General features: G+C 31.8%; 6 protein-coding genes and 1 long non-coding RNA gene across 15 annotated transcripts; 3 read left to right on the top strand and 4 right to left on the bottom strand.

The window, feature by feature from the left end:
- Nucleotides 1–47,101: 47,101 nt before the first annotated feature.
- On the top strand, nucleotides 47,102–47,658 carry LOC124896987. The gene is made up of 2 exons (XR_007053363.1): nucleotides 47,102–47,367; nucleotides 47,484–47,658. It is a non-coding gene; the product is annotated as an uncharacterized LOC124896987 (long non-coding RNA).
- A 12,447-nt stretch (nucleotides 47,659–60,105) lies between these two features.
- On the bottom strand, nucleotides 60,106–65,701 carry LOC107864251. Its single transcript, XM_016710587.2, has 4 exons — nucleotides 65,234–65,701; nucleotides 63,747–63,975; nucleotides 61,753–61,905; nucleotides 60,106–60,798 (listed from the first exon to the last, which is right to left on the bottom strand). Exons 1-4 carry the CDS (start codon nucleotides 65,441–65,443, stop codon nucleotides 60,122–60,124), a joined length of 1,269 nt encoding a protein of 422 aa, XP_016566073.2. The 5' UTR covers nucleotides 65,444–65,701; the 3' UTR covers nucleotides 60,106–60,121.
- Nucleotides 65,702–76,793: 11,092 nt separating this feature from the next.
- Nucleotides 76,794–81,250, bottom strand: LOC107864248 (ATP-dependent DNA helicase Q-like 5). Of its 2 annotated transcripts, XM_016710584.2 has the most exons (2): nucleotides 79,016–81,250; nucleotides 76,794–78,961 (listed from the first exon to the last, which is right to left on the bottom strand). In XM_016710584.2, exons 1-2 carry the CDS (start codon nucleotides 80,533–80,535, stop codon nucleotides 77,776–77,778), a joined length of 2,706 nt encoding a protein of 901 aa, XP_016566070.2. In that variant the 5' UTR covers nucleotides 80,536–81,250; the 3' UTR covers nucleotides 76,794–77,775. The 2 variants fall into 2 exon arrangements, with proteins under 2 accessions (XP_016566070.2, XP_016566069.2); XM_016710583.2 differs by having other exon boundaries at nucleotides 76,794–81,250.
- Nucleotides 81,251–81,388: 138 nt separating this feature from the next.
- Nucleotides 81,389–84,631, bottom strand: LOC107864249 (succinate-semialdehyde dehydrogenase, mitochondrial). Of its 2 annotated transcripts, none has more exons than XM_016710585.2 (2): nucleotides 84,475–84,631; nucleotides 81,389–83,126 (listed from the first exon to the last, which is right to left on the bottom strand). In XM_016710585.2, exon 2 carries the CDS (start codon nucleotides 83,076–83,078, stop codon nucleotides 81,516–81,518), a length of 1,563 nt encoding a protein of 520 aa, XP_016566071.2. In that variant the 5' UTR covers nucleotides 83,079–83,126; nucleotides 84,475–84,631; the 3' UTR covers nucleotides 81,389–81,515. The 2 variants fall into 2 exon arrangements, with proteins under 2 accessions (XP_016566071.2, XP_016566072.2); XM_016710586.2 differs by having other exon boundaries at nucleotides 81,389–83,011; nucleotides 84,475–84,614.
- Nucleotides 84,632–87,891: 3,260 nt separating this feature from the next.
- LOC107864247 lies at nucleotides 87,892–96,950 on the top strand. Of its 7 annotated transcripts, none has more exons than XM_047409016.1 (6): nucleotides 87,892–87,922; nucleotides 88,477–88,551; nucleotides 88,647–88,763; nucleotides 90,282–90,362; nucleotides 90,439–90,537; nucleotides 96,081–96,950. In XM_047409016.1, coding segments are annotated over exons 2-6 (582 nt in total). In that variant the 5' UTR covers nucleotides 87,892–87,922; nucleotides 88,477–88,550; the 3' UTR covers nucleotides 96,365–96,950. The 7 variants fall into 7 exon arrangements, with proteins under 7 accessions (XP_047264972.1, XP_016566068.2, XP_047264970.1 ...); XM_016710582.2 differs by lacking the exon at nucleotides 87,892–87,922 and adding an exon at nucleotides 87,938–88,016; XM_047409014.1 differs by lacking the exon at nucleotides 87,892–87,922 and adding an exon at nucleotides 87,949–88,385.
- A 1,057-nt stretch (nucleotides 96,951–98,007) lies between these two features.
- On the bottom strand, nucleotides 98,008–99,462 carry LOC107865569 (pathogenesis-related protein STH-2). The gene is made up of 2 exons (XM_047409013.1): nucleotides 99,193–99,462; nucleotides 98,008–98,540 (listed from the first exon to the last, which is right to left on the bottom strand). The coding sequence occupies exons 1-2, from the start codon at nucleotides 99,374–99,376 to the stop codon at nucleotides 98,242–98,244; spliced, it is 483 nt and encodes a 160-aa protein (XP_047264969.1). The 5' UTR covers nucleotides 99,377–99,462; the 3' UTR covers nucleotides 98,008–98,241.
- Nucleotides 99,463–102,983: 3,521 nt separating this feature from the next.
- LOC107864567 (pathogenesis-related protein STH-2) lies at nucleotides 102,984–104,764 on the top strand. The gene is made up of 2 exons (XM_016710982.2): nucleotides 102,984–103,385; nucleotides 104,173–104,764. The coding sequence occupies exons 1-2, from the start codon at nucleotides 103,214–103,216 to the stop codon at nucleotides 104,469–104,471; spliced, it is 471 nt and encodes a 156-aa protein (XP_016566468.1). The 5' UTR covers nucleotides 102,984–103,213; the 3' UTR covers nucleotides 104,472–104,764.
- Nucleotides 104,765–114,844: the final 10,080 nt, after the last annotated feature.

The following is a 114,844-nucleotide window of genomic DNA, read 5'->3' as shown; positions in this document are numbered from 1 at the left end:
TATATAAATGACTTATAATAATTAATTAGGGGTAATATAATAAAAAATATTATTAATTCTAATATATAAATGACTTATAATAATTAATTAGGGGTAATACAATAGATCACTGAGAAATTAGTGTAATATAGTAAATGACGAAGTAGCTGATTTTTTTAATTTAATATTATTAATTTTTAATACATAAATAACTTATAATAATTAATTAGGGGTGATATAGTAAAATTACGGTTAAAGCAGTTGAAACAAACATCATAAATATCTATTTTTTAATTAAATATTATTAATTCTAATATGAAAATGACTTATAATAATTAATTAGGGGTAATATAGTAAAAATATAATATTAATTCTAATATATAAATGACTTATAATAATTAATTAGGGATAATATAATAAATTACGGAGCAATTAGGGGTAATATAGGCAGATATGTCATCCTTTTTTTAATTAAATATTATTAATTTTTTAATACATAAATGACTTATAATAATTAATTAGGGATAGTATAGTAAAATCACCGTTAAAGCAGCTGAAACAAACGTCACAAATATCTATTTTTTAATTAAGTATTATTAATTTCAATGTATAAATGACTTAGAATAATTAAGTAGGGGTAATATAATAAAAAATATTATTAATTCTAATATATAAATGACTTATAATAATTAATTAGGGGTAATATAGTAAATCACGGAGCAATTACCGGTAATATAGACGAAGCACTGGTCGAAACCATAGACAAACATGTCATCTATTTTTTAATTAAATATAATTAATTTTTCAATACATAAATGACTTATAATAATTAATTAGGGATGATATAGTAAAATCACGTTTAAAGCAGCTGAAACAAACGTCATAAATATTTTTTTTTAATTAAATAATATTAATTCTAATATATAAATGACTTATAATAGTTAATTAGGGGTAATATAATAAAAAATATTATTAATTCTAATATATAAATGACTTATAATAATTAATTTGGGGTAATATAGTAAATCACGAAGCAATTAGGGTAATATAGTAAATGACGAAGGAACTGATTTTTAAAATTTAAGATTATTAATTTTTTAATACATAAATGACTTATAATAATTAATCAGGAATGATATAGTAAATCACGGTTAAAGAAGCTGAAACAAACGTCATAAATATCTATTTTAATTAAATATTATTAATTCTAATATATAAATGACTTATAACAATTAATTAGGAATAATATAAAAAAAATATTATTAATTTTATTATAGAAATAAATTATAATAATTAATTAGAAGTAATATAGTAAATTATGAAATAATTAGGGGTAGTATAGTAATTGATGAAGCACTGGTCGAAACCAATGCTTCTATTATATAATAGAAAAGAAATAGAAATATTGGAACTGCTGAGACTTTTTTATTTGCAAGGTTATTTTAGTATAATATTCATGACTTTATTCAAATCTAATTTTATATTATATTGAGAAGATGGCAGTCAAACTTTATAGTGTGACCTTTTCTTTTTTTTTTTTACTAACCATAGCGTCCAAAGTCAGGTGACATACTAAGAACAAATCACTTGGCACTGTTAGATAAAAATAGAATATTTGTAGTTTAAATATCATTAATAAAAATAATTATAGTTTTGTGTTACTAAAGAATTATAGTATTTATAATTTAAATGTAATCAAATTAGTAATATTACAGTATAAATGACTGCTCGTAATTATCAAACTTTTTAAAAAGTTATCTAGTAAAGAAAAAAGGTAAAACATCTCGGTGGACCTTTGTATTTATCTGAATTTGTAAAGTGAACGTCTTTACTTAAACTTTGTCATCTAAACCCCTAAACTTAATAAAACTCAATATTTTAAACCTCATTTCGGTATGTGTAACACAATTGCTACCACGTCAACTTCCACATCTTCAAATGTTGCATTCAATTTTAAAATGCCACATAAAAAATAAATATTAAATAAATTTAAATTGAGAAAGTAAATTAAAAAAATAAAAAGGTGAATTAAAAATAAAAAATTTAAATTAAAAATAATTTTTTTTCAATACTTCCTGGTTCTTTGTCTGTGGGATGTGGGTAAATGGTTGCGGGTATGATGATGGAGAGGAGCTCCTCTCTCCAGTGTATGCGAGTGATGTGTATGTATATATATTGTGAGTGTCTATTGTGAAGGTATTTTGTTGACAAATCAATCCCAACGAATGTAAAAATTAGTGGAAGCTGACTGTGTTGCCTTACTCCGGCGAGTTTGACGGATTGTGGTTGTCGGTTTCGGGATTTTCCGATGAGTGTCGCCAGAGAAGCTCAATTTAGGATCGTTGGACTGGAACTGTGGTGATTTCCGGTGGATTTGTCGTCGAAATCGACAACAAGGGTCGATTTTAGCGGTTTGAGGTTGTTAATGAAGTTTTGGGTCGGATTTTTGATGAAATGGAGCAGACAGCGTGGTTTTTTGTGTCTTTCTCTACTCTCTCTTCATTTTTTTTTTGCGTCTTTTTCGATTTTCCTCCTTTTTCGCTCAATTTGTGTGTGTGAATCTGTGACTCCGGTGTGTGTGGATAGTTGTGTGTGTATGGTGTGGTTGTGTGTGTCTGTTTAGTGTGTGAGTGTATGTATTTGTACTTATTCAATGGGAACAGCTTGGGGCTGCAATGGAAGATCCCCTGCAATGGTGGTGTGTGGGGGAAGGGGGGGGGGGGGGGGGGGGAAGTGGTGCCGGGGGGGGGGGGCTTTCTTTTTCTTTTTAAATTTTTTTAATTGTTTAATGTAAAAACACCGAAAAATGACCCTCACTCGCCATATGCGCGTGTAGTCACACACTTTATCCAACTCATCCAATTTTGTGTCACATAAGCTTGGTCAACGGCCAGAGGGGTTTGAAATATTGTGTTTTAATGAGTTCAGGGGTTTAGATAACAAAAGTCTAAGTATAGACGTTCAAATAACAAATTCAAACAAGTATAAGGGTCCACCCAGCTATTTTGCCAAAAGAAAAAATAATGATTAAGATTGTATGGTCATTAATCCCTACCAAAACTATTTAATTATTTACTATGGAAGCATTACCAAAACTAGTCTAATATTTATGGTCAAAGTATTGCCAAAAAAGTTTATTGCCAAAATGAAATACATTTATTTACTTGGTATAGTCTAATTTCATTATCAGATTGCATTCCAATTTGTCTTGCATTCAGTCAAAATATTTGGTTATAAATAGGGTTACTTTAAAGTCTATAAATCACCCACATAAATATAAAAAAGAATACATATATTCAACATATATTACAAATTATGAATTTCACAAAGGTTTTAACATTGTTATTTTTCCTTATTATGATTTTTGTAGCAAATAGTAATGCCGAAACTAGTATAGAATGTGCAGAAAAATGTGCTGCTGGATGTCTCTTCAATCCTGATTGTACTTCACGTTGTCTTGATAAAATTTGTCATCCTCGTCCTCCTTCTTCTCGGGTACTGATCAATTGTAAGCTTGCTTGTTCAGCAAAACGTTGCACCAAATTTAAACAAGGTATATATACTTCCTTTCATATCTTCCATATGAAAATAAGTTAATTTGTTATTCCCATCTATGTTTGTCATAATACGTCAAATTTATGACTAAATTTAACAATTTTTTTCTTATAGATAAGGAGCTAATGAGAAGCTGCTGGAATGAATGTTCAACAAAACATTGCTCTTAGTTAGAGAGAGGCATGTACTATTATGCTAAATGTTTATCAATAGCAAATTAGAAAATAAACTTGATGAATCAAATGTAATCAAGATTTACGTTGTTAATGAAGTTCTATTTTTTATTTAAGCCTTTAAGTTATATTGCATGTTTTAATCAGATTTTATGTTTGAGAAAAGACATGATTAATTTCCCTGAACTTGTCTGCTCAACTTACTTTAACACTTAAACTAAATTTTCATTTATTTACCCTCTTAACAGTTTTAAAGTGGATTAATTTCACCCCTGACGATATAGTACCACTCTACAATGGAGAGTGTAGTACACTCGTCCACACATGAGCGTCACATCACTGCCACGTTGTTGCCACGTCACAAATTATTTAACAAGTTCTATATATATATAATCTATATTTATAATATATTAAGAGTATGAAGACCCTTAGAAAAGTGATTTGAATTTTTTGTCCTTCATTAAAATATTTTACAATAGATAAAATTGTCTTTTCATCTATTTTTCTTAAAATATTATATTATTATTATTTTTATAATATTTAATTAAGAAATCCTAAATTATTAAAATACTTTACAATAGATCAAATTTTCTTTTCATCTATTTTTCTTAAAATAGTAAATTATTATTTTTATAATATTTAATTAAGGAATCCTAAATTATATGATGAGAGGAAATATATTTCAAAAATTATAGAGTCCTAAAATAGATGGTAAGAGAAGAATATATGATAAAATATAAGAAGAAAAAAGTCATTTAATTATATTTTTTATTAATTATATAAATAAATTTTTAACGAAATTTTGATAATTTCATAAAGAACTCACGTTAAAATTAGAATTGGATCAAGCAATTCATATATTATATATGGGAAGTTTATAATAGACGAGCAACAAAATTGTTTCAAATCCAACATAGGGTATTAAGATTTTCAACAAGGAAAAATTTTATTCATAATATTTAGACTTTTGAAATTAATTAAAATATTAATTATTTTTTCTTATTGAATTAGGTAGGGAATCATAATATTTATGAACTTTATTTATTAAAATTTACCTTATATAAATTATTTTCCCGATTTAAACCATATAACATAATTATAAAATCTTTTTAACGTCAATTTTCTCTTAAACTGGTTCACATATTTTTCAATTCTCATAAACAATTAAGAGATGCCGTAAAGAAGAAACAAAATATGGATAGGGAAGGAGAAGATATTGATTTGCAAGAAAAAACTATGATATTTAAAGCAAACCTTATAATGAACTCTGAACATTATATCATAATAGCGAAAGATTTGGAGAGGATCAAGGAGAAACTTTGAAAAATCTTGAGCTTTTCGTGGAGATGAGTCGAATTGTATACTTAATTTAATTATTTTTCAGCTAATTAGTACAAATCATAGTACCTCTGTGAAAGATCAGGTACAATAATGTAGTTTCTGAGTTTACTTGTTTTTTTTTTCTTTTTTTAGTTTACAATTAGCTTTAGATTTGAATAATTTAAAACCAAAAGACTATAGATTTTGATGCGTGACTAATGTTCTATTCTGTAATTAATATAGGTGGTAGATTAATTAAGTTTTGAGAAATTTTTGTATAAAAAGTAGGTTCAATTTTATTATTTTGGTTTATCGATTATCATATTGTTTTGTTCGAATTTATATTTTATTACTATCCATTTTTTCTTATTAATAAAGGTTGTTGACAAATGTTCTATCGAGCTTTGCAAAATTTTTATTCAAAGGTTAGATTTTTTTTTGTAAGTATGATTAGTAATATTACATATTAAAACAGCACAGGGAGGTGCTATGAGGCATTATTAAGAGTACTTAAATGTTAGGTTTAATCACATTATTCTGAAATTTCGATTATCGTATTATTTTATTGTAATTTTTATTCTATTTTATCTATTTTTTTTTATTTAATACAGGTTTTTGATAGATGTTTGGTTAAATTTTGAGAATTTTTTATGTAAAGATAGGGTATTTAATATTATGTTTTGAAAGTTATGTTGCATGTATTGAATTTAGAAAGACAATAAATAAACTACTTATAAAGGATATTACGAACAAACTTTTATTAGATATTAATTTGTAAATCTATATCTAAAAAAAAGTTGTTATATATTATAAGAAATATGTTTTAATAAAATCTACATGAATATTGTGTAATTTTGAAGAACGATCATGCACGAGTTGGTCTACGTCATGTAAATTAATTATTATTTATAGGAAAAATTACCTAAAACCACAACATAAATATCTAAACTTCAAAAAATTTTCCCACTTCCTAAAAATTACCTTAATCCCAACATTTCTTATATTTTCCTAATGTTTAGATACAAGTTAACCTACAACTAAAAAGCCCCTTTTTATGCCCCTTTTTACCAAAAGTACTACACAACTCTTCTATCAACGGCGCAAAATCTGGTCATTTTCTTTCCATCTTCTCCATCTGAATCAAAGAATTCAATCAAGGTAATCCCCCCCCCCCCCCCCCCCCCCCCCCCCCCATAAAATCAGCTTCAATTTATTTAATACCTTTTTTTTTCAAAAAAATTATTTGTTGCAAGTAAAGATATTTGAAAGTTTAGTCTTTTAGTAGACATATTTCTTCAATTTCACTATTTTTTTGCTTCATTGTTTGAATTATGAGCATGAATAGACATTTTGGATCTTCTTTTAGTCTTGGATTTTCTCAATTACAGAGTATCAAAGAATTTCAAGAAGTTGTAAATTTCATTCCAGATTTTGAATCTGAAATTTATGGTTTTCATGAATTTTTGGAATTTTTGGGCATGGATCTGGGGGGTTTGACATTCTTGGCTATCTGAAGTTTGGCATTCTGCTTAAAGTTTGGATTTTGGGACATGGATCTGGTGTTTTGGAATTATTGGCTACTTGTATTTCTTGTTTTTTGCTTAAAATTTGATTTTTTGGGGCATGAATATGGGGGGTTTTTGACATTCTTGGCTACCTGAAATTTGGTATTCTTCTTAAAGTTTGGATCTTTGGGCATGGATATGAAATTTGGTATTCCGCTTAAAGTTTGGATCTTTGGGTATGGATATGAAATTTGGTACTTCATAGATACATGTTATGTTAACTTGTATCTGGTTCAACTGTTAACAAAAGAACATGTTAGGTTGACTTATATCATTGAGTTGTTCTTAATGATTTGATAAGTATCTATTTATGTTTAAATTTTACTGAAATTTTATTGTAAGAGATACAAGTTATTACTTAAAAGATACATGTTGTATTAACTCAAGATGCATCTGCCAGAATTGATGAGGTTGCTGATATGGAGAAGACACTGATTAACACCATCAAAGTATTGAGATATAATTGAATTTTTAGGCATGGATCTGGGATTTTTGAATTCTTGGCTACTTGTATTTCTTGTTTTCTTCTTAAAGTTTGATTTTTTGGGGCATGGATATAGGGGGTTTTGACATTCTTGGCTACCTGAAATTTGATATTCTGCTTAAAGTTTGGATCTTTGGGCATGGATAGAAAATTTGGTACTTATCTGGTACTTACGTAAACATACAAGTTTCTTGTCAATACATACATGTTATGTTGTTTTGTATCTATGAGTTGTTGTTGATACTTTGATATATATATCTATTCGTGTTTAAACTTGACTAGAAATTATATTATAAGAGATACAAATTATGACTTCGTAGATACATATCATGTTAATTTGTATCTTGTACACCTGTTAACAAAAAATACAAGTTTTTTAATTGATACATGTTAAGTTCACTTTTATCTTTGACTAGTTCTTAATGCTTTGATAAGTATCTATTTATGTTTATTTTTTATTGAAAGTCTTGTTGTACGATATACAAGTTATTACTTAATAAATACATGTTGTATTAACTTGTATCTGGTACTTACGTAAACATACAAGTTTCTTGTCATTGGATACATGTTATGTTGTCTTATATCTATGAGTTGTTGTTAATACTTTGATATATATCTATTGGTGTTTAAACTTGACTGAAAATTATATTATAAGAGATACAAGTTATGACTTAATAGATACATGTTATGTTTGTATCTTGTACAACTGTTAACAAGATATACAAGTTTATATAGTAACTAGAGTAACTGATTGTTTACTCCTGCTTCAATTTATATGGTAATATTTCTTTTTTTATCCATTCAAGATAGAATGACAATTTTATATTTTTGAAAATAACTAAATTTAAATTTCTCCTTTTCTTAATGACATGTTTTTATAGTCACACTACATATTCAAAAGTCGTACAATATAACATATTAAGACGCTCCCATTTAAAAAATAATATTATATTATATTATATTATATTATATTATATTATATTATATTATATTATATCATATTATATTATATTATATTACAATTTTTGGGACAAATTACTTCGAAAAGATCCAGATACCAAACTCACCTATGGTCATGATCAACGAGAAAATATCGTCAAGAAAATTGCTGAATATAAACAGACTCCCAAGAAATCAATCCTAGTTGAAGAAAAAAGTCTTAACTATGTTTCTAGAAGGATATCTGCACATGATAGAAATAAAATGCAAATGACAGAGTAATATTTGTCAGAAGTAAGGAATAAATTGCTTCAAACGATTGAGCAAAATTCAGATATTTCAATGAACACCGCCGAAACAAACACTGAAGATATTATTACAGACTCTCAACCTCCAAAAATTCTGGGAGAAACTGATGAAATAATTGAAAAGGCGGAAGCATTTATCAAAAAGTGAAAAGGCAAAGACAAGATATAACCATCAAGCCCCCTAATTTTACTATGCTTGTTTTATACTCCTTTACTATGCTTGATAAAGACCTATGTAATAGTAAAATTACTATGCACAGGGACCCATCTAATACTTGTTTAACTTTCTCTACTTTTCAACAATTTATCGATAATGAAATTGAAAAAATCACTATATCTGAAATTAATTGTCTAATTGCTCAAAATTATTATTTGAGCCTTTATATGAAAGTTCTGGGAGAACATATCTCCTCTCTTGATGAAAAACTTGATGTTATGACAATCTTGATTAAAAAAACTTAGTTTCAATTTAGAATCCACGTTTTTGGGAAATCAATTTCATCCCATCTAATAGGCCTACGAGTAGTGACCCTGGATTTTATAAAATTAGTTTCAATAAGCATAGTACAATCTGAAGCATCATCAATTAATTTACAGCGAGGATTTAGGGTTGATAATAATCGATAATATATTTGATAAGATAATCCGATAGGCTCAGAACCAGGTGCATAATCATAACCATGAGTTTTTACATTTAAGGTTAAAGCATGAAGAATATTCACATCAGTCAGAGATAATTATAAATTTTGTTGAGTATTAAAATATACTGGGTCATAAGCAAGGGTAGATTCAATAGATCCCATTAAGGATTTTCTAAAATTTAAATTTCTAGCATCACGCAAAGAAGCTAAAAATGTTTCAGGGAATCCCTTTAATGTTAAAGGTCTAAATGCAATTTGTACCAGACCAATATGCATATAATTATAATGTTTCTTAAAAATATCAATATCATGAATATTAAGAAGTTGAATAGTCTGTTCATCAGCATTTAAAGCAAGAGATTGCTCAGTGGTTTTAATAATTTGTTTACGTTTTATTTTATCAAAAAATTCATATTCATAAATAGTTTTTAATTCTACTTTAGGAATTGTTCATTTATTTAGTAAATCCATACCTTGAGGTAAATCTACCACTTCGAGTTTTTTACTTTTAGTACTGACTTCTCCCATATCCATGATTATAAAAATCTTATACCCATGCAAAATCTTTCACCATACTTACATAATTACTACGAAAGTTCCTAGGCTCTGATACCATTTAACAGGATCTCTGGGCTGGGGTATGCCATTCAGCCTGCCATATCTACTAAACAATATTGGAATAAGCCAGAGTCGAAAAATCGAACCAAAGTACCAACCGAAAGATAAAAGAATTTCAAATAGTTTAATGACTGTATGGAACCTTTTACCCAAACAAGGGGCCTGTCAGAGATTTAATAACTTTATATTAAACCATGTGTCTAGAAGTACTAATTGTGCAAAATTCGCCCTTTTCTCATTAGTATAATGGGATAAAGAGGCACAACTTATTAGACGGAGTCACTGAGACGAGGCCAACAAAAGTTCATTAAACTCGACTGTACCACCATTTTGGAAGCAAGTCAAGAAACTATAGAAAAATTCCTTCATATTTTGATAGAGTCTGGATCTTTCATAGTTATTATATAAATGAAGTTAGGTATTTAAAATAGGTATAAGAACTATTTTAGCAGGACATAGTCACGACTGGAAGGTAAGAAGTTGTATTAATAGCACACACACAAAAAAATATAGCAAGTACCTTAATGGCCGGAAGCAAGGCCAGAATAGTAGCAAACAGTGGCTAATGCCTTCTTATTTATTCTTCAAATATATTACAAGGAGAGATGTAGAGAGAGGGGAGAGCGTAGAGAGAGAAAGGAAAAGAGAGAATTGAAAACTTGGCAGTCAGATAATTTCTAAGTAATCGCCATGCTTCTTCAGTATTTTCTTGACCAGGAATATGCTGATTTTCAATATATAATATAAGTTCTCTAGCATCTAATTTCTCATATGTAGATTTATCTTCAGAATTTTCTTGAATTATGGATGCAAAGGAATCTGTAGTTTTTTGTTGATCGCATATGTAAGATTGCAGTTGTCCATATAAAGGATGATCTTCTGGAATATCTTCTAGATGTATGGAGGAACCAATATTCGGAATTTTTTATGATGATGATGGTGAGCCTTCTTGAAGAACTTTTGAATTAATCAAAGTCCTATTTCCTTGTTGCAATACTGGAAAATTAGAACTTGCAGAGTTATATGCAGAATTATTTCTATTATCAAAATATGAAGGGTTTGTTCATCCTCCGTAATATGAAGAGTTTTGACTTCGTCCGCCCCTTCCTCTTTCTCTGGCTATTTGCCAGGGAGGATCCATGTTGCACCAGAAATTAGAATCTATTAAAGTCAAGTCTGTCAAATTCTTCCCATCCATCCACATACCAGGCCAAATATTCAGATATATCTTCATATGATGTATCTTTTGTAATAAAAAAAGTAATGACTTTTCTTAGAATAAGCATATGCATGTCAGAATTCAGAGAAGTTGCCTTTATGAAAGTGATTAAAAATTTGCGAGAGAAGAAATGAAGGAAAAGCTTCATTATTGAATTTGGGATCCTGCAAAGATTAGTCACTTAAATCAATATCGAACCAATAGATATTATCGCCAATGAATTCGTTAAGAGTAGAGATAAATTCTTCTTCTATTATTTTACGAATCAGAGTTTCTAATATAATATAATGAATGTATTCATTCAAAGGAATACATTTAATAATAGTAATGACAACCTTTTCAGATAGACAGTAAGTATAAAAATTCATTGATCTTTCAAATATTCTCTAGAGAGAAAATCGGGCAAAGAATTTTCATTTCCCTTTTTATATTGGATCTCAAAATCAAAAGGGGCTAGCTGAGCCTAGGGGTGGGCGTTCGGTCAGTTCGGTATGATTGTTTAATGTCGGTTCGGTTTATCAGTTTTCGAATTGATAAAAATGACATCCGTAACCAGACCGAAATTATTTCGGTTTGGTTCGATTTTTACAAATTCGGTTCGATTATTTTGGATTTTTATTTCGATTTGAAATATTAAAATAGTTAGCCTCTCTTTTTCATAACTGAGCATTTAAAATTGATGGATTTTTTTAGAAAAATTATTTTTTTCAAACCTGTTTTTTATTTTCAAATATAAATAACTATAAATAACTCAACATGGATGAAACGAAATAAAATTATCATAAGCTTAACATAATACATAACGTCATTAATCACTACATATAATATAACCTTGCATAAATAGTCTACAAAACAACACAAAACTCATAAAAATAGTCCATGAAACAACATACTTTTTGCATAAATAGTCCATAAAATAGTCCAAAGTCACCAAAATAGTTCATAAAATATTTATGCCACTAAAACAATCTATAAACAGATTGCGGCGTATGCGAATTTGCTGTTAAATGTTAATTGTGAATGTGAATTACTAAATATAATATATATATATATATATATATATACATATTATTTATTTATTTATAAAATTTTAGTTTTTCGGTTTAACCGAATTTTTTACAAAAAAATCAAAATTTTAAAATTACAAATCGAATCCGATTCGAAAAATCGAAAAACTGAAATCAAAATTAAATTTCATCTTGGTTTTTCGATTTTTTCGGTTTAAACTAAAATATGCCCTCCCTTAACTGAGCCTGCCACCTGGCAAAAATTAATTTAGAAGTATCATATTTAAACCACTTCAATAGGAGCAGAAATTCATCAGAGTTAAATAAACTCAGAGGTTTGGTAAGAAAACAACCAGGGAAGAAATATGTTGATATTCCTCGAATGCAAACTGCTTATTACCCGCGACCAACTCCTCAAGATGTCATGATCGAAGAGAGAGATTGGTCCCTCACAAACACTTCTTATAGTGGAGAACATATTTATGAATGGAACTTAGATGGATTATCTGAGAGACAATTTTCTATTTTGGTTCATCGTATGTTAATGTATTCTACTATTGCTAAAGTATCTAGTCCTAAAGACAATACTGGCGAGCCTACTCGCACTGATGCTACTATTTGCAAAATGATTGTTGCTGGTTTTACTGGCCAGCTTAGGGGCTGGTAACGCATTTAACAATAGTTAACATTTCGTGAGCTATTGTGGAGTATTTTTTTTGACTTTCAGTCCATTTACCAGAATAAAATCTAATCAAACATTCGATCTTTGTGTGGGGATTAAATGGTCCAGCTAGGAATCGTGTTGCATCCTTGCATACTATACATTCTGCAGATTCGCATGTTGCACCATTACAAGTGAATATTTAAACACATGTAATAGGTATTTATCTAACATATTATAGAATGTTGTCTTGTAAGTATCTATTTATAACATATGTAATAATGAAATATTTCAAAAGTCGTACAATATAACATATTTAAGACTATATCAAAAAACTAATGACATATTATATTACAGAAGTGAATATTTAAACTTGTATCTACAAAATTAACTGAAAATCATCTTACTAAATTAAATGTGTCTAGTTAATATTTGGTACTCATACATTATGTTTTTTTAATGCTAAAATTGTTTTATTTTATTACACATTATAATGCAATGCTAAAGCATTTAAGATACATTTATGTATCGAAATACGTTTCTTGCACTTCATAACGACATAGTATTAGATACATATTTTATAATTTTTTACAATCATATGTATTTAAGGTTATGAAACATTAATTAAGTTTACGTACTAGTTAAAAAATATTTGAGATACAAGTAAAAATGAAGCTGAGTTACAACCTAAAATTCAGTTCAGATATAAGTTTACTTAACGTCCAGATACAATTTAATATAGCTTTTATATACAAGTTTAATTTAACTTAAGATACATGTTAAACTAAATTCTAAAGACCAGTTCAAATCAAGTAGAGATCCAACTTAATATAAATTACAGATACAATTTAATATAAAGTTTATTCATAAGTTAAATTTTTTTTATATACATGTTAAAGTAAATTCTAAAATCAATTTGAAATAAACTTCAGACACAAGTTACTACTTATTCTTCAAGTTGAGATACATAAATGGATATTATTGGAACTAGTTTGATTTTAAAATAACTTAAATTTATTGACAATAACACATGATACCACAAATTAATGGTACTATATCAAAAAAATAATGACATATTTTATTATAGAAAGTGAGTATTCATACTTGTATCTAAAACATTTTGAATCTAGAAAATTAATTAAGAAACATCTTATAGATACATATTGTGTTAACTTGTATCTAAAAGTTATTACTTAATAGATACATGTTGTATTAAGTTGTATCTGGTACTTGTCTGATACTTACGTAAACATATAAGTTTCTTGTCATTAGATACATATTGTACGCTATACAAGTTAATACTTAATAGAGGCCATTGAATCTATGAAGTCATTATACAAGTTTGTTTGCTTGTTGGATATTACAAAAAATAGGAAGTTGATAGAAACTTTAATGATTTTTTGATGAGGTTGGTAATGTTAGGTATTCATACATTATGTTTTTTTAATGATAAAATTGTTTTATTTTGTTACCCATTATAATGCAATGCCAAATCATTGCAGATATATTTATGTGTCGAAATACGTTGTTCTTGCACTTTATAACGACATCATATTAGATACATATTGTTTACTAAATTACAATCATATTAATCTAATATAATGAAATATAAATTAGAGTGTAATGGTATTAACCTTCACAATATTACGTTATTTAGAATCTACAACATTGTTTTGTACAAACTAATACCTGTTGTCTGTAAAAAAAAAAAAAAATACATTATAGCACAAATAGATGGTACTATATCAAAAAACTAATGACATATTATATTATAGAAGTGAATATTTAACTTGAATCTAAAAAATTTTGTATCTAAAAAATTAACTGAAAAACATCTTACGAAATTAAATATTTCTAGCTAATAAAATACATATTTTACATGATACAATTATATTTTATCATTATTACAAATTTTGCAAAATCACTAACAAACCCCACTGTAGGTTGAAGTTGCGTAAAAACGCGGTCTTTCAACGGGCATGTGTGAACATCTTCGAATAATCTTACTTTAAATAGTTCTGTTCCCCGACGACATGAATCTTGAAAGATCCAAACACAATCCACCATACAGCTTTGTAGGACATAGCTGAATCAATGAAAACAAAAGTTCAAATAATTTAACTTAATAAATATGGAAAATAATGATTTCTACATTCATTAACAACAATGAATAATTGTATAACATGTATCTATAAATTTAACATGTATCTAAGACATTTATATGTATCAGGGACATTTTTTATTTATATGCAAAAAGAAAACACAATAAGAAACAAAATTTAACATAACTTCCTAAATTGGCATACGACATGAGCACAATGTATCATTTTCAGAAGAAAATGAATCTATGCATGTAACTTGCTCAACATGTATCTAGTAAATTAACAACATGTATCTACATCATTTATATGTTTCTAGGACATTTATGATATATATGTAAAACTAACACACAAAAACAAATATAATTAACCAAAACTTCATAAATTGATATACAAGATTAGCAAAATGTATCATTTCCAGAAGAAAATGTATCTCTGCGATAATAACATAAAAACACAAACACAATCTGTAAATTATTCATCACCCAAATATTAAATACAAATTTCAATTATCATGCACAAAATTAACAACAGCTAAAAAAAAAAAAAATAACATACATTTTCTTGTCAGATCTTTTAACATACTTCACAATCATTTCGTTCCGAATGAACAACGGACAAGCATTACCTTTAACAATATAACGAGCTTCTATTTTTTTCATTGCTTCGTCAATTTCAAGTTCTACCGTAATTGTAGAAGTCATTTTTTTCGTAAGTAACATGTTCACTGACCACAACTCCATCACTCTTATAACCAACATTCTCGATTTTGTTAACCCAAACACCGGAATGACATAAAAGCACAGAAATATTCATATCAAACAAACGAAATTAACAAATAAAAAAAAGTGGTGTGTTTGTCTGAACAAGAAGATTTAAAAATTGTCAATTTCTAAAAGATTTTAAAAGAGACTTTATGTTTTAAAAAAATGGAGTAATAAACGGAATCGCACTAATCATGAGATTTGATTTTGCTTTTCCCCTTAATTAGTTAGCTTTAATGTTGATATTATGGAAAGTTGTCTGCTACAATAAATTAGATACATGTGTCAGTAGTATGTATCTAATGTTGTTAACTTGTATCACCAGAGATAAAATGTTAGGATTTTAGGAGATTTTGAAAAATGTTGTGATTTTTAATAATTAAGGATAAACTAGTAGGGATTTATGTGAGTTTTCCTTATTTATATAATCAGAATATATTAAAATAAAGTTTTTATCATGATATAATTCAATAGATTATTTGTAAAACTAAAAAGATTAGGTGAGACACGACAAACAATAATATATAGAACATACAATAGTTATTTATCATATTTAAATAGATATAACAATCATTTTAGTGTTAACTACTATCCTTTACATAATAATTCTGTTTTTATATATAATTTTATTAATTAACATAAAACACACGTGCAAAGTACGTACACTAATTTAGTGTGTGTGTGTGTGTGTATAACACTTTTTAAATTTAAAAAAACAGCCACGGACCTTAGATTTTCCGGCGAATTTTCACCGAAAAACTCCATCTTTACCGATCAAATCAATATACATATAAATTTTCCGATGAATTTCCGTCAGAATACTCCATCTTTACCAATCAAATCTTCAATTTCTTCACCCCCAAACTCATCCCTCACTGCCCATCTCATCAAAACAAACCCCGAAAGTCTTCTCAACCTCAAATTTGAACCCTCCCAAGCTGTCCAAAAAAATCGACCTATAGTTCTCTAACACACTATTCAACACTTGCAAGAAAATAATCCCATGTACCCAGATATAAGTAACTAAAAAAGCCAACACAACATAAGTTTAAGCAGCAGAAAACAAACTAACAAGAAACAACAATGCAGTAGCATCACCACATCCCAATTCAAAACCCTTCATTCTGGCATATTCCGGCAAAACTCACCGGAAAGTGATTAAAATAAACGCACAAAACTAATATCACCGCCACCATTAACGCCACCACCATCATTAACACCGTTACTAATAACTTTTCTTCAGTTTCAATTTTATTTCAAATTTTCAAATCCACAAAGATAACTTTTAATTTTGAAAATTCAATTTCATTCTTTTTTTAATGATCTTAAATCAAGGGGTTGAAGGAGGAGAAATTAGAGGTGGTGGTAAAGGATTTGATAATTGAAGGAGAAGAAATTGGGGTTGGGAGGGGGGCTAGTGGTGGTGAAATTGGTAGTTGAAGGAGGAGTAGGGTGGGGGCTGGCGGGTTTGGGGAGAAGAAATTAGGGTGGGGATGGGGTCAGAAGGGAGGGGGCTGGTGATGGTGAAATTGGTAGTTGAAGGAGGAGGGGGGCTGGTGGTGGCGGGTTTGGGGAGGAAAGTTATGGTGGGGGTGGGATGGGGTAGGGGTAGAAGAAGAAGATGGGAAATTTTTTATTTTTTTCTATTATATATATATTAATTTCACCCCTAATGCTGACGTGGATTTTTTTAAGGGGGTAATAAATGAAAGTTTAGTTTAAATGTTAAAGCAAATTGAGCGGACAAATTCAGGAGGAGAAAATTGACTTTTCTCTTTATGTTTTTAAAGGAAAATACTACAGTCTAACAATTAACTATTATTTTGCAAAAATAATAATCAAGCAGTCTGTCTTCAAATCCAACTTCAAAGATTCAAAATAAAGTAAAAGAATATATGTAACAGTATACAGCAACCTGCATGTGATCTAATCTATGAAATTATGTAAATATTTATTTTGAGATATACTCTTTTAGAGTATATTTGATTGTATGTTTTAGCAAATTAATTTAGTTGTAAGTCCCTCGTGCGTATCTCACTTTAATGAGTTTTAACATTGCACTAAATAGGAAATTTGTAAAAATAATAAAGATGAATGCAAAATTAAATTCAACATCTTTTGGATATGTAAAGATGAAAATTTTATTTAATTAAACATAACCTTTACCAAAAAAATCTACCACCTATAAATTGCAACAAAATAATACGATAAAGAGATAATAAAATAATACAATTAAATCTAATCTTTACACAAAAAATTTCTCAAGGTCGCCCAACACTAATTTAATACCTGTAAACTCTACCAAAATAATACAATAATAGAGATATCAAAATAATACAACTAAATCTAACCTTTACACAAAAAAATTCTCAAAGCAGAGATATCAAAACAATACAATCAAACCTAACCTTTACTTAAAAAAATTCTTCAAAGCCGACCGACATTTATGTAGCACCTATAAACTATAACAAAATAATACGATAAAAGAGATATAAAAATAATATAATTAAACTTAAATTTTACACACAAAAATTCCTCCAAGCCGATGGGCATTCATCTACAACCTGTAAACTATCACAAAATAATAAAACTAATAGAGATATTAAGACAGTACAATTAAACCTAACCTTTGCACAAAAAATTCCTCAAAGCCAATCGATATTTATCTACTACCTATAAACTACAACAAAACAATACAATAGTGATCACAAAGCTTCAATTAAACAATACAATAGTGATCACAAAGCTTCTATTAAACAATACAATAGTGATCACAAAAATTTGATTTTCATAAAAATAATTCTTATTTGAGCGAAAATTTTGACCCTAATGAATGACTTGAATGAAAACAAAGAAGATATATATATATATACACACGTTGAATTTTTTTAATTGATTAGTACAAAGAAAAATATTAGTTAATTTTTCTTCCATATATTTTAGGAGTCCCATATATTTTAGGAGTCTAGTTAATATAATAAAAATAATTAAATAATCAATTAAAAAATAGTGAAAAGACAATTTTGTCTAAAAGACAGTCTTTTAATGAAGGGTAAAAAGTTTAAATCACTTTTCTAAGGATCTTCACACTTTTAATATATTATAGATTATAGATATAGATTATAGATATGAAAAGATTATAGATATAGATTATAGATTAATTAATTTGAGTGAATTCAATTTTTAAAAAAATTGGGGATATAAATCATATTTAAAAGATATATATTCAATTTTAAATATCTTTTTCAAAAAGTATGGTCAAACATAACTCCAACTCCAATTTTAAAATTTTCAAATAAAGTGAATAATATTTTATTTTAATTTCAAACGCCTACTAAGTTTGTAAATTATATTTAAAATAGAGATGCAAAGACGAATAAAAAGAGATACATTTTCTGATGAAAAATTCCCCTTCTTTCTTATTATTCAATGAATCAATATTCACAATATCAACTCCTTTTATAGTCTAGGCTTGAATTACCTGTCCAAATTAAATAAGGACACGATAATTGCTTTCTTGTCCCAAGTAGGACTATAATAGTATCTTTCTCTATGTATTATAATTACATAACTATCATTATACGATATGCTATTTTTACTTCATTACGCCTCGCACCCCTCTTAAGTTGGAGCATGAAGATCCCAAATATCCAGCTTGCAATTAGATGCTCATATTGCAATCTTTGTTAAGAACATCATCCAATTGTTCCTTTATGGGAACATAACTCGGTGTTGATATCTCGCTCGATATTTGTAACGAGATTCAAGTCTACTGTGGCATAATCTATACCGATATATCCAACAGTATATATCTGTTGACTTGTCCCCTCCAGGATGCAACAGCCTATCACCGATGTACAACTCAAACAATTTCGGATTAGTTGAAGAGTCCAAAGCTCCACCACAAAAACGTCTTTCCTACAACATATTAAAACTATCTTTTTTATAATGAATATAGTTGGAAACTTAGAATATTTTCTTGTTTCAACTCTATCTTTCACTAATATAATTACTCTCTTTTGTATAGTGAATATAGTTAAAGACTTAGAATATTTTCTTTGTCTCAACTCTCTTTTTCACTATTATTTACTATAATATTTTTCCACATACTTCACATTTCCTCTTCTACCACAAAGGAAGAAACACCACTATTTATAGATGAGGAATTCTATATATTTCACCCAATCTGGTGGAATTTTTTGGTTAGCATCATCTTCCCTTTTTTTTTTTTTTTTTATCATTTCCTCAAATTTTTTCATTTTGTAATTTTAAACTCAATTAGTATATATTCTTATTATGTTTATGATGTATAACCAATGTTGTGGAATAAATTTGGTGAAAAGATTTGCATTTGATATTGTAGAGGACAACGAAACACTGTGCAGAGAATGAAGAAATCTGGGAATTTTATTCACCTTTTTTAAAAAAAAATTCTTAAGTTTATTTTAAAATAAGTATTTAGTCATGAAAATCTCAAATGAAATTTGAAAATATTTTTAAAAAAATGCCCCTATTTAAATTATATTACATGTTTAAATTACATTTCATTTTTTTTTAGAAAAAGTATATAGTATCAAAGATTCAAAGTAAAGTTAAAAAATATTTGTTATAATATATAGTATCGTGTATATGTGATCTAATCTATGATATTATGTAACTATCTATTTTGAGATATACTCTTTTAGAGCATTTTTGATTGTATGTTTTAGTAAATTAGTCAAGTGGAGTGATTTTACAAGTTTTTAGAAAATGAGGGGTATAAATCATATTTAGAAAATATATGTTCAAGTCTAAATATCTTTTGCAAAAAGTATGATCAAACACAACTCAAACTTTAATTTTAAAAATTTCAAATAAAGTGAATAGTATTTTATTTTCATGGACAAACAAATACTAAGTTTGTAACTTCTTTTTAAAATTAAAAGTGGAGACGAAGAATAATAGATACATTTTGGGGGTAAATTTTTTCTTTGTTCTTGTTATTCAATATTCACAATATATATACAATTGGTTCTTCTTGTTGGCAGTTCAAATTATATGCAATATCATATGAGAGTGTTTGACTATTTTTATAAGCCGGTTAGACTTATAGGCATTTTTTGGTTTATACATACACTAGTTTACGTACCCGCGCGATGCGTGGATAATATTAAAGTATTAATTTTTTTATATTAAAATGTTCATCCGAGCATGTTAAATCATATTACCTCCAAAACAAAGTTCAACTATCATATAATTTCTCAATGAAATGCAAAAAAAAAATAAAAAAATTACCTCACCCCTACCCACCTCCCCCTCCATCCCCCACCCCATCCCTCCCCCTCTCAATTTTTTATAAAGTAAAAAAAAAAATTATCCCCACCCCCACCCCCCACCCCCGCCCCACCTATAACCAAATCCATATAAAAAAAATTATGTAATTGTAAAAGTAATATATATGTTTCGTATTTATTTTTTAATGATATTATTTACATTTTAAATATATTAGATTGTTATATTTTTCCTCTATCCATCCACCACCACCATCACACCCTACCTCTAATCAAATCTATATGAGAAAAAAAAAACGTAATTGCGTAATAAGTTTTAATGTTTAATATTTTTCTTTATTATATTGTTCACAATAATTTAAAGATTTTAGATTGTCAAAAACAAATTATATTTTTATTCTACCATCTCCCCATCTCTTCCGTTTAAAACTTATAAATAGTAATATGTGTATTATTTAATTTATATTCTCAAAAATCTCCCCCCCCCCCCCCCCCCCCCCACCACACACACACACAAAAAAAAAAAAAAAAGAAACCTTGGTGTACTTTTTTTTCATTGTACTTAATTATTTTACTTTTCTCTAATTTGACTTTGAATGAAATTATTTTTTATGTTATACGTATAAGCAATTGAGTTTTCTTCTTTCTTATCTCAAAATATAAAAAATAGAATAGATAAGTCTTGCTATGCCAAAATAAACAAAAGATATATTAGAAGAATACTCTAAAATAATCCAATATATTAAAAGTGGTTATAATTTAAAATTAAAGTTAAACACTTTCACATCTAGAGATACACAATTTTTGTTCTCATATTCTTATTGTTTTACTCAAGATTCAAAAAAAATTATTAATTTTTCCTATAAATTAAAAGGAATTTCATAATACATGTAAAATTCTTGAATATTAGTTTGAATATGAATTTTAAAGAAAAAGTAAAATCATATTTTATTCGATGAAAAAAAAATTAATTTGCAACAGTGTAGATTATATTTAATTATATTCTAAGCGAACATATTAAAAATTCATTTTAGACTGTGATTTTATATTTTATTTTTTTCAATAAAAAGTTTAAGCGATAAAAATTATTAGCATAAAAAAACTATCATTATAAAAAATTTAAGTTGTTGCTTGTGTTTTAGTCATCATGACTTCTTCTTTTTTTTTCTTAACTCTATGTATTAGAAATTTAAATATACATGTAATGTTTTCTATAACATTACCGTTCTTAGCATCAGAAGATTATTATCTCACATTCAAATAGAAATACCTAAGCTACTACAACTTATAATTATGTGATATTAACTTAAATTGCGTACATATGTTAAATAATTCACTAAATATTTGATCACAATAAATCTAAACCTAATAAATTGAATGATTGATGTAGAATTTCAAACTTAAACTCATAATATTCAAGTTTTGAATTCGCCTCTATTCAATGTTTTAAAAGATGTGGTAAATAACCTATTATAATAGAAAAAAGTTATATTTATGTAAAAAAAATTTGCAATAACAATGTGTATACCTAATATATATATATATAGGTTAAACAGAAAGTGCATGAAAACAATAAATGCTAAGATAATCATATGTTTCCCAAAAATAAATAAGGCTAACTAAATTATACGTATACTATCAAATCAACAATTACGACTTTTAAGAAAAAAATGTCAACTCTTGATATGTTTGTAATTTGCATGAATTAACCAAGAGCTAGCAAATAATGCATCATCTCTACAATATAGATTATCATTTTAATTAGTTTCGAACTTACGACAAATAAGATGTCATAAGTTATCCTTATTGAAATTAAATATGTCAATAACATTAAATTTGATTGGTATTTTAGTACATTTTGTTGTTAATCCCGAAATATGTAAAAAAACTCACAGCATTATATTAAATAATTTAATTATCACATAAAATAGAAACACACAAAATATTGTAAACGTTTATTTAAAAAAAAAAATAATTATACAAAAACTAATAACTAAAGTTAATGTTCAAGAAGAGTCAACTTAATTTCTCAATTAAAGGTAGTTTTATTTTTTATTTACACAATAAAGTTTATTTTTATCAGAAATCAAATAAACAAAAAAAAATATTACTTACTTATATTCAAGCTTGGATGTAGTGAACATAAATTAGACCGTAATAGCACATATGCATAAAAAAATATAATTTTTTTTTTTAAAACAAAGAATATGAAGAATGCAATAAATAAATTTACGAATAAATTTAATGATCAATAACAAAGAAGGAGAAGAAAATTTAATATTATATATCATTGCAGGAGAGAGTGTGTATATATTTATATAAAAGAGAGTTTAAAAAGTTAGAGATCTATTCCAACTCAAATTCATTTAAATTCAAATTCAATATCATATCAGTTTGTTATAAGAAGATTAGGATAATGATTGGATAAATATAGATATAAAAACAAAAAAAAAGAGCAAAAATTTTTAGTTCCTATTAAGGTGGAGGATATGCTTTAAAAAAGAAACCTTCACACCAAGCAAACAACTTATTTTTAATTCAAATTTCAAAGTAATTTTTATTTAGGTAATTGGGGATAAGGGACGTTTAGGTTTATTATTATTATTATTATTATTATTAGTATTATTATTATTATTATTATTATTATTATTATTATTATTATTATTAAGTTTACTACGACGTACTTTTTGGTTTATTAGTATATTGTCACTGCTACTATTTCAATATTTATCAATTTATTATTATTATTAATACTATTACTAAACATAATTCGTACTACTATTACTACTACTACTTTTGTACTATTATTTATTGTTGTTATATTATATTTTTATTTTTTAGTTAACTTTTAATTAAATAATACTTGGATATATTTTATAACATTTAAATGTTAAAAGAGATAAATCTATAAAAGAGTAAAAGTCTATTTAGAATTTTTATTTTTATGCTAATGAAATTTTTTTAATAAAGGGTGATGTATTTTTAAATTCAAATACTTTCAATATGTAGATTGTCACTTGGCTAATTGTGATGTTTCGTCCTGCATTTTATAATATATATATAGATAGATAGATAGATAGATAGATAGATATAAATTTTTATAGTTTTTTTTAAATTTCAAATTCGCTGTTACTTGAAGTTTTTTCCGTTTTTAATTGTTAAGTGTTAAAGAATAATTTAAAGACCAAAAATTAGGAACTTTGACATTTTTTTTAAGTATTTATTTTTGTTTTTAACAGCTTTTTTTAAAAAATTCAAATTTGCAGTTTAAATTTTTAGTATATTTTAATTATCATTTTTATAATGTTTAATTGTTAAGTGTTACAGAATAATTAAAATACCAGAATAATAATATGAACTTTGAAATTTTTTTACACTTTTTATTTATAAAAATTAACTGATTTTAGACGTGGATTCCCACTTTCCACGCCCCGTTTGCCCCACGAAATCTTAATATGTTATGATTTTTTTTTACAGTAAACTAATTACAATTTTCATAATATTTGTATATCTCTATTATTATTATTACTACTACTACTAATTTAACTGCTATTATTATATTATTATTATATTTTTATCTTTTATTTAATACTAACATAAAATATATTTAGATAGTTTTATAACATTTATTTGAATTTTTAAAGAGATAAACATGAAAGAGTAAAAGTTCATTCAAAACTCTTTAACTATGAATTAATATTTTTAAACTAATTAAATCTTTTTTTCAAATAAATAATAATATATTTTTAAAATCAAATATTTAAAAAATTTTAATACATTTTTTTGGTTATTGTTTATAATTTTTTAATACATTATTATTACAAATACAAGTAGAATTATCTTGTTATCTTGTGATAATTTAACCTCTTTTTCTTTTGCACGTTTTTTTAATTTTCTTTTCTTTCCTTTCTTTCTTTCTTTCTTTCTTTTGTTTGTTTGTTATTATTTTTTTATATAAAAATAAATAGACAACTTACATATATAAAGGTATTAAAATATATATACACGTTGAATTTGGTTATTAAATTTTAATTTATATTTAAGATTTTAAAATAATCGCAAGGAAGATTAAGCACCACAAATATATTATTTATATTTATCAATGATAAAAATTATAATATATTTTATCATTATATTTGATATAGATAAGTTTATGAAATATAAGTGTTCATTTAAATCTCTTTCATTGTTGGTTTCTATTTTTAAAATAATTAATTATAATAATATTTGTTTAAAAGATAATGTATTTTCAAATTTAAATAATTATAAAAATCTTATTACAATACTATTAAAGTTGTCCTAAAAACGGACACGTGGCTTCTTAGCAGCTTGCCACTTGGCCTCTTCTGATGCTTCGTCTTCTGCTTTATAATATATATAGATTTCACAAACATTTAAATATTGATAGTGAAGTGCTAATTAGCTTCGAATATCTCCAACTGCACGATCAAGAATCAAGAGGCCCGCTAGTACCAGGACCTGCATTGAATGGGTACAAACAAAATAGGAGAATGATTCGCTTGTGCTCAGTAGACATCATAGGCCGATCGAGCTTAAGCAAACAACTGTATAAAATAAAGGATACTAAAAAGGAAATATCACCCTGCACGCAGAATATAGTTTCGGTGATTCAAGTCCATAACAAATATAAAATATAAACATCACAATCACCACATCAATCAAAGGTAAGAGATGCGATGCAATGTAGTGTTATGCTATGCCAAGGTATGCCTACCGATATACATTTTTCGAGCCTAAGATCAAGAATAGGACCCGTGGGAGATTTGTGATGTCCATATAATAAATCAACTCTCATCAATACATCAGAGGACTCGAACTTAAACTTAAATCATCCACTTTTTTCAATAGTAAACAGTATTTCTCAGTGGAGCCAGGAATAGTACCAAAATGCATTGAATATAATCAAAATGAGTTCAAGTACTATCAAATCTCAATAAGAATCAATACAAACCCCCACACGAACATAACAAAGGTAAAATCAAGCTCAGTCCAACACTAAATAAATATGGGCTCCCGCATAGGTATGACAATAATAAAAGCGGCCACCACGTAGGCATAAAAATAGTAAAAGTTCAACTCAAGTCAAGCAAGAACAAGTAAATACCCTTCCCATCACATGTTTTACACGATATGCCCTCTACCCAAGCAAGGTCTGAAGAAATTTAAGACATAACATACCTCAAAGCTGAAAGACAAGTCCGAAGATATTCAACAATGATCCTTTCCCTTCCAAGCATCCTTGGAACACCCTCAATCGATCAAAAATAACTTGTCACGATCCAGATTAACGGACCGTGCGGGCACCTACACTATTCTAAGTAGCTAGGAGAACCCTTATTCCCAACTAAAAATATGTGGAAGACTTCTGTGTTTAAGAAAATACTGGATTAAATATATAATAAAGTAAATTAAATACGAATAAATAAGCTTTTTCAAAAACTTCTTACAAATGTCCTTCATTATTCCAAGACTTGGCCAGATATGTACAAGAGCTATCAACTACAACATAGACTGACAATAAAATAAATAATACAAAGACTCTAACATCTGCCAGGAAGAAAGTGCATAAGTTAGTGTTGAATATTGTCATCCATCTAGTAACTACAAACTAACCTGCATCCAGTCTACACTCCAAGAAGGAATGTAGAAGAGCAGGGTCAGTACAACCACACGTACTGGTAGGCATCATAAGCCGATCTTGTTTGTTCATATAATCATAAAATAGAATTAAGGAAAATAAATCATGACATCTTGAATGGAATATAATCCAACTAAGGTTGTAATAATATTATTACTTTACCTATATAAGTTACATCATCCAACTACTCTTCCAACTCCATCAATATTATATTCACTACTAACATACTCTAGCCTCATTAATTCACACAATCAACCACAATCCAACTCCAATACATCACTATTACTCTTTATTCACCTTATCTTTTTCATGACTCATATTCACAGGAACAAACCCGTAATCATAGACAACCCACACTAAACTCTCGGGCTAACAACCCAATGCTCTCTTATAATTTAAAGAATGATAACTAGCTATTCTAGTAAGTTATGATTAAAATATGTATAAATGAAGTAAGTCAACCAACATATAAGTAAGCACAAAGTTTCACTTTTTCAAATACATATCACACAATTAAATATTCAATGAATCAACAATAAGGCAATAACATATCAAACAGTGCTCACAAACAAGCCACATAACCATCAAGAGTATCAACCATACTGTAAACATTCACAGACTCAACACAAATATGTACACACATGCTATGGGACTTATTTTTACCAGATAGTCATGACCTATAGAGAATAATCTATGTTCATGTACCGTACCGGCATGGTACCTGATCCACCGTATACATATCCGTACCGGCGTGGTACCCGATCCAATATATACATATTTGTACCGGTGTGGTACCCAATCCACCATATACATATCTGTATCAGTGTGGTGCCCGATCCAACATATACATATCCGTACCAGCGTGGCACCCGATTAGACATATACATATCCGTACTAACGTGGTACCCGATCCAACATATATATATCCATACCGGTATGGTACCCGATCCAATATATACATATCCGTACTAGCGTGGTACCCGATCCAACATATACATATCCATACCGGTATGGTACCCGATCCAGTATATACATATCCGTACTAGCGTGGTACCCGATCCAACATATATATCTGTACCGGCGTGGTACCCGATCCACCATGTACATATCTGTACCGGTGTGGTACCCGATCCACAATAAATAAGTAATATCAATGTCAAATTTACTCTACCTCACAACATACAATACGATGTACTAAGTTTACAAGTACACTTAAAGTCATAGGACAATTTCAGCACGTAAATTTTTAATAATCATTTATACATGCCTCAACAATCCAAACATCATCAATTTCAAGCATGTCCGAATACCAATCAACAAGTACCCAATTAAGGAGCATACACGCAATTAAATCGAGTCTAAACTCTAATTAAATCATAACCCATTATACATATTTTATTAAATTCACACTATCTTTCGGGATGCAATACGACGTACTAAATTTATAACAGTACTTCAAATCATAAAGAAATCAGATGAAGTTCTTTCATTTATCAATATTTTTCACACGAAAAACACTTCATTGTCAAGCCAAATCACCCCAATATCACTAATCTCAATTTAAGATATAAAAAATTATTCTTATTTTTATCTAATAATAATTTTTATTAAGGGCTTTACTTAACTTGTAAACACCTCAGGAGTGGTCCCCACACCACTAATACATAAATAAGGCCAAACAAAATAAATCGTTACAGGTCATTAACAGTCTTATCACTAATATCACATTCTAGATAAATTATCAATCAAATTCCGTAGGTATCAACAACCTCTATTAAGTTTTGTCACTTTTATTTAAAACTCATTATTTTGTCAAGCATTAAGAATCTGTTGTAACACCCCTAATCTGGTACCCGAAATGCTACACGGTGCTCATGACCTCGAAGGATCACAAGCTAACCCATGACTGATATCTGTAACTGAGCACTGCATAATATGATGTAAAAATACAGAATTAAAGGCTAAAAGGCCATAAGATTCAAATATATGATAAAATATATCATCTAAAAATGTGGTACATCATTACCAAAATAACTGAAATAACTGTGAATATGCTATAGTCTGAAAGCCTCTAGACTGTCTAAATAAGGAGTTGATGGGACATGTCCCCAAATAACTCCAACTACTGAAATAACTAAGTACTAAAGATATGAAATAATCAAATCATAACATCCTCGGATGATGAGGACTCACTGCTGAAATTGGAATGCTACTGATGCTCTTGAGCTCGTGCTTCTAAACCTATGGTATAAAAACACCATAGCACAAATATGTCAGTACGATTGAATGTACTGGTATGGAAGTGAGGTAGGCTGAATGCAAAGGGTTCATATGCATGAACAATGCTAACTGATTATATAACATGATCGTGAGAATACATACATGAGTGTGTAACTGTGACTGGATTCGTGAGTAAAACTGACTACTGAGTCTGAATACTGATAACATGAGTTACTGATAACTGGTATAACTGATGTAATTGATACTGGGAGACTGTGTCTGACAGTCTAGGTTCTGATGGAACTAGTTGAGTTTTGTACTTAGCTGAGTGACTGTATCTGACAGTCTAGGTTTTGTAGAACTATCTGAGTTTTATTACTGAGCTTAAGTGACTATATCTGACAGTCCTGATTTTGTAACTGAAATTATGAGAGAATTCATCTAACCAATATGCCTTTTTTTCTTAATAGATTTGGGGTCCAACCCATAACTCCAGTTGGAAGGGTGTCAATACCGCGATACTGGTAAGGATAAGCTGTGAGAAATCCCTCATCTAATCGGTACTCTAAGGAGAATTGTGGGGCCCTCAAGTAACAAATTAAGCCACCTCATCTACCCTTAACTAGTAGGTTTGATGTCTCAACCTATGCTGGCTACGTAGTTTTGGAGCACAAGGATTGCTTCTAAGAATCACACCCTCTACTAACAGGTGAGTTCCCATTCTTGGGCTCACTCGGTGCTGAATCCTACTCCCATAGAATAGACACTGAATATGATTAAATGGACTGAGTTCATTGATTTTCGTTAACTGACAGAATACTATTGAGATCTGATAATTGACTGAGATTACTGAGATTACTAAGTTTTCCTGAGTCAAGTAACTGACTGAATTCTACTAAGTTCTAAAACTGACTAAGAATACTACTAATCATGGCGTGACTGAGATTTATCACGAAACTGATGCTAGCTCTAGGAACACAACTAAGTTGTCGGGTACAAGTACCCCCAGAACTCGATAGCATCAAAACTGACAAGACATGACACTTCTTGAACACACAACCATGGTCAATATTTCATAGTACTATCATTGGAGATTTTCATGAAGTATTTGCATACCCCAATCTCACACATGACTAAGAATGCATATAAACATGTCATAATTCCCTAAGCTTAATCTCATGAGCATTACATCAAACTATTGCAAGGCATAACAATAGCATGGGAGTCATTTTGAACATAATGGTAACATGAATTCATCATTTAGGTTCTATTGAGTCATAATGCACAAGTATTATTCTCTTAGGCATTTTATCAAACACCTAGTATGAACAAATTAAGGCTTAGGCATGATATCAAATTAATACCACATGATTCCCTAATTCAACTCAATTTCATAAATTTTAGCCAACATACTAGCGTAGTTTCATGAACAACACATAAAGATCCCAACTTGAGAATCCTACAACAAAAACTACATGAACATAATCAATCCACAACATAAACATCACAATTCATAATTTAAAATTGGATTCTTGGGCTTCATGGATGAAAGAAATCCATGAATGAACACTTGACATACCTTGGATGGAAAATTCTTGAAAAATAATGGTAGAATCTCTTGAATTTGAAGCTCCTATGAAAACCCTAGACTTGTTCTTGAGAGTATTGGAGATTAACAATAATATTTTGGTGAAATAAGGGTTGAATCTCTTGTTATAGGCTTATATAGGGGTGAAAAATTGACCCTTTTGCCCTTAAAAACATGGATATTTAATGACTGAAAACTAGGCATCGACGCGATTAGCAACGCGGCACGTTGATGCATCGACGCGATACCCGACGCGTCGTGCCATGATCGCGCCAAGCCTCATTAGTTTTACTGGTAGTCCCTGCAATAATGTTAACCAACGTGATAGGCGACGCATCACGCCAAGATCGTGTTGGTCCACTATTTTAGGACACTAAACATGGTCTAAACGAGGTTCGAAAAATTTAAAACTTGTTTAAGAACACCCATTGACCTCTCTGATCATGAATTAACAAAAATACGGACCATTAAAGGACATTAAGATGGCGAAATGAAATTGACAACTTTCGAAGTCCAAAAATAAACTAAGTTTGGGAACTTAGCTAGAATTTTCTAAGTATGGGACCCTCTTGACAAGTTTAAAGGACTGATTTAAGCTTAGAAATTTTACGGGGTCTTACAATATCTCCCCCTTAGGAATATTCATCCTCCAATGAGACTGACTGGGATGGGGAAAATACAAACTGAAATATATATAGGACATGAATAACTGAAACATGATTTCATGACTGACATGATTGATAAACTGAATATATCATGCTGAACATGCATATCTGATGCATGAATACATGACTGACATGATGCATGAACATATGACTGAATATGCAATGGTATTTGATACCAAGTTTATAATAGAATTCTGATCATAAAACTGAATACCAAGTTGTTAATGAAACTGAACATGATAACTAAGCAAGCTTAAGGTAAACTATTACCTTGGGCTGAGTCTGAGTTAGCGGAAAAGAGGTGAGGATACTTTGTCCGCATATCTGCTTCTGCTTCCCAAGTAGCTCCCTCAATGGACTGATTCCGCCAAAGAACTTTGACTAGAGGGACTTCTTTTTTCCTCAATCTACGAGTTTGGTAGTCAAGAACTTTGACTGGAATCTCTTTATAAGAGAGGTTGTTCTGAAAATCAATGCCCTTTATAGGGACTACAACTGATGGGTCACCTATGCACTTCTTGAGCAAAGAGACATGGAACACTGGATGAACTGAGGCTAGATCTGAAAGCAATTTGAGCTCATAAGCTACCTTGCTGAAATGACTGAGAATTTTGAAGGGACAACATATCGGGGACTGAGCTTTCCCTTCTTGCCGAATCTCTTCACTTCCTTCATGGAAGGGATCTTTAGGTAAACATAGTCACCAATATCTAACTCGAAATCCTTTCTGCACACATCTGCATAAGAATTTTGTCGGCTCTGAGCAGCCTAAAGTCTTTCTCTAATCAACTGGGCTTTTTCTAAGGTATCGAATACTAAGTCAGCCCCTATAACTGAGGCATCACTAACTTTGAACCAACTGATTGGAGATCTGCATATCCTACCATAGAGAACTTCGAATGGAGCCATCCGAATGCTGGAATGATAGCTGTTGTTGTATGCAAACTCAATCAAAGGCAAGTGATCATCCCAACTACCCTTGAAATCAATTGCATACGCTCGCAGCATATCTTCTAAAGTCTTAATGGTCCTTTTTGCTTGACCATCTGTCTGGGGATGAAAAGCTGTACTGAGATGAACTTGGGTACCAAGACCCTTTTGGAATACTTTCCTAAAGTGAGAGGTGAATTGGGTACCTCTGTCTAAAATAATGGACAATGGGACACCGTGTAATCTGACCAACTCCCTGATATAGAGTTTGGTGTAATCCTCGGCTGAATAAAAGGTATGGACTGGAAGAAAATGAGCTGATTTGGTCATCCTATCTACAATGACCCAAATTGAATCCTGCAGGCGCCGAGTATAAGGCAAACCTATCACGAAGTCCACGTTCACTTCTTCCCACTTCCAAGAAGGAATACTGAACTCTTGCATGGACCCACTAGGCTTCTGATGCTCTATCTTAACCTGCAGACATGTAGAGCACTTAGCCACAAACTCTATAATATATCTTTTCTACCCACTCCACCAATAGATCTCCCATAAGTTGTGGTACATCTTAGTGGCCCATGGATGAATAAAGTCGCGCGCACCATGCGCTTCTGCAAGAATTCGCTGCCTCAAGTCATCTACACCTGGCACACAAAAATGACCCTGACAACGCAAAACACCATCTCCCTCTTGGGAGAAAACCTCTACTTTCTGATCTTTGACTAATTCTTTCAACTTGATTAGACTGAAATCTCTATCCTATTTTTATTTCACCTCAAAAACTAGAGATGATTATGAACTGGTCTGAACCCATATACTACCTTCTGCTGAATCGACTAGGCGGACACCTAGTCTAGCAAGCTGATGGACTTCTTGAGATAACTTCTTCTTACTGTCCTCAACATAAGAAACACTACCCATAGACAGTCTATTGAGGGCATCGGCCACAACATTGGCCTTTCCCGAATGATAAAGGACACTTATGTCGTAATCTTTTAAGAGTTCTAACCATCTTCTTTGACGAAGGTTAAGATATTTCTGAGAAAAGACATATTGAAGGCTCTTATGAACTATGAACGCATCTACATGAACACCGTACAAGTAATGCCTCTATATCTTTAAGGTAAAACCTATGGCTGCTAACTTAAGATCATGAGTAGGATAATTCTTCTCATGGGGTTTAAGCTGTCTGGAGGCGTACGCTATGACTTTACCATGCTGAATAAGGACACAACTGAAACCTACTCTGGATACATCACAATACACTATGAACCTATCTGTACCATCTGTAAGAGCCAAAACTAGAGCTAAGGTGATTCGAGTTTTCAACTCCTGAAAACTCTTCTCGTAAAGATCTGACCACTGAAACTTGACTTTCTTCTGAGTTAATCTGGACATAGGAGATGCAATAGAAGAAAATTCCTCAACAAACCATCTATAATAGCCATCCAAACCCAAGAAACTCCTGATATCTGATAGAGATACAGGTCGAGGCAAGTTTCTTACTGCGTCAGTCTTTTGAGAATCAACTCTAATGCCATCACCGGAAACATATGACCAAGAAATGCTACTGAACTTATCCAAAACTTTCACTTACTGAATTTGGCAAACAACTGATGATTTTTGAGAGTCTGCAATACTATTCTGAGATGGTCTGCATGGTCACGCTCATTGCGAGAGTAAACAAGGATGTCATCTATGAAGACTATGACGAACAAGTCTAATTACTTCTTGAACACACGATTTATCAAGTCCATGAAAGCTGTTAGGGCATTGGTAATACCAAAGTACATAACTAAGAATTCAAAGTGGCCATACCGAGTAAAAAAGGCTATTTTTAAAATGTCATATTCTCTGACTCTGAGCTGATGGTAGCCTAATCTGAGATCTATCTTAGAGAAATAGTTGGCACCCTAAAGTTGGTCAAATAAGTCATTGATTCTGCTAAGTGGATACTTGTTCTTGACCCTGACTTTATTAAATTGACGGTAGCCAATTCATATTTTGAGAAAACCATTTTTCTTTCGTACGAATAAGACTGGTTCGCCCTACGAGGACACATTGGGTCTGATGAATCCCTTATCTAGGAGATCCTTCATCTGTTCTTTTAATTATCTGAGTTCTGCTGGTGCCATTCTGTATAGCGGAATAGATATAGGCTGAGTATCTGGAAGAAGATTAATACCGAAGTCTATTTTCCTTTCGGGAGGAATTCCTAGAAGATCTTCAGGAAAGACATCTAAATATTTATTCACTACTTGGATTGATTCAAAACTGGGAGTTTTAGAACTAGAGTCCTTACTCAAACAAGATGATAGACACATCCCTTAGATATCATTTTTCGTGCCCGAAGGTAGGAAACAAGCTGACCTCTGAAAATTAAAGTACTACCTCTCCACTCTAGGACAGGTTCATTCAAAAAATGAAATTGGACAATTCTATTTCTACAGTCGACTGTGGCATAGAAGGAATGAAGCTAATCCATGCTGAGAATGACATCAAAATCAATCATCTCTAATTGGACTAAGTCTGCTGAAATGACTTTATGAGATACCATAACCGGATAGTTCCTGTATACCCGTTGGGCTATGATGGTTTTACCCACTGGGGTGGAGACTGAGAAGGCCTCTGCTAGAATTTCAGGATTGAGTCTGAAATCAACTGCTATATAAGGAGTAACAAAAGACAAAGAAGCTTCGGGATCAAGCGAAGTGTAAACATGCAAATGAAAGATCTGTAACATACCAGTAACCACATTAGGAGAATTATCCTAATCCTGTTGAGACTGAAGAGCGTAGAGTCTATTTGGGCGTTGCCCACTAGTAGCACTAGAAGTGGCACCTTGCTGATTCGGGAGACTGGACCGAGTTGAGGAACCGTTACGCTGACCCTGAGGACCTGACTGAGGACAATCTCTGACTCTGTGGCCTGGCTTGCCACATCTGAAGCAAATATCACTGCCAGCTCTGCAAGTACCCTGATGGTGCTTGCCACATGTCTGACAAATAGGCTAGGTTCGGGCGCTGCTAACACTGTCCTGAGACTTAAATCCTGGTGCCCCATCTCTGTTACTATCTATGAATTTCAGCACTGGATCACAGGCTGAGAAAGGAGCTGGAACGGATTACTTTGGGCAAAACTGAGAACGACTTCCACCCTCTGACTTAGGTTGAGCAAAGCTAAAACTACTTGTCCTTGCTAGCTTATTCTGTTTATCTCTCATCTTAATTTTTTGCTTTTCTATATATTGAGCATGGATTATAAGACTGGCTATGTCCATATCACTAATCAACATTGCAGATCTGTACTCATTGACCACACTATCATTCACCCTAGAAACAAATTTACTCATCTTAGCCCTGTTATCTGCCACTACATGAGGAGCGTATTTAGCTAGTTGAGTAAACTTAAGAGAATACTCTTTCACTGTCATGTCGCCCTAACTGAGGTTGATAAATTCTAACACCTTAGCTTCCCTCAGCTCTAGGGGAAAGAATCTATCAAGAAAAGCAGTGACAAACTCATCCTACTCTATAGGCCCTGCATCACCAACCCTCTCTGCTCTCCACTATTTAAACTATGTGTGAGCCACATCCTACAACTCATATGTAGCTAGCTCAGGACTCTCAACAGTTGACACCCCCATATATCTGTAACCTTCTGAACCTGATCAAGGAATTCCTGAGGGTCCTTATCTAATTTAGACCCGAAAAAGGATAGTGGATTCATTCGGGTAAAGTCCCAAATCCTAGCTACTGAGGTGTTGTCCACTGGGTTGGATGGAACGAAAGCTGGTCGTTCATTATGGGCAGCAACTGAGTTAGCAAGAGTAGTGAATGCAGCTCTGAACTCTGCATGAGAAAAATATTCGTCCAAGGGATCTGGTTGGACGGGCTTAGGGGCTGACTGATTTTTATTTCTTCTCTTAAGAGGAATGTTCTATAGAAGAAAGGGAGAAACGAATTAGACTGAGAGTTAAACTTGAGCTCATGCTCACTGGCACAACATGAATACTGAAAGAAGGAAAACTGTTTCTAAAACATCTTATAGCCTCCTATACATAAATGTGGAACGCAACACTCCCATGCACAAGACTCTACTAGATATAGCTTTCAGACTTCCTAGGATACTATTGAACCTTAGGCTCTGATACCAAGTTTGTAACGCCCCGAATCTGGTACCCGAAATGATACACGGTGCTCATGACCCTGAAGGACCACAAGCTAACCCATGACTAATATTTGTAACTGAGAACTGCATAATATGATGTAAAAATATGGAATTAAAGACTAAAAGGCCATAAGGTTCAAATAAATAATAATACATAACATTTGGAAATACGGTACATCATTACCAAAACAACTGAAATAACTGTGAACATGTTATAGTCTGAAAGCCTCTAGAGTGTCTGAATAAGGAGTTGATGGGACATGTCCCCAATTAACTCCAACTACTGAAATAACTAAGTACTAATGATATGAAATAATCAAATCAAAACATCCTTGAATGATGAGGACTCACTGCTGACTTTGACTGCTAAAACTGGAATGCTATTGATACTCTGGAACTCATACTTCTGAACCTATGGTATAAAAATACCATAGCACAAATGCATCAGTACAATTGAATGTACTAGTAAGCAAGTGAGGTAGGCTGAATGCAAAGGGTTCATATGCATGGACAATGCTAACTGACTGTATAACATAATTGTAAGAATACATACATGAGGTGTAACTGTGACTGGATTCGTGAGTAAAACAAACTACTGAGTTTGAATACCAATAACATGAGCTACTGATAACTGGTATAACTGATGTAACTGATACTGGGTGACTGTGTCTAACAGTATAGTTTCTAATGGAACTAGTTGAGTTCCGTACTGAGCTGAGTGACTGTATCTGACAGTCCTGGGTTCTTTAGAACTATCTGAGTTCTATTACTGAGACTGGGTAACTGTATCTGACAGTCCTTATTCTATAACTAAAACTATGGGAGAATTCATCTAATCGATATGCCCCTTTTTCTAAATAAATTTGAGGTCCAACCTGTAACCCCAGTTGGAAGGGTGTCAATACCGCGCCACTGGTAAAGACAAGCTGTGAGAAATCCCTCGTCTAACAGGTACTCTAAGGAGAACAGTGGGACCCTCAAATAATAGGTTAAGCCACCTCATCTACCCATAACTAGCAGGTTTGATGTCTCAACCTACATTGGTATGTAGTTCTGGAGCACAAGGATTGCTTCTAAGAATCACACCCTCTACTAACAGGTGAGATCTCATCCTTAGGCTCAGTCGGTGCTGAATCCTACTCCTATCTGAATAGACACTGAACATGATTAACTGAACTGGACTGGACTGATTTCATTGAGTTTTGTTAATTGGTGGAATACTATTGAGATCTAATAATTGACTGAGATTACTGAGATTAATAAGATTACTGAGTTTTTCCTGAGTCGTGTAACTGACTGAATTCTACTAAGTTCTGAAACTAACTGAGAATACTACCAATCATGGTGTGATTGAGATTTATCATGAAACTGACGTTGGCTCTAGGCACATAGCTAAGTTGTTGGGTACAAGTACCCCCAGGACTCGACAGCATGAAACTGACAAGACATGACAATTCTTGAACACAGCCATGGTCAATATTTCATAGTACTATCATTGGAGATTTTCATGAAGTATTTGCAAACCCCAAGCTCACATATGAATAAGAATGCATATAAACATGTCATAATTTCCTAAGATTAATCTCATGAGCATTATATCAAACTATTACAAGGCATAACAATAGCATGGGAGTCATTTTGAATATAATACTTGTGCATTAATGACTAAAACTGGTCATCGACACGATTGGCGACGTGGCGCATCGATGCATCAATGTGATACCCGATGCGTCGCACCAAGCCTCAGTAGTTTTACTGGCAGTCCTGCAACAATGGTAACCAACGCGATAGGCGATACGTCGCGCCAAGATTGCTTTAGTCTACTATTTTGGGACACCAAACATGGTCTAACCAAGGTTCGAAAAATCGAAACTTATCCGGGGACACCTATTGACCTCTCTGATCATGAATCAACAAAAATACGGACCATTAAAGGACATTAAGGTGGCAAAATGAGATTGCCAACTTTCGAAGGCCAAAAATAAACTAAGTCTGGGAACTTAGCTAGAATTTTCTAAGTATGGGACCCTCTTGACAAGCTTAAAGGACTGACTTAAGCTTATAAATTTTGCGGGATCTTACATTTGTTCACATAAGGACCTCAAAGATAATGTCACTTATCTAGTCCTCACAAGGAACCCATTATAATTTCAATAATAGAAATGCACAAAAATTCTAAATACAGTCTCAATGACCGGACCACACAAGGATCCCCACATAACATCAAATAATTGAACCATACAAGGATTCATCCACAGCATCATTAACAAGAACCTCTCATTAAGGAAATCACATATCACCTCGGTCTTTCATTCATGTCTCTTTAATTTTTCACCATCTTTTCTTGAAATCATATTCTCAATTTTCATATAATCAATTTTATCAGTATAATAGTACCCAAAACAAGTAAGCACCATAGAATTACTAGTTTCACAACAACAAGAAATCAAATAATCCTATCACAATTATCAACAAAAACAACTTTATAAATTTTCATCATTGAAATTCAAGCAAAAACAATTCACAACAATCTAGCAACCCAAGTTTAGCCAAATATTAAACATAAGCAACCAATAAGTTCACTACTTCCATAAGTTTTTACCTATTAATAATAAATTTTAGCCCTAATTAACATATACCAATTGAAATCTCCTAGATTTCTACTCAAAATTACTAAGATACCAATTGGAATTAACTACATTTCAATTAAGCTATGTTAAGATACCAATTAGAATCATCTAGATACCAACTGGATCTAATCCAATAGTCAAAGATTAGGACGGCACGATAGAGAGAAAGAAAGGAAAACGAATTCTACATGCCTCATAACCTTCCAAAGATTGGGTGTGGGGTCCTACACACCAATCTACGAAACTCTATTTGACATTGTTCTTGCACTTGTGAGACCGGTAAACCTAACGTGCGGATACCAACTTACCATCCGCTCATCCCCGAATGGACATTCAGTGGAGAAAAGCACGAGGTTGGAATTAGAGAGACATCACTAATAGAGTTGCTTATACTACACCCTATTCACTCACTCGATATCCTTATTGGCCAAAATTTAAAGAGTTTATTACAAGGATAAAGCTTCAATTTTTAGTATAAACTCACTTTATCTTAAATTTAAGGAGTTTATTCAAAATTCACTCAAAAATAAGTTGAAATCGAGTTAGAAATCATCAAAATATCAATTTTTTATTTTATCAGAAAAATTCAAAATTACAAGTTCAAAAACCTTGATTTGAAGATAAAATCCCAAAATAAATGATGGATAATGAACAAATTTAAGTTTACAAGCTCACATAAATCTTGGAAAATGGGCTTGAAACCACCCAAAATCGAGCTCAATTCTTGAAAATGGTGAAAAATGTATTTGAGGGTGAAATTAAGCTATTTAAACTATTCTGTGAATAGTAGTCCATGATTGCGACCACTCTTCATGTTCACAAACAAGACCGATCGTGAACCATCGTGAATGTGGCTGACTGATTGCATTTTTTATGCTTTAGCTCACATCCAAACCCGACTTATCCCTTCATGTTTGCAGTCCCACCATCATAATTGTGATTGGACAAAAAATTCTTTCTTCACAAATGTGACAGAAGGATTGAAAACACGAAGCAGACCTGATGGTCGCACCAGCAGTGAACTTAGGCCAAAAAAGTCTCAATTGGACCCTCAAGATTTTATCAGGATCCTACATAAATAAATCAATAATGCTTATAGGTTAATTTCGGCATTTTGGAATCATTAAAACCATCAGAATTACCAACATAGGTCATTTTCAACAATTTAGGAAAAGGACCTCATTTAGACAATTTTAATCAACTTCTCGACTAAACGCTCGAAATCACACTAAAAGCCTCGGGACCCAAACATATATGCTACTAATATAAATTCAATATTCTAGAGCTGATGGAACTGACAAAATTTTTATACAATACTCAAATCTCCAAATATTGATCAAATCAACAACCCGACTCAAAAGCCCCCCAAAGTTACAAACTCATAGAAAATCCAACCAAACATTTCGAAAACCGCGTCTCCCACTCCACAACTAACAATTATAATTAAGAAAAACTGTGAAAAGAAGAAAAATAGTCAAAACATAGAAAAATCCAGAACTAACTACGAGGGTGGTTACACTTGTAGCCTATGATTATGAATTGATTATGTTTCTGACACTTTGAATCTATCTGCTGCATATGCTTTCATATTTCTCTCCTACTTATACATTTCATATATCATGAAAATTGTGGGCTTTGTGGAAAAAGATTTGAAAGAATGAATTTTTGAAAGAAATGACTCAGAAGAAAATGAAATATATTTTACCATTCAACCCGATGCAGAATTTCTGGTGTAGACACATGATATTATACTTATTCAGTTTGATGTAGGATTTCGGACATAGTTACATACTTATTTGATTAATTTTATGATGAAAGATTTCAGATAGGTATATGAGTTTTCGCGAATCTCCCATGGTTCCTGCCCTGAAACACTAAATGCTCGAAAGTTGGTTACTGGTGATCATTCATATTTACATTGCATAGCATCTCATCATACTCTTGGACTGTTATTTTTATTGAGATGAATCGTATTTTTTTATGATATCAGTACTGCTAAGACTTTTCTACTTGCAAGTTTATTTTAGTATAATCTTTATGGCTTTATTCAAATCTAATTTTACATTATATTGAAAAGATGGCAGTCAAACTTTATAATGTGATCTTTTTTGCGGAAAATTTCCAAAAGTAGCAACTATAGAGCCTTAATTATAACTTTTGTAACAACAGTTTCAAAATTATGAAAAATAGCAATATATATTTTGCATTTGAGTAAAATGTTGCTATATAAATACATATACAAATATAGAATTTGTTCCTAATTTAACTCTAATCAGTTAGAGTTAAATAAGGGAAGAAATTGTTCCTTACTTTATGGTACATTTAATTATACAGATTTCTCAATTCATGGTCTTTTTTTAATTTTATATATTCCTTTTTCTTATATGACTCTTTTTTAACATCTGTTATTATTTTACAGTTATTTTTTGCAAAATTCAAAATCATTTTCCATGATCAGCAATCCAAAATAAATTCAAAAAATCAGATTGAAGTTGAAGAGCTTCTAGATTTCAAAAAAAAAAAAAAACTACAATTACAAGTATTGAAAAATGAATTTGATTTGTGTATTTGAATTTCATCAAATTTTGTGCTTAATGTTTGATTAGCATCTAAATTTCAAAAAGAAAAAAAAAATAAAAAAATCAAAACTGCGATTGTATATGAATTTCATCAAATTTAGCAGCCATTGCTTTCTGTGAATCCATAAACGAACTAAAATTTGAGTTCGTATATGAACTCAAATTGTTTTCTGTGAATCCATACACTATAATTCAAAATTTGAGTTCGTATATGAATTTCATAAAATTTAGCAATCATTATTTTCTACAAATCCATATGCAAACTCCAATTTCAGTTCATATATGAACTCAAATTGTTTTCTGTGTATCCATACAGTATAATTCAAATTTTGAGTTCATATATGAATTTCAGCAAATTTAGCAGCCATTGTTTTCTGTGAAATACTTTTTTTCAATTTATCCGTACAAATTTGAATGTTATTCGTATTTGTTAAAAAAATAATTTTAATTGATATGCGTTTAGCAGTTTCATTTTTTTTTTCAAATTTATTTATATATTCATAATTTTTTCTGATTGTGTTTGACATGAACTTAATGATAACTTATGAGTTTACCGCAATCAGATTATTTGAGTTTAATTATATGTTATTGATGCATTTGTTTGGTTAATAAAAATCATTATATTTTATTTTGACAGTTGTATATTATTATTTATTTTGCAAATTTGACAGAATGAAATAGTATGTATTTGATAATTTCACTGTTATACAAAAAATTACATTTCACTGTTATATATTTTCAGCAATATGTATATATATATATATAGTAGGTATATGTGTTCAACTACCATGTCCTTCAACGTGTATAAAATATATGTGTGTTTGAACTACCATACATGAAAAGAACACATAATATAATATGTATTAGCAATCATGATTTACTCTATAAATGTATAACATCAACATGTTAACTAGATTTTTATATGTGAAACAATTGTAATGTGACATATACATTTTTTTACTATATTAAATGAGAGTGTTTGTCTACCATTCAGATTATTCATTTATATATATTTATTTACATATGCAGGACATATATTTCTTTTGGCATATGGTGTATGTTTGATTCAGAAAATGATGAATTTTGAACTTGATTCTTTGAGAATCTGAAGGAGGCATACAATGAAAGAAAACACATGTGTGTTGTTTCTGATAGTAATAAAAGCATCATAAAAGTTGTTGGTGATGTTTACAAAGATGTACCGAATTATGCATGTATGTGGCATCTATGAAAAATCGTGAAAAAAATTATAGAAAGTCACTTGATGCATTATCGAAGATGTATTTGAAGTCATATGTTTCATGTATTTGAATTTTTTTACTCTTAAAATTGTTGCATTTATTTACTGAACTTGCAAGTTATTTTAGTTCATTATGAATAAATGAATGTAACTTATCCTAATTAAATATATTGATACAGATATATATATATGTATTTTTAGTTTTATTATGTATAGTCCTATGTAAACTACATATGCAAACATTAATATCTGAAAAATAACATATGGAGACCTAAACAATACATATAGACATATGTAAGAATTCAAGGATAACTGAAAATACATATGCATATCTATGAATACATATTCAGTCATATAAATTCATACGCAGAACTAGAAAATACATATGAATAACTAAAAAAATACATATGCATAACTGCATATGTCTAACAGAAATATAAAACTAATCAAAAAACATAAAACTAACCTCAAAACATTCAATGTAAGTTGATTCAAATCAAAATTTGTACATCTATATATGTACAACAAATGTGATATTCAACATAAAATGAAAATTAAAAATATTATTTTAAATTTATTCAACGTCATTATATTTGTAATCAATAAATGTACCAACAGAACCAATAAAAAAATATAATAACTTGGAATATACATGTATAAATCTAAAAATACATATATGTATTTTTAATTTTATATATGGATAGTTCTACGTAAACTACATATGCAAACATTAAAAATCTAAAAAAAATACATATAAAGAACTATAAAATACACATGCACATCTTTAAAAAACCTAAGCTTAATTGAAAATACATATGCATATAAATACATATGCAGAAATATAAAATACATATGCATCCTTATAAATACATATGCATAACTGGAAAAATACATATGCATAATTGCATGTGTCTTACAGAAACATAAAACTAACAACGAAATATTCAATTTAAGCTGATTCAACATCAATAATCAAAATATAACTGTCAAGTTCTACAAAACTTTCAACATGAAAGTAATACGCGAAACTTAAGAACTATTAAAATACGTATTTGTTCATCTAAAGTTAACTATTGTCAAAAATAAAATATTAAAAAGTAAACATCAAATTTCAAGAACTTCAATGTCTTCTGTTATCCCAATTTCTCTAGGAGACCTCATTGGTGCTTCATCATCACTTTGTTCCTCATCTTTTTCTTTTCTCGAACCATAATTCCACAAAAGTGAAGCATAGCTTGTGTGAATATGGTCTGAATCAAAGACAACATAAGGAACACCTTCATCATAAGTAAGAATCTCAACATATGTGACCATATACAATCCATAGTCTCTGCAAATACATTTAGCAATAAAAATCTGTTAAAAATGAATATATACCATTATACATGTAATATGTATATTCAGTACTTACAAACTGCCACTTGATTGTTGAGGCAAATCACTTGTAAAACAAACATCAGATAGATTCAACTTATCTTTATCTTTGTAATATGGATGATTGTTAATATCAATACACTCTTTTCATAGAAATTACAGACATAAAGGTATAACATCTACTAACTTTTCAATTTCTGCAAGCACAACAGCATCATGACCTGCAGAGGACAATGAATCATATATGTATTTTCAAATACATTAAAAAATACAATTATATATCTAAAAAGTGCCACATATGTATTTTCTACGTACCAAATAATAAAACTATATATACATAAAACTATCATATATATTTTGTGAATACATCACTGGTCCATATCTAAGTTATCAAACATCAAAATACAAACATTGTCATCATCTCATGAATAACAAATACAACTAAGCAAAAAATACAAATATTAGCAATAACAAAAAAATATATATCTAACCGGTAACAAATACATTTTATATATTTCAACCAAATCAAATACATATGTATTTTATTTATACATAACTGGTACAAAAATCATGCTTATCAAGAATAAAGAAGTACATATCATAGTCAAAATCTAATGAATAACAAATACAACTTAACATCAAATGCAAATCTTAGCAGTAAATAAAATAAAAACATATCTAAATTGTAGCATGTATATACTTTACATGTCAAAATAGTGCCACTTATGTATTTACAGAATACATATTATACTTATATTACAACATATACATATGTATTTTATGAATACATGAATGGTCCAAATTTAAGTAACCAGAATATAATACAACTGAACATCAAATACAAACCTTATCGGTGATAAATACAAATATCTTACACATATCTTAAATACAAATATATATCAAAAATATGCAAAATACATAACATATACAATTCTTATCAGTAACAAACCTTTGTACAAAATATATATGTATATAATACATATATGAACATGTTGTCCAGAAACTATAAAATTTTACAAATAGCATCATACCTCCTTCATTTTCTCTTCTTCGGATTCATAATCAGATGAAACGATACTTGCAATTTTACTAGATTCACCTTTTTCATCTGACTTTCTCTTTTTAATCGATTTTTTAATTTTTGTGGGTTTTGGGATGAAGATTTTCTCAAATCTTTTCATTTTATTTTTTTTCACAATATTTTTCGGATTGTTACGGTGCTTCAATCTCACTTCTTTACTGTTAACACCTTCCTTAGGTTGAATATTAGTAGAACACAAGTTAAATCTTCATCTTGTGTTAACCCAAGACTAAACGATGGTAGTTCATCATAAACTAAATTCATCGATTGAATACCTCTAACCGAACTACTATGATTTGCATGTTGTGCCATTATACCAAAACTTTAAAAATTTCAACACACACACAAAAAAAAACTAATAGACCAAATCGCAGAAGAAGAATAAAAAATTTGAAAGAAAATTTCGACAGTAAAATACATAAAAGACTTTTATATAGAAAATATAGTATGCATTAACTGTAAAATAAAATTACCTTAATTGATGGATGCAATGTTTATCAAGATCTTGAGAGATAAAAATAGTATTGAAAAAAAAATAGAAGGTTGGAAGAAACTGAAATTGGTAAAGTAGCGTGACAATAAGGGTAAGGTAAAAAAAGGTGTTCAAGTCACGCTCTTTTTCCTAAAAAAGGTAAAATATTGCTAAAGGGTATGGACTGCGTACATTTTATCCTCCCCAGACCCCACTGTGTGAGAATACACTAGGTTTGTTGTTGAATATCTTAAGGTTACTTGGTTATGTAATTTTTTCAAAGTCGGGTGACATATTAAGAATTATAGTATTTACAATTTAAATGTAATCAAATAAGAAATATTACAGTATAAATGACTGCTTGTAGTTATCACACTTTTCAAAAAGTTATCTACTAAAGGAAAAGGGTAAAATAGCTCGGTGGACCTTCGTACTTGTCATCTAAACCCCTGAACTTAATAAAACTTAACATTTTAAATTTTATTTCGGTGTGTGTAACACAATTGCTGTCACGCCAGCTTCCACATTATTTTTAAATGTTGCATTAAATTTTACGTCATTTTAAAAATGGCACATAAGAAATTAAATACTAAATAAATTTAAATTGATAAAGCAAATTAAAACAAATTAAAAAGTGAATTGAAAATGAAGATTTTAAATTTAAAATAAAAAAAAATTCACTACTCCCTGGTTCTTTGTCTGTGGGGATATGGGTAAATGACTGTGTATATGATGATTGAGAGGAGCTCCTCTCTCCAGTGTATGCGAGAGATATGTGTGTGTATATATTGTGAGTGTCTACTGTGATCAATCCCGTCGAATCTCAAAATTAGTGAAACCTGGTTGTGTCGCATTATTTCAGCGAGTTTGACGGACTGTGGTTTTCGGTTTCAGAGTTTTCCGATGAGTGTCGCCGGAGAAGGTCAATTTAGGATTGTTGGACTGGAACTGTGGCGATTTCCGGTGGATTTGTAGCCGAAATATACAACTGGGGTCGAGTTTAACGGTTTAAGGTTGTTAATGGAGTTTTGGGTTGGATTTTTGGTGGGATGGAGCAGACAGCGTGATTTTTTGTGTCTTCCTTTACTCTCCCTCCATTTTTTTTGCGTCTTCTTTGATTTTTCCCCTTTTTCGCTCAATTTGTATGTGTGAATTTGTGAATCCGGTGTGTGTGTGGATTGTTGTGCTTGTATATCAGCTTATGTGTGTGTATGGCGTGGTTGTATGTGTCCTGTTTAGTCTGTGAGTGTGTGTATTTGTTCTTATTCAATGGGAACAACTTGGGGCTGCAATGGGAGATCCCCTGCAATGGTGCTATGTGTATGGGGGGAGGGGGGCTACACTGGTGCTGGGGGGGGGGGGGGGGGGGGGGTCTTTTTAAATTTTTTTTAATGGTTTAATGTAATAACACCAAAAAATGACCCTCACTCGCGACATGCGCGTGTAGTCACACACTTTATCCAACTCATCCAATTTTGTGTCACATAAGCTTGGTCAACGGCCAGAGGGGTTTGAAATATTGTGTTTTAATGAGTTCAGGGGTTTAGATAACAAAAGTCTAAGTATAGACATTCAAATAACAAATTCAAACAAGTATAAGGGTCCACCAAGCTATTTTGCCAAAAGAAAAAATAATGATTAAGATTGTATGGTCATTAATCCCTACCAAAACTATTTAATTATTTATTATGGAAGCATTACCAAAACTAGTCTAATATTTATGGTCAAAGTATTGCCAAAAAAGTTTATTGCCAAAATGAAATACATTTATTTACTTGGTATAGTCTAATTTCATTATCAGATTGCATTCCAATTTGTCTTGCATTCAGTCAAAATATTTGGTTATAAATAGGGTTACTTTAAAGTCTATCAATCAACCACATACAAATATATTAAAAAGAACACATATATTACAAATTATGAATTTCACAAAGGTTTTAACATTGTTATTTTTCCTTATTATGATTTTTGTAGCAAATAGTAATGCCGAAACTAGTGTAGAATGTGCAGAAAAATGTGCTGCCGGATGTCTCTTCGATCCTGGTTGTACATCACGTTGTCTTGATAAGATTTGCCATCCTCGTCCTCCTTCTTCTAGAGCATTAATCAATTGTAAGCTTGCTTGTTCAGTGAAACGTTGCTCCAAATTTAAACATGGTATATATACTTCCTTTCTTATCTTTCATATGAAAATAAGTTAATTTGTTATTCCTATCTATGTTTGTCATGATAAGTCAAATTTATGACTAAATTTAACATTTTTTTCTTATTAGATAAGGAGCTAATGAGAAGCTGCTGGAATGAATGTTCAGCAAAACATTGCTCTTAGTTAGAGAGGCGTGTACTTATGCTGATTGTTTAGCAATAGCAAATTAGAAAATAAACTTGACGGATCAAATATAATCAAGATTTACGTTATTAATGAAGTTCTATTTTTGAATATTTCAATCTTTTGATCTGCAACTTCTTTTACCTTCTCCTTGTTATTTCCTAATAAATAGAAATTAAGGATTCATTTTTTGATGAGATTTTTTTTGTTTGGAATTTTCTTATGCTTTGTTTAAAAATAAGTATATAGTTACAGGTTGGAATTTGAAAATATTTTTAAATGCCTTCATTTAAGTTATATTGCATGTTTTAATCATATTTTATGTTTTTAAAGAAAAATATTACAGTCAAACAATTAAGTATTATTCGCAAAAATAATAATCAAGCGCAACTCGGTCTTCAACTCCAACTTCAAAAATTCAAAATAAAGTAAAAAAATATTTGTAACGGTATACAATAGCTTGTATATGATCTAATCTATAAAATTATGTAAATATTTATTTTGAGATATACTCTTTTAGAGCAGATTTGATTGTATGTTTTAGTAAATCAACCAATTTGAGTGATTTTACAATTTCTTAAAAATTGGAGAATATAAATCATATTTAAAAGATATACATTCAATTTTAAGTATCTTTTGCAAAAAGTATGGTCAAACACAAATCAACTCTAATTTTAATTTTTTAAAATAAAGTGAATAATAATTTATTTCAATGTGAAACACGTACTAAGTATGTAAATTCTATTTAAAATAGAGATGCAGAGACGAAGAACAAGAGATACATTTACTCAATGAATCAATATTCACAATATCAACTCCTTTTATAGTCTAGGCTTGAATTACCTGTCCAAATTAAATAAGGATACGATAATTGCTTTCTTGTCCCAAATAGGACTATTTTTACTTCATTACGCATGAGGATCCCGAATACCCAGCTTGCAAGTAGATGTTCATATTGCAATCTTTTCAATGTTTTTGGGAAAACATCATCCAATTATTCATTCATGGGAACATAACTCGGTGATATACAATCGACTAACAACTCCTAATAATCCATTTCAATGTGTTCGGTTAGTTCACGAGACACCAATTTCGTGCAATAGATAACGCCACTAGACTGTCACAATGCACATGAACGAAATACTTATGGTATATGTCCAAACTATTAAGATATCTTTCATATATTTTAATTCACAAATGGTTATAACCATTGTTTGTATTATGCTTCTACAAAAGAGAAAAAGAAGCTAGTAAAAATAGTATATGTATGTGAGTTTTCACAAAATAAAATTGGTTCTTCTTGTTGCCAGGTCAAATTGTGTGCAGCGTCATATGATGATGTTTGTCTTAAGTTTATTAAGCCAGTTAGACTTATAAGCATTTTGTGGTTTATACATACATTTTATGAACATTCAAATATTTATAGTTAAGTGCTTATTTGATAAACTATAATAACCCTCATGGTGATTTCCAGAATTATTTGTGTTTTAATTATTTTATCCCTCTCAATAGGTTTTATAGTACTTGTGAGTTGTGGGAGTGGGTGGCACTGTTTTCGAGGCGTTTGGTTGAGTTTTAAGTGAATTTTTTATTTTGGAAGACTTTTGAGTCAGCATTTCGAGATCCATTCATTGTTTGAGAATTTTGTTAGTTGCATCAATTTTGAAATGTCGATTTTACGTTAGTAACATAATTGGTTTGAGTCTTGAGGCTTCCGGTGTAATTTTGAGCATTTTGACGGGATGTTGGTAAGTTATGGCCAATGATTGACTTTGGTCAATATTTTGAAAACAAACTTTGTTGGTTAATCTGATGATTCCATTCGGTCTGAAATACATTTTATGTTCAATGTGGACTATTGGTTCATCTCCATAGGGCTTTAGATGAGTTTCGAGTGTTAAAATTATGTCTTTGGAATTACAGACTTTGTTGGTGTTGGTGTAAGCCTGATAGCGCTATTGGGGATAGTATTGAAGATGAATCTTTGTTGCAGCACTGTTAGCGCTGGTCCAACGTTGTTGGCGCGGGCCTAACGCTAATGGCGTTACCCCTGCCTAGCGTGATAGCACTAACCGGGTATAACAACTTTAAGTCAAAATTTTCTTCCTCGCTTTCTCATTTCTTTCACCACTATTGGACCTCTAAAGCTCTATTTTGGGTGATTTCTAGTGTATTTTCTGCGCTTGGAGAGAGGGTTGAGCTCTCAAACCTAAGATTTATGTCTGCCCCCCCCCACACACACATTTTCCTCATATTTTGGGCTAATTCGAGTTTAAGAATTTAATATTTAAGATTAAAAGTTACTCCATTTTCAATCAAACATCAAATTCAAGTTCCTTAACCTATAAGTATGATTTCTATGCTATCTTTGTACAAACCCCAACGATTATTTCATGATTTCGCCTTCAAATCTTGATTTTTAACTTGAAAACTTGAAATTTTCTCAATAAAGTTAAAATTTGATAAATTAATTATTTCAAAGTTGAATTGAAGGTGACATGTTTATTAAAGATACTTGTCTCAAAGTAGTTGGCAGTTTAAATGATCAAGAGGGCATTATATATTTTTTGAACTTTACCCTTATAATTAATTGTTCTAAAATTAAGAGACACGTAAATAAATGAAGATTAAATAATTAGTACTAATAAGTAATAAGGTATATATATTAGTTAAATCACACTCTTAATTAATTTTGTAAAAAAAATTTTATTCAAAGATTATAAAATTGGAAGAACATCATTACTATCTTCTTGATTATCTAGCTAAAACATCACTTATTTAAGAATAAAGGAAATAGTATCCTTCGAATTGTTTTGTTTTTAGCTTTTTACTGATTAATTTTCAATTAAAGAATTTTGTATTAACATTCATTTATATTGAATCTTTACATCAAATAAGAAAAAATATATTTGTGTTTTGCTAAAAAATAAGTATTTTGCAATTTGGATATATCAATAAGGAAACTTATAATTGTGTATAACTAAGAAATAAAAACACAAAAAAATATTCATATAATAATATTCTTAATATGAATATAATTGTTACGGTCCAGATTTCGAAGTCATAATGGCACCTAGCTTAATTCATCCTTAGTAGGTAAGTCCCTCTCTGAAAGAGAACAAGAACAAAAAGGATATATACAATAAAACAAAACACAAGACTTTTAACATGAAGTTGAACTAATGCGATAACAAAATGAAAATCTGAATAACACAACTTCAAAACCCCAAAGATCTAGCGTCGTGAGTAAAGAGCTCTCTAAAAACCAACATATGTACAGATACATAACATTTGTATCTTAGATAAAGTAAAGACATAAGAAACTAGATGAAGCCGAGTACATACTCTGGACAGGGAGCTCTCCCCGACTTCGAGATCTCAAAGTTGCACAAAAAATCACGGTTCGTCTATAGAACTCGAACTAGGATATGCACCAAAAGGGTGCAAAAGTAGGAGTGAGTACGGTCCACTTGTACTCAGTAGACACCATTGGTCGATCAAGCTAAGTAGAAAACTAAACAAGTAACATACACTACGAATAATGTGTCTCGTACAGCTCCCAACAATATAATAATACAATCTTAATAATAGCATAAGAAATATCAACACCACATAAATAAAGAAGTCCAATTCACAATATCATTCATATAAAAGATATGAAAGTAGTGCAACACAATAATATGGTATGTATGCAATGTTCAAATATTTACCTCGTATACACCCTCTGAGCCTCAACTTTCGGAAGAGGATCCACGTAGGGTTTGCTACCCATATACTAATCACAACCTCATCAATTGAACTTGTCGGCACTTATCTTGGGTAAGATGTTTTATAAAATAGTATATTTTCTTTTGCAAAGAAAATTCAAGTTCCATTGTAATATTAGTTCCATAAAAGTGATTGATGAATAAGTATGCATGATAAAGGCAAGGTCAACAACATACAATAATCAACTCAGCAATGGTATGAAAGAACTCAAATCACACAAATCTCGATAAGTCATGATATAAGTCCTCTTATGAAAATACAATAGTAAAGAAACGTGTAAGAAATCAATGATATCAATTCAAACCCTTGCACGGACATTACACAATACTAAAGAACCATTAGTGCTCAAACAAGACCGATATCAGCCCCTACACTGGCATATCAATGATAATTATCTTCTAAGTCAATAATAAAGATCACATAAGCAACCATATGGGCAACATGATAGAAATAATGATTTCAAAAATATGAAAATAAGTATAAAGTACTCAACTCATAGCATACTTTATATGAATAGTTATCTATCCAGTTCGATCTGAAGAAAGTTAAGTCATAATTCACCTCAAAAGTCAAAAACACGAACATGAATACTTATACACAAAGTTTTCCCCTTCTGAATGGATTTAGAACGCTCCCAATCTGTTGAAAATAATTTCTATACGTACTTAGGAGTTTATTGATACCTATATTAATATACTTTGATTTTGGATCCAAAATCACTTCAAAATGTGATCCTGAAAATGAAAGAGCAAAATAAAATTTTAATAAAGGATCATATTGTCCATACTCTAAGTTTAAGGGTATCAAATTTGAAATTCCATCAAAAATAGAGTTTAAATTGTGATAGAAATCATCGAAATATCATTTTTACTTTATCAGGTAAAATTTAATTTTCAAATTTAAAATTCAAGTGTTGAAGATATTTTTGCAACATAATTAATGGATAGTGGGTAAAAATGAGTTAAGAAGCTTACCCAAATCAAAATTGATAAAAAAAATTTCTTAAATCTAAAAATTGTACTCCCCAAGCTTGAAAATGATGAAAATGAAGTCAAATTGTGAAAATAGATTCATATATTATTCTGATGAATAGTGCCTCGTGATCGCCGCACCCACCACACAATCGCGAGGGTCAATGTCAGCCCTAAATAGTTTGATCATCGCAATTGTGGAAAAGAGACACGCGAGCATGATGCTTAACCCGACCCAGACCTCGCGATCATGATGAACATCTCCCCCACCCAACGTGACCGCGTCCCCTTTGCCACGCGACCGTGGTGGGTAATTGACTGATGCACCATAAATTGGGCACCAACAGTCTGTCCAAGTCTCAAAATATTTTGAACGAATCCTCGAGATTTATTTCGGACTCGATCAATAGAATCATAGATTTTACCAAAGGAGATCGTTATCAGCAAGTTTCACCCCAAGAATTTTTTTAGGCCAAAATAATTAATTTCTCGTCTAAACACACAAATCTCATAATATAGTCTTGAAACTCGAACCAACCATGCTACTAATCCAAAATTGACATTCTCGATTTATTGGAACTAACATATATAATTACCATCTAATGCTCGGATCTTGAAATGTATATGTTAACCTAAGTCAACTATATTACTTTGAAGGTTACTCAAAACCTCAAACTAATATGAATCACTATCAAATACTTCAAAGACTGTGTCTACCATCCCACAACTCATAAATAATAGAGTAAATACATAATTACACCACTGATCTTGTCCGAAATTTTCAAAAAGACACCTAAAATTTAACTTCGACCTATTACCCCACGAATCTTCTTTTTTCGTTGCAAATACATCATTTTGACCCTCTACGTGTATACACGCGCCACAAGCGCGTGAAAAGGTAAAAAATGACTTTTTTGACTAATTAGAAGCTACCACATGTAAATAATTTAATATATAATTATATTTTTTAAAAATTAATATTTATTTATTTTTTAAAATCATTTCATAACCCCCCACCCCCGCAACCCCACCCATCCACCATTGTCTTCTTCCCCAACTTCTTTTTCATCACCATAACTCAACAACAACATCAATTACAACAACAACAACATTAATTAAAGCAACAACAACAACATCACCATAACAAGAAAATCTGATGTACAACCTTCATTTAATGGAGCTTTAAGCTCCATTTTAATGGAGAGAACTGGACGAAAATGGGGGAGGGAGCTGTTGGACGGGGTGGGGGTGGGGAGGTGGGGTGGGGTCATAAATAAAAATGGAGCTTTACTTAAAGCTCCATTAAAATGAAAATTGTACATGAGCTTTAAGCTCCATTTTAATGGAGGAAACTGGACGCGGGGGGTGGGGGGGAGCTGTTGACCTGGACGCGTGGGGGGAGCGGGGAAGCTGTTGGAGGCGGGGGGGGGGGGGGGGGGGGGGGGGGGGGGAAGAGGGGGGGTGATAAATTAAATAAAAAGGAAAAAAAATATTAAATAAATAAATAAAATTTGAAATTAAAAATATTTGACACGTGGCAGCACCTGATTGGTGCGTGCATCTACTCTCTTTATTGTGACTGAGATTCAGCGAAAAATAATGTATTTGCAACGAAATAAAGAAAATCACGGGGTAATAGATTAAAATTAAAGTTTAGATATCTTTTTGCAAAACTCAGACAAGATCGATGGTGTAATTATATATTTACTCTAAATAATATAAACCAACAAGGAAGAATATGACAAAATAATCAAAATACATAAAAAGTAAAACAATCATCATGAGAATTATCACAATAATGAAAAATTTTAGCATGTATGAGATATGACAACTCATACATATACGAGGCAGTCTCTTATTGACACATGGACTCTAATGAGACTCATTTACAAGCAAAGAGAATCATGCCTTTTAGTTGTCAATACCTTTGTCTTGCTTGCCTTTTTACTTGCTCCTCTATCTTCTTTTTTTTTTTCAATTTTCGTTCAAAATATTTTATTTTCTTATGTTGTTGTATGACTTTTAAAGAATTTTTATAGAAAGTGTTTATGTATCATTTTTGTGACATAATTTAGAATATTTTTGGATTCAAAAGTTTAATATTGGAGAATAATTTCTGAAAATTTTTGTTTGTTGACCTAATTAGATGAAGGTTTTTTCGCGTGTAGTACAATTTTAATCGATTTTCTTTGTATCAATAGATGAACTTTAAGTAGAATTCTTCATATTTTGATTTGCATGAATTTTCAGTTAAAATCAAAATCAAATTAATTTAGTTAATTTTTAATTATTTAAAGCAAACTAAAATAAATATAATACACATTTATTGGTTTGATTATTGTTTTGGTTTGTTTTGTAGTTTTTAATAATGCTATTTATCTCTTTTTCATTTGCCATTAAAAAATAAATTTCATTAGTTGTTGCTAATTTGTAATTATGGACTATCTTTTTTTATTATGATTATTGTAATTTTCTTGAATTATAAATACTGTCTTAAATCGATAAACTTTAGTTAGGTTAATTGAGTTCATAAAAAATATAAAAATATTCAGATAAAAATCTCATAATTTTTCTTCACATAAATTGATTTTGATTCATGTCTCTCTTTTAAAAAGGTATTTAAGCCTAAACCTATCAGTCTGTTTGAATAAATTTAACAGTAATAAAATTTTGATGAAAAATTATACAAAATATTTTGAAATTATTTATAAAAACTGATACATTTTTTATTTCATACAAATAATTATAATATCATCCAATTCAAACATTATCAATTTAAAAAAATTAAGTCAAACAAAACTATCAATTTATTTAATTAATATAATTTTTATTCAGTTTAATTTTCAATCAAATATCAAGGGAATTAAAAACTTAATTATGAAATTATTTTAATAAATAAATAATTATAGTTTCTATGTATTATAGAATTAATTTAAAGTTGATGAAAAAAAAAGAAAGAAAAGATGAAAGAAGTCAGGGGAGAAGAAGAAAAGGTCGAAACTTTGAGTTAGGCACTTTTTGTGCATAAAAGAGGAAAATATAAAATTTTGGATTAAAAATATTAAGATAAGAAAAATAATAAAATTTGAAAAAAGAAGAAATGGAAAAGGTGAATAAAACCAACATGGGTTGTGGTGCAGCGGATAGGATTGTTCCACCCTTAATCAGAGGCCGAGGGTTCGACCCTGGGCATGGAGAAAACTTTGTTGGGAGCACTACCTCCCGAATGAGGTCCTACCCTGTGCGAATCTGAATTAATTGGGCTCTAATATGGGTATTGAACAGCGAATGAGAAACCAAAAAAAGAAAAGGTGAATAAAAAAGAAAAGTTGAAAAGGAATAGCGAGAAAGAAACGACTTAAGCTTTTTTTTTTTTTTATGTAAGTGGGATCCACAAATCCATGTGGCAATACATGAATGGAGTCTTATGTATGTCACATACAGGGGTGGACATGATATGGTATGATACGGTATTTGAAATTTTGGTATAATAATTTTGGTATTCGGTTTTTAAAAATATTATACCATTATCATATCATATTAATTCGGTATGGTTCGGTATTTTGACGTTTGATTTCGGTATTTTGTGGTATGATAATTGGTAACCATAGTTTGTTTAACTTTGACAATATATACTCGTATACTAGAGTATTATTATTTCGACTTTTCAAAAGCATGTCTTAATTGTATCATAAAAATGCATTACACATGAGAAATATTGAAAAAGAAGTACAAACAATTCCTTTTATTAGTCAATTACACTAAAAAGATATTTCAATCAAGATAGAGTAGCGAAAGTTTTAAAGTCTAAACATTTTTATACTAATACTACGTATTTTTTTTTTTTGATATATATATATACTTCGGTATGGTATTCGGTATTTCATTTGTAAATACCGTATACCATATCATATATCAAAAAAATTTAAAATGTATACCATATATCATACCAAATACCATAATATCAAAAATCATAACATCAAAAATTTTGATTCGGTATGATAATTCGGTATATACCATACCATGCCAATCCCTAGTCACATAAAGTGTGTCAAACAAAATAAATTTTTTTACATATTAAGAACAAACCACTTGACACTATTGGAAAAAATATAGAATATTTACAGTTTGAACATTACCAAATAAATGTAATTACAGTTTTGTGTTACTAAAGAATTAAAATATTTACCTCAAATGTAATCAAATAAGAAAATTATAGGTGTACGTTTCTAAGAAATTACAGCACAAATTATTTATGTAATATTATTTCTTATATGATCACTACAAATTTTATCATATAATGAATAATATTATATAACAAAAGCATTATTTTATTCAATATTAGATAACAGTAATAGTGATGATTTAATTTCTATAAACCAAATCAAAAATTCTTGACGGGGCTAATTAAGAAATAGAATTGGGAAATGAATAATCAATTTGCAATCAAGAGATATATTTGAAATTAAAAAAAATATTAGGACCAAAATGAAGCTTTTCCAGAAGTTATCTATTAAGAAAAATTGATTAGTGATTAAAATTTTATGGTCAGTAATCATTACTAAAAATTTATAGCCAAAGTGAACTATATTTACTTGTCTTATGGTCAGTATCATTACCAAAAATTTAAAGCCAAAATGGACTATGTTTATTTACTTGGTTTATGGTCAGTAATCATTACCAAAAAATTATAGCCAAAGACCAAAGTGAATTATATTTATTTACTTGAGTATAATTTAATCTCATTATCAGATTGCCTTCCAATTTGTCTTACATTCAATCAAAATCTTTGGCTATAAATAGGGTTAATTTAGTGTTTATCAATCACCCACATACATACAAAAATATAAAAAAAAAAAAAAAAATACATATATTACAAATTATGGATTTCACAAAAGTTTTAACATTGTCATTTTTCTTTTTTGTGATTTTTGTAGCAAATGGTAATGCTAGTGCTACAAATGATATATCTTGTGCTGAAAATTGTGCTTTTGCATGTGACTTTGATCCTGCTTGTGCATCACATTGCATTGATCAGAATTGTCCTCCTCCTCCATCTTCTAAAGTGTTGATCAATCGTAAGCTTGGTCAATCAAGCGTTGCTTCAAATTTAAACAAGGTATATATACTTTTTATCATTATCTTTTTATATTCAATAGTTTTTTACATAAGTTCAAGTCTAGAGGTGTCAGATGAGCCGGTTAAAATGAATTGAGTGGATCAAAATGGACAAAGTTGATAAATCGATGAATTATTAGATCGCCTAAAAGTTACTTGTGCTGACATGAGTTGGACTAATATGAGCTGAAAAATATATCACAACCCAACTCACCAAATTCTTGCTAAACTTTGATCTCTTTATTTGTTTTTTATGCTAATTTGTTATTCTTATCTATATTTGTCTCGATAAATCAAACTTATGACAATTTAATATAATTTTTTCTTACTAGATAAGGAGCTAATGAGCAGCTGCTGGAATGGATGCGCAACAAAGCATTGCACCTAGTTAGAAAAGCATGTACTGTTATGCTACTTGTTTAGCAATAGCAAATTAGAAAATAAACTTGATGAATCAAATGTAATCAAGATTTATGTTATTAATAAAGTACAATTTTTGAATTCGCCATCTCTTTATTTGCAACCTCGTTTACCATATGATAATGACTGTTGAAACATAATATTTCATTTGATTTAATTTGGTGTCTAGTTTTAACCAAACACAAAATTTAAGAAAGTAGAGAAATATTTAAATTTTGTAGTCTTAAATTAAAGATGTATAAAATGTACCAGATATGCCCTTTTGTCTTATCGTTTTAAATATGTCATTTTAAAAATTAATATTAAAGAGTTGGCAAAAGACGAAAGAGATATTCTTTTTCGACAACCTAAAAAAAAAACTAAGAAAAAAGGATTGAAACGAAAGAATTCAAAACTCCAGGAACAATTTATGGAGTTCAAACATATAAATGATTCATGAAATTCTAACAGATAAATGTTCAAACGTCAGTAAAAGTTTCTTGAAGATTTTTTCCTATTTAAACTAGGGATATTTCTTAGCAAAAAAATTATTTTCCGCTTTAATAAGTGAATAAATACCAAATAACTTTAAAATACTGATTAAAAATTAATTAACAACCCAAAAAATAGTTATTCCTTGAGTTTGTGGTTAGTGTGTCATTCTTTAATTGGTTGTTCAAAAAATAAAATAATTTTTTTTTCTTATTAGTATTATTTTTTAGATAGCTAAATCAGTTTTATCGACTTTTTTTGCGTTAAATTTCTATATATAATAACTTCAACGATACGTTTTGTCACATGCACTTTATAATTAATTACACTTTGTAAAACTATTTTCAAAATTTGCAGAATGAGTAATTTTAAGTTAACTATAGATATATTCTTGATAATTACTCATTCTGCAAAACTTGAAAAAACAATTCTGCAGGTGACCAATTGTCGACAAGTAAACACGTAATTAATTTAGTAAATTGCAATTCAGTTGATTTAATTAAAAAGTAATGTACTATCATTGATCTTTTATCCCCTTTTTATGGACTCATGTGCATCATTGAATTAATTTGACAACGTAATTATTCTAAAATTCATAAATCATGAACTCAAAATTTTATCTATATATAAGTTATCTTATATGCGTATTAAATTTGTCACATGTATGGGTGGAACCACCTCAGGCGAAGGGTAGTCATGTTTACACCTTTCGATAAAAAATTTATGTGTGTACAGAGGTTAAATTTTGCATACCCTTAATATAATTGAGAAGAAAATTTGCACAATTTTCATTAAATTTTTGGCTCCGCCAATGAATACGTGTCTGCTTGTCGAGGAGTCACACGTTACACGGTTACAGTTTAATTATTTTTTGACTTTTCATAACATGTTAAAGCTAAGTCAAGTACTATGAAAGATATTAATATTAGCTTATTCCACTTTTTTGTGTACATAGTGAATTTGCATACAAGGTGGGTTTATTTAATTTATATTTTAAGTGTTATATATAGGCAATATAGCCTATGATGTACTATGAAGTTATTGTATCAAAGTTGTTCAAGAAACAATATTCGAAGGTACTTAAGAGGGTTAATAACAAACCAAGAGGTATTTTGATTAATTGATATTTCATTATTATGCTATGTATCGATATATGAAATACTAAAGATTACACGTCAACTGAGTATGTGATCATGATCAATATTTATGAAGAACGTCAATTTTTTTCATGTCAATTTTTTTCATGTTAAATTCTTCATGTGTTATTGACCACTAGATGTTGTTGGATTGTACGACCATTTCATCTAAAAGGTTTTCTTTAATTGTAGTCGGACCAATTTACCTGCACCTCAATCAATTCGTCCATCATTTGCTATCTACTACCATTATATTAGTAAAACTTTGCCATAGCTTAGGCATATTGGAAAGGCATATTGAAAAGGTTCACCCAAGTTCTCTTTTTCCCTTAACTGTTTAACTTTGGCCACCTCGAGGTATCAAGTAACTCTTTCTGCCAAGCTTAAAACAAATAGGAAGAAATCACCTCTCTGCTAGAATTGAACCTGAGTCTACATGGAGCTCAACCCACGTCATTGACCACTAGGCCACACCTTGGGGCACAACAAGTTCCATTCGTAATATAATGAAAGTTAATATTGACATCTTTGAAGAGAAGGCAAAACTCTTTAAATTCACATTAATTCAACAACACCAAATCCAGTGTATTTCCACAAAGTGGGGTCTAGGGAGGGTAAAATGTACGCAGTCCATACCGCTACCTCCAAAGAAGTAAAGAAACTATTTCCGATAGACCCCGGCTCAAGATAAATTCACATTAATTCACCAAAGTAAAACCTCGTTTCAGATATTGCATACAAGAAAATGGCAAGTCAAGAATATTCTCAACAACTCGAGCTCTAGACATGATAGTCTTCATGACCATATCCCTACTAGATTTCCCTAAACCTCTACACACAACAAGTGATGTATTACAAACCCAAGGCACAGAAACTACATAAGCCAGACCATTATAGGAACTCTTATTACTCCCCAACAGAACTTCTTTATATGATCTGCACACTTTCGAAATATACTTCCCCATTGGCAAAAGGTGAGAACCAGGCGGATTGAAATCAGCATCCCTGAAGTCTACATCTGAGTGAAGGTTTACGACAATGGTTCCATGCTCAGGGTGAAGTTGGTCAGCGAGAGCATTGAGGAATGGAGAATCTGTATCCCATAGCGCGTGAGGAAAGATGTCTTCCCCGTCATATGCATCGATGAAAACAAGATCGTAAAGATTCTTGTTCTCGAGGAGGAACTTCTCAGCATCTGACTTGTGTAATTGAATCCTCTCATGAATGCCTTTCCATAGAACTTCTTCAATAGGATCAGGAGTTGAGTATGCACGACTACCATTTGGGGTCATAATTGAGTACGATGGGAACCCCATTGCTTGGACTGAGGCTGAGATTACCACAGGGTCGATTTCAGCTATGTGCACTTCAGCACCTGATACATCGCAGCAGTTATTTCCAAATAGATAGCTGGGCAAATATTAGTAAGCCAAAACAAGACGAACCTAGTTAAGGAACAAGTGCCTGCAAAGTTTCAATAACAATTGACAGAAACCGAAGTCCTATGGAGTAAGCATGAGAATAGGATTTCAAAAGCAGAGAAAAAGTTTAAATAACTTTCAATAAAAACTGAATCCAACGAAGTAAACATGAGAATGGGATTAAAAAGCAGAGAACATCATAGTTTCTCTTCAAGGTAATCTGATATTTATATCTATTCTAGAATAATACAAGCTTTCCGAGGTGTCCATTTTACAAGCATATTTTGAAAAGTCTGGAGACCACTACGGACTTTGTAATGTTTGGATAACAGGGTTCTACTATTAGGAACAAACAGTGTGTCCTTTATCATGTACCCCCATCCATGTGAACCAAACAAAAACTACTGCGAAGAATTTTCTGTATGACACAGAGACCAAACCCTTCATGATTTCCTCCATATAATCCAAACAAAGCCTTCAGAAACAAACCACAAACACTATTCAGGTTAAAAGACACTATTGTATTATTTATTCTACAACTTGCATCCTGTACATCTTCTATGCAAATAAATTCCTTCATAATTTGAAAAAATTCAGTCAGTATTATATTAGAGTCGGCTCACAGTACCAACTATAACAGAAGAAACATAAAATCTTGAGTTTCCTGTATCATCTCTGGCTGCATCATGTTCATGTCAGATTATATGCCCCAATACTTTCCTTCAAGATGAGATTTTATGCCAAGAGGAGAACAAAAATGTGCATTTAATATTATATCAAGTGACAAGAAGGATTTGTATGATGCTTTTGCATTCAAACATTATGAAATGACACACCACCACCAAAAGAATGCTCAAATTCAGACTTAAAAGAGAGAAGAGGTAGGATAAACAGCATTGAGACCGAACCTTGGATTTTACTCGCCAAAAACAACGGAATGCTTCCTCCACCATGCCCAATGCATAAAATTTTCATTGGTTTTCTCCCATAAACTGCACTTTCAAGATCAAATTTGCAAGATGCTATTGTAGCCAAGCCAGCTGAGACCATGCTTTTCACATCTGTAGAGAGATGATATGAAAAAGATGCAGCATTAAAAATGTGAAAGAATGGTCATCATTGAGGAGAACTGAGGGATCTGAAATGAAAAAAGTGTCTCATACTCTTTACCATCTTAGTTTTATTTTCAATATCAGCAGCTCAACAGCAGAAGTTTATAGTAGCGAAATACACATGCTTATTTGCTCCTCCAATCCATTTGCCCACAGTGCCCACCTCTTCCTGTTTATGCCCATTATTTATATTCATTCTATTTTTTACTTACGAATGGATAATCTAATCACTCTGGCAAAACACAATTCGTCGAGTTTAGTTCAAAGTGCACCTTCCTTTTTTTTCAGGTAGCTTTTCTTACACCTATTTAGCTAGTCAGAATTGGTCACAGCCGAAATTCATCGAAGTAATGAAAAAAATAAAGAAGAGAAAGAAAGGGAAGTCTTTTCTCTCTTTCAATCCAGGTAAGAGAGCAAAGAAACCACTGAAAAATGAGAGTTAGATAAACAAGTGTCCGTACGAACTATTCTGGAAACTATTTCCAGAAAATTATCTGTACAAATCTTAGGCAGGAATTCATTAAAAGCTAATGTCATGCAACAAGTGCCAAATGCAGAAAATTCAGCACAGAAAGCAGTCAATCTTCTGTTAGTGTCAAGAACTTAAATACTGTCTAGGCACCATGTACTCTAATGTTTAGAAACATCTTTTAAAACCACCTATACTGATTTCTGTATGATATTGCCATATCGTTTTCCCACCGAAATCACATGTTTTAAGAGAAATGCTTTAAAAATTGAGCATCAATTCTTACATTAGAGCTAAGACCTGAGAAAACAAAAGCAAATTTGGCATGATGTACATTTTCGAGGTTCAGTGCCCAATATGCACGACAAGAATCGTCAATATTGTTTGGAAGTATTTTCTTTTCCTAATTTGTGGCACCTGAAATGGGACCATTGTGTAATATTATACAATGGTATTCAATTGAAAACCAAAGTTCGAGTTGAAAGACGAAAGAAGCTTCTTTAATGTTGAAACCTAAAGTCTTCTAGCTGATGAAGATACTATAGAGATCAAGAAACACAGAGAAACTGAAAGATTATTACTTTGGTTATATAATTCAGCGAAAACTAAGTGACTCAATAGTTAGTAAACTCGATATTAATATTTCTTTCACCTCCAAAATGTTTAACCATAAGAGAGTGACCTCTATCCTCGAATGACAAGTCAGTCAGCTAAAACACAAGTAAACAATAGCACTACATGAAGGTTTCTTACTTTCATCTTTCTCAGTGCTATGACAAACAAAAGTTGCACATGAACAGAAAAAACATGAAAAGGAATTGGTGCAGGAAAGGGAAAAAGTAGAGAATCTTGTATATTCCCCCTTAATGAAAAATTCTTCACGCCCTTTTTCATAGTAAAGCAGCAAAATCAATTCTCGATAACACAGACCGACCAACTCAAAAACCAAATGCAAAACTAGAACAAAATTTAATTATTTAGGGGGATCAGCCAGTTAATGAAAAGAACAAGGCAACATAGTACAATTCATCCCAATTTTTTTAATTAAAGCATGCCTTATCTGTCTCTCCGTGTAGGAAATAAAGACACCAAAATCTTACTACCACAAACAGAGGAAAGGCATGCGCATCCGTGAAAATGTTCTACATGTGAGCCCTGAATAGTTGATGTGCAAATCATGGACTAATATTTAAAGCCATTATATTTGGGGAAAGCTAAATGTACAGGTAATGAACTACTCATAGAGAATCATATACTCTATTTACATGATTATACGATTGCATAGGAATTGCAAAACAGATAATAATACTGTGATACTTACATGGAACAGCGAGACACTCTGCTTGCTGCATCAAGAATATAAAACCAGGATGTGAATCCCTGTAAGCAGCCATTATTTTAACTGTGCTTTGACGAGTTTCGTCATTAAAGTGAAGATTACGCCATTGGTAACCAAGAATCCTGAAATTTCCTTCGTGCTCACGCGGTGGATATATTTTTTCATACCTCTTCTGAAGCCAATTCTCTGTTCTTGCCCAATAACAATTTTCCTGTCAAAAGAAATCATTTTTCTTATTTACACTAATGACTCTTAACAGAAAAAAATACATTTTTAGCGGAAATATGACATCCAGTAACAAAAACAACAACAACATCTCAATGGCAAACTAGTTCAGATCATCTATATGAATCCTCGATATCACCCATTTCCCTCCATGTTGACTCGATCCATTCACATAATTTGCATTTTCAGAGAATTCAGGAGCTTATTTTCTAATATGGATAAACACATTACTTTCAGCTTCTGAATAATTTGGCCGATCCTCTACCCTTCTGCACTTGCAACACATCCACATCGTACTACTTTTACCATTGAGCCAACGTTTAGGGACTATAAATTAGGAGTTCTCAAAAGATATAAAGGAGCGTGCTCAGCAATTTGTCTTACATTTTAACAACTACATACCAAGTATAATCCCACAAAGTGGATACAGGAGAGGTAGAGTATATGCAAACCTTACCCCTACACCTCATAGGTAGAGAGGTTTCCGATAGACCCTCGACTCAAAGAAAAAAACAACACGCAGTAATTGTCTTTCATTTGAAGTTCTTGAAAACTATACTCCCTCCGTTCACTTTCACATGTCACATTTCGCTTGGAGTCAAACTACATAAACTTTGACCAACTCATCATATTAATACGAGAATCATCACTTAGCTTGTCCTATTTTGAACTCGACACTAAGTTTAAGAAGTAAATAATACTTCTGTACCTTGTGGTATCAAATGTATCAAAATGCCCGTTAATCTTGTGTTATTAAACATGCCATGTAAAAAGTTAGAATCGAAGAGTTACTAAAAAGGAAATATTCATTCATTTTTAAATGGATTAAAAAGGAAAGCGGACAAACAAATTGAAATCGAGGGAGTAGTGTTCTTTCATATTCCGTCCATCCATCCATCTTTACTTGTCCACTATACTAAAAATAGATGCCCAATAATACTTGTTCAATTTAAAAAATCAATGAAAATTCACCTATTTTACCCTTAGCATTAAATATAATTCACTATATAATGCATTTTCCAAAGCATTAAATCCATTATATTCAGAGAGTAATATAGTAAAATTACCCACTATTAAAGGACGGAATAAGTACAACTTTCAAGTATTTAAATTTTAAATTTAAATATCAAGTTAATCTAACTGAATTTAGCTTCAAAAATTAGTCAAATGAGAACATGCATTTTAAGACAAATTAGGAGTTGTCGAAAAATAACAAGAGAGTAAAGGGAGAGAGAAGACTGAACTGGTCTAGAAGAAGGACAAGCTACGACAGAAACGACGCCGTTTCCGTCATCGGAAATTGAACGGAAAACTGTGTCGCCGGCGGAGGTAGGGGCCCACCATTCGGATGAATAAAACCAGTCACCTTCATCTTCTATCCTTTGTGGAATTGCCGTTGATAATAAACGCCTTAGTTGCTGCCATCCCAAATTCCGTTTCCTTATATTTAACATTTTTGGAAAAACACCTCTAAAACTCCCCTCTCTAACCAAGTTTCGGGTCGTTATATACCCGAAAAAAATGTTCCGTTCAATTTATTTGCTTGATTTTGGTTCGCCATAGAATTAATATTTAAGATAATAATGAATACTTTTAATTCCTTTGTGCAAAAATGAATTGAGAATGTACACAAGTTTTTTATTAATTAAAAGGGACGAGTAATTTATAATATTAGCGAATCAAGTCATTCAAAAAAATGTACACAATTCCTTGCTCGATAATAACATTAGTTGGCTAAAAAACTTGTTGAGACAACTGTTGTTATAGTGGGCGAAAGTGAAAAAATTATCATTTTTACTTTATGTTTATAATTTGAAGGACTATTTATTTATCACTTTTAATTACATATCCTAAGTTTTGGGTCATTATGTACCCAAAAAGTATGTTCAAGTACAATTCATTATTTTCAATTTCAATTTATTTATTTACTTTTGATTCGTCATAGAGTTAAAGTTTTTTAAAAAAATAATACTTTTAAATTTTGTGACCTAAGACATGTGAAATGTATTTGTGTATTAAATATGTTAAGTAAAAGTTAGAGTAAAAGATATAATTTTATTAAACAAATCAAAAATAAAAAATTTTACTATATAAAAGAGAGAATATTGGAACGATCAATGACAAAATTAAAATTAAGTTTAATCAATAAGGATAAAGTGATGAATTGATATACAAAATATTTTTGAGTACAACTCTAAAAGGAAAAATTTTAGTTTGAGTCCCATATATAATGTAATAATTATACGAGGTTTTTAATATTTTGACAAATGAACTTTTTAGGTCCCACTATCAGATCAATTCCGATATTCATTTCTTTTATTTTTTCGACCATTAACTTCTTTTGGTCAAATAATTATTAGCTCCTTTTCTTGGTTGCTTTTTTGTTTATATAGTATTTTTTTTTCTTTCTTTGTCTTTTTTCTCAAATTGGTTTTTCTTCCTCCAGTTTCGGTACTAAGTAGAATGAATCCTTTTTTTCCATCCTAGCTCTTATCTGTGCATATTTGTTAAAAAAAGAAAAAAAAAAATTGGCCAATCAACTCTGACAATAATTTTTATCTTTTCTTATATTTTCCTTTTTGTTGGTTTTGAAAAATTGAAATGTCAAAAATTAAAATTGAATTTCAGAGGTGATGAATCAGCTTTTCTTTTTTAATTGAGATTATATAATATTATTTTTTATGGTTCAATATTATTAAGGACATTTATAATATTTAGAATTTTAGAAATCGAAGAACAATCATACTGTTTTTAATTATTAAGATAATCTCTTGTATAGTAAAATTATTTTAAGAAGATCGGTCAAGAATTGGATTGAATTTAGAATGGATTGGTCCTAAATAAATCTAAATATTGATTTTATTTTTTAAAATAACTTTTGTTGAAAATTTAGAACTGTTACATCATTAAATATATATCGAAAATTATATTTCAGTTAAAATAATTACTTAAACTAACTAAGCAGAATAAAATAACTTTTGAAACACAAAATAAAATTGAGCGATTTTGATGGTCAATTGGTGTTAGTTGAGTTATCACTCATGCATTTAACTAATGAAAACAATATCCCCATTTAAATTTATTTGTCTAATAATTCTTTTGCATAGTTTAAAAAGTAAAAAGGACTTTAAATGTTTTGATTTTAAATTTAAAATATGTAGAATTCAAAATATTTTAAATATGTTACGTAGAAAATTGAAATTAAAATTGTATAACAATAAAAGAAATAATATTTTTAAAAGAAACTAAAATAAAAATAAAATAAACAAATAAAAAAGTAAGTACCATTTAATTTGCATATAAATATTGACAAATAAAAACTAAAAGGAAAAAGAAAAACCTTCGATTTACTTGTATCAAGAGTACTAAAAAGAAATTTGAAAGAAATAGAGTAAAGCGAAGAAAAATAAACAAAACGATAAGTGAAAAATAACCCAAAAAGAAAGCAAAGGAACAAAACATTGTTGAGAAAAAAAAAGTTAAATGACAATGAGACAGAGGGTGTGTTTGGTATGATTAAAAATATTTTCCATGGAAAATGTTTTCTTGAAAAATATTTTCCTGGAAAATAAGTTGGTTTTCTACTTATTTTCTCATATTTGGTTGGTGAGTGGAGAATATTTTTTGAAAAATATTTTATGGTGTTTGGTTAGTGAGCATAGACTATCTTTTAGAAAATATTTTCTAGTATTTGATGGTGAGTGAAAAAATATTCTTTTAGAAAATATTACTAACTGTTAACTAGTATATCAGTACCTTTAACAACTCAATAATTTGTAAGAACTAATTTAAGCATAACAAATAATATCAATATCGAATACTAAAATATTACAATCACTAAATTTAAGCAACTATTAATTAGCAAATATAAAAGACATTTTTCAATATTTTATCAGGACAATCTCAAGATACTACAATCAGTAGAAATATAACGAAACGACAAGCTTATTCAACCTCGTAAAACATGTTACATCGATGACAAAATGAAATATGCAATTAGCAAAAATAACATAGGTAAGTCTTCCTCTATGCATATAAAAATAACAATACATTCAACGAACATTGAAAATGAAAAAAATAGGGCTTCACTATTTTTTATTTCAAGCATTGAAAAATTGAAGCAAAACATAGTGAAAAATATTCTCGAGTAATATAAATTTTTGAGAAATATGAATTTTTTGAGTCATGTAAATATGAGTGTTGTTGGAGTGGGGAAGTGGGGTGGGGGTGGGGTCATAAGTCTTATTTGTTATTTTCTGAAAAATAACTTCCGCTGACCCAATAAGTTATTGTGAAAAGTGTTTTCTAAATATTTTATTGCAACCAAATAAAAAAAAATAGGAAAACATTTTCCATCATACCAAACAGACCCAGAAAAGAAAATGAAGAGGAAAAATAAGAAAGAATTCCGTGACAGGTGGGACCCAAAAGATTCATTTTTCAAAATATTAAAAGCCTCACACAATTATTACATGACATATGAGACCTAAATTAAAATTTTTCCTTTCATCACTCTCTTTAAGTTCTTCCATATCTCCATCAATATTCATTAGTTTTTATAACTTTTTTCTTCATCATTTCAAGACGCTCTTCTTCATTTTCTCGGTTGGATGATGACCAAAGGTAAAAATGTCATTGTAGTAATTTTATAATTTAGCAATATAATTCAATTTTAAGTTATTGTACAACATGCAAAGATTATATTAAATTTTTTAGAAGTCATTCAAACTGTACTAAATTTTAATGGATACATGGAAACCACATATTACAACAACAAAAACATTCTGCGTGCATGTAAAAGTGCGGATTCAATTTTTATCTTCAAATGACTATCTCACCCTTATTTAATTATTATTTAATATTTAATAGAGCATAAAAATATCAAGACAAATAAATGAATCAGGAATGCTTAAAATTTAAAGTAAATTAAGTAGGTGTTTGGTCACAAAATATTATTCACAATATTTCGTAATATATTTTCACTTTATTTTGAAATATTTGTTTGACCATAAATATTTCAAAATACTTTTTCACTATTTTTTTATTTTTGACAGACACCTCTAAATACCTCAAGAGATGTTCCACTATTTTTGAATTCACTTTTTATATTTTTTAATTTATTTTTTAAAAAAATATTTTTTTATTTTTATAAAATAACTCAATTTTCATAAAACTCTAAAAAAAAATTAAAATTTATTTTAGTTTTTATATTTTTTAAATTTAAAAATACTCATTTCCAAAATACAATGGTCAAACGGGTCTTAAGAGTATTCCCTAAATTAAAAATCTTAGCACTTCATCTAAATAGAGAACCAAGTTTGCATTTTGTCATTTTAAATAAAAAATAATTTAAACAATTGAATTAATATAGTTTGATTTAATTTTGAGTTGCCGAATTAAATTTGATAAAAATAATAAAGTATTCTTGAGTCCAATTAATGTATATTGATAATAGAATATCTTTAGATTATCAACGCAGATAGTGGTGCAGTGTTGGGATTGTTCCATCCTTAATCAGATGTCTCAGATTTGAGTCTTGAAAATGAAGAAAATTATGTTGGGAGCGTCACCCCTTGCAGTTCGTTATCTGAATTAGTCGGGATTTCAATGCGAGTACCAGATACTGAGTGAAAATCAAAAAAAAAATATTTATGTTTTTAAATTGATCAAATCAAAATTTAATTAATTATAATAAATTATTTTTCTTATTTTCTTTATTATTTTATTTTAAGATACTAATTAATACTTAAAATTCTGTCGGAAATAGTCTTTCTACCTCTGAGAGTGGATGTAAGTTTTTTGTACATTCTACCATTTTCAAACCTATTTGTGAAATTATATATTGGATATGTTGTTGTATCAATTAAAACTTAATATTATTTTAATAATTGATACTATTGTATAAGTAATAATTCATGTGCAAAGAATAATGAAGAAAGAAGTACAAAGATCATGTTCTTAATAGATCTTTTAGACGAAATAAAGGATTTAGGAACATTGTAGGAAATTCATTAAATGTATAATGTGATTTTTGACTTCCTTAAATAAATATATTTCACATATAATTCAATTCAATCTAACAAATAAAATTACATTTTAAATCATAATAAATTTATGTCACTATGCAATATTGAAAAGCAAATTAAATTTTAGATCCGTAGTGCATAGAACAATAAAAAAATGAATGTTTTCATAATAGATATCAACAGTACTTAAAAATATTTGTGAGTTAGGCAACTTTGCATGCAATATTTTATTTATTCTAAAATGTAAGTTGGTACCAGTAGAATGTTGGTCAAAATGCAATGTCATACTTTTTCTGATTCATTAAAATTCAATGTTACATAAATTTAAAATACATGAATATATAAATAATATTGTAAATAATATATTTCTTTGGTGGATGTTCACTATAGATACTATTGTAACTACACATACTACAGATACTTTGTATCATATAAGGTTTGTGAATGTATTTTCACATGGTACACCTATTTCACATACTCTTGTCTATAAAAGGCATTGTATGCAACATTGTAAAGACACACCAAAAAGAAGAAGAAGAAACAAAATCTTTTCTTATATAGATCTCTCTCCTCTCCTCTTTCGTTTTAGCATATTTCAGAATACTTATTTACAACACGTTATCAGCACGAAATTCTAGCCAAATTCCTCATTTTTCATCCAAACAAGGAATTATGTTTATTGATGTTGTTAATATTATTAAATGGTAACGAGTAATTTGCTATATACCTAATCTGTTTCGTATGAGTTTTAAACTATGAAATTGCTCTTTCTTGCATTAATAAATTTAGAGAAGAATTGTCTTTATATTTCACAATAAATGATTGCGGGATTTGTTATTATGAAAAAATGTAAAAGTATTGCTATAAAGTAAAACGCATGAGAATTTGTTGTGTATAATTGTGAAATAGCACATAAGTGTATGTTGATATGCTTGTAGATTACATTGCATGTCATTTAGTATTAGAGGTGGATATGCACAATATAAAGATAGTTAAACTAAAATGCAGTATTAATTGGTATATGAAATGGTGATCATGTTACGAGATGGTATAGAGTGTGATGATGTTATGATGATTTTAGACATCATGGTAATTATCTGTGTGATTATTGGTATGATGAATAATCATGGTAGTATGGCAAATTTTGTACATAGATATATAACGTATATGTTGAGTTTAACAACTGTAAAAACTATGGAGCTTGATGATGCATTAATTGTTGCTCATTGTTGTTGAATAGAATAATGTTGATAGAAAAATAAATAATAGCATGTATTATTGTTGTGATTGATTACATGAATAATGCAATATGGTAATTGAGCATTCGCAATACATGCACAACATATGTGACAGTAGTACTATGAGAAATTGTATACGTGATATGTTGATTAAATTTTTGGTGACATCATGATAATAAGGTATTGGATTTGAGTCCCATCGAATTATGGCTTAAACGTCTTTATATTGGTAAGACGTTGGGTCTGAATCCCAATGCACTATTTAATGATAATGATGACCGATGTAAATATACCTGTGGTGAAAAATAATGAAATCTACCACATTGATTTTCTTCATTCTTTGATATAAATGTGATAGCCGTGCATATAAGTCTGAAAGAAGACAAATGATTAAAAGTGCATGTGGACATGAAGGAACAAAGTCATAATTGTCATGACCTTGATAATAATAAAAGGAAGAACACTATGGGTTCTTCAAATTGTCCTTCAAAAGGTGGTAATTTTTGTTCACCATCAATTTGGTATAAAAGGAAGTGGGCACACGGTTGTTGTGCAACATAATTTGATAGATTTCACACGATTGTTGTGCAACCTAATTTGATAAGTTTTACAAATTCTCCATCAAAAGAGAAAAGGATAAAAGTGAAGATACACTTGGCCTTTCAAAGTGATGTTGAGATGGACCTATAAATATGATAAATGTCAAAACATGACAATGAACTTATGAAATAAATTATGAAGCACATATGATTCCAATTCTTGAAAAGAATGTGGCTCGTGTAAGCATTGTGAATGCTTGGCCATTCTTGAAAGTGAATGTATCAAAAATGTGGAAAAAAAAAATATGAATAAAATTGTGATTATATATGGTTGGATAAATACCAAAACTCACCTCTATGGGAGGTTTGAGAAAAAAAAAAAGGGAGACTTTTAATTTGATATGAAAAGGTCATTGATGTTATAGTATGATCTATCAAAGGATAAAAACAAGAAACGATTATTCTTGCCTATAAAAGTTTTGATCGTGACCAAATATGAATATTATGATGTGGTCGAATAAATTTCTCACCGATCGCGTAAATATGGTACGTCAAAAGGGCTTTGCCAAATGTTGTAAAAAATAAATTATTAAAGGCAAAAGTAAAGCAAGAAGGAGGTCTTGCATGTAATAATTTGACTACAATGACTATAAGTTTTTCTCTAAAAGGAGATGATCACCATATGAATGGTGTTTTGAAATATGAGGTAGTACACAAGTATTTGATAGCCTCGAAAAGCTAATGTGTTACTACTCGAAAAAATTATTCAGATCATTGAAATTGTAGTAAATCTCCAAAGAAACTTTTTAAGTTTCAAGGGAATTGAATTTTTTTTTGAGACAGTAAATTATGAAAGAATTTGTATCTTCATATTACTACAATCAAAACGGGTTATAAATATTTATGGAAAAGGCTACCCGTTTTCACCTATTTATTGATATAAATATATGGGCATGGTGATAGAATCACATGCTGCAGTAAATTAAAAGTTTTCAGAAAATGTATAAGTTGGCATGATCAGTTGACCATCCCAATTTAAATGTAATGCTAAAATAATTGAGAATTCATGTGATTTTATATTGAAGAAATAAAATATTCTTCAAGAATTCTCTTATGTTGCTTGTTCTCACGATAAAATATCATAGCAGCTAAAGTTATTGTCCTTAAAATTTTTTGAAATGTGCAGCAAGGTGAATATGGGCCTATTCACCTGCCATGTGGACCATTTACTATTAAATGAGATGCATCTATGATTGGTCACATGCGCTGCTATCAACTTGCAATTTGATTTTTGCAAGGTTGTTTGCTTAAATTGTTAAAATAGAGAGCATGATTTCAAATTATACAAGTTGATATGTTGATTGGTTTAGCAGAAAATTGTGTGCCTCCGATTATAGCTGAACGATTGATTATGAGAATAAATCTTCCAAAAAGAAAATTTGGTATGAGACGAGTTTATTTAAATATAGCAACATTTGTATGCATCAAGCCAACAAGGTTCCCCTATATTATTGGTTCAGGGTCAGGAACCAATTAAAATCCATCTAAAATAAAATATATATTGAATGTGCAATATCCACCACACACAAAGATGGATCCCTAAATAAAGTTGGGGTGAATGTTAGATTTTTTAACATTAGGGGGAGATATGATTATAGCTGAAATATATGAAAATTATCGAGATCCTCCTAAAAAAATAGTGAACTTGAAGTTCAATTGATAATTCATGATTTGCAAAATGTTGCAAGTTCATTGCCAGACTGATCCTATGTTATAATTCGCTATAAATGCTCCAATGAGAAGTCCTTAGAGGACAGAGTCTATGGCACGCCTGAAACGTGACAGATAAATCAGTTCGAAACATAAAATTCCTTGAAGAAAGAGAGGAGCAAATGATAAATATGGTCAATGATAATGAGGCAAGTGCTTTAAAAAGCACTATGACATGACTCTTCATAAAACTTTGGCAAAGGTTCAGGTACCTGAAAATGATGAAAAAAAAGTGATCGATCTTGATATGTTATGTCGTAGTGGAATCAATATTAAATAATCGTCGACGGTATCTTTGGTATAATATAAAGATCACCATTATAAATGATATCGAGGATCTTGAATTTAAATCTATTAAATAATGTGGACAGATGAAATATGCAATTTAAGTATATTATTTTTCACTTGAAAAGTGATGTTTTGATATTAGTCCATAGACTAAGGTATAATGTCAGTGGAATACAAATTGGTAATTGTGCGAAAAGTAAAATCGTAAGATATAAAATACGGCTCATGCCTTGAGGCATAAAGGTTATTCGCGAAGTCCTGGCATTAGTGTTTGGAGATGTGTTCTCCTATGGTGGATGCCATAAGATTTTTTTAAATCTGGCAATGTATGAAATCTTGAATGCGTATAACGAATGACTGTCATGTCTAGCTAGACGACAAATGTGATAGGAAAATCCTTACAGAATTTAAAAGAGATTCGATCCATTGAATATCCTAATGGTTTTGAGATCGCTTAACGTAAAGAAAGATCAATTTTCATCTCATGAAAATGGTTAGAAAATACCATGTATTAGTGCAATTATTGCACTTATGTATCTTGCTATTCTTTACATGAGAATAACTTTTATTAATGTGCAGAAAATCTATAATTTCACTTTTATGTGAATGTGAGTGAAATCAAATATTATTGATATAAATAAAGATCCATTTCGATCTCAAGAAAATGATGAAAAGCTTTAGGGAGATGAAACTCCATATCTTAGTGCAGTCGGGGCACTAATATATCTTGTCAATAATACTCGACTAGATATTTATTTTGCGGTAAATTTATTGACAAGATTTAGCTCTTCCCCAACTAAAAGACATTGGAATGGTGTCAAGCCTATAGTCAGATATCTTCGGGAAACCACTGACTTGGGATTATTCAAATGAATCCAAGTCAGAAACGATTGTTATGCAGATGCAAGATACTTGTCTAATCCACATAAGGTTCGATCTCAGACGGGTTATTTATTTATATATGGTGGCACAACTATATCATGGCGTTCAATGAAGCAAACATTAGTTGCAACTTCTTCAAATCATGTAGAAATCATTGTCATTCATGAAACGAGCCAGGAGTATGTTTGGTTGAGATCAATGACTCAACATATTCGATGAGAAAATGTGTGGATTTCTTTTGAAGAAGAACATTCCAACTATATTGTATGAAGATAATGTTGCATGTATAGCTCAGTTGAAGGGAGGTTATATTAAAGGAGACAGAACAAAACACATTTCACCAAAATTCTTTTTCACGCATGATCTTGAGAAGAAAGGTGAAATAGATTTTCAACAAATTCGTTCAAGCGATAATCTAGCAATATGTTTACTAAAGCATTGCCAACATCAACCTTTGAGAAGTTGAGATACAAGATTGGGATGTGTCGTCTCCTAGATATTAAGTGATGTTTTTATCAGGGAGAGTACATATGCGCTGCACTCTTTTTTCCTTAACCAAAATTTTGTCCCACTGATTTTCCTGGTAAGGTTTTTAATGAGGCAACAAACAAGGCGTATTACAAACCGTTATTGTACATCTTATTTCCTTTAGAATTTCTCTTTCACATGAACATCCAAGGAGGAGTATTGTAAATAATGTATTTCTTTGGTGGATGTTCACTATACATACTATTGTAACTACACATACTACACCTACTACACATACTATTGTACCATATAAGGTTTGTGAATGTATTTTCACATAGTACACTTATTTCACATACTCTTGTCTATAAAAGACATTGTATGCAACATTGTAAAGACACACCAAAAAGAAGAAGAAGAAACAAAGTCTTTTCTTATATAGATCTCTCTACTCTCCTCTTTCGTTTTAGCATATTTCAGAATACTTATTTACAACAAATAAGAATTACTTCAATAAAAAAAAAAAAAAGAAACTAAATGAGAAAAAGTATAAAAGATTATTTCTATTACAAAGGAACTAAATGTTTTAAAACAACTGATAAATACTAAAGGAATATAGCTATATATTTTAAATTTAATAAGAAATTATGTCACAAATAATAATTTAAGGACAATTTGATCAATTTTTAAATTTAGTGTGTACAACCTTTTTAAAAATAAAATAAAAAGTTTAAAACCTAAATAATAATACTATAAATCGGGTTAAAAAAATTAATATACTGTAATTATCATGTAAGTGTCAAATTTGGTAAGCCTTATTACAAAGTGATTGAGAATTCTAGGATATTACTAAGATCTCTAAATTAAAAAAAATAAACATAACAAAAAAGAAAAATAACATATGAAAATCTGTCTTTTTCAGTCATAACAAACAAAGCATGTTTATATATTTTTATTTTACAAAATTTATAAGATATTTAATTAATAATAAATCATGAAATATTATTAAACAAAAAAAATATCGGACCCATGCATAGCACGGATACATAATCTAAGTAATTAAAATAGATGGAAGATTTGACTAGCAATGAAAATATATTATTTTTATATTAAAACATAAAATAAGATATTTTGTGCAATAGATGAGTATATTTTTACTATTTTCCGTCATGTATTCAATTTTTTTCTCTTTAGAATGTCTTTGTTGTATATTTAACGTTTATATCGACTTAACAAATATTTATAAAATATCACTTAAATATAATAATATGGTTTGATGCAGATATCCTTTTTTTTTTTTAAGTGTATGTGAACACCACAGCCTCTCTACTCCATTGGAGGTAGCGATATGAACTGCATACATTTTACTCTTCTTAGACCCCACTTGGTGGGAATACACTGGGTATGTTGTTGTTGTGAATACCACAAAAATTTCAACCATTATTAGATTTTGAACCCATAATTTCAAAAGTACAACGAATTCAGTACGAAGAACTTTAAAGATTGAATTCATCAGGTGGAAATCTTGGTTTCGCCTCCAGCCATCAACATGTACCAGCCTTAAACCTTGAACGCAGGAAGGTAATCTGCGAGGTATATCATTTACTTGTGAAAGAGATGAGGTTAGATGGCCAATAATGGATCTGTTCTACTGGAAACGAAGACCTTACTCCTTAGCTCTTTCACAGCAGTTTTCCAATTGTGAAATGGAACTTGCATCAATTGCAGGATATTTTTGATAACAGCTTTTGTATTCTTCAAATAGTTACCTTTGGAAAGTTTGGATTAGAATTTCTCAACGTTGTGAATCACCTAAAAGTGCTAGAAGAAAAATGTTGCCTTGAGAGATTCCTACTCATGCAAGCACTGGAAGGAAAAGAAAGAAAGAAAGAGGATGTAGCTTTCATGCTCAATCCAAGGAGACGAGGGAACCATAACAGCATATCTTAGATAGCTGATGGCTACAGTTACAGGGGAAGTTACTAACTACTGATAGGTTGGCTAAATGGGGAATGCCGGTTCATTTGGAATGTGTGCTTTGTCACAAATATCCCGAGACAAGCGATCATTTATTTCTAAGTTGTGAATTTTCAGCCCTGATATGGACTAGACTTCTTGTGTGGATGCAGATACAACAATCAGGTGCTGCTACTTGGGATCAGAACTTGGGGTGGATTCTTCAGCAATCTAAAGGTCGAACAGCACAAGCTCACCTGTTCAGAACAAACTACGCGGAGTATTTGTATGCTATATGGATGGAAAGAAACCAACGGATGTATGAAAAGAAAGCCAGAGATTGGGGCAGCATAGCAAGGGCGGTAGTTTATATGACCTGTAGTAGATCATCTCATAGGGTGAAAAATCTGGTTGACGTTAGTGTTCTAGCTAGTACTGGAGACTACATAGGAAACTAGTAGACCAGACAAGGAGTAGGTTTCTAGCTTTACTTTAGATAGTCAGATGTGTCTAGCTGACTATGGTTGTGTATGATTGCACTTGGTGATTAATAAAACAATTGTTAGTTACCAGAAAAAAAAAGAAGTTAAATCTCAATGTGTCATAACATGGAATGACCTCATTAAAGAGCATCCCTCCCTACAAGATTCATGAGTTCTGTCATTGCTGCTTCGGTTATTGCTTTGAAGTCTGTTTGCATGTACCTTCCCCAGAAGTGTGTTCTCGACCAAATAGCATACGGAAATGCTGGGCTTGCAATGCCGTGCAATATCCTTGCAATGGCTCTGGGAGTAAATTTGGCATGTGAATAGCACTGCAGAAATACCTTTATATCAGCTGTCAAAAATGGGCTGCTTCCACCAATCCTCTTTGGAACATCAACCTCAGTACCATTTACAAAATACTCTGCAATCTTCCTTTGCAAGCATGGTGTGTGTTGATGGCCACGGCAACCATGCACTTTGTCACATGCTTCTGCTGCAAATACTGCAGCATCATACATCGTGTCCATCTTCCTTACCTTACAACTCTCAACTTCAGATAACCACTTTGTAAGCCATGTAGCTAAAGAACAGATATCCTTCGGGGCGTCTGTGATAACAAAACAATAAGCTTGATCCTTCAGCTCATATGTGACTTCCCCCTTAATCTTCAGAGTTTGCAAATGGTTTGACAAGTCAACAATTTGCAGTCCAGTGCTGTTAGCTACACTTGGTATGTCAAATATATACTGCCCATCTTTGATCTCAGAGTTCTTCAGAATAGCAGCAACTACAGCATCTTTCGTAGATAGCATTGCAGGAGAAGTCTGGTGGAAGTTCAAAGTGCATGTTACACTGGTCTGTGGGAGCAAGTGCAAGTATTGGACCTCGCCTAGCTCCAACTGTGTTAAGATTGTTAGTATTACCTCTTCTTTCATATCAAATTTACGACAAGCAGACTCTTTAACTAGTGAACAAATTTTCCCAGTTGAGATTGTGCTGCCACTGAAAATTTGACACAGCAGTTTGTTCACCACATACTCATCGACACCATCACTGTACATAAGACTGCGAATCTTAAAATAAGAAACATCATCGAAAAAGAGATGGCAATAAGCGACTCTACCATCACGTCCAGCACGACCAATCTCCTGGACATACTCTTCCAAGCTTTCTGGTAAGCTGTAATGTATCACGGCTTCAATATCCTTCTTATTGAGTCCCATGCCAAAAGCCACAGTTGCAACAACCACTCTTATCTTGTTCGCACAAAATAGTTCCTGCGTACGGCTCCGATCTTTTGCAAAAATTCCACTGTGATAACTCTTTGCCGAGATATTATTGTCGCATAGATATTTGCAAATGAAATCAGTTTCCGACTGAAATTTGCAGTAAATGATGATGCTTTTAGCCTCTAAAAAGGGGGAAGACTTCAGCAAGGTCATCAGATCTTTCATCCTGTTTTCACTCGAAGATACTGATAACTGTAAGTTATCCCTTGGTTTCACTACTTGAATAAGATTAGTTGATGGGATATCCAATGCGTGCATCACATGATACAATGCTTTAGTAGTTGCTGTTGCTGTCATTGCAAGTATACATTGCGCCTTCAGTTTATCACGCAACAACGATGCTTTAAGCCGCATATATGAAGGCCGAAAATTGTGTGACCATTCAGAAACACAGTGGGCTTCATCAATAACCACAAGTGAGATTTGAGAGTTACGAAAAATGGATAAGAATTCTGAATTGAGAAACCTCTCTGGTGAAACAAAAAGGACCTTTATGGATCCTTCTTCAAGTAACCTAAACGTTTCCAAGACCTCCTCAGGTGTCTGATTGCTACTCAAAAGAGCACCCTCAACTGCAGCAGGCAACTGCTTTAGCTGATCAATCATCAAGGAAACCAAGGGGCTAATAACAACTGTAACTCCCTGCAAAACCATTGAAGGCAGCTGATAACACAGTGACTTCCCGGCACCCGTTGGCAAAACCAACATTGTAGATTTCCCTGAAAGCACCATCTTGATAGTCTCCAACTGCCCATCTCTAAATGAATCATACCCATAAATCAGCTTTAACAACCTCAACAAATTCTCATCTGACGCCTCATTTCTAACTCTCATCACAGCTTCTTCAATCAACTCTTCATCAAAATCCAATCTTTCTCCTCTTCCCTTAACTTCCACAACCAAACCTTCTTCATCACACAAGCCATTTTCCCCTTCCTCACCTACAACCCCAACTTTCTTTTTCCATCTCCTAAAGAACTTTTTACCAGTTGATGAATTAGCATTCCTTCTTTTGTATTTGGATGCAAACTTTTTACCATAACCATTTATATTCAGCCTTACAAAGTTACCCTCATTAGCACATTTAACCTTCTTTACTGGCAACGACGACGAAGCATTGCTGCTCCCTACTAAATTAGGATACTTCTTCACAGCTTTCGTCCGACAACCCGACTCAACTGCTTCCTTTTCATTCTCTTGGGTCAACCGGGGGTCAATAGAATCAGCTTCAACGGGCTCAAAATTGAGAATGGTTTTGCCGGCTTTCGAAAAAGAAGCAAATTTCTGTAAGCACAAGGCACCTGCTGGAAGAACTTCACCGGAACTGTTGTCATGGGACAAAACGGCGTTTGCCGAACGGTGGATTTGGAATGGTAAATCGGAGAATTTGGGGGTTTCCAAGGAAGATAATTTCGAAGAACACGAGCTTTCAGAAGGGGAAACGGTGTAGGGTTTTTTGGATGAGGTTTTTTTTGGTCTTATAATTGGGCGGGAAAAAACAGAGGTGTTTTTGGGTTGAGTTGTTGATTTTGCGGTAGAAAGAAGAGCACGGCGGCTCGATGGGGAATGTGAGGGAGTTGATGAAATGTGAGAGCCATCGGAATCCATGGGAGTTTGGTCGGAGTTGAAGACTGGGACTTTTGCTCTCTCTCTCTCTTGCCTCTACCAAAATATTCCCGTCAAGAAGATTGATAAAGGTTAATTACGAATTTGACTCGATTTAAATTTTCTTAAAAAAATTATTTATTTATTAGTGGAGGGAAGGGATTTGGGGAGGGGAATATAGTGAGATTCGAATCACTACCATTAGGATGAACGTCTCACGTCTACGTTTGGAGGCAACTCTCCAACTGAGCAACACGCACATGTGACATGTGATCTGGATCTCTTTGATGTGTAGGGCACATATGAATACTTTTTTCATTTCTAGTACAAGGCATTTTGTACTTCAAATTTGTGAACATATTATTTACAAAAACTTTCACTAGTATTCAAACTCGAATTCTTAATACCACTGTTTGGTCATGAAATTTGGGCAAGTGCGAGTATCCAACAACTCAAATTTGGGCCTAATTTGTACACAGGTTGACTCGAACAACATCGTTAGAGAGTGAACATGACGAATATTAAATATGCACATGTGCCCTTCAATGCCATAACCTCTAACACTGTCGATTATCAGTGTGACCTCCAACTCTGAATGATTAGTTTGACAGCTATACTATCAGCAACAATAACATATCCAGTTTAATCCCACAAAGTGCGGTCTGTGTAGGGTAGAACATGCGTACCTCACCCTACCTCAAAGGTAGAGAGTTTGTTTCCAATACAACCTCCCGTCATCAGCTAAACTATCAGATTAAACAAATAATTGCCTTATATGAAGTTTCTTCATTCACCTTCCCTTCAGCTTACAATATATAAAAGTCGACCAAGAAGAGCGAAAACAGAAAGGAAATGATAACAGGAAAGAGCAGAGCTATTGCAATGAACAAGGCGAACCAAAGACACTCGAAATGTGTTCACCCAAAACTAAAACTGACACCATTTGTGTCCCTTATTAGTGAGAATTTATTTACATTGGTGATTTAGTTCATACTACCCAAGCACACATATTTCATCTCTAAATATTCATCCATACCGTATTTAGAACCTTCACGGCCAAGACCTGATTGTTTCACACCCCCAAACGGAGCTACCTCAGTTGAAACGAGTCCTTCATTAACTCCAACGATTCCATATTCAAGAGCTTCAGTGACACGCCAAGCTCTTTTAATATTTGTTGAGAATATATAAGCAGCTAAACCTGCATTGGTGTCATTAGCCATATGGATTGCTTCTTCGTCTGTTTTGAACTTCAAAAGAGGGGCAACTGGCCCAAATACTTCCTCCCTCGCCAACAGCATCTCGCTATTAACTCCAGTTACGATGGTAGGCTCGTAGAAAGTCATGCCAAGGCTATGTCTCTTTCCCCCAATAAGAACTTTGGCTCCCTTCGAAGTAGCTTCCTCTACGAAAGATTCAACCTTCTGTACCGCTGCTTCATTAATTAAAGGGCCTTGCTCCACGCCTTCAGTGAAACCATCTCCAACTTTCATGCCTTGGACAGCTTTTGCAAAAGCATTTGCAAATTTTTCATATATCCCTTCTTGCACAAGTATTCTATTGGCACATACACATGTTTGTCCAGTGTTACGGAACTTTGTCGCCAGAGCTCCTTTCACAGCCACTTCAATGTCTGCGTCATCAAAGATGATGCAAGGTGCATTACCGCCTAGCTCAAGGGATACCTTCTTAACGGTGGCAGCAGCACCTTCCATCAACTTTTTCCCAACCTTGGTTGAACCTGTGAACGTAATCTTTCTTACCTGTGGGCTTGCAAGCAGTGCGTCTCCAATATCAGGTGCATTTCCCATAACGACATTAACCACACCCGGTGGTATTCCAGCTTGAAGGGAGAGTTCAGCTGCTGCTAAAGCAGTCAAGGGTGTGAGCTCAGAAGGTTTTATCACCACTGTACAACCACAAGCAAGTGCAGGGCCAACCTTTCGGGTAATCATAGCCAAGGGAAAATTCCACGGCGTAATTGCACCAACAACACCAACCGGTTGCTTTAAAACAAACAATCGTCTATCTGCTAATGGTGATGGAATAATGTCACCATATATACGTTTACCCTCTTCAGCGGAGAACTCAATAAAACCAGCCCCATAACTAACTTCACCGATGGCCTCTTTTAGAGGTTTCCCTTGCTCTAATGTCATAAGCTGTCCGAGTTCTTCTTTGTGAGCCATTATCAAATCATACCACTTCCTCAATAATTTGCTCCTTTCGGCAGCAGTAAGTTTGCTCCAAGAACTAAATGCACCATATGCAGACGAAATTGCGTCATTCGTCTCCCTCCCACCCATGCATGGTACATTTGTTATTACCTCCCCTGTTGCAGGATTGTGGACCTTTATAGTCTTCCCATCATACGAATCAACCCATTTCCCTCCAATAAGAGCCTGACTCCGCAACAATCCAGAGCTGTTCAGCTTAGCAGCAACACTTTGTGTGTCTGTCGCCATCAGACGCACAGGACCTGAAAGTGAGGAACGATATAACATTGCACCAACAGAAAGTGCCATTCTGGTACGCCCACGAATCATTTGCAACAACGCACTCAAATTCCAACTTCAAGCATCCAAATGAATAAACTGAGAAAAAATTAAACGGGCATCACTCCAAAAGTGTGTAAAAGGCAAAGATAAGTTGGGAAGAGGGAGTGTAATGTCTCTAAGTTATTGTTTCGCGATTTTTTAAGTTGTAACAAATTTATATCACTCGTCTCACTTTTATGCATTTCTTTTTCAAAACAAAACAATAAGCCAACAAAAGAGAGACGGAGATTAATATTCATCAGGTTCCAATTAAAATATCCATTAACATACACAAATCCAGCTCCCAGACCAATCAAGAAAACCAAAGAATACAGCCATCATATGTAAGTTCCCAAGAAAATTACCGGAGTTAACTTCATACATGATCACTAAACTTTACACATTATATATCAATAAAATCACAACTATTTCTTGTATCATTAAATTCACTAAACTATATTTTAGTTTCTCAGAAAATACGGACATGAGTTCTAGTATCATAAGTGTTTCCTCATAGGAACGTCCTCGAATTTGATCAATTACTCTTTGTGCTTTGTCGGCTTGTCAGCAGACATAGATATTTGTTCATATAAAGCATATACTTCCAATTTTTCTATCTTTAGCATAAGTTTTTCCTCCTACTACTGAATGATAACCATCTAGATTAACTCATCGAAAAGTCAAATTTCTGGCACCAAGTTAAGTTCGAAATTAACCCATAAATCACCTAAAATAAGAGCAACCCAGTGCACTTTTAGCTCTCGCTATGTCCAAGGTCCAAAGAAGGTCGTACTAAAAGGGTCTATTGTATGCAGCCTTGCGCTGCATTTCTGCAAAAAGTTGTTTCTACTGCTAGAACCCACGACCTTATTCCTGATTTATTCTCATCTGTAATAGCCTTGGTGGATAGAGTTACCTAACACATGTTGCTGATGGGAGCTAACAGGTATCACGTGGAACAAGTCGAGGTGCACGGAAATAGGTATCACGTGGAACATGTGGAATTAGTCTAGGTGCATGCAAATAGGTATCACGTGGAACAAGTGGAATTAGTTGAGGTGCACGCAAATCGGTATCACGTGGAACAAGTGGAATTAGTCGAGATGCAGGCAAATAGGTATCACATGGAATTAGTCGAGGTGCACTCAAGTTATCAAAAACAAAGAAAAAACCCATTTTCACAATAGTGAAGATTCACTTATTCCACCTTATTATGACAAAGAAATGAAAACTGTTAGTTTAATATGCGTTTCTTTAACACAAAAATAGGGCATAATTAGGCCAATTTTGTTTTTTATTAAAAAATAGCATTACAACAGCTGATTAATTGATGTAAACGTAAATCAAACTTCCACTAATTAATCTAAATGACAATTAGGAAAAATTAAGAATAGAAACTACTGACCTTTTATATGAGGTTGGAGAATTGGGAGATCTACCACAGATGAGAGAGTGAAGAGAGAGAAAGAGAGTGTGATGGAAACCTAGATGAGATAGTACCTAAATACATTAATTAATTTTTAATGCGTCAGCACAACTATATATTATCCTTATCATGTAGTAGTATATAGACGTATAAATTATTTGAAATTTGTTATAAATATGCTTTTCTTTTCTTTTTTTTTAACGAGGATAACCCACCATGGCTATAATCTGTATCATAGCTTCTATTTTTTGGGTGAGCACTTTGTACGTACTGAGTAATTGTCAATTGTGTAATAACACCTACAAATAACGTAAAAGATGTAAATCGCATTAGGCAAATTCCATGCGACAAACTCGATTTAGAAGGTATTGAGATGAAATCGATCCCAAATCTTCCATATGAGTACTCACGATTCAAACCAATTGAGTCATAAATATACCAATTGAGTCATTAATCTTTTGAGTTTTGATGAATGTCATTCATTCAACCAATAGTTTGTTTATACATGTACATAATGAGTTGAGGTGTTCATATTTGGGTTTTGGTATGAGCATATATAGTTTTGTGGGTACAAGTTGAAATCCGATAATTTTAATCACTTTAGAAAAATCTATTCAAATGTTTGGTATTTTTGTTAAATTTTATAACTGAAAAAAAATAAGGCAAAATGACCTTCTGGACCCTGAATCCATTAAAAAGTTATATTTTGCATCCTTTGACCGTTGACTGAGCCTACGTGGCATTGAAATTGCTGAGTAGGACGAAGAGCGTGAAGGCACTCGCCTAAGGTGCGAGTGGAGATCAATTTTTAGTCAATTTTATATTAAAATAATTTTAAAAAATTTAAAAAGGACACTCAATTTTTTTTTAATTTTTTTAATTTTAAAATATTTTTAAAAATTAAAAAATAATAAATTTAGAAATCCTTTGATGAATTCGTTCAACCAATAGTTTGCTTATACATGTACATAATGAGTTGAGGTGTTCATATTTGGGGTTTGGTATGAGCATATTTAGTTTTGTGGGTTGGGTCAGGTTACGAGTTGAAATCGGATAATTTTAATCACCTTAGGAGAATCTATTCAAATGATAGGTATTTTTGTTAAATTTTATAACTGGAAAAAAATAAATATCATTACAAAAAAATTCTACGTGACAATATGTAAAACGTCTTATTCGGAATTGGGTGGGGCGGGGGGCGGGGGGCGGAGTTGTTTGTAAAACCAACATAAGATTTAAGTATGGTTTGAATAACAATAGTCAAGTTTGGTGGGGGGAGTCTATTTTGTTTATATGATGAGAGAATGGTTTAAAAAAGTATATTTGCAGTGTCATGTTATTTCGAGTTTAATATCTAAAATATTAAACGTGAAAGCTTTCTACACCTGATCAAATATCTTCAAACTTCTAATCTATTATTAATTTCATTATGCATGTCGTTCATCAAAATTATGTTATTTGCGAATAATATGCACCATGACACCTTCCTTGAATATGTTAGTCAATTCATTCATTATTGAGACAAATTAAAATAAGCTAAGAGCTGACTTCTGGTGCAGCCTCATCATGATCGAAAAGTATACTAGATCACCTTCCATTGTCCTGTTTAGGGTCTTGATTCTATCGTACATATCTTCAATTATTGTAATGTAAGCCATAAGTACATCTTTAGACTACAAATGGTCTAATATAAAATGTACATCTTTTTTTTAAAATCAATGTGCAACATGTGTGAGTATCTGTTATTGTCCCTATATTGTTCCAATAATCTTCCTATAAGATGAATGACTTTTGAAGTTGATCACCTAATATGAATCTGTATTGGTTCCTGAAGAAAGACACATTCTTCCTCGTCCTTATCACGTTCGTTCTCTCCCAAATTTTCATAGTATAACTTAATAGCTTGATACTCTTATAATTGTTGTCATTTTAATCTCACTTCCAATCTTCCGGCATTTAAATCAACTAAGGTGTTTGCCCATGAGAATTTTTCATGTTTTTCGAGAAATTATTTTACTTTAGTAAAAATTGTACATAAGAATTCCAAATACAATTTGAAATTGTCTTTGAAAAAAGTGAAAACAAGTGAATTCACTTTTTTCACTCTCACTTATCTCACAAAAGTTAAAAACAACTGTAATTTATAATCATGTCCGAACACAACTCCAAACTCCAACTTCGATTTCAACTCCTAAGAGTATTGATTTTCATGGGCAAACACCTACTAAATACAACACAAAAAGGGTCGTTTGGTTGGGAAACAAGTTATCCCGAAATTAATTATTCCAGAATTAGCTATGCCACCCTCAAGGTGGAATAAAAATAGCACCATAATTTCGAAATAACTAATCTCCGAATAAATTATCTCATATATTTTATTTCAATCAAATATGAAATAAGCTCGTCCTGTAATAATTTCAAAATTAATTATTCCTCATTATTATATCAAATGAAGCTCTAAATAACCCAATCATCCATTTCGTACTTGTCTTTCCTCTTGATTTACAAACTAATCAATTTCCGCAAATTTTATGCACCTACAATATCTAAAATCTCTACGGTCTACATTTTCCATTCGCTTCATTCAAAAACTTATGAAAATATATTTGTCAATATTCAATCTAATTTACCTCTTTTACTAACCCTTGGTTATTCTTATTCTCGATGCACTTTACTTGGTCCTACTAACCCTTGATTATTCTTATTCTCGATGCACTTTACTTGGTCCTACTTATTTTATCACTACTTGGCACGTTCCATTGCGTAAAGAACCCAAAAATATAGAGACATACACAAAAAGGAAACTGAAAATTGAAACTTGGAAGTAACCCAACATTATTTGACCACCTTTCCTCCATTACATGCTTGTCAAAGGCATCAGATTCCTTCAAATAACAATTTGCCCCTTTGACCTCTAATAATAAACAAACATAATATAACTATAAACTCCACACAAAATCTTTTTTTATATAATCTACCTCTCAAGTTTAAATTCTCGTAAACATAAATAGAAAATCAGGTAATTCTTTTCAAATATTTGTTGCTAGTAGGAGGTGACGAGTGTCTCGAAAATTTAATTGAGGCATATAAAATTGACTTGAACACCATCATTATCAGAAGTGCGTTCAAACAGTCCCCAATTTGCCCCTTTGACCTCTCATTACAAACAATCCTAATACATGGTATAAACCCAACCCAACACAAAATATTTTTTTAAAATAATCTAGCTCTCAAGTTTAAATTTTTGTAATGATCAAAAAAATATCGGATGATTTTTTAATTTGTTTTAATCTTATGGACAAAATATAAATATATATCGTTGGTTGGAGATGATTTTTTTAATAAAAAAAAAAAGCCTTCAAATAGTATCCTTCTGTGGCCCCAACTTTCCCCTCTGACCTCTCATAACAAACAAGCATAATACAAAGTATAAGCCCCACACAGACTCTTTTTTTTTTTTTTTTAGAAAAAAGGAAACTTGGTTCCAGATTTAAATTTCAGCATACATGAAAAAATATTAAGTAATTTTTGGCATCTATAATATTTTTAGTTATAGAGTTATGTATATGTTTTAGTGCGAGTTAATAAATAGTAGTGAATTTCATTAAAGTATACGGAAGTTGACTAGAACCATAGGATTATAAAAGAATATGTTTTTTGATCTATTTTAAAGATTTGTTTCCATTTTTAAGAATCATTCATAGTGCTTAGTTGAATATTCACAGGTTACCACATGCTTCTCCTGTCTTTTGGTCACTTTTCATTACAAAGATTTCACCTTTTTAACCCAAAAATTTCCAACTAAATAAGGAGCAGGAGAGTTTTTGAGTTATTTGTCAAGTTCTGAAACATATACAAAGTCAAATATCAAGCGGGGTTTTTGGGTTTTGGTTTATTATGAATTCTTGATTTTCTTTTTGAATATGATCATGACTTCGCTGTTTTGATCTTATTTGCTTATATGGGGTTTTCATTTTTCAGGTGCAGAGATAGCAGGTTGACTCTTGGTATTCATTTTCCTTGTCAAATTTGGAAGCTTTTGCAAGTCAAATTCAAGTAGGTGTCAATTCTGGTTCAGATGTACATATTTGATTATGAATTTGCTTCTATGGTTTCTTTGCTGAAATGTTTTTTTTTGGGAATTTTGTAAGTGTATCCAAGGGTTAAGGTGAGGCAACAGAAAGAAGAAGATGATCAGTATGGTTATGAGTCTTTGCCATCTTTGAAGGCTTTTGAATCCCTTTCCATAAGTAACTTCTCTTCTTCAGGTACACTTTTGTCTGTGAATCTCATGTTATGTTCTTATATGATGTTTTTTATTTGCTTTTATAACTTGGTGTTTTGGTTAATTATTTATTATCCTGTTTCTTGTGATCAAACATTTTCACTTGCTCTGTAGGCGAACTGTCTATTGGAAACAACCTCTCTAACCTTCACAAGGTAGGGGTAAGGCTATGTTGTTGTTGTTGTTGTTGTTGTTGAAGGGGAGTATTTACAGCCTTGGCGTAACCAATAAAGTTGCTGCCGTGTGACTAGGAGGTCACCAGTAACAGTCTCTTGCAGAAATGCAGACCCTTGTGGTCCAGGCCTTCCTCAGGTCCCGTGCATAGCGGAAACTTTAGTGCACCGGACTGCCCTATTTTATGTTAATGTTGTTGTTGTTGTTTCTCTTTAAGGGAACCAAAATTCTTTTTGTAGATGAGGGATCAGAATCAGAATCATATCTTCCTATGGTTTTGGCCTAAAAACTATCCTTCTGGATGATAGAATTTTTTGCTAGTTAGACTTTTATGTCATTATAGGGACAACGTGAGGTTTTGAGAACCTCTAATGATATAGAAAACTTAATTTCCCTTGAATGACAAATTATTCGTCAATAATGGGATGTAATAAGTGTAATGGATGTAGACGACTATATAGGCAACCTCATCTAGTTTGGAATTTAGGTATTGTTGGTTTGATATGAATGTAAAGGATTGTATCAGGTTTTAAATTTTTCCTTGTAAATGGATTTCAACACGATGGGATTGTTTTGACTTGCTTTTTATTTCTTAAAATGATGTAAAGATTGTTTTTTATACAATTCATCAAACTTGTTCTAGTTCACTTAGTTATATTGATATTGTTCTTTTGCTTATCCTCCTGCTATTTTGAAACAGGAAACATTTTATCTGTCAATTTTATTGTAATATTCTGATGCGAGCAAAAGGAATAATGCACGAAATAGTATTCTACTCGTAAATAATTCTAGAAGTAGAGGCTCAGGGCATTTCCATTTTGTGTATTCTGATCCTTGAGCTCATCTATTTTGAGCTGAATCCTAATGCTGCTTGATTAGAATTCCTTCCTGTACCTTTATGTGTTTAAGGATCGTGTTCAAAAGGTTCAGCCTTTAGGCTTACCACTAATAGTGCAGCTTTCTATGGTTGATCAACCAGGTTGCATATCCATTTTCTATCGCGTGACTATGAGGCTGTTCTTTTTAAGTCTCCAAATCCCTGTACTTGTAACTTATCACATTTTGTTGTCGTGCATAATACTTGTTGAAGGCTTCTGTTTGTTGGTTTTGTTCACAGTATAATATTTTCGTAACCCTGACGCGCATTATAGATGGTTGGATTTAAGCAAAAGTGGGAGTTTGCATGTTAACATCGAACAATAACTGAATCCATCAATACATCATTGCCCATCCGTGTCCATTACTTTATTTCCTTTAAGCTCTGACAGTGTCTAACCAATTCGTTGCTTTTGTTTTTCTCGTTGCTTTTTTCTGATGGTCTATAAAGATGATTCTCCTACATCAGTTGTGAGGATTCCCCGAGCATGTATTTTAAGCCCAGACAGACATGGACTTCCATCGTCGAGAGGTTAGATACTTCTTTAACAACTTTTTGTTACCTCTTACTTTGAAAGTGGATTGACATTCACTCTGTTGATTGGCAGGGAGAAGCAAGGATAATAACCAAAATATTTTTGGTGGAACCAAAACTAATGCAAGAGCCTCTTCAGTCCCACGACCACGTGCAGTCTTATCAAGCCCGGGTAATACTTTGCGTTGTAGAATTAACTCCTTGTTGGGGTAATCCGAACTTGAGCTTCTACATGCTACTTGGCCTGGCACAACCGTATTTATTACATGAACAAGTGTGATAAACCCTGAAAATACACTTGATGAACAATGAATTTGTGGCATAACATTTACGTAAAGTTTTACGTGCTCATTGTGGATTTTATTACACAAATCCTACCTGCTCCGTTCTTATGGATTTGAACAGCTTTTTTCTGATTTTAAATTTGAACGTGGTATTTTGGGGACGGTAAGAATAGCTGTGTATAAGTCTATAAGAGAAGGAAACCCGTCATAGGTTTGTGGAATAGCTTCATCTTCATTTGTGATTCGTGAGTTAGTATGCTCGAGTTCTTGCTGATAATGATACCATACCTTTTTGGCTATCTCGTCACTCCACATATCCCAAATGGATAAATCAGAGTAAATAAGGGGCAGAAAGTCCTGGTCATGACAAACGATACCTTTGTTCAGTTTGCCTCAGTGCATCAGGCATGGGATATATACTTTTGCTATTCAAATAAATAAGGTCCGTGCACATAGTCAACATATAGGCATTGGCCGTCAGTGAAACATCAAGGAAAATTTGCTGAATTTGATGGAACACAATGGGTCTGAATTCTTCTTGCATCAGAAATGGACATACCAACTCATCTAAAAAATTTCTTAAATGAGAAATAGGAGTATTGCTGAGACATTTTCAACAACAACAACAAACCCAGTGTATTCCCACATAGTGAGGTCTGGGGAGGGTAAGATGTACGCAGTCCATACCTCTACCTCTAAAGAAGTAGAAAGGCTGTTTCCGATAGACCCCCGGCTCGAGACACGGAATACTAAACAAATTCATAGTAAAGCATGGAACAAGATGGCATAACATAAATACGACACCCACAAGTAATAGTAAACAGAGAAAAGTAAACAGACTCGTAATAAAGCATGAAACAAGGTATCATAACAAGAATAATACTCCCACCAAGTAATTTCCTACACTAGCGACCCAAACTGACCCTAGCCTTCTGCCCTAATTCGCGTCTTCCAGATCTTCCTATCTAAGGTCACGTCCTCAGTGAGCTGTAACTGCTCTATGTCCCGCCTAATCACCTCTCCCCCGTAGTTCTTCGGCCTACCCCTACCCCGCCTAAAACCATCCAAAGCTAGCCTCTCACACCTACGAACTGGGGCATCCATGCCCCTCCTCATCACGTGTCCGAACCATCTCAGTCGGACTTCCCGCATCTTATTCTCCACTAGAGTCACACCAACCTTCTCCCTGATAGTCTCATTCCGAACTCTATCCCCTCTAGTCAGCCCCCACATCCAACACAACATCTGCATTTCCGCCACCTTTATTTTTTGAATGTGGGAGTTCTTAACTGGCCAACACTCCGCTTCATACAACATGGCCGGCCGGACTGCCATCCTGTAGAATTTGCCTTTAAGCTTGGGCGGCAGCTTCTTATCACACAACACCCCCGAAGCTAGCTTCCACTTCATTCATCCCGCCCCAATACGGTGCGAGACCTCCTCGTCAATCTCACCGTTACTCTGAATCACGGCCCCGAGATACTTGAAACTATCCCTCTTACATACCACCTGTGATTCCAACTTCACTACCACCTCATTCTCCAGCCTCACGTCATTAAACTTGCATTCCAAATACTCTGTCTTGCTCCTACTCAACCTGAACCCTTTAGACTTAAGAGTTTGTCTCCACACCTCTAATTTATCATTCCCCCCCCTCCCCCCTCGAGTCTCATCAATCAAAACTACATCATCTGCAAAAAGCATACACCAAGACACCTCTCCTTGAATACGCCGCATCAACACATCCATCACTAAAGCAAACAAAAAGGGACTAAGAGTAGATCCTTGATGCAATCCTGTCAAGACAGTGAAATGCTCTGAGTCTCCTCCCGCCGTCCTCACCTGAGTTTTAGCTTCATCATACATGTCCTTAATTGTTCTAGTATATGCCACCGGGACTCCACTCACCTCCAAGCATCTCCAAAGCACCTCCCTAGGGACTTTGTCGTATGCCTTCTCCAAGTCGATAAACACCATGTGCAGGTCCTTCTTCCTTTCCCTATACTGTTCCACCAGCCTCCGTACCAGGTGAATTGTCTCCGTTGTCGAGCGGCCAGGCATAAATCCAAACTGGTTCTCCGAAATAGACACTATCCGTCTCAACCTCACCTCGACCACTCTCTCCTAAATCTTCATAGAGTGTCTCAATAACTTAATACCCCTATAGTTATTGCAACTCTGAATGTCACCCTTGTTCTTATAAAGAGGGATCATAGTACTCCACCTCCAAGCCTCGGGCATTTTCGCCGTCTTGAAAATTCCGTTAAACAATTCAGTCAACCACCTTAAACTAGCCTCGCCAGAAAACTTCCAAAAATCCACAGGTATCTCATCAAGCCCCGTCGCCCTACCCCTTTGCATCCTGCAAATAGCCTCTCTAACCTCCTCTACCTTAAAACGTCTACAATAACTAAAATCCCGACACTCCCCTGAGTGCTCCAGCTCCCCTAACCCAATAGCTGTATCCCCTTCGTCATTCAAGAGCCTATGAAAATACGACTGCCATCTATTCTTAATGTGGCCGTCCTTCACCAACACTGTACCGTCCTCCCCCTTAATGCACTTCACCTGATCGAGGTCACGACCCTTTCTCTCCCTAGTCTTAGTGAGTCTAAACAACTTTTTTTCCCCTCCTTTCTCCTGTAACCCCGCATACAAGCTCTTAAATGCTGTCGTCTTAGCCGTCGTAACTGCTAACTTAGCCTCCTTCCTAGCTAACTTGTACTCTTTCCTGTTTATCCGCTTCTCTTCTTCGTCCTTACTCTCAACCAACTTACTATACGCCCCTTTCTTGGTCTCCACTTTCTTCTTAACCTCTTCATTCCACCATCAATCCCCCCGATGATGCCCGGCCCGGCCCGGCCCCTAGAAACACCCAACACCTCACTAGCATTCTCCCTGATGCACCTAGCCACCCTATCCCACATACTATCCACATCCCCCTACATTCCCACACCCCCATTCCCGCCAACTTTTCCCCTATCTCCCACGCATTCACTGGTGTCAAGCAGCCCCACTTAATTCTAGGTCTACACTCCTCACCCCTTTTCTTTCTATCCTTCTTTATACCCAAATCCATAATCAAGAGCCTATGCTGGGTCGAAAGATTCTCACTTGGGATGACCTTACAGTCCTTACACAACACCCTATCCCCTTTCCTAAGCAACAAAAAGTCAATCTGGGTCTTGGCTATCGCGCTTCGGAAGGTGATCAGGTGATCATCCTTCTTCGGGAAGCCCGAGTTCACCACCACTAGCCCAAAAGACCTCGCAAAATCCAATAGAGTAGCCTCCTCTCCATTTCTTTCCCCAAAACCAAAACCACCATGCATATCACCAAAGCCTCCCGGTAACGCCCCGATGTGCCCATTGAAATCTCCTGCTACAACAATCTTCTCCGAGCTAGGCACGCCTCTCACCACCTCATCCAAAGCCTCCCAAAATCGTATTTTCTCCTCCCAATCCAAGCCCACTTGCGGCGCATAAGCACTACACACGTTCAGAGTAAACCTCCCAATGACCAACTTAATAGTCATCAACCTATTGCTGATCCTCTTTACCTCTACTACCTGACCTCTAAGCTCTTCATCTACTAAGATGCCAACTCCATTCCTACGCCTCTCGCTCCCAGAGTACCAAAGCTTGTAACCATTCACATCCCTAGCCTTAGACCCTACCCACTTGGTCTCTTGAACACACGCAATATTAATCCTCCTCTTTCTAAGAATCTTCACAAGCTCTATGGACTTACCCTGAAGAGTCCCTGTATTCCAAGACCCAACCTTCAGCCTACCAACTCTATCAACACGTCTTCCTTTACCGCCCCTGAGGCCAAACCTTGGCTTCCCTCCCACCCCTGCCCTTTCCTCTTCCCCCGCCCCCACAACAGCCCCCTGCCCCAACCCCTTCGGACATGACCCTATCCAACCATCAACGCCCACAGCCACTACTACAAGAAAATATAAGAAAATATAAACAATGGTAGTAACAAAGCAACAACAGGAAATACAAGGCTCACACAAATTAGAAGAAATAATCAAGAAACAAAACTAAACTCAAATAGGTAGAAAAAACAAAACCAAGGTAAGGATAAAACTAACAGTAAGAAAAATAGAGCACACTAATGGCCTGGCACCAAGGACAGCCAAACAAATAACAAGCGGTGCAAGTCACGAATATACTACTGCAGACACGCAAGTCAAGATACAGGAGATAGTACGATAAATAATATGAAGCAACATAAGAGGTTCAAAAACAGCAAGACAATAAAGACACCCTCAAAGCACACACTATATCCAAATTTTAAGAACAACAACTACTAGAAATCCAAATAACAGATAGGAAATCCCACGCAAATTACAGGCAACGAAAATATCGAAAAATCGCGCGATAAAATAAAGTTCAAGGGTTAGAAGTCACCGAAATACGTATATCATGTAATCTGCTCTTGCTTGTTGTGCTGGAACTCGGCAAATTGGGTCATCGGAATCACTTCGCCGGAAAGTCGCCGGCTCAAATATGGACAGTAGTTGCAATATCCGGTAGAGACCCCCACTTGGATTTTCTGGCTCCGCCGCCTTCACCACCAACGTCTGTCGAACCATTCGAACTGTCGAACCAGTTCGCCGAATCCGGGTAGTGCAAATATCTCAATATTAACTAGTGCAAATATCTAAATATCAAAGTTTAGATGTCACCGGGGTAATCCTGCGTGCTTATGGTACCGTCAATTTTGTTGTCGGAGTTGGTTGGTGAAAACAGCGTTACCGGAAAGTTGTCGCCGGAATTTCGCCGTCGCTGGAGCGTCTACTGTGCTTTATCGGATCTGTGTTTTGGTGACCGTTGTCGGAGCCGATCCTAGTCCCGCCGGTGATATCCGCCACTAAAAAGCAAAGAAGGGGGGGAGGAGGGAGAGGGGTAGCTCGGAAGAGCTGTGGAGAGAGAGGGAGAGAGAGAGAGAGCTCGAGGGAGGAAGGCAAAGAGGGTAACTTACCTTTGCCGGCGCCGGCGCTGGCTACTCGATCGGAGAAGACGACCGTTAGGTGAACGTTAACTTTAGTGGAGGAGAGAGAGAGCGTTCAATAGACGGTCTGCTGAGACCAGTTGTGAGTTGACGTACTAAACATATAGAACGACGTACTAAATATATAGAACACATGAACGAATTTCAACAATAGCGCAGAATCAATAATAGTTTCTGAGACATTTTCAAAAACTATTATTGATTCTGCGCTATTGTTGAAATTCATTCATGTGTTCTATATGTTTAGTACGTCTACTCACAATTGGACTGTAGAATAACCATCAATTAATGATGGAATGAGACCATGTATAGAGAGTCTATTGTGAATTTGAATTGTCTTTATTTTACATAGATAAAACACACTACATGGTGTATTTCTTGCTGAAAGGATTGGAAACTTTGTTTACAGATAATGATCAAATGATAAGCATGAGGAGCAAGACGAAAGCAGAAGTAATTTCAGGCTTGAAGAATCACAATTCATGTCAAAATAGACATCATATCAAGTGCAAAATTTTTCCAAAATCAATTCAAGATTCATGTCATACGAGTGGAAATAAGGGCTCAAAAGAGACGGATGATGGGAAACTTGATTCTCGAGCAAGAACAAGGCTTGTTAAAGGTGATCCAAGTCGAAGAACACACCTTCAGGAAGGAGATCAACATTCTGTTCGTTCAAAAATAAAACCGTGAGCAGTCCATTTTGGCCGTCAACTCAATTCTAGCCCTTCATATACTAATTCTAAAAGTTTTCCGGAGTGACTCTATGCCACTTGACCAAAATTATAACTGAATTCGAAACTCTTCAAAGAGAAAGCTTGTTGAGGTGATTGTTTTTATGAAAAGACCCATCCTCTGTGCAAAAACTTCTCCGTTTTCAGACTCGTGTTTTGCCTCTTATGTTCTGCGTGACTACATCGTTGTCTAGCTACAAGAGCATCATCATCCAATGATCTCTCTTTGCCCGTGAAAAGGTATGTTTGATCGGTTTGACCTTTAGCATCAACGTGAGTGGCAGAACTTTCATGTTTTCGTGGCTCCTTTATCGATTGATTCTGTTGATTCGACTTCGACTGATGGTTTATCGAGTCTTGTCCCTGATGTTATGTTTGTTGTACCTTTATACAGGCAAATGTGATATTAAGTTGCAGAATATATCAATGTAACTATTCGTTTTTACAGATGTAACTTATCTTGTCTGAGGGAAACTATAACAACTAGTCATTGAACTTCTTTCGGAGTTTGCTATGTGTGAAGTTGAGATTTACTTGTAATTACCTTATAAGCGATTTGGTTGTGTAAATTCTTTTTCTCCGTCAATGAATAGCACTTAAGTGTGTTACGGTTACCGGATATGGATATAGTTACGGATATGGTGTTGGTTTGTTAAGAGAGAACCTGCAATCTCGAGTTTGAAGTACTCAAAAACGTAAAGACTCTCTCTCATCTTTCATGGAATAAACATGGAGGTTAAATACAATACTAATAAGATAATTACCCCTAGAAACTGCATACTATTCCGGAATGTCGAATTTGATAGGGCAGCATAGCTTGTTTGTGTTAATGGGATTTCGGATGAATTCTGAGGTGCCGGTGGAGGCTTGAAATTTACAAAGAAATAACTAATAGAAAATGTAAATAATTGCTACAAAAAGATACTTCCTCCGTCCCAAATTTCCTAATTTGATAAGATAATTTTTTTCTCCATTATACCCTTTGTAATTGATTACTTTTTGTTACTCGTATTGAATTATCAAATCTTGAAAAATGTTGCAAAGACTTTGATAATCTTATAATCCTAATTATCCATGCAAAGAGTGCTTTGGTATCAGCCATATAATAACTCCACCAATATGAGAACTAACAATATGACACAATTAATAGGGGCAAAATGGTAAAGTTACATTACCAATCATTGTTTTCTTAATAGTCTTGTCATCTCAATTTGGGACGGGTAATTTGAAACGGAGGGAGTAACTACTGAAATAACTGCTAGTCTGCAGTGGGTAATTACTAGTCTACTGCAACTAACTACTACTGTAAACCATTGGAGACCAAGGAATGATAACAAAGTGTTTGCTTAAAATATGTCAGATTCCATTGAGTATACAAATGGGATCTAATCATATATGTCCTCTGATTATATCTTTTAAATCGTCCACACTAACAATCCATCCTTATCCTTCCCCTCAGATATCCATATAAAGAACACAACGAGATAAATACCCTTTTTAACTTCTATTGAATATACCCAACGCAAAGTATAGACTAAGCTCGGATTATGCTTGGAAATCATATATTGTAAAAAATAATTTTAAAAAAAAAATGATTTGTCGTTTGATACAAGTATTTTTGATAAGTCAAATTAAAGCTTAGTAAATTATTAAAGTTCTTCCCATAACAACCTTGGAAAAGAACACACAATCAACAAAAACACTATAAAAGGGCTTGATCACACTTCATAACTGTATGATTAGGTTTTTTAACGAGAGCATACTTTATTATTTAACTATTACACAACGTCACAACACGTTATATCTCACGTGTGGACCTGATTCATTTTTCATAACTTAAGCGTAGACAGTAGGATTGGCGAGGAGGTATGCTTCAACAATCTTGAAAAGTTTCATGCCTTGATTTTTGCCTTCATTGTGTTCTTCTTCCTTCAACACATAATCACCCTTTGTGTGGTATTCAGTTATGGATTTGCAAACACATCCTCCATTTCCAGCAGCTTCAAATTTGACATCATAGAAAATAGATTCTAGTTTGTCTCCAAGAACATCTCCTTCAATCATTGAATATTTGGTCACCAAATTCTTGTCATCAACAACATGGATCTTGTGCTTCAAGTATTTGATTGGATGACCTGACATTTACAAATTTTTTGCAATTATTTTCTTGGAATATTCTTCTTTCAAACCATTTTTCGAAAAATGATTCTATTGAGCCGAGGTCTATATATCAAAAACGACCTCTCTATCCTACAAAAGACTAGGGATAAAGTCAGCGTACACTCACCCCTCCCACACTTGTGAGTATGCACTGGATATGTTGTTGTATTTTCTTGGAAAATTTAGAAGTCAACATTTTGATCGATGTAAAAGAAAATAATCTTTACACGTGATTTATACCTAATACTCTATTTTCTTTTTGCTTATTATCTACATACAACTAAAATAGGCAGCTCGGTGCACTAAAGATCTCGCTATGCGCAGGGTTCGAGGAAGGGCCCCACCATTAGGGTGTATTGTACACAGCCTTAATTACCTTACATTACTGCCAGAAGTTGTTTCCAAAACTTGAATCCATGACCTCTATCTAATATAAACTTTGTTCTAAGTGGTATATATCATAATCTACGCGCATAATAAGTGAAACTAGTTAATTGCCTGAAAAATCTATAAGATTAATAACCTTGTACAACGAGTTAAATTACACTGATAATACTATAAAATTCGTTACGCTATCGGTGCATATATATATAAGAGTTATAAGATAAATAAATGCATAAAACAAACCTTCAACAAAGTTCATTTTCTTGATGCTACCAACACCACCATCACCTTCAACAATCTCAATGTTGTTAACAATTTGTGGCATCAATTTAAGTGCAAGGTTGTCAGAATCAAGAACCAAAGCTTTGAATAACCTAGTAGGGGCAACTGGTGTTGTAGTCTCATGTGTATAGGTAGTGACACCCATAATGTTATTCAACCAAAAAGGATATATAAAAATTAATGTATAAGAATGTTTGATGTGATCAAAGTGTTTGAGCTATGTGATAATGAAATATTCATAGAGGGTATTTATAGATCAGTAATTCATTCATCTTGGTAAATATTTTTCAACATTCAAAGTAGTACATTTTACACATTTGTGTCATTTTTTCTAGATGTTCTTGGTCTGTACATTTTCCTAAGTTAATACTCCCATCGGTTTGACTTGTTTGATCTATTTTTATTTTAATATGTTTACAAAGTAACTTTTTAGTTTCAATTTTCTACGTGACTTGTTTAAAACTACAACATTCAAAAGTATTTTTTGTTACTTTCTTAAATTTTGGGTTAAGTCGAAACAAGCCAAACAACTTAAAGAGTATATTATATTAAAATGATCTAACAATGAGGCTTGCTGACACATGAGTATATTATATTTTCTGTTTCAAATCTACATAGTTTTCTTTCTTCTTTTTGACTCGATTACTTCATCAATTATGAGGTATGTGTTATAGACCAAAAAAAACAAAGATTAATTTGATAAGTAGGACAGCTCGTTTAGTGTATAAATCCAAATTAATGAGGGATAATTGGCACATAATCATCTCACTTGAGAATCAAAAACCTGGTCACGACCGGATCCAGTTGGTCACGATTGACATTCTTCTTTGGTCCAGGTTGCGAGTCGCGATCTTGTGGATGGATTAGCTCTTGAATCAAATACGAACTAAATTTGTCCAACTCAAAATTATTTTTTAGTTGTTCATTTATTTTTATTATTATTAATAATCAAATCAAACTATCAAAGTTTTTTCCTTTATATATGTGTATCCCAAAAAACTGATTTTTCTATGCTCTGATGTAAGTTTTTTTATGGGTCAACTAGGAAAGTTAGGAATATATATGCTACTTAAATAGGACAAATCATTTTTTATGAATTAACTTAGGTATACCCAACCAATTTAATACGAATACGAAGATAATACAATCCTTATAAGTCTAAGAGAATTATATTTTTATGAGCTAAATTTTACACTCCTAGTCAAAATGGATACAATACATCTAAGTGTGATTATTTTATTTTTAAAATCAATTCAAGCTGCGATAAATAAGTCAAATGAAACAGATGGACAGGGTATGCATTTGGTTTAAATTAGGTGGATTTTTCCTATTTAAAATTTAGAATTAAATTTATTTTATATTATTTGATTGGGGGTATTTTCTTGAGTCGGGGTTCTATCAAAAACAGTCTTGCTACTTTATCCGAGGTAGTGGTATGGATTGCGTACACTTCACCCTCCCCAGACACCACTTTGTATGAATATACTGGGTATATTGTTATTGTATTTGATTGGGGATATTTGCTAACACCGATTATAAAATTAAGATTATAATATATTTTATTCCATTTAGAAGATAATATAAGTTATAAAGACTATAATTATAATTTTAACTCCAAGATTTAAAATTCTGAAATATATTTATTTCAAACTAAACTGACTTATTGTTCAAAATTATGTGTGCAAATTGGTTGAACTTGACCAACTCTCTCTGTAAAAAGTTGTGTTTTCAGACTATTGATAATATTATCCACAAATGCTTAATTTCAACTTAATTTCATTATCCACTAGAGAAGCATTAATAATCTGTTTAATCAAGTCTTTTAAAAATTAAAAATAATTTCTTTTTCTTAAAAAAGTATTTATTTTTAAAAGTCTGTGGTGTTTGGTAAAGAAAAGAAAAAAGGTAATTTTGAATAGTAACAAAAATTGAAAAAGTAATTTTAGAATCTTGACTTAACACAAATTACTATTAAAATTTCTATCTCATCAAGCATAAAATATCATGAACATGCTATATTACTTTTTATCTTATTCTAATAATATTATATGCAATCAAACCGGACCTTTAGTTACCAATATGGACGTATAATAGCAGAATGATCTCTTCACTCTTAATTAGAGATTTGAATTTTAAGCTGATTTAAAGATAAAAAATTAATTAGGAGCACTATCTTTAAAAATAAATCCCTCAATATACGATTTTAATATAATCAAATTTCAACATAGATATCGACCGAAAAAAAATATGACCTTTATATAGGTAGTTGGAAGGTTGAGTGTTTATAAAATTCCTACTTTCACATTATAAATTGGCTTTACTTGGTCAAGATTTCATCTAACACTAAAGATTTTTATGAGACAATGTTTGGCTTCATCAAGATGTTGACATTTAGTATATGTCCTTGTCCTCTCACCCACCCCAACCCTCCCACGCAATTATCACAGGACAAACAGTCCCCGCAAAAAAATAAGAATTGAAAAAATATTTTCTTGTATTCGATGGTTAATTTTATTCGTGTCGACAGACAATTTGAAGTATCTTGATATTTTCTTAGAACAAGTCTGAATCAAATATCAATAGATTGAATATGTGATTATACATGATATTAACGAGGATTTGAGTCTATCAACCACATTTAGTGACTTCGAGCTGTTACAAGAAAAGACAATCGAAGTCTATGATGAAAGTTAATCAATACATACTGAAGCGCGGAAAGTACTTAGAGTAACTTCCTCTAATTGAATTGAAAGACTTTAGAAGAACGATAGATTCATTATTTTTACGTCTGAAACATTAAACTGAATTTCAAAGTGATGGACCTATTCAAAGATACAACCTAGTAAAAGATACAATTTTAAGATATATATCAAAATTTTAGCATCGTATTACATATTTTAATAATTCCAATTTCCCTATATTTTATATTTAATGACGATCGCTTTATACCAATTTTGAAGGGGTATCACAAGTCTCATTGCTATACACCATGTTGCATGAAACTTTCCCAATGCCACAACTAACAAATTAATTATTAAGTGAATGACACATCTAGAAAAAAATGGACACAAATGTCAACAATGGACTGCTTTGAATGTTGACATTAAGATTGAAGCTAATTGGGTTGCTGATGACTGAGCTCTAAAGGTGTGTTTGGTACGAGGAAAAATAAATGAAATAATATTTTCTTGAAAAATAAGTGTGATTTCTAATATTTTAGAGAAATAAGTGAAAGAAAATTATTCCAATATTATTTCTATATAATCTAAAAAAATTGATGAAGTAGGTCGAGGACATTGGGGGATAAATGATAATGAGTGTGAAATGCCACATATAAGACTTACTTTTTCTACTTTTCTTTTTGAAAAAGTTATTTTCTTGATTTTAAGAAATTTATCATAAAAATATACTCAGTGTAATCATATAACTGATGTCTAAAACGGGTATGGTGTGTATGCAAACCTTACCACCTTAGAGGTAGATTAATAGTCAAACTTCAGTGTTCTGACAGTAGTTAAATTTGATTCAAATTATATAAAAAAATAAATACACAAAATCTAATATAAAATTTAGAAAAAACACCCAATAAGTCAATAAGATAGTTGATTGTTTTAGTTAATCTTATAACTTTGGACATCAATATGTGTATTTAAATTTTTTAAATACTGAGAATCCTTAAATTCTGAATTTGTGACTGTACCACCAACCATGTGAAAGATAAGAGTGATTGTTTTAATATAAATCCTCGAATAAAACATTTCAATGAACAAAGAAAACACAACAGTAAAGAAATCATTTCTAAATTTTATCCATTCAAAATACACCTCAACTCCACATCAAAACACACATCACTCCATTTTCTCCCTATAAATACCATCTAAAACTCCCACTATATCTCACACCACATTAAATTATATTCATCTTATTATCCTCTCTCTTTCTTATTTCTTCTTTGTTCGAGGCAAATTAATCAAACAACATTATGGGTATCAATACCTATGCTCATGAGTCCACAACCACAGTTGCACCTACTAGGTTGTTCAAAGCTTTGGTTCTTGATTCTGACAACCTTATCCCAAAAGTGATGCCTGATGTTAAGGACATTGAGACTGTTGATGGAGATGAAACCATCAAGAAGATGAACTTTGTTGAAGGTAATTATTTTGGCTGTTACAACGGATTTTATTATAGAAAACATATAGTATGACATAACATTAAAGAATGTTTCCTCAAAAAAAAATAAAAAATTGTTACAGTGAAATGTTGCTATAGAAAGTGGCGGAGCCATAAATTTAACGAAGAGTGTGTAAATTTTTTTTGCAGTTGCGTTAAGAATGTGCAAAGTTAATTAAATACACGCCCATAATAACTAACATTTAGCATATATATACATAGTATAATTTTTCGATGAAGGGTGTGCATTTGACCACTCTTTAATACAGGTGGCTCCGCCCCTGAGAATTGTTATAAAAATGTCTGACTATACCCAAAATAAAATGTTAGAAAGTTCAAAATTTATGAAAATCATGGATCCAAATAATTTCTGGAATAATCTCTATATAATAAACGTATATGTACATAATTAAGTTTCTAAAAAAAGATCTTAAGAAAAAAAAACATTAATAATTAGTAACAAGATGTGGAGCGAAAGAGTGACTCAAGTACTTTAATGGCCTAAACTCAAAAGTGAATTGGGGGTTTAAAATTTTTGAAAAAATTAATAATTTCTTAAATTTAATGTCTATTTTCCTAATCTAATAAAATGCAAAGTTGTTAATATATTTATCAAACAAATATTTCTTAGATGCAAAATCATTTCTCTTTCTTTTTTCGCGAAATACTTGGTCTATAATCTAATAGCGACTTGAGGTGGTCGGTTTTTGTAGAATTTATTTATTTTTCGAATAATTTTCCTACCTTATTTTGATCAAAATGGCACAGGTGGTCCAATAAAGTACTTGAAACACAAGATTCATGTGGTTGATGAGAAAAACTTGGTAAGTAAATATTCACTTGTGGAAGGAGATGTTCTTGGAGACAAATTGGAATCAATTACTTATGAAGTCAAATTTGAAGCTTCTGGAAATGGAGGATGTGTTTGCAAGACAACAAGTGAGTACCACACAAAAGGTGATCATGTTGTTACTGAAGAAGAACACAATGTAGGCAAAGAGAAAGCCATTGACCTTCTCAAGGCTGTCGAAGCGTACCTCGTCGCCAATCCTTCTGTCTACGCTTAAATGAATGATGAAAAATGAATCAGATCCACACCTACGTGCGTGTTGTGACGTTATATGCTTAATAATTAAAAGTGTGTGTTATCTTTAAAAAACTTAAAAACTTCAGATGAGACAACTGAGAAGTCGGACTTAAAATAATTATATACGGAGTTTTATCAATTCGTCAAAAGTTCCAAGGGATTGAGTTTTACAATATCGTCATAGTCTTTTGTTGAGTGTGTTCTTTTTCCAAATGTATGTCATGGAGTGAACTTTCAATAAAGAATGGTATCAAAAGTTAAATACTTTTCAAATGCTTATACTAAACTTGTCATTGTTCATGAATTTTTACGACGACTTTAGTTTATGTGCACCAAATTCATTTTAGATAAAGTAATTTTGTGCCAGTCCTAGCAAATTTATTAAATCAACTCATTTTGATCCGCTCAAATTCAGCTCAAGACATTTATTTATTTGATACTTTCAATTTGAATTCATCAAACCTCTAAGTTAAGAATGAACATGTTATTGTTAGTAAGCATGACATTATTTAATGTCCATGTACGATCGTCTATAGTTTCCTTACGTTTGTATGCCAATTTTTTTTTGACGTGTGGTATACTTGACTTTATCAAAGACTCAAAGTTCCACATTAATTTAATTTAGAACAGGTCCGAAAAATTGGAAAAAAATTGTTGCACCTTATAATCACAAGAACAGTTGGTAAAGATGGAATAGTCAGACTACTCGCTTACATAGTAGAGATGTTTGCAATTTCACAATCTTTATTCAGATGTTTTGAATTTTAGTTTTTCAAAATAAAATAAAAAATTATTGAAAACATCGTTTCAAATACAAATCCTATAATGCGCAAATTTAAATTTAATCTCACTTCAATACAATTATGTCATTTTGAAAAAAGTTTGATTAAAGTTTGTTCCTACTTTTCTTTTTTCTCCTAAAAATATATAGTAATACTCGTATAAAGTAGGTAAATATTTATATATATTATAACTTATCCGAGATAAAAATGAATGATAAATTATTAGATATACATATTTTTTGTTTCTCATTTAGTGCTTGATATTCTAATAATATTTTATGATATTACTTTTATCTTATTCTAACAATATTATATGCAATCAAACATGACCTTTAGTTATTAATATGAATTATGATATGATGATCGGAATTTCTTTATTCTTAATGATAAGTCTTGATTTAAGTTGTAGGCATAAAAATAATTCTAGTTAGAATGCCGCTCTCAAAATAGATCTTCAATACATAAATTCAAATCAATCTCATTTTAATGTAGATATACAGAACACCTTTTTAAAAAAATATTTTTTATTGATAGTAAGAAGATAAAAGTCCTAGTTTCACATCACCAAATTGGCTTTACTTAGTCAAGATTTCATCAACTTTAAAGATTTTGTAAGAGAATGTTTTACTTATTTAAAAGATTTTTGAGATAAGACATACTAATCCTTGTCCTCTCACCCACTCACCCAATTATCAAAGGACAACCACACTCCCTCCCCCCCTCCTCCCTTAGAAAAATATTTACTCGTATTTGATGTTTACCAAACTAAACAAAATAATTTAACCTTAAGGGGCAATTTGATTTGGGTTAAAGAAAATTTATTAAATTCTCTAGAAAATTCAAGATTACTTTGAATCATGATTGGTGAGTTTGAGGAAATTTAATTTCCATATTAATAATACTATACACCTTTTGGTTTTATACTTTTGGTTTTATCTTTTTCTAAATTCCGTACAGTTTCGAAAGCTTTTAATATTGTGTTGAAATGTCCTTTCAATTAAAAATAATATTAAGTTATACAACATTACTTTTGACATATTTTCAAATTAATCAGCTAAATACAAAATGACAAATTGCAACTTTCATGATGACTTTTTTCGAAAAGTTTTTTTTTCCCGAAGCAAACGAGATTTGGAGTTTGGCCAAATATCATATTAACATGATACAAAAATATGAATACATTTTTATTTTGAATAAAAGTATCTGTCAAGATATCATTAAATTCAAATTCGTGAAATTCTAATTTTCAACCTTTTTCGATTATATGCTTAGATGAGTAAAAGTAACTAAATAATTTTGAATTCTAGCAATTAATATCAAATACTGATAATAATATGAGCAAATGAACATTCTTTTACTTAATTTTAGACACTTACTTAGCACTATCACTATGTCTATGCAGAACCAAATTGGTAGGTTCCCACTGTCCAAATCAAACTTAATATACCATTTGGCATAAAATTCTCTCAATTCCGTCAATGTCAACAATGGAGTGATTTAAATGTTGAAATTTAGATTAAAGCTAAGGCTGCTCATGACTGAACTATAAGGGTTCGTTTTATCTGAGGTATAAGGGATAAATAGTTTTGAAATTAAATGAAGGACTGTTTTATTTCAGATTTGGTATGAGGTATTAATTAGTATCGGTATTATTTGTCCTACCATTTACACCATAATGATGAAATGAATTATCTTATATACATGGTGAAATTAATTATCCCAGAGTAACTCTTTCCCAACCAAATGACCCCTGTGTCGGATACCAAGAAATATGTTTTTTATGAAATACTAATATTTTTTATGGTTACTTATCTTTTATTTTCGTTGGGCAAAAGTCATCAATATATTCATCTAAGTTCGGGCACAGATTACTGATCCGACCATTTATTATCTCAATCAATTGAAACTGAGCTAATATTTCGTCCAAATTGATTCACGTGAAATTTTGTCAAAATATATTTCAAAAAGACATTTTGTAATTTGATATTCGTATATAATTAACCATAATAAAGAACAATACAATTTTATAAGGTACTAGAAATTATACAAGAACAAATAAAGTAATTATGAGCTCAAAAAAGTGCGTTAATATGTAGTCCAAATTAATTCATAAGAGATCTTGTTGGAATATTTTCAACAAGACATTTCTTAAAAAATATGTTATATATAACTATACATGAAAAAACATAATAACTTTTTAAGGTACTAAAAATTATGAAAGAGCAAATAAACCAAATACAATTAGAAATAGTTGTGCAACTTGGATTATGATCCGTATTATTTATAAAAAAATGGGTGAAACTCGTATTTATTAGTCCATATCAATTCAAGTAACTTTAGACGGGTCAATAGCCCGCGCATCTCCAAACTTAACCAATTTTGATCAGTCCAAATTCAGTTTATCGTGATTCCAGCTTATTTAGCACCTCTATCAGTAAATATTCTATGAATGATTTGATCATATCAAAAAGTTATTTACACTAATACTGTATGAAACTTTAATATTTTTTTTAAGTGGCAGGTGGTCCAATAAAGTACTTGAAGCAAGATTCATGTGGTTGACGATAAGAACTTGGTTACAAAATATTCACTTATCGAAGGTGATGTTCTTGGAGACAAACTGGAAACAATTAACTATGAGGGAAAATTTGAAGCTTCTGAAAATGGAGGATGTGTTTGCACAACAACAAGTGAGTACCACACAAAAGGTGATTATGTTGTTACTGAGGAAGAACACACTGTGGGCAAAGAGAAAGCCAATGACCTAAGCCAATGACCTTCTCAAGGCCATCGAAGCATACCTCCTCGCCAATCCTTCTGTCTACGCTTAAGTGATGAAAAATGAATCAGATCCATACGTGAGAAAAGTCATACATATTGTGATGACATTATATAATTAAATAATTAAAAGTGTGCTACGTCTAAGAAGTTTAAAATTTTAGATGAGCAAACAAAGCTGACTATATGGAGTTGTCTCAATTCCTCCAAGGGCTTGAGTTTTACATTGTTACTCTTTTTGTTGAGTGTTTTTCTTTTTCCAATTGTATGTCATGGAAAGAACTTTCAATAAAAAATATCACTACTTTTACTTTTCAAATGCTTGCATTGAACCTCAAATGTCTTTGTCCAATCACAGGTAGATTAATGATTTGATTTCTACTAATAATTTTAGTTTATTTTAGTCAAATTCAATTTAGTTCAAATAACTTTTGAGTCAATTTATTTCGCTGAAATAGATTTATTAATTCAATTCATTTTAGTTCATTCAAATCCAGCTCAACATGGTCATTTGACATTGTTAATTAGATTAGACATTAAACCTCTCATAAAAATGAAGAACTACCCACCAATATTCACGACCTTTGTCGGTGAACCAATATATAATATGTTAGCAAGCATGATCGATTTGTATTTTGGCAGGGCCACATGACATTGTTTCCAACTTCCATAGTATATAGTTTTCTTTGTGTTATTTTCGGATTAATAAAATTTATATTCAAATATGAACTTTAACAATTTCAAACTATTTCATGGAAATAGTAAATTCAAATAATAAAGAGATCAATGTAGAATGAAGAATTAAGTCTACTATAAATTTTATAGTGTGTTGTTAAGAAAATTATTTTCCTCGAATATTTAAAGTTATAGAATATATCCTTCTAGGATAAAATGATTCACTTTAGCTGAATAGTGGTATCTCAAATTCGCTGAATTTTAAACGCACCCAACGGTAGCAAATCACACTAAAATTTTACAAGAAAAAAAATTTTTACTTAGAAATTTCGTGTCAATATATGAGAAAAAATGAGATATTTTATAGTCAAAAATGTTGCTACAGAAAAGAATAATGATTCGTGAAGAGTTACACTGTTTCAGATCGACGGCCCATATATATGTGGAAGCAAGTGCCTATATGCTCCAGCACATCAATCCACAATGCAAGCCAAAACAAAAAGTTTTCACTTGATCTACGTTGGCATCTGTAGACCCATATACGGGAACAGATGCTCATGTGCAGCAGCATATCACCTTTTCGTCATTCAAAATGACACTCTTGATCGATTAACAAATTTAAATTCAAATTCAAATAAAAAATCGAAGCCGAGCGAGCAATGATAACGACAACGCAAAACTTGTCTTCTTCTTGTCTCACTAGCAACATGGAGTAATGCTTCTATATTTAAGCATGAAAATATTTATTTCTCCATCAATATGATAAAGCACCTCTTTCATAAAGTGAAGGCACATTTCACTTTTGCTGCAATTATTTTCTTCCTTTTATTTATCTTTCATTCACATTTCATCACTAGACCCCACGCTTAGTTCATAGAATAAGTTATATTTCCGTTGCTTTAGGTTATTGTGTTTTTCGTCCTGATTTCACTTTACAGTACTTGGAATTTAAATTTCTGTAGTTACATTATAAGTTGTATTGAAAATATGGGAGCCGTTTTTGGCTCAAGTTTATGATATTTACTCCTTAATTAAAAAATAATAATAATAAAGAAGTCATTTGGTAGTTGATCTGGAGAAGGATTATGCAGATATTAAATTTTGAGAAATACTATGTTTGGTAGTTAGGAGATAAACTATTTACTATAAAATTAATACAGACTTTAATTTGCAATTTAGAAACTCAAATAACTAATAAATGTATAAGTTATGAAAAAAATTATGTATTATCTTATACACGATAAATATAATACATGAATAATTAATTTCTGCATAACTAATACCTACATCAGTAATACCTGCATAACTCTAACCAGCTATCGAAAGACCCCCTAAATTAATTTAAAATAGGTTCCAAATTTGGAGAATTTATTTTTGGAGGTTATAATCACAAGAAGAGCTAGCAAAGACGGAATAGACTATCAACGTACATTTTATGGGATAGTCATTGACTCATTTAAATTCTTTCATCATCAATAAGAGGTGAGAAAAATTATGTCGAAAGTGTAACTCTTAAAAATGGACTCTATAACATTCAATTTTAATCTGGCAAATATAAATAACATACTTAGTGTATTTTTATAAAGTGAAATTTGCGAAGGATAAAGACGCAGTTCATATCACTACCTAAAATAAGTAAAAATATTATTTTCAATAGGCAACAACCAAACAATAAATAGAAAACCTACAAACAAAATAAATGAAATAGACAAGACAGTAGCAACGTGAGAGTGGGCTAGCGTTTTAATCTTCATGGTAAACGATGTTTGGCTTGGTCAAGATATTGACATTTAAAAGATTATCAAAGGACTACTAGTCTACCTAAAAAAAAAAAAAGTAGAATTGAAAAATATTTATTCTTACTCGATATTACAATTTTACATGTTAAACAAAATAATTTGACCTTAAGGAGCAATCTGATTTAGGTTAAAGGAGATTTAAATTCTCTATGAAATTCAGCATTACTGGAATCGTGGCTGATCGAGTGTGAGGAAATTTAATTTTCATACTCCCTCCGTCTCAAATTTTGGAATTTAATTTTCTATTTTACTTGTCTTTTTTCATTAATCAAAAAGTGACAATTTTTTTCATGTTTTATTCTTTGCATTAATTACTTTTTCTTCAAATTAAAATATAAACATCATTTAATAGGAGTATTATGGTAAATTAGGTATGTTATTAATTATTTTTCTTAATTAATGTGTCATCTCAAGTTGAGACGGATAATTTGGAATGGAGGAAGTATATTACGAATATAATACTTTTTGATTCGATCTATTTTTTCAATTCACACATGATTAAAAGATTTTAATGTATCGAATTATCTTTGGATAGTACGTTATACGACATTAACTTGACAAAAAAAATTTCAAATTAATCAGCTAAAATACAAACTGTCAAATTGCAACTATCACGATTACTCTTTACGAAAAGTATTTTCTTGAGCAAGCAAGATTTGAAGTTTTGGCCAACAATATACTACTTCCTTCCTTCATTTTTAGTTGGTAAGTAGGCGTCACAAGATTCAAACTGTATGAATTTTAATCAATTTTTTTAAAATATATTTTTTTATTACATTAATTGTAATTTATAATAGCATTTTTTATACTTTCTGAACATCTAAATTTAAAATTAAAAATATTAAATTAATTTACTTTAATTTAGTTTTGAAGTTTAGTCAAATTAATATTTATAAAGTAAAACGTGTCAAGGAAAAATGAACGAAAAAAAGTGTCACACCCCTTTTTCGACTCCAAAAAAAATGGTTATAATTTAATGTTCGAAAGAGTTTTATTATTTAAGTGACAAGAAATGAAAATTTGTTTCGGAAAAGGATTATTAACATTTTTTATTCAGAGTCGCCAATTGGCATAATCTGGTGTGCCAAGTCACCATTGAAAAATCCTTTTCAAAACTATTTGACTCTTTAAACTGGTTTGCGAGCATAGATTCCGGCCAAGGAATTCTGTTGATCGAGGGGAAGGTGTTAGGCACCCCTCGATCCCATGATTTGCCCACGGTCACTTGGTGGAGCGTATCGGTTAATTTGACATTATGAATATATAAACCACACAAAATCACACAAAACAATCAAACAAACAAACAAACAAAACAAATCCAAAATTATAATTTCCAGTCCGATTATTACAATCCCGAAATAGAAAAATGCGAAAATATAAACCTACTCTATTCTATGCTAATTCTAAACTACACTCCATTGCTTTCTCCACCCGATGTTCCGGGCCTTGATCGTGCGTCGTCTTCAAGTACATGGTATGTCTGGGCATTCCCCGGTGAATAAGCACAATGTGTCTCGGGGCATTTCCCGGCTAAATGAATATATTTGAATTAAATACGATAAACGAGAAAGAAACATTCACACGCACAATTCAACATTCAACCAAAACAATAAGTTCTAAAATTGCCTACCCGAACTTACTATTTGCCTACCCGACTCGTTCTAGCATGATTCTATCACGCTCAACATCATCAACGAATCAAAATTTATCCAAATTTGCTTTTATCGAGACCAATCCCTTTCCGCCTTCATTCTCAAAACAGTTAATCAATTCTTCGACTACTAATTCAAGTTTTCACATTCAAATCCAACAACAACCAACACATAACGAAAAGTCAAGCATGCCAAACACACCAATCACTCATAATTGCGTAAAAATAAAAAGGGAGAGAAGATAGAATTGGACCTCAATGCCGCTTTCAAAATCAATGTATTATTTTGATTAACTCCCGTAGAATCCGTGTCCGAAACCTCGAGTCGAACCTCAACAAAACGAGCAACCCAACTTCGGTATACTTTTTTAATTTTTATTTTTTGCCAACCCGAATCAAATCACAAAGTAACGATAAAACCGTACCCGAATTCGCATACCCGTCACTGTTCATGATACTGTTCACGTCACTATTCACCGTCACTGTTCACAATACTATTTATCGGCACTGTTCACAATCACTGTTCACAGTCACTGTTCACGACACTCCCATCATCCAGACCAATTTCTCTCTCTCAATTTTTTTCTCTCACGCGATTCCCTTTTCTCTTCCTCAATTTTTCTGTTCTTGTGAGGAAGATGATGGGTGGAGAATTGTTGTTATGTGTGTGTGGATTGTTATCTTACTCTCAAAGATGGAAGAAAAATGGAGGATTTTTTTTTGTTCTTGTGAAGAAGATGATGATGAAAGAATGAGCCCTTTTTTTTTTCCTCTTAGAATGTTCTTTTTATAATGGACATGTATTTGTTATGATGTGAAAATTTTTGTGGGTCCCACATATATTCTTTCTTTGTGGACAAGATAAAGGAGGGGGGATCACATTGGTAGTTAGGGTGGTGATGATTAGAATAATGTGAGGTGACTTTATTTTATTGGAGGGGTTGTTAGGAGGTTTTAAAAGAAAACAAAATTTGTTATCTTTTGTTATTTGGATAAAGACACATAAATAAATAAATAGGTAAAAAGATAAAGTAATTATTTATTTTGTTTTTCTTGTAGAAAAATTACCACGCGGATAGGATACGTGGTAAGACGGGATAAACGATGAAACTAGGTTGTGAAGGGACGAAATTACGTGTCTACATCATGGCCCCTTTGAATGTAAACACAGAGTGTTTTCATACAAAGAAGTAGTCAATGCGACAGAATTTTGTCCCGACCATTATTCAAAGGAAGAAACAAAAAGAAGAAGTACAATCGAGTACTGACTTAGGAAATCCTACCCACCCAAGTTACGAGGGAATTAAGTTACAAATATCTCAAAGGGTTGGAAGAGAAGTAGACTATACCGAGTTGGAGAGTCGAATGAGGTTCCATCGAGGTTACGATCCGCGGCTCTGTTATTACATCAAAAATGAAAATTACAAGTTAAAATATAAATTAAATGACAAAATCCTATCTATGCAACTTCTTTTGGACTCTTTACTTGAGTTTCATCACCCTATTATTCAGGCGGGCTCCTGACTTGCAATTTCCTCAACTTGTTGTTTGTCTTTCAATTGTTTCACCTCATTGCTTAACTTTTCATTTATTCACCCTGTGCTTCGGGCGGGATCTTGACTTGACATTTCATCACCCTATTCTTTAGGCAGGCTCCTGACTTGTAATTTTCTCACCTTATTCTTCAGGCGGGCTCCTGACTTGCTATTTTTTCAATCTGTTAACTTTCAACTTTTCACCTTGTTGCTTTGTTTTCAACTTCTTCACCTTGTTGCTTGAATTTTCATTTATTCCCCCTGTTCTTCAGGCGGGCACCTGATATCACATCAAAACTAAAAAGAAAATTATCCCAAACAAAATTATTGTAAAAAGAAATTCCGTTTGCCAGAAAAGTAAAGTTTCAAAAATAGAAATTGAATTTTTGACCCTAGTTTATCATTAGAAAACTTCTGGAAAAGTCACATCATACTTACTTGCATGTTGCAATGATGAATCAAGACTATGATCAAGAAATGCATCTCTTGAGAGTAAAATTGAATAACCAAGACTAGAAAGTGCGTCTCCTAAGAATTAAAGTGAGAGATTCTAACTAGAAAGTGCGTCTTCTAGAGATACAAGTTTAAGTTAAAAAGTGTGCCACCTAAAAAATGAAAACTAGAAAGGAAGTGCGTCTTCTTAGGGTTAAGTGCGACAACTCGACTAGAAAGTGCATCTTCTAGGAATCAAGACTTAAGTTTGGAAGTGCATCACCTAAAAACCAAAATTCAAATTACCTAATCAAGGAAGTGCATCTCCTTACCAATGTTGCTTGAATTACCAAAACAAGGAAGTGCGTCTCCTTACCAATGCCGCTTGAATTACTCAAACAAGGAAGTGCGTCTCCTCAAAGATGTTTCTTGAATTAACCAAGCAAGGAAGTGCGTCTCCTCACCAATGTTTCTTGAATTAACCAAATAAGAAAGTTTTTCTCCTTACAAATGTTGCTCGAATTGCCCCAAACAAGGAAGTGCGTCTCCTTACAAATGTTGCTTGAATTAACCAAACAAGGAAGTGTTTCTCCTTACAAATATTGCTCGAATCGCCTAAACAAGGAAGTGTGTCTTCTTACGAATGTTGCTTGAATTAACCAAACAAGGAAGTGCGTCTCCTTACAAATGTTTCTTGAATT

This window comes from Capsicum annuum, chromosome 3 (genome assembly GCF_002878395.1).
Source record: "Capsicum annuum cultivar UCD-10X-F1 chromosome 3, UCD10Xv1.1, whole genome shotgun sequence".
Taxonomy (NCBI): Eukaryota; Viridiplantae; Streptophyta; class Magnoliopsida; order Solanales; family Solanaceae; genus Capsicum; species Capsicum annuum.
This window is presented reverse-complemented; position numbering and strand designations above follow the sequence as displayed.

What these genes read in the sequence shown, in the direction of transcription:
- LOC107864251 (XM_016710587.2), bottom strand. Translation starts at nt 65,443, where the DNA reads ATGTTAAATATAAGGAAACGGAATTTGGGATGGCAGCAACTAAGGCGT. An exon ending in CTTGTCCTTCTTCTAGACCA is followed by an intron (nt 63,976 to 65,233) that starts GTTCAGTCTTCT and finishes TTCTTTTGACAG; the next exon opens with GAAAATTGTTATTGGGCAAG. An exon ending in TTTGGCGAGTAAAATCCAAG is followed by an intron (nt 60,799 to 61,752) that starts GTTCGGTCTCAA and finishes GCGATGTATCAG; the next exon opens with GTGCTGAAGTGCACATAGCT.
- LOC107864248 (XM_016710583.2), bottom strand. Translation starts at nt 80,535, where the DNA reads ATGGATTCCGATGGCTCTCACATTTCATCAACTCCCTCACATTCCCCA.
- LOC107864249 (XM_016710585.2), bottom strand. Translation starts at nt 83,078, where the DNA reads ATGATTCGTGGGCGTACCAGAATGGCACTTTCTGTTGGTGCAATGTTA.
- LOC107864247 (XM_047409016.1), top strand. An exon ending in AAGTAACTTCTCTTCTTCAG is followed by an intron (nt 88,764 to 90,281) that starts GTACACTTTTGT and finishes TGGTCTATAAAG; the next exon opens with ATGATTCTCCTACATCAGTT. An exon ending in TGGACTTCCATCGTCGAGAG is followed by an intron (nt 90,363 to 90,438) that starts GTTAGATACTTC and finishes GTTGATTGGCAG; the next exon opens with GGAGAAGCAAGGATAATAAC.
- LOC107865569 (XM_047409013.1), bottom strand. Translation starts at nt 99,376, where the DNA reads ATGGGTGTCACTACCTATACACATGAGACTACAACACCAGTTGCCCCT. An exon ending in GAAAATGAACTTTGTTGAAG is followed by an intron (nt 98,541 to 99,192) that starts GTTTGTTTTATG and finishes TGTAAATGTCAG; the next exon opens with GTCATCCAATCAAATACTTG.
- LOC107864567 (XM_016710982.2), top strand. Translation starts at nt 103,214, where the DNA reads ATGGGTATCAATACCTATGCTCATGAGTCCACAACCACAGTTGCACCT. An exon ending in GAAGATGAACTTTGTTGAAG is followed by an intron (nt 103,386 to 104,172) that starts GTAATTATTTTG and finishes AAAATGGCACAG; the next exon opens with GTGGTCCAATAAAGTACTTG.